This window comes from Astyanax mexicanus, chromosome 24 (genome assembly GCF_023375975.1).
Source record: "Astyanax mexicanus isolate ESR-SI-001 chromosome 24, AstMex3_surface, whole genome shotgun sequence".
Lineage (NCBI taxonomy): Eukaryota > Metazoa > Chordata > Actinopteri > Characiformes > Acestrorhamphidae > Astyanax > Astyanax mexicanus.
In genome coordinates this window covers 28,432,972-28,575,330 of record NC_064431.1, presented here as the reverse complement: position 1 = coordinate 28,575,330, position 142,359 = coordinate 28,432,972, and the positions used below count along the sequence as shown (strand labels likewise).

Below are 142,359 nucleotides of genomic sequence, written 5' to 3'. Positions count from 1 at the left end.
TTGGGATAATTATGTTTACGATTATCATTGCTTTTTTTTTACATTTGATTTTGGATGTTCATTTTTAGGAGCCATAAGAAAAACCAAAAACCTTAATCTGAATATTAATCTTATGATTATTCTTTTTTGTGGAGTTAAAAAAAATCCATTTTATTATCAAATTTTGAGAACTTTATTCAGGAGATGTATTTTTAAGCATTCAATTTTGGATATAAAAAAGAACCGGGGGGCTGGGGGAAGCCTTTAAGGACAGAATTGCATTAAATTTACCTCCACACAAATAATTAACATATATACCTACACTTAAATTTGTCTGCAGCTCATTTTTAAGGTGGAATAATGTAATTTAACTATGCATGCATCCCATACAGTAATTAAATGCAGTGATATCAGAGGAAGAGACGTCACAGCGTGAATTAACAGACAGGATCTCCAGCTGTGACAGAAGAAGTGAAATATTTCCTCGTATTTATTCTCTAAGCCGGCCGGCAGGGCTATAAATAGAAGGTTAAGGATGATCTGCTAATGGCAGCCGTGGACGAACAGGAACAGCTTTAAAAGCATATTGTGAAATCCTCTGAACACGGCAGAGCATTTTCCACATTATCCCGTCCCCGAGGAGATTGGAGCGTGACGTAATCAGCTCCTCTGTTTGTGGAGTGTTGTCCTGCAGGTCTTTGTGTTTTGGGTCAGAAGTGTGTCGGGGGTGCGCTGATGGAGAATCCGTTAAGTGGTCATTTGCCTGAATGAAGAGCTGACAGTTCGACACCAATCTCTAAACCATTCGTCACGTAAAGCTTTTTCCAGCTTCTACAGTTCACCACCATGCACTAATACAGCACCTGGTATAACAGCTGTAGATTTATAATTAGCATTTTGTTGTATAAAGTTTGATGTGAAATTATTTGCGCAATAATACACGAGAGGGAGTGCTATAATGTGTAATATTGGCACTGCTTAATTAAAATTAGATTTTTACCTGGCCCATGTTTCTGTCTGAACTGGCTGTAAAAACTTTTGAATGGGATTCCCACCATCTTGTTTTTAATCAATTGAGTGTAGTATACTCATGTAAGCACTAGATGGTATGGGCAGTGTCTTCATATGAGGCCAAAGGGTCAAGGTTTTAAAAAATTAAGTATCATTGTGCAGAGAAGCAGAAATGTATATATGTCCACACACGAGGACGCAGGGTCTAAAGAGGGTAAAGGGCAGGTGAAAAATGATGACTGAGCATTAAAGTCTCCTGACAGAACTTTTGCTAAAGTTTTGTTTTTTCTCATTATTTCTTTTCAAAGTTCTGAATGTTTGAAACCAAATTTTCAGCTGAATTTGGTCGATTTTAAAGTCCAACCCATTGCCCCAATCATGAGAAGATTGAATCCAATGATGCCATAGTCATCCGTAAGTTCATCATGCAGCATCATGTGACTACTAAGCTAAAGCACATGCTAGTCTTCACCCTCCAGATGATTGTTGTTACATTGTATTACTGGGGTTATCCTTTCTTCACTGGGTGAGAAATGAAAATGACAAAATTTGTAAAGAAAAAAAGAGATGTGTCATCTCTATTCCATCTTCACACACCCTTAAACTGGTTCTAAATTAAATACATTATACAGCTCTGGATAAAAAAATATTATATTGATATTCTTTGATTTTACCAAATTGAAAACCTCTGGAATATAATCAAGAGGAAGATGGATGATCACAAACCATCAAACCAAACTGAACTGCTTGAATGTTTGCACCAGGAGTGAGTAGCATAAAGTTATCCAAAAGCAGTGTGTAAGACTGGTGGAGGAGAACATGATGCCAAGATGCATGAAAAAAACTGTGATTAAAAACCAGGGTTATTCCACCAAATATTGATTTCTGCCACACAATTTTCTTTGCATTATTTGAGGTCTGAAAGCTCTGCATCTTTTTTGTTATTTCAGCCATTTCTCATTTTGTATAGAATTAAAACAACAATGTTCATTTTACTCAATCATAAACCTATAAATAGCAAAATCAGACAAACTGATTCAGAAACTGAAGTGGTCTCTTAATTTTTTTCCAGAGCTGTATATATAACTTTTTGGTTTATTTTTTATTCTATTTAAAAATCTCAGTGGTTCGGCCAAGGTTTGGTCCTGATTGGTTGAGCATTATCAGGTTTTGTCGGGGGGAAGCATGTTTAGTTCAAATACACTGAAGACAGAATTGCAACAAATTTACCTTTATACCTATTTTTAAGGTGGAATAATGTAATTTAACCATGAATGCATCACAATAATAATAATACATCATCAAAGTACATTTTACACACAAAACTACTTTAATATTCCATTCACGTTCTCAAGAAGTAACATGGCTCTCATTAGTCAGTAGTGAAGCTGAGCTATGTGTGAAGTGAGATCGTATTGAACAAGTGGCGGCCCATCCCAGAGTATTTATAGCCCCTGGAGCTGGAGGGGGGGCGCAGATCTACCCATCTACCCATGGGGGGCCTGTTGGGGAATTCCTGTAAGAGCCTGGTCACTTTCCTAATATAACCCCTTAACTCCAGCTGAGCAGGAACACTAGCAAAGCTCCTTAGCACTTACTGGAGAGTTGGAGTGGAGTATAACTGTATAGTTAATAAGATAACTGATTTATGAGGCAGCTAAAGTATGTGAGGTAACTGAGGAACGTGTGACTCTTTGGACATTTGGTCTTGGACATTTCTTGACCGGCACCATGATGCGGAGCATGGCTGGAGTAGAAACGGAGATTGACCTGGGGGACGGCAGTGACAGCGAGGACAGTGAGGGTCAGCAGCCGTGGAAGACGCAGCTGGAGACGGTGCTGGAGGAAGAGGAGGATGAAGATTTGGCGTCAACACAAAGCGACACCAGGCCACTGATCAACGAGAGAGACCCACGACAGATAAATGAATGTCTTAAGGTACTTAGACACTACATAGCAGCGCTACAGGCTTACTAGTGCACCTCAAAAAAGTAGCATATCATGGAAAAGTTACTTTATTTCAGTAATTTAGCTCAAAATGTGAAACTCATTTATTGTAGAGATGTATTACACACAGAGTGATCTGAGACCAGTTGGTACTTTTGGCAGTGTGGGCAGTGTGCCAAGTCCTGCTGGAAAATAAAATCTGCATCTCCATAAAAGTTGTTATCAGCACAGGGAAGCATGAAGTGCTGTAAGATTTTACGGCAAAAAAAAAAAACTCTGCACTGACTTTGGACTTGATAGAACACAGTGGATCAACACCAGCAGATGTTGCACATGACTCTCCAAACCATCACTGATCAACAGTAAATTTTACATTTCATTTGTAATCAAGAGACCAGAGTCTGGAGGAAGAGTGGAAAGACACTCAGTCCAAGCTGCTTGAGGTCTGAAGGTGTGAAGTTTCCACAGTTAGTAATGGTTTGGAAATCCATGTCTGTCATCTGCTGGTGTTGGTCCACTGTGTTATATCAAGTCCAAAATCTTACAGCTTGATTTAGAGGTGTGTCAGTGTGTCTTTGCTATCGTAATGACGAGAAAAGTTTGCCTTGCACATCTCGAGACGTGAAATAAAACAAATAGTGTGTCACTTGCCATTCCCTTTAAGAGCCAGGTGAGCTCTGACTTTGGCAGATTGCTATTATAACGCGCTTTTCAGTATTTTATTCTGTATTCTGTTTATTGTTGATGTACAAGGTTTGTGCACTGCTGCACATCCATTTGTGTGTGTAACCAGTGGGTGTGTACCTGTACTGAGCATGCATGGCTCACCTGCAATGCCAAGATAGTATGTTGATGTCTGTCTTGTAAGGTTGTATTTAATCAGTGGTGCGCCTGTGTTTTTCATTGCTAAGATAGCAATACACCAGAAATTTACCTGAACACACCTCACGTCCTATTTGTAGAATGATTGAGAGTAAGGAATTTTAGAGTGGACCTAAATTAAATTTCAATCTCCATGTAATGTGTCTGTATTTATGTGTTTTTGTGTGTTGATCAGGTGAGTTTTGAAGATGTAATAGCAGAGCCAATGACAGTGCGGAGTGGAGATCGGGTGTGGATCTGGAGTAACGCACTATTCGAAGTGTCGCGGGTGTGGTTCTATCGGATCATCACTGTACTGCTGGCTGTGCCCGTTTCCATCATCGCTGGGATTCTCTTCGCTATTCTCAGCTGCCTCCACATCTGGTATGTTTTTGATAAGAATGAGGGATTAACAGGGACATATAGCTCTGGAAAAAATAAGAGACCACTTAAAAATGTGGAGTTTCTTTGATTTTACCAAATTGAAAACCTCTGGAATATAATCAAGAGGAATATGGATGATCACAAACAATCAATCCAAGCTGAACTGAAGTTTTGCATTATGAGCGGCATAACTTTATCCAAAAGATGCCAAGATGCATGAACAATGTGTTAAAAACATGGTTATTTCACCAAATATTGATTTCTGAACTCTTAAAACTTACTTTATGAACATGAACTTGTTTTCTTTGCATTATTTGAGGTCTGAAAGCTCTGCATCTTTTTGTTATTTTAGACATTTCTCATTTTCTGCAAATAAATGCTCTAAATGACAATATTTTTATTTGGAATTTGGCAGAAATTTCGTTTATAGTCTTTAGAATAAAACAACAATGTTCATTTTACTCAATCATAAACCTATAAATAGCTGAATCAGAGAAACTGATTAAGAAATTGAAGTGGTCTCTTGATTTTTTCCAGAGCTTTATTATGTTCACCCTCCAAGTGTGGAAAAAAATCCATCCATCATTTTTCTGTGAATCCGCTGAAAGAATTTGGTATCAGGAATCATTTGGATTCTTCAAAATTGTTGAGAACCTCAGTCAGTACACAGCAAGTTTAGCCAGCAGACTTTGTTTGATGAAGGGATCTATACCTACTGTCAATGGCAAGTTTTACACCTCTGTTGCAGTTAAGCATGAACTAGCTTGTTCGTGTTTTCCCTTATAGCACAAGCTAATAAGAGCATGTGGTAAACACCCAGTGTGGTCAGGAACAGCTTATTTGCATAAAAGTGACACAGCCCTTAAATGGCTTGTTCTGAAAGGGACTGAAGCTGGCAAGAATAGAGCTGGTCAGTGTAATTGTAAATGTTTTATATTAAGCCCAAAGACTTATTATAAGTCAGGGCTTCAAATATTTAGCACTCATACACTAACTTTCAGTTCATTCTTCCCCTTTAGGCTCTTCACTCCTTGTGTAAAGATGGTCCTCATTAACACTGGCTGGCTAGAGACTTTATGGAGCAGCATTTTGGACATCATCATCCTCCCGTTCTACCAAAGTGTGGCCAAGTGCTGTGGAGGCTTCAGCATTCAGCTTAACCGCCAATGAGCGAGAACCTCCAGGACTATGTATTTTTTATTTATTTTTTTCAATGGGAACTTCCACAAAGAGCAGCATGAAAGAGTTGCTAAATGCTAATTGCTAAATGTGGTGATGGACCCCTTATATCCACTCTGTGGAGGCCAGAGAAGACTGGTGAAGCAGCGAGAAGGCGTTAACTTAGTCAAATGGACACTTTTCATTAATTTTACTGTCATCAAATGCCAAGAATGGAAGTTTAGAAAGCCAAGACAGTGCCAAACCCCGGCCATCTGTTAGTAGTGGGTAGTGTGGTAATAATAGACCACACTAACAGAGAATTGTAGCATTAGATTATGTTACATTAGGCATTATGCACATTATGGATGTATTGTTATTTCCTGTTTTTAAACTCAGACTTCAGAAACAGTGGAATTTTATTCCCCACACATGTCCAGGATGGCTGAACTGCACACCAACAATAGTAAAAGCAATATACAGTTAGTATTATACAGTTTATTATTACTATTATCTATTTGTCTTTACATTTTTAATTATCATTAAATCAGTTGTACACACAGTACTATCACACTTCTATGCATGGACATGTTTCCATGATGTTTGGATGATAATGTATAATTGAAATTCTAATGTTGAATACACAAAGTTCTATATAATGCATTGTTATATTATGGTATATAATGGTGTCGCTAACTATGCTAAACTGGAATGATGCCAACAATAAAAACCTGGGAAATAAAAAGGGTCAAACTAGCTGTGGTAAACTCTGAAATCTTTAGCTGGCTTTTTTAGAAATTTTTTTTAAAAATAGTGTAATATTATCAAACCTTATGTTGGATGTCATTCTCAGCTCAGACCTCCAGCGTCCAGGGCAAATGGAACTGCAGCAAATTTGCAGTTAAAAGCCCATAACCATATTTTTTCCATTAAAAAATGAAATGTGTTCCTTTGAAGTTGTGAAACATATCAGTACTGCTTAAAAAATTAAAACCTGTATTTCCTAACCTTCACTATGATTATTGATCAGACAATCAATGATATCACCCCCCTGCTGACGTCCAATCATCCGCATCTCACCGCTATCAGAGGCACACTGCTGCTGCTTCTGCTCAGCCAATCAGCTCTCCTTCCTCCTGCCCTGCCTCTAAACCCATACATCACCCAGTGCCCTTTTCGAACTACTCCTCCAGGTTTTTTTTTGCCTTTTTTTTATTTGAGCAGAGGGTGGAGTCTGAAAAAAAATCAGGCGGGTTAGTGCCCTATTTAATCAGAATAATGTTTTAGAACGTAAACGGAATCTGGTAGGGTCGTTCTGGATGTTTTTTTTTTTCGGACAGATCTAAACTCTAGTGTACAGCCCACGTTTTATATTTTGTATTGCGCAGTGGAAACTCTCTTTTTAATAATCAAACACGCACGACACAAGCACGGTAGTTATCTAGCTGGCAGGTTTGTCCACCTGCATGTTCTCTTTTGTCTTAATATCAAACAGAGGACTCTGATTGTTCGCAGTGTTCTGCCTATTGAAGTGTTCACCCAATGAAGCACCTCTTGTTTAAAATGGAACAAATTATTCTTCTCCAGTACTGGCCTGATTATGTGTCTCACCATTCGTATGCTAATGTGCGGCTATTGAGCTAAGAAGAGCTGCGGCTGTGCGAGTGGCTGCTGGTGGACGCTTCACTCGTTCTGCTGATCTAAGAGCAGTTTTAACACTTGTTGTGTAAGAGCTAACAGTTGGGTAGTTTGGGTAGGTGAAGCTGATCTGAGATCTGGGTTAAATGGGCATCATTTCATCAGGGACAAACTGCTTTTCAGAAAAGTGCACATAATTATCATAATCGTGTTCCAATCCTGAGAACATCTCCATTTTTTTTCTGACTGGCGCCCTCTAGTGGAGGAGCTAGAGGCCTACAGATGTCTACAGTAGTTTATTAAGATCATTCATTCTGTTGACTATTTACTGTTTATTAGGCTTCAGTCTATATAGAAATCATATTGATCAAGCTTAAAGAGCCACTACTAAACCCTAAACCATATTTTTTTTCCATTAGTAGATGAAATATGTTACTTTAAGGTAATAAAACATCAGTCCTGATTATTTTTTTCATAAAGGTTTATAAACTTTTAAAAAGCGCTTTTATCGTAGTCATTTCTGCCTCTGCAGCATCCTCAACTGTGCTATAGGTGACGATGATGTGTACAAGTACTTTGCAAAATGCAAATCAGTAAATTAATAGTAAGCAAACTTCTGTATAATGAAAAATACACATAAATATTCAAGCCTGGCCCCAATTTAGAGCACATCTCAGAAACACAGGTATGACATTTGGATGTGTATCTATACAGGTCCTTCTCAAAAAATTAGCACATTGTGATAAAGTTCATAATTTTCTGTAATGTACTGATAAATATTAGACTTTCATATATTTTAGATTCATTACACACAACTGAAGTAGTTCAAGCCTTTTATTGTTTTAATGTTGATGATTTTGGCAAAAAAGTAAAGAAAAAACTAAAATCCCTATCTCCAAAAAATTGCTTATTTCATCCGACCAATAAAAGAAAAAGAAAAAGTGTTTTTAATACAAAATAATACAAAAGTCAACCTTCAAATAATTATGTTCAATTATGCACTCAATACTTGGTCGGGAATCCTTTTGCAGAAATGACTGCTTCAGTGCGGCGTGGCATGGAGGCAATCAGCCTGTGGCACTGCTGAGGTGTTCTGGAGGCCCAGGATTCTTCAATAGCGGCCTTAGGCTCATCCAGAGTGTTGGTCTTGCGTCTCTCAACTTTCTCTTCACAGTATCCCACAGATTCTCTATGGGGTTCAGGTCAGGAGAGTTGGCAGGCCAATTGAGCACAGTAATACCACGGTCAGTAAGCCATTTACCAGTGGTTTTGGCACTGTGAGCAGGTGCCAGGTCCTGCTGAAAAATGAAATATTCATCTCCATAAAGCTTTTCAGCAGATGGAAGCATGAAGTGCTCCAAAATCTCCTGATAGCTGCTGCATTGACCCTGCCCTTGATAAAACACAGTGGACCAACACCAGCAGCTGACATGGCACCCCAGGCCATCACTGACTGTGGGTACTTGACACTGGACTTCAGGCATTTTGGCAATTCCTTCTCCCCGGTCTTCCTCCAGACTCTGGCACCTTGATTTCCGAATGACATGCAAAATTTGCTTTTATCCGAAAAAAGTACTCTGGACCACTGAGCAACAGTCCAGTGCTGCTTCTGCCGCCGTTTCTGGTTCAAAAGTGGCTTGACCTGAGGAATGCGGCACCTGTAGCCCATTTCCTGCACACGCCTGTGCACGGTGGCTCTGGATGTTTCTACTCCAGACCCCAAGGTCTGGAATCGGCCCATCTCCACAATCTTCCTCAGGGTCCGGTCACCTCTTCTCGTTGTGCAGCGTTTTCTGCCACACCTTTTCCTTCCTACAGACTTCCCACTGAGGTGCCTTGATACAGCACTCTGGGAACAGCCTATTCGTTCAGAAATGTCTTTCTGTGTCTTACCCTCTTGCTTGAGGGTGTCAATGATGGACTTCTGGACAGCAGTCAGGTCGGCAGTCTTACCCAAGATTGCGGTTTTGAGTAATGAACCAGGCTGGGAGTTTTTAAAAGCCTCAGGAATCTTTTGCAGGTGTTTAGAGTTAATTCGTTGATTCAGATGATTAGGGTAATAGCTCGTTTAGAGAACCTTTTCATGATATGCTAATTTTGTGAGAAGGTTTTCATGAGCTGTATGCCAAAATCATCAGTATTAAAACAATAAAATACCTGAAATATTTCAGTTGGTGTGCAATAATTCTACAATAAATGATTTTTTTTTTTTATCATTTCATTATGGAAAAGAATGAACTTTGAGAAGGACCTGTATATAAACACAGAATTTGAAATGTTTGTTCATAATGTTAACTTGGACTGTTTGTGTAGAATGTTTCTCTGTGATGGCAGCTACAAAAGAAACTTGGGGACTTGATAAAATGTTTGAACTTCTTTATTTTGACTGAAAAACAAACAAGTGAGGACAATTGACCACGTTTAATATGTTAACTCAAACGTCGTCAACATATGAAAGGTAGTTACGGACAGTAGCTTACTGTTAACATTTTATTTACAGCATCGGAAACAAAATGTTGTTACTCTCTCCTACTCCCTTTACATTCAAAGGCTGGACTGCGGCAAATACTTATTATATTTATATAGTCGTACCGTAACACCCCCGCCACACAGCCAAACAGTTCCAGCAATCAACCGTTTAAACCCCCTAGATTTACCCATCACACCATGACGTGACTAAAGGGAGTATAAGGGCCCCTGAGGTATGTATTTATAAGGGTGTGCATAAGGAATACTATTTTTTTTTTTGTAATTAGAAGAATTTTACATGTCACAACTTCTTTTATAGTTAGATTGGAGTTTACGCATTTTATTTTATTGCCATGAAAACTGATTGACTGGATGTTTTGCAACACTGTCAAAACACTAAACGTTTATAATTAAAATTAGACAGACACTATCTAACATATATAATTATTGCTATTATGATAAAGATCACATTGCACATAATGTGCATCTAATTCCATTCAGCTTTGTGGGAATTTAAGACTTCTTCTTTTACAACAACAATTGCTTTGCTTGATTAATGCATTATTTCAGAATGTAAAGTAATCATAACCTGTAATCTCCTTATGAGTCACAAGAAAATGATCAGAACCCTGCAAACATGCCATCGGGAACTTTTGTTCATCAGTGCACAGTTTCTTAAACAAATCGGCTTATTTTAAAGTACAATAAGATCACGTTTACACCCGGTCACTTCATGAGAATCAGGATTATAGCTGGCCAAGCCATATAAAAATGCAAGTGTAAACAGTGTAAAATGTAAAACTGATGCCAATCTGATCACTCAAATCGTTTTAGGAGCAGCGTAGCAGTGAAGCAATGCAAAAAAAACATTGTGTTTTATGTCAGAAAGATATGTAAAAGCTTATAAGTGTTTTCTTATTACACACTGTGTTGTGCCACTGTGTTGGGTAGTGTACCTCCTGGTGAGAGACTCGACTATCAAGTGTAAATCGCATAAAGTGAGCAGGTGTAAACACAGTCTAACATCATCAGGGTCATCAGTGAGGAACTGCAGTGCAGGTGTTCAGGTGTCCCCTCATTAAGTACCATATTTTTAGCACTATAAGGCACACTTAAAATTATTTTTTTTCCCCAAAAATGGACAGTGCACCTTATAATCCAGTGCAGCTAATGTATAAATTCTATCAGTCAGATTACTGTAAGGAGCAGTAAAGCCACTCTGCTGAAGTACAGCTTTATACAGGAGTTTCAGTAAAGTTTCTCCTTCACCAAGGCTGGAGCAGTATTAGCACCAGCTGCTAACCACAGCGCTAGCTCTTTCTTTGTTCAGAGGTAAGCATATCAGACTGTAGTCTGCACGTTTACTGCATTCAAACAAACTATACAGCAACAAACCGCTAGCTGATAGCACCCTGGCTAACCGGATCACTCAAGGTTTCTTAGTGTAGCACTTTCAGGCGGCATTTACTAGCACTAAGGGCTGCTAACCGCACTAAAACATTGAAAATCTAAGCTTACTGTAAGTAAACTTAGATATAGACAAATAAACAAGTCTTTAGGAGATAATTTTTTTTTTGCTTGTTTGTCTTAGTTTTTTTTTTGCTGAATTAGAAGGGAAACATGGCAACACCCTTGTTCCTTACTATTGTTGCTTAAAAGAGGTTCATTGATAGTGCCCTTATAATCCTGAAAATACGGTAACAGACCTTTTTTTATTACTGCTAAAGAACAAACCCGCCTCTCAGAACAAGACTCCAGGATCGTCAACCATAAAAGCTATAAAAAGAAACGGGTGAATATGGTATTCCTTCTAGGCTAACATACCGGTAATCACAATTACAGCACAGTGTTGTATCTTGTTTAGCCGATATAAACACCAAGGCACTTGTAAACGTTTCTTTGTCTTTAATTTAAAATGTTATGGAATCTTAACCCTTATTGCTCTATGCCAGTGGTCTCCAATACTGCTCCTGAAGAGAGCTACGTTCCAGCAGACTCTGGTTAAGTCAGAATAAAATATTTTAATGATCATTCTAGCCCTTTAAAAAGAAAAGAAAAGCACACAGGTTCAGTCCCAAATTACACACTACTCCCTAAGTAGTGTGCTGTGCATGATATACACAAAACTATGGATTTTACAATTAAACAGAGCATTATAAATCTCTGTAAAAGTACAGCATTTACATTTATTTCTATTTAAAAATCTATTTGAAATCTAGCGCTAGTGTAGTTCACTATATAGGGAGTAAGTAAACATGCATTCATATTATTTCAATATGTTGCCCATGATAATTATGATGATGATATGATGCTTCACGGCATCTCTAATACTGATGAGAATAATAACATACTCCTAAATAAGGATTTATTGGTATGTTCTTACCTTAATATCTATTTATTTGATTAGAGCGCCACCATGTGGAGTAATGAAGCAGTAATTTTAGTAAGTCACATTGAGGAACGAGTTTTAAGAAGATTAGAGTGTCTCAATAGAAATAATGATATTTAGCACCAACGTATCATTAAAGTATTGCAAATTAAAATGATAAGATATATCACAATAACAATATATTTTTTTATAATCCTCAGTTTTACATGTCCACATAAAAACTAAAAAATATATATTTGGAGAGCATTTAAAAAAAACTCAGTTTTTAATGACCTAAAACAGCATTTTCTCATGAATTTAAGCCTAAAATTTCTTTTTTGTTTTAAATATCCAGATAGGTGTGCACAGAGTCTTTGCCTCCAACCCCAATCTCACCAATTACTGCATTCAGAGAAGTTGACTGGCTGAATTGAAACCTGCTGGATGGTAGCTTTCCTCAAGACAAGCTGAAGACTACTGCTTCTAAGCTGTATTTAAAATATTCAAGAGATGCTCAAGCTAAACAATAAAAACTAAAAAAAAAAAAAAAAAAAAAAAAGAAACACTGATTTGAATAAGACCTACAAGCTATGCTACCATCAGGGCATTATATTTGGTCTCATTATTATTGTGTGTAATTGTTTTTAATTACGTACCCTCATCTCTTATTTCACCTGTACCAAAGCTCACTGATTTCATTTAATCAGTTTCACTCAGATACAGGTCGAATCAGACTAACAACTCTTACTGAAGATTGTCCATTAAAAGATTTCGCTCTTATAAGACTAAAGCCCTATCTGGACGGGATTAGTTTCTCAGGGGGATGTCTGTGAAAGTAATTTCAGACTTCTACCCAGTGATAAAACTCCTGCAATTGAAAAAAACAGGAGGACCAGTGAGTTTTATGCTTTCTCGGTCACATGACATTCTTCAGCGTTCAGTAGCTCCTCCATTTCCACTCACTGTTGTGTTTTAAACATGGATCTCCCTGGAAACGTGCGCCCAAAGTGTAATGACGGTGCGTGGCAGTGGACAAATAGCTATTTTATTAAACGTGAGGAGACGAAACTCAGAGATGTCTGTCCAGACAGGACTAAAATTAGTGGAGGACCACGGAGTTTAGCAAAAAACAGTAGATAATTCAGCCAGTAGATAATTCAGGATGCCTGAGAAAAAAAAAAAACATATATGGACCCCCATAAAAGAGAAAATTACCAGTTACCAGGACCCCCTGAAAAACTAACCTCTTCCAGATAGGGCTTAAAACAAAAAGACTGTGACCCAAAATCCAGGTCTTAAAGTATATACTAGTACCAGAAGGTGCTAGAAAATCACATCCCATGTACACAAACCACAACCACCGAGTCCAGTCATCTGTTCAACACCTGCAGAGGATCAAACACAGGGAGAGAGAAAAAATATATAGGCACTGAAAAATAAAACTGTGAAGACAAAAATACTGCCAAGGACTTGGCATTTGTGCTCTTGTCCAGTGGCTGGATCCGATCCACTGGGAAACGTCTATCCTTTCATTTCCTGGTCCTCCAGAAAAAAACTGTCCATTCTTTTTTTAGCCCCAGAGCTTTGGTGAACGTACGCAGGAAGCTGAAGAGCGCAGGGTTTAACGGACGCCACTCAGGGAATGAAGACATGAGGAAAACACTAACATTAAAAAAGACTCACATAAACATACACAACAAAAAAACAGGGAAGGGCTGGAACACGGGACTGGAAATAGTAGGCATCCTGGTTAGTCTCTAGTAGGCTTTAGGTTCTTTAGATTCTGCCTGACTGCATTCTGCTGGATTTCAGGCCAGCAGGTCCTACAGAAACACAAATTACATAGAAAAATATGAACATGATACTAGAAAACATCACATCCCAGCCCTACAACTGGGCCTAAAAACTGACCTAATCTTTTAGTTCTACTCACCTCATCAGAGTCGTCATTGTAATGAGTCTTCCCTGCCTCTGTAGTGTCCAGGTCGTCCACTCCCTCAATGCCATTAGCTTCCACATGCCTCTGCATCTCTGAGTAGCGATGAACCAGGAACCTGTTAGGGAGACATAGAATACATACCGTATTTTTCGGACTATAAGGCGCACTTAAAAACTTTAAATTTTCACAAAAATTGACAGTGCGTCTTATAATACGGTGCGCCTTTTGTATGGATTTTACTCGTCAGGTTGTAAGGAGCAGTAAACACACACTCCGTGCAGCGTTATAGAGAGTTTCAGTGCTATACAGAGTCCAGAGCCGTGCAGCTCCGAGGCTGGAGCAGCAATAGCATTAGCTAGATGCTAACCGCTAAGCTAGCTAGCTTATTCACTGTTCAGAGATCAGTATTATCTAAATTTTACTCGTCAGGTTGTAAGGAGCAGTAAACACACACTCCGTGCAGCGTTATACAGAGTTTCAGTGCTATACAGAGTCCAGAGCCGTGCAGCTCCGAGGCTGGAGCAGCAAATAGCATTAGCTAGCTTATTCACTGTTCAGAGATCAGTATTATCTAAATTTTACCCGTCAGGTGTAAGGAGCAGTAAACACACACTCCGTGCAGAGCCGTGCCGCTCCGAGGCTGGAGCAGCAATAGCATTAGCTAGATGCTAACCGCTTAGCTAGCTAGCTTTTTCACTGTTCAGAGATCAGTATTTTCTAAATTTAGCACTTTTAATACTGCTGGAGCAGTATTATTAGAGTTAGATGCTAATCGCTAAGCGTTCACCGTTCAGAGGTGAGTTATCGGCCTGTAAGTCTGTGCTGCTTTGCCTGGCTAGCATTAGCTAGATGCTAAGCGCTAACTCTCTCAGAGGTGAGTTTTATCAGCCTGTAATCTGCTTGTTTACCGTGTTAAAACAAGCTACGGGGGACGAATCGCTAGCTAATATCTCACTGTCTTACCAGAACACGCAGGATTACTCAGTGTAACGCTGTCGTTTAAGTTTGGGTTAACTTTACTAGTTTAGGTGACTAGCTAGCGTGCTAGCGGATAGCTATGCTAACGCTGGTGCAGCAAGCCTTAGTGGACATCTGGAAATCTAAGCTTACTGTACATAAACTGAAGCACGTTACTCACCCAAATAAACAGTTTTCAGGAGAGGAATCTGTGTAGATTAATATCCAGCACTCGTTTGACTTTGAAAGAGCTAACGTTAGATTTGTATACTGAGACGCTCCACCGGCAAGCGACCACCCCCGGTGGGGGAAGGGAAACCACCCCTGTTCACTTTGATATAGGCACCCTTTCTAGTGTCACTTAACGCGCCTTATAATGCGATGCGCCCTATGTATGGAAAAATAGCAGAAAATAGGCGTTCTTTGATAGTGCGTCTTATAATACGGTGCGCCTTATAGTCCGAAAAATACGGTACTTTATATTATATACCACAGTTAGTTCCAACCCAACCCTGCAATGTGATTGGCTGAGAAGCGTTCTATGAGTGCCGTTATTAGCCGTAAATGCACTGTAACCGAAGCTCTCCATGTATTACTCCACCACATACAGGTAACCTAGCAACAATGCAGCACTTACAAGCCAAACAGCACAGCTGAATCATTCAATAAACAGCGATAATGAAACTGTGGTATAATCGCAATAATACACTCAACCTTTGTGCTATAACATGTAATATTGGCACATTATAGCACTCCTTCTCATGTATTATTGCTTACTTATATTATGTGTTCACATGTTTGTGGCACCCTCTTCTAATGACAACATTCAATGTGTAGAGCCTGTAAGAAGGCAGTTAGAATAAAATCTATGGATCTAAAAAAAAATGTCTTACTGTTTGGGGCTAAACTTAAAAATAGATTTTCAGGACAAATTAATCTTCTCAGAATTTCACTGATTTTAATAAAATCTAACTTATTTTTGTTAAAAGATGCATAAAAAATGTATGAACAGAAAATCGAGAAAAAGATTCATCATTTGTTTGCAAAAGGCAGAAATGAACAAAATGTTACAAAAAAATGGGAAACATGAATGAAACCCATTTCTTTTTCACTATTTTAAATGGAAAAGGTGACACTTACTGGATAATGTAGCTTTAATTTGAACAAAATCAATCAATAAACAAATAAACAAAACTACTGCAATATTTTATTGCCACATTTTGATATAGGTTTCCCTATACCAAAACTTTGGTCTTACACCCTGATTTTGTCAAATCCATTTAAACCTGGAATTTTCTGGTATTTTAGAAGATTATTTAGGAGTATTTTATCCTCTTCAGTAACACAGATGCTGGGAAATATCATGAAGAATTTTCTTGTGATATATCAAGTATAAAAAAAAACACAGTATTGTGGGCAACTTATTGTGATATGGTACCATAAGTAAGTGATTCCCACCACTAACTAGTAGAGAGACTAGTCAGTAGAGAGACTGGCGGGTAGGTGAACTTACCTTCCTCCACAGACGTACTTCTTGACCAGAAGAACCCCAGCCACAGCACTGATCATCAGAACTATGATCACTACAGCGATTACTGCAGCCGAGCTGCCAGAGTGAGCCTCCGACTGAGAGAGGGAGGAACAGAGGGTAGAGGTTAAACATAAAACAAGATGAAAAGCATGAAAAATTACACATTACACAGCCATAAACCACCTTTACTACAGAGTGACATTATAATGTATGACTGATTCACATAGAATAAGACATCTTAGCATAAATGAGAATGGGAGTGGCTACTTGATTTACACACTTTCTAAACTACAGGTAAAGCTATGGAATCAGACTGCAACGGTTCATTACCAGTAGCTCTGGCCTCAGCAGGTTACTGACACACTTCTTGCTCAGGTCAATCACTCGCCTCTCGGGTACTTTGCCCCCCTCACATCGGTCCCCGGGGATCTTCCTGTAACTGTAGCAACACAATTTTTAGTTGGAAAGAAGGTAGTGCTAATAAATGGGTTGGGTAATTGGCCTTCAAAATGAGGGAGAAAATACGTTAAACAATTTTAGTGTAAAATAAATATTTTTTAAATCATTTTTTTAATCAATTTCTAACTAAAAAGGCCAAACAAAAGTACATGTAAGTGTTTTAATTTATGCAATAGTGAAAAAAGGGGCAAAATAAATGAAAACTAGGACGAAAATAATTGCGATAAACAATATTATTGTCATTTTAAAACATTTTTAAAAAATTCCACTGACAAAATGATAATAGTACATCATAACAAAACAATTATACTCTTTTAAATGCAACAAGATTTTAAATAATAATAGTTTGGAAAATATATATAATTTTCTTCACCTTTCTTCCCCACTGATTGTATGGAGTCACAGTTATTTAAGCACTGGTCATTTAGCATGACTGGCTAAAATACTGTTCACTGTTATATATGTGAACAAACGTTCAAATAAACAGAATAGACGATTTCACGATTATCAAATTTTATTGAAGTCATATCCATTTATTGTATGATAAGTCGATAATTTGATTATTGTGACAGGCTTAATGGAAACCTATGAAAACCCCCCAAAAAATATTTGACCATTGTTTTTATTTCATACCTACATTCTAACTTGCATTTTTTATTAATTCTATAATGTTTACAATATATAACAATTCAATGCCATACCCACTAGTCTGCAGCTGCTCTTTACGGCCGTGTAGACAGAACTCAAGCGTGTGGCCCTTCAGATCCGGCTGCTCCACACACTCTGAGCTGTTCTCTGCCCGGTAGTATCCAAAGTCACTGCATATAAATAAGAATATTAAATACAGCATACAGTCTTCTTTAAACAGCCATGGATGTTGAATGGATAGAAAACAACACAATATTTCTGAACTACAACATGAAAAACATGGCAAAAAGATTTATGAGCTGGCACTGTTAAATTTGTAAAAAAAAAAAAAAAAACCTTGTTAGAATTGTATTATTATGTAATACAGCTCTGAAAATAAATTAAGAGATCACTTCAGGTTCTGAATCAGTTTCTCTGATTTTTCTCTATTTATAGGTAAATGTTTGGGTAAAATGAACATTTTTGTTTTATTCTATAAACTATGTAAAACATTTCTCCTAAATTAAAAAAAAAAAAAATTGTATTTTTGCATTTATTTGCAGAAAATGAGAAATGGCTGAAATAACAAAAAAGAGTTTTCAGACCTCAAATAATGCAAAGAAAATAAGTTTATATTAATACACAAGTTTTAAGAGTTCACAATATTATATATGGGGTGGAATAACCCTGGTTTTTAATCATAGTTTTCATGCATCATCTTGGCATGTTCTCCTCCACCAGTCTTGCACACTGCTTTTGGATAACTTTATGCCACTCACTCCTGGTGCAAAAATTCAAGCAGTTTAGCTTGGTTTGATGGCTTGTAATCATCCATTTCCCTCTTGATTATATTCCAGAGGTTTTTAAGTTGGTAAAATCAAAGAAACTCCTCATTTTTAAGTGGTCTCTTATTTTTTTCCAGAGCTGTCTGTGCTTCAGCTTTCTCACCACTGGAAATCATCCAGTGTGCACGGGCATTGTGTCGGCTGCTTGGAGATGACGTAGTCTCTTCCGTTCCAGCATACGGAGTCTTTCCGTAACCTTAGATACTTTTCCTTAAATCCCAGCAAGCAGCCATCAGTCTGATCACTTGTGTTGTCGGAGTGGGCCAGCCACTGCACGTAATCCCCCTCCCCACCTGCAGGGGGAGACAGAACACAACCTGGCTCAGGTCACGCCAAACTTGCAGTGTGTTTGTTTGTCTCAGTTATCTGCATGAGGAATTTCAAGCATCCAGAAACACTATAAACACAGACACGCTACACTAATAAGCTAATAGTTTCCAGTTACAATGACCTCTTTTTCTCTAAGCCGCTCAAAACGGCAAGTGACATTAGTGGGCAAAAAGTTGATTTTACATGTATTATCCATTTTTTTTAGCACCACTGATCATGTAAAGGAGCACCCTGTATTTCTATAAATAATTACAGACTGTATTCTTGGCCTTCTATTCTTGTAAAAGAAAAGTGCATTTAAGTAAACTTAACATGGAAAAGTACATACTTTTAGCATTACAAATAATACGTACCTAAATACTTACTAAATGTACAATTTTGAAACAATTTATGGCAACTTAAGTATATTTCAATTGCAAATCAGCTATATTTAAATACAACATAAAAGTGCTAGGTTGTGCTTTTGAGTGCTTTTTAATACGTCTTCTGTGAACTTAGTAGATTTAAGTATGTTTTTTAAAACATAACTTTTAATACACTTGAAGCATATTGTAAATGTACTACTTTGCATATTGATGCACATATTGTGTACACCTTAATTACACTGAAAAAAACTACATTAAAGTACACTTTAATCAGTATTTAATGCCCCTATATATATATTTCCTGTCAACACAACATAATTTAAACCATATTGCTTAAAATACATTTTATGGAAGAAAACAGAAAAGTATATTTAATGTGCATTTTCATTAAGTATATTAAATAGAAAATGTACTTTTAGTATTTTCTTTTACTAATTTAACATACTTTTATGTTTTTACAAGTGTGTAATCTGTTTCTCTGTATACTTTTTACTTCTTTTACCCGGTTCTTCAATTCTCAGGACCCTATTATTATTATTATTATTATTATTATTATTATTATTATTATTACTATTATTTGGGTGGTGGGCTATTATTTTCAGCACTGCAGTGATTAGCATTGATTAGCATGGTGGTGGTGTATGAGGTGTTAGTGTGTTGTGCTGGTGGTACAGTGAGTGCATTAGATACAGCAGTGCTGCTGGAGTTTTTAAACACTGTTCACACATAGCGCTTTTTCACCGACGTGTAATGACATCATTCTGGTTCTCGAACCTAATTTTGAATCGTTCACTGTGTCCAGGACCAGGAACACGTGTCTGTTTTTACAGGAGCAAAACGCTCTGTTTATGACGTATGATGTGACGTTTCGAGCAAAAATGGAGTAAAAGGAAAGGAGTATAATAAAGGAAGCACTATAGTACTAAGTACTATAGAAAAAGAAGTACTATAGAGTGCTCCGATATGCTGGTAAACATATAGGTGCAGAAACAAGGAGGTGGTCGTAATGTTATGCTTGTATGCTTGCATACACATACTCACAATCTCTGGAGAAAAGCTGCTTGAAGTCTATAGTGACAGACACCCAGTACTGACTCATCATGGACTCCCTATAACCCCACAGACTGAGGTTCATGGACCGAGCTCCAGGCTCAGACGCCAACCCCGTGAAGTATATCGGCTCATCTGTGAAGTTGTACACATGCCAACACTGGCCCTCGTCTGTGGAAAATCTGACAGCATAAGAATCAAAACAGCGAGTTAATTGACTGCTATAAGCTCAGTTTAACTGTGTAAATACTCATGCTTTCAAACAAGCAAATAAAATGTATGATAAGCTGGATTTTTTTTGTTAAAAAAAACAGAAGAGAGTAAATCTAACTGATATTCTAAATATAACTTTTGAGAGTATCTAGAATTCTAGTAAACAGAAAGTAAATGATTTTTGTACAAGAGCTTTCCAGGGCTCAGAGTGGTCCAGCCGTCTAAAGCACTGCCACTATAACTGGGGGCCAGTTGTTCAGAGGAAATCTGATGGATTTTGGTTATCGGATTGGATCAAATCTGGAAAACGGGTTGTTCAAAAGGGAAAGAAGCATTCTGAAATCGGATCAGATCACGTAATCCAATCCTAGTTTGTAAATGGATCAAACCTTCAGTTTCTGTTGTTCAAAACTTTTCAGTAGGATTTGGATAACTTTGATCCAAAAAAACAGGATTACCCTGATCCCAACAAGGGGTAGGATTTCAAGGGGGATTTCAGGAAGTAAATGTGGTAAAACTTTAAAATCAAAGTTTTAAAGTAAAAAAAAAAACATTTGTACAATTTAGTGTATATACATTTACTTCTATTTTGCACTTGACCTGTTTAACCGTTACAGTAATAAAGTAGACATTGGCTACCAATTAAGCCTTTTACTATAGTAACGTAAAAATAAAAACAATCTTGACCCCATTAAATAAACCCCCCAAAAGATTTCAATAACAAACAAAAATAATATATTCATTTTTTCATCTACGTCACTGTCATTCATCACTGTATATTAATGTCAAAGGAACATTTATCAGATATGAAGCTGTCAAAAATAATTTCGAACAATTGCAAAGAACACCAGAGTTTGTTCTGGTTCTTCAACAGGCTCAGGTGCATCATGAACATCACAGAGAGGGACATTGCGTCTGGTAGCAACATTGGGCAGGACAATACATGCAAGTGTTATGTTGCATGCTCCCTGTGGTTCGACTCGCAAATAGTTAAGGCATGCAAAGCGTCTCTGCAGAACTCCATTTAAACGCTCAATTGCTCGTATTGTTTTGCAATAAGCAGTATCTTGTTACTGCAAGAAAAGGAGTCATCAACCCCTGTTGGTTCTTCTATCTGTTTTTTACATAGCTGGTAATCCGGATTAGGTAATCCTGAAAACTGTGTTTCTGGATCAGGTTGATCCAATCCAATATTGCTTTGAAAAACTGGCTTAAAAGTAAGACAGATCACCTGATCCTGGATAGCAAAAAATGTGATTACCAAATCTGGATAATTTTGATCCGGATTACATTTTTTGAACAACTGGCCCTGGGAGATTGCTGGTTCAAATCCCAGTCATGCAGCTTGCCATCAGCTGCTGGAGCCCTGAGAGAGCACAATTTGTGAGAGTGCTCTTTTACCTCGTCAGCAGGAGTATTCCTGAGTTCTGAGGAGGGGACAAAATATTCTAAATAATTCAACCCTATCATAACCCACTATGTACGTCTTATAAACCCACACCTTTACACAGACTCAGACTGAAAATTCACACGCACTTAATCTGGAAGATGGGCTGATTAGGGTTGTGTTCCACAGCCACCAGCAGTCCTCCTGAGTCTAGGATGGCATAGTGGTGGGGTCCCTTGAGTGCCTGTGACCATGTGTATCCGCCGTCATCAGAAACGAAGACATCAGGAGACAAAACGGACACGGCGTCACCTACACTGCCTGCACGAGAGAGAGGGGAGAGGTGGACGGAGGGGTTAAGATTGACATGAACAAAGAAAAGTAAAATAGATTAAAAATAAAGCCTAACAATATTCAGTTACTCTGGATGTATGTTTGGCATTGAATGTGGATGTGATGATTTCTGTCAGAGTCATTTGTCTGCTCAAATGAACAATTGTAGCCAGTTGCTGTAGATGCGCTGTGTAGGGTAATATTGGCCTTCTAGGACATTTTATGTTAAACATCCCATCCATCTTGCCTTGCTCGAACTCTGATATTCCCACTACATTACAATCACAAGAAAACACATCACAATGTATACACCCAAGTCACCCCTGATCAATTTGCATGCTGCCATCGCATGACATCTGGCACATCGCACATCATTGTATTTTATTGCAATTTAATCTATTAAGATTTGATTGGTGTCGATGATGTGTACAGGCACAGATACCATGAGCGAGGATGAGTCCGACAGCATTGGGCTCGGTCAGAGGCAGCATCGGCACATTGAGCATCATGGATGTGCTGTAGGAGGCGTGGATGTGTAGACTGCACTGTGGGAGCACCAGCCAGAACACAAAGACACACACAGACACACACAGACACACACATCAGGTAAGGTCAGTGTTTTTACAATACATTAAAGAACATTTTTGTGAAAGTTATTTTGTAAAAGTCCTCGTTTAAAGCAGCTTTATGTAAGCTTCGGCATTTTTTGCTCCTGGGCTCCCCCTACAGGTAGGGTAGTGTATTTTACTTTTGCACCATTTTTGTCAATAATACTGCAGTTTAAATGCCCCCTTGTGGACATCTGTACAAGTGGTGCATTTGTTGACAGGCTGACAAATACAGAAGTGGCATCCGAAGGAAAAAAAAAAAGCATGCGCTGCAAAAAACTATAAATCTTAGCAAGTGAAATTTTAAAAATTTAAGGAAATAAATCTTATTTTCTTCTCTGATAAGACTTTTTGTCTTACTAAGCATTGTAAGTGTTAGATTATTTTGCTTATTTTAGGGATAATTATCTTAATCATTCTTACTTAGAATTTGTACCTTATTTTAAGTAATTTGAACTCAAAATAAATAAGCACAATCAAGCAGTTATTCTGCAGAAAGTTATTCTGATTCTTGTGTCCAAAAATAGTGACTTTTTTGCTTGATTTAGGTGTTACTTCACTCATTTTGAGACTTTGCCATTGCTTTTTGCAAGAAATCTTACTAAAAAAATTTTGCTTACCCCATTGGCAGATTGCTTTGCTTAATATACATATATTTGTCTTAATTTGCATATATTTAGTCTAGATTTTGCCAGTGGATTTTTTGTGTAAACTAAAAAAAACTGAAGCATGTAGATATTCCATGTAATATTACATGATTTTACACATGTATATCTCTGGATATGCAGCATTTGACAGCTCTATAGTAATTATACAGTAGTGAAGAAGCAGCATTCCAGCCTATACATAGGCACTGTTCATGAGCGTACTTTCAGTTCACTACCAGGACTTTTTCGTCTGGAAGTAAGAAGAAACAGGGCAGTAATGGCACCACTGACATCATCAGTGTCCACAGAGACATCCAGCGGCTGGAGTCGCTGGTGGTCTTTCCAAAGGCTCTGAGATTTAGCTCTCGTAAAACAGTCACTCCATCCGCTATAAACAAAAAGCATGGCACCAAATCTGGCTGCAGACCGGCTGCATTATTTTACCCTTGTATGGTTAAGAGAAGGAAACACTGAAGCAACTTGTGTACTGTCGTCGTCATAACAAAACCTTGTATCTCTGTAATAATGACTTAACTTGAGTTTCAGTCTTTAGTTTTATAATTGCTTTTAATTAAAAGTAATATTAGCTCATTTCTATTAGTCGATTAGTCATAATCAGAATCACTTTACAGGCCAGGTTTATTTACATGTGCTAAGAATCTGACTTGGAGGAAATGGAAGAAATAGAGGAAATGATGCACGCGGCAAATCAATGTTTCCAATCAATAGTTGCTGTTATGAGAGTGATAATATCTACCGATTATGCTTCAGGTTTCTCTAAACTTGGTTTGCTGTGTGTGTGTGTAATAGGCTCTCACCAAGCCAGGGTCCCCTGCGGTGGCGTCACATTTCCCATTCCAGGGTTTCCGGAGGGGTCTCCATTTACCCCCTTGATCGAATGTCACCACGGTCTGAACGGAACCATCTGCAAAGAAAAAAAAGGAAAGAGCAGCACACACAAGAGCTCACATCACCGAGTGTTACACAGTATTACACACATGTATTACACATAAACACAACTGGTACAAGTACACCTAGTACTAAAGTTTAAACACGTCTTGACATTTTAGAGGTGGTCTACAGGTGGTCCAGGATGCAGCGGCATTCATAACCAACCAAAATGGGCATGTCACCCCACTGCTCACTAAGCTCCACTGGCTACCAGTTGTTGCTCATATCAAATTTGAAGCCCTTATGATTGCCTAAAAGGTGATGAGGGCACAGGCTCCCTCCTACATGCACTTGCTCCTCAAGGCTTACGTTAACATTCACACAAAGCAATCCAGACTGTTCTCCTCCCTTGTTCCCCAGTGCTGGAAAATTCTAACCAAATGCAAACCGCTAGGTGATAGAGCCCTGGCTTAACGGAACACTGAGGGGTCCTCAGTGTAGCCCAGTCGGGTGGCATTTTCTAGCTCTAACCACAGCTAGCGGTTAGCCGCTATTGCTAATGCTGCTGCACCCAGCCTTAGCGTAAATCTGGAAATCTAAACTTACTGTACATAAATGGAAGAGCTTTACTCACCCAAATACACAGGACTTTTCAGGAGAGAAATCTGTGTAGATTAACAACCAGCGCTCTTTTTTTTTAATACAATTTTGTTTACTTAGCTTAGCTTTGCTTTAGTTACCCCACCACCGCCACCACCCAGCGGCGAGACCTGCTGAATTAGAAGGAAAACATGGTGACACCCATGTTCCTTACTAGTGTTGCTTATAATACGGTGCGCCCTTTCAGTAGAAAATCTCCATTCAAAAGACCAGGCTTAATCAATGTCTTGGAAACCAACCCATAGTATGAAGTAGAGACAGTACATTCCCAACATAGACGTACCCTGAGCCAGCACACTGGTCATGTAGACCCCCCTGAGAGAGGAGACAATGGTGAAGTCAGTGTCGCCCCCTGTGGATGTGTAGAGATGGCGCTCAAGGGACTTGGAGAACACGGTGCCTCGGTCATCCGACACGTAGATGGTGCCCATCCCAGAGTCTGCAGACAGATAAACACGGTAAAAGATGGAATCAACTTAAACTATAGAGGGGCAACAAGAAAGTATGTTATCGTTATGATGAATAACATCATGAGAGGCTCTTCTGAGGCAATCATGAATGTCACAAGTTCGAAAAATATCTAAATAGATAAAAAATATATTTGAAAATGAATTAATGTAGCAATTATATGATCGAGAATTTAGCTTTAATCTTAAGACCCTTTGGCCTCATATGGACACTGCATGTACCATCTATTGGTTACATGACAACATTGTGTGTAGTGATGAACTAATCTGAAGCTACGTGAAGTTTGGAGGTGTGTAGTGATGAACTAATCTGAAGCTACATGAAGTTTGAAGGTGTGTAGTGATGAACTAATCTGAAGCTACATGAAGTTTGGAGGTGTGTAGTGATGAACTCTGGGGCTACATGAAGTTTGAAGGTGTGTAGTGATGAACTAATCTGAAACTACATGAAGTTTGGAGGTGTGTAGTGATGAACTCTGAAGCTACATGAAGTTTGAAGGTGTGTAGTGATGAACTAATCTGAAGCTACATGAAGTTTGAAGGTGTGTAGTGATGAACTAATCTCAAGCTACATGAAGTTTGGAGGTGTGTAGTGATGAACTCTGAAGCTACATGAAGTTTGGAGGTGTGTAGTGATGAACTCTGCTGAAGCTACATGAAGTTTGGAGGTGTGTAGTGATGAACTAATCTGAAGCTACATGAAGTTTGGAGGTGTGTAGTGATGAACTCTGCTGAAGCTACATGAAGTTTGGAGGTGTGTAGTGATGAACTCTGCTGAAGCTACATGAAGTTTGGAGGTGTGTAGTGATGAACTAATCTGAAGCTACATGAAGTTTGGAGGTGTGTAGTGATGAACTCTGCTGAAGCTACATGAAGTTTGGAGGTGTGTAGTGATGAACTAATCTGAAGCTACATGAAGTTTGGAGGTGTGTAGTGATGAACTCTGCTGAAGCTACATGAAGTTTGGAGGTGTGTAGTGATGAACTAATCTGAAGCTACATGAAGTTTGGAGGTGTGTAGTGATGAACTAATCTGAAGCTACATGAAGTTTGGAGGTGTGTAGTGATGAACTCTGCTGAAGCTACATGAAGTTTGGAGGTGTGTAGTGATTAACTCTGCTGAAGCTACATGAAGTTTGGAGGTGTGTAGTGATGAACTAATCTGAAGCTACATGAAGTTTGGAGGTGTGTAGTGATAAACTAATGCTGAATACTTTCAACAATATAGTGTAAATATATATGTTTGTGAAGTTTGTCAAGTGACTGACCTCCAGGTTCGTCCACGTGCATGAACACCATGTCGTTGTTGGCAGCCAGTATGGAGTAAAACTGCTCGTGTCCCACTGTGGGCAGCTGGGCCATGTTCCACACCTCACCCTTATCCACAGACACGTGGATCATGCGCGTCAAACTCTGAGAAGAAAAATAAAGAGAAATAGAGAGGTCAGGAGACAAAGACAAACTCATGTTCTGCTCTATAAAGCTATGCTAACTGTTGTATGTGTGTGTTTGTGTAGGATTTCTACACAGAGCTGCAGGAACGTACCGTGGCAGACATGACTGAAGCGAAAATAAAGCGACCTCCCAGCCCAAAGGAGTAGATCCTGCTCCCAATAGTCTTAAAGCTTTGACCATTGTCTGACGTCTTCCTCAGTTCCAGCATTCCCTTGTCACCTTAGTAAAAACATTCAGTCATTATTATTCACTGAAGCAATTAATGGTTTTCTGTTGGGCATAAAAGTGTGGACACACCTTCTCATTTAATGTTTATCTTTCTTTATAGTATTTTAATTTTTACATTGACTATAAATACATATACATACATGACTATAAATACTATAAATACACACACACACACATATATATAAATATTCTCCTCCATATGTGGTTGTTAATTACAATATAGTACTTACTGCAGGATCCATTGGGATTTGTGGTAAAGAAGAGAGTATCAGCAGTACCCCTGAAATTACAAACACATACATATCACCAACCTTAACACCTTAAAACATAACAGATAAAATAAATAAAAAATATTGCTCTGTTTTTGTGCATTTGAAGGCTGACATTGATCCATATACAGCTCTGGAAAAAATTAAGAGACTTGCTATTTATAGGTATACGTTTGAGTAAAATGAACATTGTTGTTTTATTCTAGAAACTACAGACAACATTTCTCCCAAATTCCAAATAAAAATATTGTCATTTAGAGCATTTATTTGCAGAAAATGAGAAATTTGACCTCAAATAAAACAAGAAAATAATAATTGGTGTAATAACCCTAATTTTTAATCACAGTTTTTATGCATCTTGGCATGTTCTCCTCCACCAGTCTCACACACTGCTTTTGGAAAACTTTATGCCACTACTGGTGCAACAAAAATTCAAGCAGTTCAGTTTGGTTTGATGGCTTGTGATCATCAATCTTCCTCTTTATTATATTCCAGCGGTTTTCAAGTTGGTAAAATCAAAGAAACTCATAATTTTATGTGCTCCCTTATTTTTTTCCAGAGCTGTATGGCCAGCTTTGACTTGTTTGTACCTTCAGGCTGTATCATACAAATATTAAAAAAATGAATAATTTAATGTATTCATCGTACAGTATTATCATTTTGTACTGTATTTTATGTTTTTACTGCTTGCTTAATATATTTTATGAGATTATCTGACATGATGCACGCCCAAAGACTAATCAGGTAATTAATCTAAATCAGAGTCAGAATTAGGGTTCATTACATAGGAATGCTGGCGTATACAAGGACAAATTACTTGTATGTGTAAAAAAATAGTTGGCAAATGAAGCCTAATTCTGATTTTAATCATCATGTGCAAATGTCCACACACTCAACAACCACAGCTTTCATAACGACCGCAGGCGCTGGGACAAAACATTAATAAATTATCCATGGTTCAATAAATATTTTGAACATTACTAAGTGTGTGTGTGAGCTCATACATAATTATGTGCTATTTTTTAAGTATCTCAGCATCTTAATCTCTGTACTTGTGAGATGCATCTGTGCTTACACACTAGCATTACCATTTTTCCTCTCTTACCATTTCACCAGACACACTGTGTCATGAATCTTTTTCCAGCTTTGTCCAAAATCTGTAGAGAGCCACAGGTCATACTGTAATAGAACAGAAACAGACAGTTTTACTTTAAACACACTAATGTCCTCTAATGCACCTTTTTTAAAACATTAAATCATTAATTGCTTGGCTGGGACAATACATCACAATTTTTAAATCCTGTTGTATTGATATGTGAAGTCAAATATTAAAATTTTTACTGAAACATAAGTGCTCTAAACTCCCCAAGACTCGCCTTCCAATCCTGGTATTTGCTTAAAGTTTTGGGATTGAGGGCCCTCTCTGGTGAGTGTGGGCAATTGCACTGAGCATGCGATAGAATCATTTTAAACTGGGTGGGTGTGATGTGGTCTCCTTTCAGAGCGGATGAATCTGATTCCAGGTTATGTTCAGACAGAGAGAGAGAGCGTGCTCAGTCAGAAACTTCACTTCTTCGATTCTTTGGTTTTACTATGAGTGAATGAGCTACTAAGCTACGAGTTTCCTCTTCTGAAGTCTCCATTGCTCCACCAGTTGCTCGCGTTCAGTAAAATTGAGCCGGATCCTCTGTTAGAGGCTGTACATGTGACGTAAGTACGAAAAGACACGTGACGTGGCCAGAAGAACTCCCGCAAAGAGCGACCAGACACCCCAGTTTTTAGAATGAATATTTTGGCTTAGCTTAGTCGTTTCAGCACACTGGTACCATTAAACACAATATTTTGTCCGTTCTCTCTTCTCTAGCCCCTGTAGAGAATCAATGGAGTAGTGGATCTGTGTTCTCTGGAATGAAGGTGCTCCATCTAACACTGATTTAACATAATCAGTAATGTTTAATGTTAACTGTTGTTCTTACCGTGATGCTGATGGCAGTAAGAATGCTGCTGTTTTCTGGGTTGTAGGCAATCTGCATTATGGGCTGGAACGGTAAATCCGAGGGATAAAAACTCTTCCCAAAGTCCATCGAGCGGAAGATCCGGGAGGCCTTACCATCAGACACATCACCTGTGAGGATCACCTGAGAGAACAGGAATATAGTGTCCAGTGTCAGGACCTTTATTTATACCCTTTACCTTTAGACGATTTCTAAAAATGTCTGTGCAACTCAGGGACACACCTTTCCTGAGTTCTCTGGGCCAATGGCAATGCCAAACTCTGACTGGATGAAGGTGTTGTTGATGAGATCGGTGACATCCTGAAAGGACTTTCCATAGTCTTCGCTGACCCACAGAAGAGACCATAGAGTTTTTATTAACAAATGATAATAAAATAGTTGAAAAAGAATGAAAGAAAGAAAAAGACAATATAGAGAGACAGAAATTCCTGATTAAAAAGCTTTTCCTATTATTATATCACTTTTACTATTAGGTTATTGCACTGCCAATAACATTGTGTTATTACATTGTTATTACTTTTGCTTTTATCAAAATGGTATGGAGTGGAGTGAAAAGGTGAGAATCTATAAAAATAGAGGGACAGAAAAAAAGGGAGGCTGAACATTAGCACCATTAAAGTGAAGAACCAGTTCAGGCCACTTAACGCCAGTTTAAACCTAAATACTGAGGTAACAGTGTTCTATTAGAAATCTATTCTAAAACTGTACAATTTTCTCATAAATATCTCAAACAGTTTGATGGGTTGAACTGTGAAAAACCGTAGCTTGAATTAAATTCTGACATTTTTAAAGTAAACAATTTTAAAGTAATTGATCCTAAGAAAAAATAGAAGACAGAATAATTTGATATGCAAACACTATAATAACTGAATGGTACACTGTGTATCATATGTGTGAGTGACCCCAAAGGGCTGGATGTTTCCTGGGCCTCTCTTACCTCCTGTACAGTTTGGACTGGCCAAAGCGGATCATGAACAGAGGCACCTGAAATGTGGTGAGGACCAAAAGCACCTGCACACAAAAATACAGCAGCCATTCTCAGTACAGTGTAATGTAAAGTAGAGTTATCTAAATTCACAGACATGGTTAAAAGACTCCATTGCCAAAAACTATGAACACATCCTGACATTAAAAATATACAGCTCTGAAAACAATTAAGAGACTCTGTTTCTCTGATTTTGCTATTTATAGGTTTATGTTTGAGTAAAATGAACAATGTTGTTTTATTCTATAAACTACAGACAAAATTTCTCCCAAATTTCAATTAAAAATATTGTCATTTAGAGCATTTATTTACAGAAAATGAGAAATGGCTGAAATAATAAAAAAGAAGCAGAGCTTTCAGACCTCAAATAATGCAAAAAAAAAAAAAAAAAAAAAAAAACAGTTTACATCCATGACGTTTTAAGAGTTCAGAAATCCATATTTGGTGGAAAAACCCTGTTTTTTAAATCAGTTAATTAGCTTTCATGCATCTTGGCATGTTCTCCTCCACCACTTTTACACATTGCTTTTGGATAACTTTACGCCACTCCTGGTGCAAAAAATTCAAACAGTGTAGCTTCCTCTTGATTATATCCTAGAGGTTTTCAATTTTGTAAAATCAAAGAAACATCATTTTTAAGTCAATCTATATATTCTGGCTATAAATTATTTATTATTATAGACAAAGTGGGGGACAACTACACACTGATGGTGGATGAAAGTGAGATAGTGACATCCACTATAAATAAATGATTGCAGGAGCCAATGGGAAAAGTGTAAGCTGAATCCACAGGTTTTGTGTGGTTTGATGGCTTGATGTTCAGTTGCAAAACCATGATCAATGGGTGTGTGTGTGTGTGTGTGTGTGTGTGTCATTCTGTGAGACTGAGAACGAGGTGTGCTCAGAGCAAGTCAGCTGACAAGGGAACCCAGGCTTAGCTGTGCAGTGAAGCATTTAATAGGGATTCAGAGTCTCAGTCAGCCAGACAGACACCACAGAACCCGGGCCTGAGCAAATCCACCTCTTTCGGGTTTTAAGACTCTTACAGCTTTACATTTAGAGCTTCAACTGAAGCTCAAACTCTCACTGGCTACAAAAGAGCATGGATCTTCTTTAGAGAGAGTTTTTAGCTGGCCGCACTGTACAGTCCTCTTGTGTACACATGGAGTACAGTTTTACTGCTGCTTTAGTTTTTCACACTGTTCAAACAAGTGATACACAGGCATGTGTAACTTCTGTTCCAAGGCAAGACAAAACGACTGACACTTTCCTGTGTGTGCCTTACGAGGAAAAGCACTGAGAGCAAAAGAGCAAACAGCACAACAGGTCTTTCTTTAAATGGTGAACATAAACAAATTTGTGACTCTAAAACGTAGATCTTCCCTCATAAGATTGATCAGATTTTATTGTAAAGTCGAAATTACAATACAATTGTTTATCGCAATAATTTCTGAGACAATTTATCGTCCATAAAACAAAAAAACATTTAAAATTATTACTATTTCTGCTCAAACTCTTCAAACTTGAACAGTTTTTCTTCACCAATAAGACTGTAGAGCAGACTGTAGTTACTGAACATCAACCCCTAGGCTGTAACAAGGTCACAGAGTTGAAGAGGTTAAAGATATAAAAATACAACCCTGAAACATCTAAGGAAATAAGAGACAACCAATCATTATGTGGCCAAGGCTAAAACTCTTGAGCAAGCAAATTCATAAGCATTCCTGATATTCCTAGCCTGAATTCCGCTGCAGGGGAATTGCTGACTAAGGGCTGTTGGCTATTTCCGTCAGTCAGATTTAGAGTAGTGGTCTGCGGTTTAAGGAAGCAGAGCGTCCTTTCAGAAAGCAAGCCGTGTGCAGCGTTGAAATTCGCTGCTCTGGTTTGTCAATGACATTCCATTCAGAAGGGTCACATTCCACACACTCGGAGTCAGAAACACACACACACACACACACACACACACACACACACACACACACACACACACACACACACGGATCCAACACACACCAAGCCACAAGGCCTCAAACAGCTTAGAGGGCAAACCAGCAAAAATAAATAAATAAATAACACTGACCCATGAGGCAGTCAATCAGCCAAGACATGTTTAATTTATATATTTACCTATTTATTTAACGCATTTATCGCACAATAAGGGAAACTTAAGTGCACCTTATATTCCGGTGCAGTATAATCCGCCGTATGAATTCCGTATGTATGAACAGTCAGATAGGGTTACACAGGAGTTTCAGTGAAGTTTTTCCAGCACTGGAGTTGAAACAGTATTAGCACTACCCACTAGCCACTGTAGTGCTAGCACTTTTGCCATTCAGAGGTGAGTATATCAGACTGTAGTCTGCGTGTTTACTGTGTTAAAATAAGGTACTTGGGATGAACCGCTAGCTTACAGTATAGTGTCCTTGGTTGGGAACTCTCACACTCAGGGATCCTCAGTTTAGCGCTGTCGGATGGAATTTATCAGCACTATGTTTTGCTAGCTGCGGCTCGCACTGCTGTTAACTGTGACTAGGCCTGCTTCCTTTTCTGCCTGTTGGTCTCTTTATATATAATCTGTTTGTTTGTTTGTTTTTCGGTTTGTCTCCTCCCTTGTCTCCGCCCTTGTCCTGCCTATTGTTTAGTGCTCCCAAATGTTATCTGCCCCAGGTGTTTCTTGTCTGTTTGTTTCATTGTTCTTGGACTGATCTTGGGCGTTTTTCCACATCAGTGCTGTTAGTTTGTGTAAGGGTATTCATTTGCCATAGTTCTTTTTACTCAGTTGTAATCCTTGTCTTTTATTCTGTTGTTTTGTTTTGTCATTGTAAAATGATTTTCCCGCCTACTCCTCTCCTTGCTGCAAAATGTGAGAACAAATTGAAGTGATTTACAACATTTTTGCACATTTCAGTCTGTTTACTGCTTTAATACACCCACTTAAACTTTGTAATTAGCTGATAATCATGCTAAACTGATTTTTCACCAAAGAATTCCTTTAAAAGGAGCATACACAGGTTGCCTAATGCAGCTTGGGAGGTGTCCACACCTGTGTAAGTTGTAAGGAGATATCATTTGAATAGGGTTGATTCAAGGATCACGTGTGTACTGGGAACACCAGCACAGAATTAAAGTATAGTGATAATATTACATTGTGAGATGCCCTGTGATTGCACCACTAGTGAACAGTGCAAAGAGTGGTAGTGTTCATTCTTTAGCTATGACTATACTAGTTTCTGTCCCATGACTTTTGCCATGCTAGTGCAGTTTTATTTGCATCTTTCAGAGTAAATTTCAGCTGAAGTATTAAAGTGGACAAAACTCAAATCTGAAAACCAATTCAAATCTGCTCCATTTTTTTAATCACTGTTATCTAATCTCAGTTAAGTGAATGATTTATGCAACTATTTGGCTGGATGGTTGCAGCTGCTATTTCTGCTTGATAATCTGCAGTATCCGCCTCTAACAGACTGCAAACTGAGTGTCCTATTAATAAAGCCTGAGAGTTTAAACATGAGGAGTGATATAATGGAGGATATTGACGTTAAAAACAATATATTTAATTTAGACACAATGTGGCAAAGTGAGACTTTGAGACTTACCCCTGTTCCATCTCCGACCCAGGCGAGGGACACAGAGCCGCTCAGATCATTAAAGGCGTACTGGAAAAGAAAGAAAGCAGAAAATTAACAAAGCATGACATTTTAATGCAAACAGAAATACAAAATAGGTCATTCATAATGAGGGCTTATTATGACATTCCACGCATGACTGAATATGATATTGGATGGTTTCTGGGCATTTCTGATTCTGAGTATGGGAATCCTGGAGGGATGATGCACTACTTTAAAAAGGAACAGATGAGGAACATCATTTTAGCATTTTAACTCAAAATGTGGTGGATCAGTCAGGGCATTCTGAATCATTTGAGTTATGTAAAAAAAACATGAAAATTTTATTATTTACTAAAATACACTATATCAACATTTTTGGACACCCCTTCTAATGAATGCATGCACTGCTGACACAAACGTATTATTTTAAGAAGAAATGGAAGTAAAAGAAGGGCTAGGGCTAAGCTAGGGTTAACAAACCTCACTGAAGATAATGATGACCTGTGCTAAAGAAAAATAGCCATGGCTGCAGGACACTGTTTGCCTACTATTGTGTTCTATACCTGGCAACCCCGGGTGTGGAAATGGGACAGGCAGTGGGCTGGTTCATTGGCTACACAGGCCACACAGATTACGATGCCATAAAACATAGTTTAAATAAAAGGAAAAAAGAAAACACTGGTTAAAGCTCTGCTGACACAAGGTGCCAGTGCCTAAACTTAACATGTTTCCTTAATATCTGATTAAAAATCCTGATCATGTTATAAGTTAGTACAGTACAAATAATCCATAATGGCCCTTTAACTCGAAACATAAACTGAACTAAATGTCATCTTTCATTCTGCATGCTTCCTTTTTTGACGTCCATTCTGTCTTTCAGCACTCGTCCTCTTTCCCACACTATAATTGGGCTGTTTTTATATCCTGACCACTTCTACAGCGCAACTAGAAGCTCCGACAGCAGCGATTACTGCAGCCCTGAGGGACGGAAACTCAGAGAAGATTCTGAGAGTAGAAAAGACAAAACACTGGAAGCGAATTTAGGGCACCAAACCAGACGCATACAGACAGGCACAGACACACACAGGAAATCCAGGAAAACCATCACTCACTCGCACACTTGTGCACTCACACACTTGTACACTCACACTTTTTTTGTGCACTCACAGACGCTTGTGCACTCACAGACGCTTGTGCACTCACAGACGCTTGTGCACTCACAGACGCTTGTGCACTCACAGACGCTTGTGCACTCACAGACGCTTGTGCACTCACAGACACTGGTGCACTCACAGACACTGGTGCACTCACAGACACTGGTGCACTCACAGACACTGGTGCACTCACAGACACTGGTGCACTCACAGACACTGGTGCACTCACAGACACTGGTGCACTCACAGACACTGGTGCACTCACAGACACTGGTGCACTCACAGACACTGGTGCACTCACAGACACTGGTACACTCACAGACACTGGTGCACTCACAGACACTGGTGCACTCACAGACACTGGTGCACTCACAGACACTGGTGCACTCACAGACACTGGTGCACTCACAGACACTGGTGCACTCACACACACATGGTCAGCTGTTTTTTCTGGCTGTCTGGATTCTACTTCCTGCGAGTTCAGTTGAGGCAGAAGTAACATGCCCTGATTGGCTAAATGCCAGCTCTGCCCCATCCTGGAGTAAGAAATCAGGCCGAACTGTAAAGCTGAAGTAAGAGCTACTCACTGCTAAAGCATGACAGCAGGGTGAGTACTGCAGACCGGTGGTCCGAGGGGGCAGAGGGAGCCGCCCTACTGACTGACTCAGCGTGAGAAGTGAGTGCTGAGACGAGGATTAGTGTCCCCCTGAGGGACACGAACTGTGTACTGGTTTGCAGGCAGAATCCACCGCTGGCTACAACAGAGAAATCAACAACACCCTGACACACAGCAGCCGGGTTTGGGGGTGCTTTTTGCATGTGTGTGTGTGTGTGTGTGTGTGTGTGTATGAGAGAAAGAATGGGGGAATGTGAGAGAAAAAAAAACAAGGAGAACTGAAAGACAGCATATTTACTCATTCTCTTCACCATTTGGTTTAATTGGAATGTGTGCGAGTGTGTATATAAGAGAGAGAGAGAGTGTGAGTAAAAGAGAGAGGGTGCATGTGTCACTTTTTGTCCACCTCACACATTCACTAAGAACAAGAGAGAGAGAGAGAGAGAGAGATAGAGAGAAAGAGAAAGAAAGAGAGAGAGAGATGGCACAAAAGAAAAGGGGGAGATATGGGAATAATGGAAGAAAAAGAGAGATGTGCAAAACAGAATGTAAGCGAGAGAGGAAAAAACAAAGAAATGTGAGAAAACGAGGGATGGAGAGAAAGAAAGGAAGAGAGGGAGATGGGCAAAAACAGAAAGAGATGAAAGACAGACAGACATGATCAAAAGAGGGAGCCAAAAAAAGTGAAGCTACAAAAGAGTGAAGAGAGATAGCAAGAAATAGAAGAGAAAAAGATGAGATTTCTTTGCAAGAAAGTGAGAAAGAGAGAGGGATGAAGACAGAGAGAGGGAGAATAAAAGGGAGCCAGAAAGATAAAGGAAGAGAGAGATACGGGCAAAAACAAAGAGATAAAAGTAGAAAGATGTGATCAAAAAAGGAATGTGGGTAGAAAGAGGAGGCCAGAAAAGAGAGAAAGAAGAGTTAGAAAGAAAGAAAGAAAGAAAGAGGAAAAGAAATATATAAGTGTGAGAGAGTGAGAGAGAGAGAGGGATGAGACTAAAGGAACACACTAAAGGAATCAGAGCGAGTGAAATGAAAGGGTTTAAAGTTCTCCTGCTGGGAAGCTGAAAACCTGCAGACAAACTGCCCCATCCCTCCTTTCTCATCCGCCCATTTACAGCCCATATGGCCCCAGTCGTCTGAGGAGCCTGCAGCCTTGGGGGCAAGCCTTCACAGCATTTCTGCAATTCCACCTCGCTCCCCGGGGACCACCGCCGTTCTACAGCTTACATGACTCTCCAGACACAGTCCTACACACCCCCTTCTTTCTATCTGTCTCACACACACACACACACACACACACACACACACATTGCAGTATCCTCAATTCTATTTAAAAAGCTGAACGTGTTCCACGAAAAGCAGTTAAGTCCATAAAACCAGAAGTAGCGCTGCATGTTTGGAAACCGCTGGCAGACAGGTCCAATGAAAACCTGCGTTTGGACGATCCAAGAGTGAATAAAAGTTTCCATGTTAGCGAACGCACACCCACTTCCCTCCCCCGCCTCGTGTAACCCACCCTGAGACGAGACGGCCCGTTACCACGGGTTAAGCAGCACGTGCTTTTGAGAATGCCACAAAAACAAGTTGTCCGGAGCACCTGCGCCGAATCCGCAGCCAAGGCTCTCTTTCTACAATGTTCTTCTTTTTATTTTAACAGCTGCTGCCAGTAACACTGCCCGTCTCGCCTTCTCTACTCTACAGGAAACAAACAAAAACAAACATATTAAAAAAACACGCTAAACAAACAGACGCACAGTAGGACTGGCTGACATTTCGATGTTGCCCAACAGTTGGCAGGCCTGCCAAGTCTGGCTCGGCTTTACGGGGGACAGACTGTAGGAACGAACGTCTAATTGAACAAATGTTAAGACTATAGAGAAGCAAATACTGCAGCCAGTATGTGATTACGATATTAGAGCGAAGGGTTAAAAAAAAAAAAAGTTTACTGGGGAAAACTTTACTCTAGTAGCCTCTAGTCTATTTGGCAGCCTCTAGCCTCAATATAAGACAAGCTATACAGACATACAGTTTCCATTTGGTATCCTTCAGCACATTTACCAATATATGTTGAAGTTGGGCCTGTAGATCCTGCATGCTTGTATGCTGCTGTAATCTGGCGGAGACGTTCCTGGGAACCCATGCGGGCGAGCATTATCCTGCTGAATAATGCCTCAGGGAGGCAGTAACTGCAAGAAGAGGAAGCTAGGCTCTAAATGCTCAAATCATGGCTCAATCATGTTTGTGTATATGCTGAAAACCTCATCAGAACATCTTTAAAGAAGATCCACTGTAGTAGAAATGAAAATATAGTGGGCTTGTTGCACAATAACGACTCGGCACAACTTTGTGAGGGAGCTGAAGAGCCACTCAGAGCGATTTTTGACCACAAGAAATAAAAGAAAGCAAGTTTGTGTCTGTCTTCAAGATTAATATTTAACTGACCACTGAGGCTTTTTATACACTGGCCAGAATTAAAGGGTAATTCCAGCCGAAATTCAGCCGAACTCAGTGGTCGAGTTCTTAAAAAAAAAAAAAAAAAAAGTCTGCTAGTAACTGTTGCATGCAGTAGTGTCGCAGGCAGATATGTAAACGATTCCCCTGCTGCCCTAATAAAAAGTCTCTCAAAGACTTTGTGTAAAGTACTCCTTGGTGAGAGACCATGGTCACTCAGTTGACAATGATCGGGTTTGAGTATGGAGGCCTTGTGCTGAGAGCTTTAAACCTGTCAGCACACTGCTCCAAATGCTGGTGTGATTTTCTCTGGAGTCATCACAAAAGACAGTCAGTCACCCCTAGTAGTTATACAAGGGACACTAACAGCTCAGCAATATGGGCAGGATATCCTATGGCCACATGTTACCTCTTAATGTAGAGCCTTCAACTGACATTTTTCTTTTCAGCAGGAGAATGCTCGCCCACAAAATGCAAGGGTTTTCCAGAAAGTTCTTCGCCAGGGTAAAAAAATTTAATCAGGTACATCTAAATAATCTGGACCCAATGTCTACCCAACTAACCCAACATTATTTAGTTTTTTTTTTTTATCTCATTAGCAGACCTAAATTGCTTACATTCCAACTTTTTTGGAACGTGCTCTAGTCCTAAAATGCAGGATTGTACGTATATTAATAACTAAAATTAACAACTAAATGGAGATAAAAAAAAACTAACATGAGTCTCAAAAACACTTGAAAAAAACAGAATGAAGTGTTTCTCTTCTCTTAATCTTCCTCCTTCCTTTCTCCTTTCTACCACCCCCCACTCTCAGATCTTTTTTTTCGTCCAGTGAATACAAATAATAGGAGGATCCTCATTCTTCTGCTTCTTCTGGTCCACAGTTCCTAGAAGCACCACAGCACTGATCTTCACAGAAGAGCCTTTTCTTCTTCCTCCTCCTGTACATACTTCCCCCTCAAAAAACATCATCCAGAGGTTTCAGAGGTTTGGAGAGAGAGAAGGCAAGCAGGCGAGAAAGAATTCAAGAAGGCCTTTCCCAAAGTGAGTCACACTTAGACAGGTGTGCTGGCAATAATATAGAAATGCGAAAACAAAAATCCAAGAGAAGGAACAGCAGCCTGGATAGCAATGTGTTTGTGTTTTAGTTGGATGAACATGAAACATTCCCCACTGGCATGACTGATGCTTAAGGTCCAGAGAGTTTTAGAAAACATATCCCGAACATTCTGTAAAAGAGCATCTCTGACTCCATGACTACTACTGAACTCTACTAATGAACAACTCCAACAACAACAAGTCTCCAGTCCCAGAATGTGTACTTATATGGGTACACAATCACTTCAGAGACAAAACAACCTGGTCGCTTGTTGAAAGGCTGCACTGTGAGAGCGTTCAAAGCTTTCGGTTCGTCTCTCAGGTCATAAATTCCACAGGGCAGGAGGAAATATTGGGAGGCAGATTTCGGCACTCTTACACATCGCTACTGCATGTTTGCACATTTTAGGTAATGTCGGGGAAGCAGCGTGTGAGGTTCTGTACGGTTCATTTTTCAGTGGAAAAAAACAAAGCTGTTTTAAGAAATCCTTTAAAAGTTCTTGGTAAAGCTGGATTCCAGCAAGCAGCTGTGGGGACTGGACTCAACATATTGCACCACAATAATGTCATGGATTAAAAAGTTTTGTTACTTTAGTCACAGGAAAGAGTAGATGCATAGTTGAGCAATATTCTACTAATTCTTTACAGAGATCCTCAAGAGATTGTACTTGCCGTGCATTGTAAAATTATGAGTTTCCTTTGGCTCGCTGCTGATGTCCATAGGGCCTCAACTAGCTCAAAAGATCCATATCTTAGAAAGCAAAAGCCTGAAGTGGCAAAAGAAAAGAGAACCAGACTTCTAGGCAAGGCTATTACACGATGGCCATGTTCACAGAAGTGTGTGCAACTTCTGAATAGCACCTCCAGGAGTGCAGAACAATCAGGGAGTGAATCTGATGCATCAAGGAGACCCGAACAGAACAGATCAGATCAGAGTTATAGCAGGGTGCAATTCTTACAGTGATCTTTTTCCCACAATATGGGAAGTCATGAAGTCATGGCCTTAATGCCAGTATATAGCCTTATTTGGATGGGATTAGTTTTACATATGGAGATGATGTGATTATTACCAGACCTTTCCAATGATTTTACTCGTGTATAAATGTACCAGTCAGTGTTCAAAATGAGCCATAAAAATAACCACAGGTTATAATAATTCTGTGTGAATCAACATATTGGCATCTATTCTTCCATATCCTGTGGAAAAGGGAGATTTTCGTCATTTTTTTCAAGTACAGAGGCACTCAAGAAGACAAACCTCATCCAAATTTGGAAGATGAGGCAAAACACACCTCAGGAGCACACCACTTCTGGCAGCTTAAGAAATATATCATGATATATTTTTCACTATATCGTCCAACCCTGACTTATTATAATCATGCTTTTCTAGAGGTGATGGAAATGCGTAAATCAAGTAACCACTCCCATCTTATCTTGTTTGAACTGGTCATATATTTTACAGACATCCTGTAGTAAAATGACAGTACTCCACCTCCTAAGTAAAGCTAATCCTGTCCAAATAATCCTGTATTGTGATATAGATTTTGGATATATGCCAAGTACTGCACCATTTGCCATGCAGTGTGTATTATTTTGTTTCTAAACTGAAAGCAGACGCATTTCTAAGTGGAGAAGGGATAAAATAGTGTATATTGTACCAGTGTGCTGGAATGACCATCCCTGCTAAGCCTAATATTTTAATTCTAAAAACTGGGGTGTCGGGTCGCTTTTTGCTGGAGTTCTTCTGGCCATGCCACGCGTCTTTACGTACTTGCGTCACACGTACAGCCTCTAAAAGAGGATCCGGCTCAGTTTTACTGAACGTGAGCTTGTTGGTGGAACAATGGAGACTTCGGAAGGGCAAAATTCAGACTTCAGTTCTGACTGAGCGTGCTCTCTCACAATCCCTCTATCTGACTAACCTGGAATTGGATTTGTCCACTCTGAAAGGAGACCACATCACACCCGTACAGTTTAAAATGATTCTTCTCCTGCATGCTCGGTGCAATTTACCATTTTCACCAGAGAGGGCCTTTAATCCTCACAAATCCCCAAATTTACGGCCATTAAAAATGGAGGCAAATGAGTATATACGATGGTATTAAGTGCACATATCACAGCTTATGCTACAGTGCCCTGTAGTCTTTAATTTGGAGAAAAAAAAAAGAAACATTTACTTGATTATCTTGATAATCTCAAACTCACTGAGAATGGTTAATAGGCTTACTATGACCTACTGGAAATATGGTTACTTCAGCTGATGTTTAGCTTTTCCCCAGCTCCCACTGTCCACTTTAAAGTATGGACAGTGAAGCGCACCAGCAAAAAAAAAAAACCTTGTGTTGATCTAGGTTTGCTCCTCTTTGGCAAATACCTTCTCTACATTCTACATTCAGGCCCATTCCACAGCTTCAAAAAATTCTCAGCCTGCCATTCATCTCTGCCAGAAAGAACACAAGGCAATGCACACCAACAGCCAGACCATAAACTGGCTCCGCTTCCACTCGGCAATGATCAGTGCCGCTGCGCTAAACTTCCCCCTGCTTTCATGCAGAAAGTTCTGGATTTGCCTGGAGTAATAAAGCACCTAGCTCCAGCGCTGTTTCAACAAACAGAGACGCGCTCGGTTTAGAGTTCACTTGGCAGCGAGGACGCTCATCCTCGTTTTCTCACAAAGCCTGCGCTATTAATGCAATCTCCGCTCAGCAAAAGGTCAGGAGAGGAAGAATTTTGGCTAATTGAATCAACATGAGAAACATGAGAGAAAGAGACAGAAATAGAATGAGAATGAGTGAAGAGAGAGATAAATGAGAAAGAGACTGAAAAGGAAAGTTCCAATAAAGTTTTAAAAGACTTTTATATTACAGGTAAACATTTAGAGACCGAGTTTGCCAGACAGGGTTTTGGCCTAGTTGCAGACTAAACGCATTCCCTCTACATACCAATACTATGAAGCATATACTACTGTAATCTTAATAGTGTGTATAGTTTGGCAGGTTGATGCACAAAATATTAACATACAAACTATACATATATATATGACATATGATGAGAATAATGTTTCACATGTTGGTTCTCCAGCCGATCGGTTCTGAGTAGGTATCACGGATATTTGAGTATTCTCAATTCAAATGTATTTAAGATACCGCTCTATAAGAGACCACTTAAAATGATGAGTTTCTTTTTCTTTCAATTTTACCAAATTTATGATCACAAGTCATCAAACCAAGCTGAACTGCTTGTATTTTTGCACCAGGAGTGCCATTAAGTTATCCATAAGTAGTGTGTAAGACTGATGGAGAAAAACATGCCAAGATGCATGAAAACTGTGATTAAAAACAAGGGTTATTGCACCAAATATTGATTTCTGAACTCTTAAAACTTTATGAATATCAACTTGTTTTAAGATCTAAAAGCTCTGCATCTTTTTTGTTACTTCAGCCATTTCTCAGTTTATGCAAAAAAAAAAACTAATTTACAAACGAAAGTGTTATTTATTTTTTTCCAGAGCTGTATACAAGACTAGACATAATCACTGTCTGGGAAACTGCCCCCTAGTTAAAGATCAGGCTTATGTGGAGACTTAGAGGTCTGAGTTTTTGCATTTTCACACTTCCATGTTTCCTCTCACCTGTTCACACATTTGCACCATGGTTTTGCTCCCTTTTGGCAGAAGTGTCAGTCAGAGGTGCCACAGAGTTTCAATGGCCTCATTGTACAAATGGTATTTTGGTATTGAGCTAATACCAACTCCTGGGAAAAAAGATATAATGACCCCAGACCTGGCCTCAGTTTTAGATTAGCAAAAAAATACCTGACCCTAGTTTAGCTTTAGCATCTTAGGAATTTTTCACACCTTTTTACACATAATTTGTTACAAAATTTATAGAACTGCTTCATTCCTTAAATCCTGTTATGTGTCTCCAGCACTAAGTGCAGCCATAATAAAGCAGAATGACCTGATTCCTTATGTCACACAAACACTTTAAGTAGTGTGTCAAGGCCTAGATTACACTTCTTTTGTACTTTAGTTATAAATTCTATTTATCTCTGAAGGTTCTGGCTCTTTTAAAGGTTTGACCCTGAAAGCCTAAACTAATAATGCCAAACAACAGTCGCCGTTTAACACATTAGTGGAATTACAGAGGACATGTGATAAAAAAAAAACTAATTTTAGTTTGATGTGGCATGTAAACACCTAACATTTCTAAATGTACTGTTCATTTCAGATATGTCCCCATAAACGTCCATAAAATGCACAAACAGATGTGTTTCTCAAGTCAGATCTGTTGAGATAAGTTTTTGCAATCTCCTTGGCTCAAAGTGGTAAACAAAAAACACAATAATTAAACTACCATAAATTAAAATAATAAAATAAACAATGTATTTGGCACATATTTAGTTAACTAGCTACCTCAGCTACCATTGCAGAGCAATTTTAGTCAGATATTCACCACAGTAGTGCTATTCATGTCACATGTAGCTAGATATATAGCTAAATTGAAGTTTACACAGAGAAATTCAGTCTGTGCCTTTGGGTAAAAAACAAAGTTAGCTACATAGTTTAATCTGCTCATTCTTATTATTTTATTTATTTATTTATATATATTTTTGCCATTTTCTGATACTAAATACTTAGTGTATTCCTAATGAATACACCAACAGGACTGCATCAAATGACTTGATTTTACATTTTACACAAAGCATTACTTTTTTTTTTTTAAATAACTGCTAAAAAATCAAACATTAATCTTTGCAAAGCTGTGGTTCGGTAAGACCCAGTTTGACATTCCTACACATTTTTGGCACTGGGCCATCTGTACTGTGTTCCCTGTCTGCTGAGTAGGTTCTGTTTAACTATTGAAAAAAAAAAAAAAAACACTAAACTGTGTAAGGCAGTGGATTTTCCCAAGACTACAAACCTAAAACTGATTAGAGCACATATGATATACTACCATATACATGTTCCTAGACTGAAAAAACAAACATACCAAGGACAGAGATGCTTTCGGGGCCTGGAATTTTATCAGTGTTCAAGACACAAAACAATATGCCACCATATGGACAGATCTTATCAATGGAATGCAGGATTTCTTAGTATCTGATGAGTTAGCTGCAAGTTATAGTGCATTTCCTTGCATTTCTTTCCACCACAGACAACTCCAGCATTTATAGCTGAACACCAAATGGCCCAAATGGCCCATATTACTGCTTGGGTGGAGGAGGCATTATTTAATGACCTATACAGTGAAATATGCAGGGAGCAGGGAGTCACTTGAGATGCAGCCTGTAGAGATGTATGGATCATGCCAAGTGATGTCGGTTATGCATAATGCGATAGATCATGTACTACATCTGCTAAAAGCTCTAAATCAGAGGAATGCCTATGGTAAAAATGGAGTTAGAAGACAACCTAGGCTAAATAGGCAAGTTAAGACATGTGGAACCTAGACTTTGACATCAAGACTGGACAAGAAGAGAGATTTCTTCTAGATTTGGAAGCACTGCTATGAGGACCTGATTGCATTCAGCAATAAAAGCGCATTAGTGAAGTGAGGACATTAAAGGATCACCACCTCATCCCCAAGTTTGATATTAATGTTCATACATACCCTGGCTCTGTAAACAAGAACAAGCAAATGACCAAATCACACAACACTATTCCATACAATCAGCAAATGTTGGTGAAAGACAGTCACAAGTTCTTTAATTAGCAGCACCAATTGTGGCAGACAGTTTGCAAACCTACAAATGTGATGTGATGATGTTCTGTCTAATGTTAGAAGGCTGTGCATGAATGAAAAGTGTTCTAAATCACATTAAATTAGGAAAAATAGCTGTTACTTTCCCTCATTGGCTCTAGTACTACTGTTTTTCCAGTGGATATGGCAAAGCTACTGTTTCATTGCTTTATAAACCTTTTCATTGGATGGTTTGTGGTCTGTTCTGATGGACAACAGCTCTTTGGTCGTGAGGGGTCCAGCGGGGGAAGCACTGCCACTATGATCAGGAGATCGCCGGTTTGAATCCTGTTCATGCAGCTTGCCATAAGCTACCAGAGCCCTGAGAGAGCACAATTGGCCTTGCTCTGTCTGGGTGGGTAGATGGCGTTCTTTTCCCACATCACTCCTAGGTTGATGTCGATCAGCACAAGAGTCGCTGCGCTTTCCTCCGAGTGCACTGTGATGCTACAGTTCAAAAAGAGGTTGTGGCTGACTTCACATGTATCAGAGGAGGCATGTGATAGCCTTCACCCTCCTGGTGTTGGGGCAATACTAATGAGTCCCAATGAGTGAGTTGGGTAAGTGGCCGTGTAAACTGAGGAGAAAATGGATAAACAATGCAAAGAAAATTTATAAAAGAAAATAAAGAAATAAAGAAAATACATGATATCCACAGTAACGGATGCAGGGTCTGAAAGAGTTAATTGACACCACTAATATAAATATTATTGCATTTTACATTTCTTATGTTCATTCTTTTAGTTACATTTAAATATCCACTATAAAAAAAAACTTGTTTGCGTCTTAAGAACAAGTGTGATTAATCACAGTATATCTCAGAATATTGTTGTGATTTATCAGATTATTTTTTTAATCAATTGACACTAAACTTTATGCTTTTAGACTCATTTAAGGCCTTTTAACAATGCTTTTTACTGTGGTAAAGACTGAAGTAACTACTCTTATTCCAGTAACGTTAGCTAAAGTTTTACTGAAAGTTGAATTAAACAGAAAGCAGGTTTAGTTCAGATAGCTTAGTTTAACAGTGTGAAGCTCAGCTGCTCCAGCAGGGTAAAGCTGAGTAAACAGCACTCACAGTGTGCGTGTTGTCCTTTAGTCTGGACCCATAGCCCCGCAGGGAGCCGCACGAGTCCGCGGCGGAACCCTCGCTCCTCTTCACCCTCCCGGGGCCGACGGGCAGCGGGTCAGACCCCGGTCTAACGCCGGGAGTGGAGCTCCGTGTCCGGCTCTTCACGAAAGTAGCCCGGGACCCCCGACCGAGCCGCACTCCGCCCTCAAAATCCACACACAGAACCGCGGAGAACAACAACACCGTCACACAGCGGCACACGGCTCTCATATTTACTCTAAACTACGATAAAGCTGTGTAATTATTCACTCCGAACACCGCACAGCCCCGCACATCTCAGCCACGCACCTAACGGTCACTCAGCCCCGCCGCCGCTCATCTCTTTAAACTACAGCCACCCGCTGCCCGCTCCGTGTGTATGTATGTGTGTGTACACTGATGCGCGAGCTCAGGCAGTGCGCGCACTGATTGGTCGCTTCAAACCGCCCATTCCCTGAGCGTCGCGAACGTGATTGGTCGCTCTACGCCGCCCCCCGTATTTCATTGGATAAGAGCCGCGTCAGTTTCACGCAGCTTGCTCTGCTGAAAGTAGTGCTCTGAAAGTGGGTTAGCCACCGCCTCCTCGTGCTCGGTCTGAGGGATCTGATTGGCTGGGGCGGAACCGACCTATTCTCCGCCCTGTTAAAGAGGACAAAGGGCCCACTACACATAACAGGGCCACAATGTACTAAAGAACTAACTAAAAGAGGCCTCCAAATAAAAATATATCTGAGAGCTTATAGGTAGTAAATAATAATAAAAGTAATTCCCAATCGATGTACAAGAATGTGAAGAGTTAAATTGTTAGGTTTATATTTTGATTTAAAAAATGCACCGAAGCAAATTGGGAAAAAAAGGGAAAGAGATAGAAAAAGACATTTAAAAAAGTTTTAAGTCACAGAAACATATAATAAAAACAAATATTTTATCTTATCAAAAATGTTATTCATATCATATAAATCTCTCACAAAAAAGTTGTTTCGATATTTAAATGAAAAAAAAAAATGTTCCTCTGGGGTTCCACTAGTGAATTGGCAAAAAGAAAGAAAAGGAAGAAAGAAGGTGGTGTGGGCCAATAAACCTTGAGATAAAATAAATTGCTGTTTAAGATCACTGCAGGTGCAATTTACAGGCAAGCTGAATGGCTAGGAAAAATCTTAACTGGAAGGGGAAAAATGGTTTCTTAGAAATACAATACCTTATTGTAAAATAATGGTTTTAGATTTTGTAATTAAATATAAAGGACAAACAATGACTCAAAAATAAAATGACTCAATTAAAAGATATATATATAATTAAGGAAATAAAGCAGGGTATTATGATTATATATAATGGCTTAACAGTTAAAGAATTAGAACAGACAATACAAAAAAATATAATAAAATAATACCTGAAAAAATAGATATAACATTAATTGCAGCATTAATAGCAAATGAAAGACTTTCAGTATGAAACTTTATAAAATGTAACTCTAAAATAAACAGTCCTATATGTCCTATACCAAATTGTGCCCAAATAGAAACATTGGATCATTTCTTGTTTTAATATTATAGATCAAACGAAGGTAAAATGCGATAAAAAAATATATTTCATAGCTTTTAAAAATGCCTGAGGTATCCAGGCTAGGGAAAAAGAAACACTCTTAGGCAGAGAATTCAAACAACACTCAGTTCTTTCAGAATACAACAGTTTATTAAGGTATTGATTTGTAACAAAAAAAACCTACCTCCCACCCTCCCCATTTATTATTTTTTCCACTCCCCTACAAGTACTGATGTTCTGTTGCCTGTACAGAACTGTAGAAACAATTCTGGATTGACAGAAGAAAGAAAAGGAAAAGAAAACAGTATAAATTGTGTACTGTGGTCTGAACAGGCAAACCTTCAAAACGCAGCCAGGCTGCTAGTAGGTTGGCTGTTACTCGGTGACAATTTGCACAGAGCTGCATGAGGATTCTCCAACGGAACATCAGTCGGACCTGCACATAAGAGCTCTAGATGTCCTTAATGACGTCCTCAAGTTCCTCTTTTGTGTACATGTGGAAGGTCTTGCCTGGCTCTATTGTGGCAAGCTGGGGAAAGAGAATAATCACAAGGATACTGAGATTAGAAACAGGTTTTCTAAACAGCCTTTTTAAGTCATAATCCCTTTTTTAATGATTAATTGTGATTGGAAAAGTACATCATACGTAAAAACGTTTTCAAGAGAAGATCAAAACTGTCACATGAATGGAAATACCCATGCTTCATCTTTGTGTACTCTATACTGTACATGATCTATAATAAGCATTCATTCAATCTCAAGAAAAGACACAGACAGGACAAAAATCATGGAACAAGAACTATTATTATATATCATGTAGGACCCCCCCTAGCATGATAAAGTGGTCACACACACTAATATTTTGTTGGACCGTCTTTAGCTTTGATTGCTGCACATATTCATTGTGGCATTGATTCGATAAGCTTCTGCAATGTTACGAGATTTATTTCAATCCAGTGTTGCATTAATTTTTCACCAAGATCTTGCAGCAGCATTGATGATGGTAGAGTCTGACCACTGCACAAAGCAGCTCTTCTCCATCCAGCACATCCCAAAGATTCTCAATGAGGTTAAGGTCTGGACTCTGTGGTGAACTCTCTCTCAATCCATGGGTGAAAATGATGATCTCATGCTCCCTGAACCCTCTGCACTCTTTCACAATTCCAGCCCCTTGAATCCTGACATTGTCATCTTGGAATATGGCCGTGCCATCAGGGAAGAAAAAATCAAATCCATTGATGGAATAATCTGGTCTATATTCAGTATATTCAGGTAGTCAGCTGAACTTATTCTTTCAGCACATACTGTTGCTGAACCTAGACCTGAACAACTGCAGAATCAACCCCACATCATTTACTTACTTAAAGAAACAGGCGGCAACTTTTTTTGGCCAAGCAGTGTATTTACCATAAAAATATTTAAATTAATCTTCTCACAGTCTCCAGTGTGGGCAACTGGATAGCTTTACAACTGCTAACCAGAATTTAGCAGAAAAACAAGTTTTTTTTTTCAGTTTTCCATTGACATGATAAGAAATGCCACAAGGACAACCAGAGACTCAATACAAATATAACTGAATAACAAACTGATAACAGCCACATACAACTGATATGGTACATTCTGTTTACACTGTAAAACAAGAACCTGAGTTTGAGACTAGGTTGTGGATTACCTCAATGTTAGTAGCGTTCAGCTTCTCCTCCATAACCTGTTTTAGGATGGTGAGGGAAGACTTGATGGCTTCTTTTAATGTCATGGACTGGAAAAGAAAACAAGTAAAAGTAAGCAAAGTAAATGACCGGGCCATAAAACAGTAATTTCAGAGAACACTGTTAAATAGAAGATGCAAGAGGGCATTTTGCTTCTGAATCAGTTTCTCTGATTTTGCTATTTATAGGTATATATTTGAGTAAGAACATTGTTGTTTTATTCTATAAACTACGGACAACATGTTTTACCTAAATTCCAAATAAATAAATATTAACATAATCATTTAGAGCATTTATTTGTAGAAAACGAGAAATAACTGTAATAACAAAAAAGATGCAGAGCTTTTTGACCTCAAATAATGCAAAGACAACAAGTTCATATTCATAAAGTTTTAAGAGTTCAGAAATCAATATTTGGTGGAACAACTCTGGTTTTTAATTACACTTCATGCATCTTGGCGTGTTCTCCTCCACCAGTCTTACACACTGCTTTTGGATAACTTTACGCCACTCCTGGTGCAAAAATTCAAGCAGTTCAGTTTGGTTTGATGGCTTGTGATCATCCATCTTCCACTTGACTATATTCCAGAGGTTTTCAATTTGGTAAAATCAAAGAAACACATTTTTAAGTAGTATCTTATTTCTTTTCCAGAGCTGTCTATTCTGAGATGAGCACAATACACAGTATATAATCAAAAGCAACTTGAGTGACATCCCCTTCTAAATCCATAGAGTTCATCCATATGATGTTGGACCATCCTTTGCATCTATAATAGCTTTGAATCTTGTGGAAAGGCTTTCTACAAGGTTTAGGAGTGAGTTTATGGGAATTTTTGACCATTCTTCCAGAAGCGTTTGTGAGGTGAGTACAAGAAGACCTGGCTCACAGTCTCCGCTTTTATCCCAACCCAACGGAGTTTTATTTGATTCAAGTCAGGACTCTGTGCAGGCCAGTCAAGTTCCAAACTTGGTCATACATGTCTTAATAATGACTTACTCAAGTCATAATCCTGAAAAAATAAGTCATCTCATAATTATGCTTACTTTGTGCCTCATCATTATGACTTCAATGATGGAAATGGGCTTCCATAAAATACAGTACGCTGTAACAAACCCGTTTCACCCTGGACATTGTGTTTCAGCAACAGTTAGCATTAGCTACGTGATTATTCCCCAAACACAAGTAATATTTGCCTATTTGCCCCTTTCCTGCTGCTTTTGCTCCTTCACCACAGCTATTTGTGACTAAAATCTGACTTTCCTGTTTTAAAAAATAACATGGGTGGGGGAGGAAATGCAGCTATCAGTCTCTATTTATCTGCAGCCGAAAACAGCCCTGCTGATCCGAAGGCCGCTGAATGTTTATTAGATTGCAGAGTCATATGAATGATGTGGTGACCCAAGTTAAACTGGGGAAGTATGTTGTACTGGAAATGGTTAGGTGGGTGGAGTGGGTATAAAAGGGCCCCTTGTCCATCTTATAACCTCAGCCCAGGGTTACATTAGCTCCCGGGAGATTCGCTTCACTGACCTCTGCAAGAGTAAAGTGCCTGTCAGATTTTAAAAAGAGCTTTTAAAAGAGTAGCTGCTATCAGGGGCACAGACTATGGGCAAAATATTAGTATTACAGATGCAGACAAAACAATTATGTGACTAAATTGATACGTACATAATACATAATGTACTTTGGTTAGATTACATTAATTTTGAATAGTGCTGGTCAATATTAATGCTTGTGGTTAATCTGGAAACTTTAATTGTTAATTTTTTACTTCTTCTTTTTAAACACAGTCTAACCACGTTAACAGGTTTGGCCACAACCTCATTCCATAATTTGCTAATTTGACAGAGCCTGATGACATATTACAATTTTTTTTTTTTAAATGATTGGCGTTGTAAACCTGGTATTGTTTAATACTAAGGTCAGACGATTTATATATTTTTTTTTATTTATTTATGCTGATATACAGTACATTTACAGTACGTTGTTGAAGGTGGAATATGGAGCTAGCATACGTTCCTTGATTTGCAAGCTCAGAACTCTGATAAAGATAAGAATTAAAAGGGGCAGATGGGATGGTGGAGGGGTGTGAAGACTTGACATAAGGTACGTAAATTCAAATAGATGGTATTTATGGAGAGCTGGATAAGAGGCGGGACATAGGGCATGTTCCTCCACCCAAACATTAGTTATTTCATAAATCCATTTAATGCTCTCAACTATTTCCATCCCTTAAAATTATAGTTTTAAGCAACATACATCATTAGTATAAAAAACTTAAAATATAAATTAAAGTTTGTTTGGTATATAGTATTTGTACCTTGTGATAGACTTCCTGCAGAGAGCTCTGAGCGCCCTCAGACGCAGATCCAATAGCTCGGGCGTCACACTGCACGAACGTGCCTGAGGGGTCCATATGGTACCTGTTAAACATAAAAATGATAGTAGTAAATCATAAATAAGAAACATCAAATATATTAGGAACAGATTTCCTGGGCTGACTGTATGCTTACAGTTGGGGTCCTTTTTCATCCACACCTCCAAAAAGCAAGGCGACACCAAAGGGACGGCTCTGAGCAAGAGGGAAAAAAAAATACATACATTAAACATGCATGCAACTACTGCTGCATACCAACAGCCAGTGATGCACACACATGGAGTTTAAGCCTTTATACACAGGCAGTGTGTTTTGCGATTTATCAGTGTTTAAAACTGCTTCAGTTTGTGTGTTCAGCCTTTTTAACAATGTGAACACTCATGTGAATACGCAATACTAAAAAACTATTATTTATTAAATAATTTATTTGTATGATAAAGTGTTACTGTACAGTGCTCAGTAGTAATGCACAATATGGACAAAAAATGGGTGTGTAATGGGATGAATTACGATGTTGGATATTTCAATATAAATGTTTTGCTACATTTGTTCATCTGCACATTATTGTAGCTTTTTCAACATGCTTATCATGAAAACTCATGACGATGGCGATACAAATATGATTTATTGCACAACCCTAGCAAACAATGAAATATATAAAGTGTCTGTGCAATGCAACACTTTGTATTGTCTTAAATGTGATATTTTGATCAATTGTTTTTATTTTAGATTGTCATTTGTAAGAACTGGCCAAGGAACAACTGATGAAAAATAGCCCCTAGCACTAACTCTGATTCTTTTACAGAATTTATTCACTGCTGATTAATAAGCACTGTCCCTGCAAAATAAACAAATAAATGGAAACACTAAAACAGATAAAATATCATGTATCTTAAGTGACTTAGTACTTTATAATGTCTTGACAGTGTCAAGATAAGTTGTAGAGTGTGATCTAGGGATGCACAATGATACCAGAATTATATCGGTATCAGCCAATAACTGCTTGTATTAGAAACATTGACCGATTTGGCCAATATATTAAACTAATACTTGGAGACATGTTCATTGTATGCCAGAAAAGAACCAAGCAACACTGCTCTTGCTACTAAACCTGGCCAAAACTAGTGTCACTACTTAAAAAAATAAACTAAAAAAGCTATTTTTAATTGATATTATTAGTTTTAAAGTTTATAACATTTTACCAGGGTGTCTAGTCTTTCTAAGTTATAAATATGTATATCGACATTGGCAGATATATACATGTATAAGAACAGATATCAGCATCGGCCCAGAACTCCCATACTGGTGCATCCCTAGTGTGATTGCCCCGTGATTGGCCCTGTACCATGTCTTACTTACCATGGCACCAGGGTCTGCGTCCTCCTCTCCAAACTGAAGAGCCAGGTTAGACACCGCCTGAGTCACACTTTCTACCGTCATCGTCTCGTTGTAGGTGAACCAGTGGTTCTGCAGTTGGAAGGAAAAATGTCAGCAACACCAGAGACACAATACAAAAACTGACAGCAAAACATATTATCAGAACAAGAAATCAAAAATTAAGTAAGATTATATCCAAAAAGAAATAAACCGACCTGTGTTTCCACCCGTGCTTTGTCGATAAGCGTTTTGGCATCAGCTATCAATCCACTCATAGCACAACCTGAGAATAAAATAACATTAGACATTTTTCACAAACACTGACTATCCTAACTATAACTGAGTCATCAAATTGCATACAATGAGTAACATATCGCCACAGCTTCTGATACACAATCACATAGACAGAAAGCACTGAAGCTGCTGAATAGAATCAACACAACTGTACAGTGGCTGCCGTACCGATGTGAGTGTCAATCTCCACGATCTTCTCGATACTGCTGGGCTCCATCAGCGGCGAGGTGATTCTCTTCTCCACAGCAAGACATACTCCTTCTGACGTCTGGATGCCAATGGCCGTAGACCCTAGCTGCAATACATGTTAGACAATTTTGAGTTAATGTTTCTAACAGCATTAGAAAGCTACAATTTCTGCTCCACTCCAACTAACGAAAATACAATGAAAGTATAAGACTTTTTATTACTTTGAAATTTGGCGGGGATAAAGGTACATTTTAAAACGAATATAAATCTTCTGAATCTGGCTGCTTGCCATCAGCAACCAGAGATACAGCACTTTTTTGTATCAACAGCAGTTTAAAGAATGAGACTATGGATGCCTTCATGTGGGGTGGAGGATGCATTTGCTTGTCTTCAACCTAGCAAAGTTGAGGCATTGTTATTGTTATTTAAAAAAATAAATAAATAAAATGCACATGCCTCACATACACCCATGACATAATTCTAATATCATAACTTATGCAGGTCACAACATATTAGTTTTGCACACTGAGGGAGGCAACAGAAATTATTGTAATAAAAAAAAAAATAAAAAAATGACATAAAATAAAAGAAGAAAAGGTGGCAAAGTCAAATTGGATATTAATCTGATATCCTATTTCCACCTGTGAAACTAACTACATCCGAAAAATTATTAACTACTTTTAAGAGCATGTGAAAAAAACAGTAATATCATACAACTATAAAAGCTATTTGCAAAAACAATCACACACACACAAAAAAACTGTATAAATACCTTAATAGCTTCAATCGCATACTCCACTTGGAAAAGTCTTCCCTCGGGAGAGAAAGTGTTCACGCCTCTGAAAACAGAAACACGTTTCATGTTATGATAAATAAGACATATTCTACCAGTCAAAAGTTTGGACACACACACCTTCTAATTGAATAGATCCTCTTTATTGTTATTATTTTCTACATTGTAGATTAACATTGAAGACATTAAAAGTATAAAGGAATAAATATGTAGTAATAAAGTAAATGTAAAATTGTTAAACAAGCCAAAATGTTTTTCATGCATATATTCTTCAAAGTAGAAAAACCTTTTGATTTGGTAGCAAATTTGCCCACTCTTGACTGATTCACTCTGACAGATTTATGAGGTAGAACCTGGAATAAATTCTCCAACTGTCTTCAAGTTGGAGTTTTACAAGTGCTCACTCTGATCCTTCATAGTCTTTAATATTAATCTACAATGTAGTAAAACATACAAATAAAGAACGAATATTAATGGACTTTTGACTGGTACTGTAGTTAACAGACGTGCTCCTGCTGTTCACAATGACTCTGCACCTAATAACAGTTCAAACAGAAAGTGAAAGTAACTTTTAAAGCTGTGTAAGATCTTACCTGTCGTATTCTGATCTCGTCAGGAACATCCTGAATAAGAAATGTCTAGAATGGGGCAGAAACACAGGCGTTAGAAAGTTTTAAAACTGAGAATTAACTGCAGTAACTTTACTGACTAGTTTACACTGAAGCTAGGAAAGCGGTATGGCGCCGTGCGGTTATTTAACCTATCAGGGTACGCTATCTCAGCAGATGATTGGATGATTTAGAAACGGGGGCGGGGTCCCGGAGGATTTCCTGGCATCCGATTGGCTGAACGCTCTATCAGTCACACAGCGTGCTCATTCCCATTCAAGCAGCAGTACTCAAAGCACTTGCTAGTTAGTTAGTTAGCTAGCTAGCTAGCTAAATCATCACTTCATTCATGAGCGTTTATAATGTATTTACAGCAAATTTGAGTTGTTTTATTAAGTAAAGTCACTGTACACAGATCTGCACAAGCCCCAGGCGCAGATCCCCGATGTTTCTGGCCGCTCTGCGGTTAAATACAGGCGGGGAAGCCGGTGTAGCCTAGCGCGCTAACCCCACAACTCCCAGCTCCAGTAGCAGCCCCAGTCACCGCGCTAGCTTCTCCAGCTCTACTTACACCAACCCCGGCCTGATGCAGCGCTCAGAGTCCGCTCAGTGGAGCCGGGGGATGTCAGAAACACTGCACACAAACACACCGTCTAATAAGTTTACCCATTTTTAAAGTTTAAAGCACAAACCTGCAGCTGAACAGTGAGTCTGCTTGTTTCAACAGGGAAGGAAGCGGCCTCGTGAAACTGCTCCGAAGAAAAAAACAGACCCGGGACTCTTGTTTTTTGGTTCCTACCTAACTAATGAAAAAAATACAAAAGGAAAAATCTTTATAAGTATTTAAGTATACATTTGGGAAATAAATAAACATATATACATATATATATACATATACATATATACTGTTACATAAAATGTAAAATTACAGATTTTATTGTCTTTTATAAAAAAAATATTTGTATAATGATACTGACGTTAAGCAGGACTTTTATACAGTCAGTGACTTCATATACAGTTAGTAGTTAAAAGTTGCCACACTTGTTTTACTGATTATTTTTGACACTATTTAAAATATACTAAAGCAACAAACATATTCTGCTTTGTTTAACACCAGAAGGTTTGTTCACAAAATAATACAAAATAGTACCTGTATAGCTTTAACCCTTTCAGTGATGGAAAAAAATGTAAGAATGCTTTTTTCTCTAGAGGAAAAAAAATAATTGCATTTGAAGCATGTGTTATATTTTATATTTTCATAAACCATCCCAATTAAAAATGTTCTTATTCACATTAAATTAGTAAAAAGTTAGCTGTTACTTTGCCTCGATGGCCCTATTACTACTTTTTCCTGTGATGTGGGTGATAAATCGGTTTACAAACTTCATTAGTTGGTTTGTGGTGTCTCAAAAAGTGTTATGTGTAACAAAACATTTAAAAATAAACAAAATACATAATGTCCATTGTAATGGGTGTAGGGTCTGAAAGGGTTAATGTATTCAATGTTAAATTAACAGATATTGTATAATATTACATATTGTTTATATTTCTATTTTAAAAAATGCTGATACTGATGTTAAGAATGACTTTTTCTTTTCATAGAGAGAGAGAGATAGAGAGAGAGAATACTATAAAATGCTGTAAAAAAAGTACTGTGCAGTCATTAATACATATTTTAATCTTATTTACTTTAATGTAGTTATAATTCAGAAATATATATACCTTTTTATTGAAAAAACACTATAGACATGTTATTGTGGGAAGGTCAGAGTAAATCTTGAAATATGTTTTTTGACTTGTTTTTATCCTAGCTACCATGGCAGCCATAGCATGTTTTAAAATTGAACTTGAACCAATCAGATGATATTATAGAGAAAGAGAGACACCTGGTGGCATCTCATCTGCACTTTTATAAACAGGGAGTTTTTTTATTTACAGCACCAGCTTCACCTCATCCATTTATAACCATGTCCACACCACCCACCTCGCCTTCAGACTATAGTGGGTACAAAGTCATTTTTAGTAGATAGAATTATTTATAGTAGATTCAGAATTCAGGATTCAGATTCAGATTCAGAATCGTTTGTAGTTCTACATTTCTTGCACTGTAAACGTGTTTAATCTCTACCATAATATGCTGTATTTAATTAATATATTATTATTACTATATATTCTATATATAATCAGTAATTAATATACTAATGCCTCTTAGTGTTCTGTTTTGTTCCTTTTAGGAGACCCCTCAGCTCCTGGTGCTGATCCTGCTGAAGGACTTTCCCTGAATCTGCTCCTCACTCCTCGTCTCGACGAAGTGGAGAACATGCTTCCAGACTACCAGGAGGAAGAGGAGGAGAAAGAGGAGGAGGAAGAGGAGGAAGAAGAGGAGGAGGAGAGTTGGGATGAGTGGGACGAGGCAAGTTTGTGGAACATTCTTCAATCTCCAGACCTTTCTAAACATTTCTGAATCAATGGGTGATCATTGCCTTTTTTTACCATAAATATAGGAAAAAGAGAGTACAGAAGAGGAAGAGTCTGAGGAGGAAGATCTTCAAGACAACCAGGCCTCAAGCTCCACAGGTTGCCACACATTCCCAGTTCTGATTCCATATACTGAAGAAGGGGTGAGCAATAGGACAAGAGCATTATTATTACAATTTGTAACTGTGAATCTTTTACAATAATTGGTTCCAAGTAATATGATGATGTGAAAACATTTTCAAGTGTGGTGATTAGGGGTGGGACTATGGATTGTATAGTGATATATCAAATATCGCAGAATCACAGTATTGTAATATCATATCATGAGATACCCTGTGATTCCCATACCTAATGGTGATCCTATTTTAACTGTTTTGCCTACCCCTAGGTTGATGGCTCGACTATCTGCTTCCTGAGCTTAACAGAGTGGCTGGCTCGGATTCGCAGATCTACGCCCCTCAAACATAGCAATACCAATGTGGTGATGGACGAAGAAAAGGAATGCTCACCCTGCTAGGACTAGAGATACTGACTCTGACACTTTACAGTTTTATTTATAATAAACAGACTATTATAATTGCTGTGTGGTGTTTGTACAATGAACTTTATTTAGCCTGACTGTCTGTCTGTATTGGGCCTCATATGAAAAGCAGTCTGGGTTGAAACACTACTTATAACTTCCGTCTGACTGGCAGAGCACCTTTTGCTCAGATGACAGCTTTATGAAGAAGTCAACTGGAACAATAATACATGATTTAAAATATTTTTATTTGGGAAATTATTTAATAATTCAGGGGAACTAATAATTAAATTAACGGAATCATACAAAATAAACTTTCTTGAATTAATTAATTATTTAATACTTAATTTAATATTAAATATTAAATCAAGGAAATATTTTTTAACACGGCGCAAACAATTTATTCAATTCAGAAAAAAATATTTATTTAGGGGAAAAGTTTATTAAATCAGAGGATCTTAGCAATTAAAAAATGTACATATATATATATATATATATATATATATATATATATATATATATATATATATATATATATATATATATATATATATATATACATACGTGTGTGTGTGTGTGTGTGTGTGTGTCTAAGAGAAGCTCGTGGAGTCACGTGGGTCACCGCAGGTCAGAAAGTTTTGACATGTTTAACCGACACAAATCTTCCACGAGCAGCGCCACCCGCCCTCTGCCTGCCCAGCACTGACTACTGCTTCCCTCCAGAACTCACTGAAACCGCCCTTTACCCCGAGCAGAGCCGCGTTTATCAGGAGATAATATAAGATATATCAGCATGGACTTTATTCAGGTAATTTATCGCGTCTTTTGGCGACTTTTGAGGCTTAGTAGAAAGTTACGCTAGTTAGCTAGCACTGTTGCTATGGCTAACGGGCTAACGCTAGGTTAACGCTAAGTAAGCTAAGCAACGAACTCAGCGGTTCAGCGGCTGTAACTCTACTAACTTCACTAAAACTCGTTTTTTGGACATAAAACACTGACTAAGGAGAACAGCGCTGTCTAGATAAACAGTTTAACACTATAGCGAGTATTTAATATAATCTAAACCGCGTGTTTACTCGCTTATTTCTTTATTTTCTGTGCAGAAACTAATGTCGGGCTTCAGACTTGACCTGAGTCCTGTGAAGGAGCCTCTGGGCTTCATTCGACTGCTGGAGTGGGTGAGTTTGTTTTTTCAATTTGTATATATATATATAGCGCTGAATAAGTTTAATTGAAGGTGTTATTCACTCTTTTGCAGCGTTGTTAACCCTTTAAATTAACATTCTTGAAGTAAAGCTAGTAAATTTAACGCTAACTAACTGTTTCACCAGCTGTTGCACAGTACTCTGATAGATATGCTCTAGTTTGCTAGCTGGCTAAATACAGCTCTGGAAAAAAATAGATAACAATTCAGTTTCTGAATTAGTTTACTGATTTTGCAATTTATAGGTATATTTTTGAGTAAAACGAACATTTTTTATCCTATAAACTACGGACAACATTTCTCTCAAATTACAAATAAAAATATTGTCATTTATAGCATGTAATAGCAGAAAATGAGAAAAGGCTTGAATAACAAAAAGTTGCGGAGCTTTCAGACCTCAATAATGCAAAGAAAACAAGTTGATCTTCATAAAGTTCAGAAATCAATATTTGGTGGATTAACCCTGGTTTTCAATCACAGTTTTCATGATTCTTGGTATGTTCTCCTCCACCAGTCTTACACACTGCTTTTGGGTAACTTTATGCCTTTACTCCTGGTGCAAAAACGTAAGCAGGTTAGCTTGGTTTGATGGTTGTGATCATCAGTCTTCCTCTTGATTATATTCCAGAGGTTTTCAATTAGGTAAAATCAAAGAAACTCATAATTTTTATTATGTATCTTAATAGTGAAGGCTTGGCTGAAACCTGACTAGTAATAATAGTTTAGTTATTATATATAGCATTACCTAACTTACTAAAAGTGTGGAAAATAACCAGGTATTCTTGCAGAATTTTTCACAGGGTGTTTGAAGTTTGTAGCTAATGGAGAGAGTATGCTCCTTAATACAGAAAACACACTCTTTTCCCACAGAGATTTCAAGTCTGTCTCTTTAAATGCCCACCCTTTCATGGGCAGTAGGTACCTTGCTCTGTCCAGCATTTTAAGGCGAACCACTGATAAACCATCCAACCGTTTATAGTCTGAGCCATGCAAATGTCCACAATGCAAATTATAGAAAGTTTACAATATGAAGAAACCCTGGGGAGACTCTGTACTTGCCTGTACTTGTGTCCAGGGCGGTCTGTAGATCCATTGTTTTTTTGTTGTTATTATTATTTAATGTTTTGTTGGTTTTAAAGTAATTGCAATTAATGTGTATTACTAATTCATGTGTACTACCTTTCTGGAAAAGTGTTACTGAACATTTATTTAAAATGACAAATTTTAGGAGCTAACATTATTTTATATTCTGCATTAATAGGCAAGAAAACAGTTTTACTTGGGCGGAAACAGCCACAGCCACCTTATATTATTTTATTTTATTTAATTCCACTATTAAATGTGCAAAAGATCTGTTCTTGTCAATGTTGCTCACTGTAAATAAAGTCCCGAGGTGCTTGAGGCTGTTTGGAGATCAAAACATTAGTTTTAAGCCAGTTTTTACAGACATATGGTCAGTGAACTCACCTTAAAAACATTTGGAATTACTTAGTAAACAAAGTGTTAAATGAACCAGATTGTTTTAGATTTTAGATTTTTTGCTTAGATGACTACTTTACACATCTCTGTTGGATTTTCTCAGTCACCGTTATGAGGTAGAGTCACCTGGTATGGCTTTTAGTTAACAGCTGTGCCTTGTCAGGAGTTAATTACTTGAATTTCTTGCCTCTTAATGTGTTTGAGATTATCAACTGTGTTGTTAAGAGGTAGAGGTAGTACAACTCAACTAAGTAAAAAATATATAAAAAAATATTTTAAGAAATAAAGGTTAGTCAATCTGAAATTCCAAATTTCAGTCTCAAAAAGCATCAAAAACGTTATGATGAAACTGGATCTCATCAAGACTGCCCCAGGGAAGGAAAGAAGTTCCAGTTGCAGAAACCGCAAGTTAACTTAACATATAACAAATAAATCTTATATCGAAACATTGCTTGTTCACAAAAATTATTTTTAGCCATTTGGTTCTTATACATATGCACATATAGATATTGAAATAGATATTGCATATTATGTTAGTGTATGTTTATTTACTTAAGAATGTACTTCATCAATTTTAAATGATATTTTATAAATATATAAGATATTTTTAAATATGCCACAAACTTTTAACAAGCAGTATGCAATGCCAAGAAACATACATTATTAAGTGTATTTTTATTATTATGCTATTATCTTATCAGTATATTAGTGGGAGAAGAAATAAAATGGTTATTCGTTGCAATCATTTCTAGAACAATATACATCATCCACAAAAAAATACAGGCCTATTTCAACGTTTTGTGCGTACGATAATTTTAATATTCCAGTACAGCGAGTTAAATAAGAATGGATCTTGTTATATAAAATTATAGATTAGAACTGTTATAAAGCATGCTGCTTATATTTTGCTTATCAGTACATTAGAAATTAAATACTTTTTTGTACTTTTACTTAGGTGAAGGTCAAAAGGAAGGACCTCTTCTTTTACTGTAGTATTAATATTATACCTTTGGTATCTTAATTTTAACTTGTAGCACTTGATTTGGGTACTTAGTTCGCATATGGTATAAACACCCACACAAAGGGTTGCTACCATGTTTTCACTGTAAACATTGTACACAACTTTAAAGTTCACTGGGTGTGTACAGTAAGTCTGTTCTACTCCTGTCTAAAGAGTATAAATACTGTGACAGATAAGTGACAAAAAATAGATTAAACCCACTCAAATTTAGATTAGAATCTAGTATAAAAGGTGTGGTTAAATTATTTACGCTGTGGGAGATTTCTGAATTCTATGCCACTAATCTATGTCCACTATTCTATTCTATCAGCTCCTAATTAGCAAGTTTTCAATTTCAGGCGGCGCTGAAAAGTAGCCAAGAAACCTTTATAGAAAGGCAGCTGTATTTTTATACAAAAGAATGTCAGCTGCTGTTTTACATATAGAGTGTATTTGCTGTCATTTATAACTGCACAGAGTCCACTCTTAACTTCTGTCCAGACTGCAAGACTGCAGGTTTCTCCTGAATGCTCTAGGAAAGCTGAAGTTAATGATCCCAGAAATGAAAGTTCACAGTTTGGCCTCCTTTTGTTTGCTTAAGGCGGGACTAGAAGGTAAATGCTCTCTGGTGCTTACTGGATTAGATCTCCTCAGGTTAAGGTGTGGATCAAAGACTGCACTATTAACATGTACGGTTCCATATAGTGCTAGAAAAGGGGATCTGTAATCAAATAAGAATAGAAGAGCCGTTTTTGAAGTTACACTAACATTTTTAATATTTCTTGTGCCCACTGCATCATAGACATAAACATCGTAATTAAAAGTAGCAAGGACGTGGCATTTTATATAAAGCAGAATAAAAGTTGCAGGGAGATGTGTTCAAATAAAATTGTGTTACATGCCCTGTGTTGTGATTATTGCACATCATACAAACATTGCAATAAGGCTGGACAGTTTTCCATAAAGGATATATTATAATGTAATTTTGGGCCATTTCTTATGGTCCAGTCATCCTTAAGTTTTGATAATAAAAAGACACATGGTCAAATTAAAAACTTTGTTACAAACTAAAAATTGGTCAAGACAAGAACTATTAAAAATGTTAGTCTAACCTCAAAAAGGGTTTTTCTATTGTTATTTTATTACAGATCCCTTTTTCTAGCACTATGCGGAATCACAGGGCATCTCACATTATTATAAAAATACTGTGATTCTGTGATACTTGATGTATCACAAGACCGTTATCTACAATACTTCACAGCATCTGTGTTCCTGAATAGATTACAATACTTTTAAATGAGAAAATTCCAGAATACCATTATGGATTTATTGGTGTCAGTTTCAGAGAGTTTCACAACCAATATTTAATGCCCTGTATTGATATGATGTATCACAATATCAAAATACTGTCCCACCTCTAATGCACATTATGATATAGACATTTTTTATATAATTTATAAAGCCCTGCTTAGAATTGCAACTCGTGCTATCTTTCCAATCCCCTCACCTTAAAGTGCAACACTACCCTCATTTCCAAGAAATCTCGCTGAAGCTTGCCTATGAAATGTGTGTCTTCACTCCTTCGCTTCTGTTGTGTCAGCTTCAGGCAGAAGGGGAGTGGTCAGCTACCAGGAAATGTTGTGCATCCTGTTCAGGCCACTGCTGCGGCTTTAGTGTAAGGTAGAATGGAGAGAGGATATGGGTTTTTTCCCCCTCTGTTATGTTTTAGAGGATTATTCCCTGAGCAGCAAAAAAAAAACTCTTTGGGTGGCCTGTGGTCATGCATTAATGTTTTTATTTCATGTCAGATTGCGTATGCTAGCACGTTAGCGTGTGCAGATTCCAGCCGCTCCCAGACTTCAAACAGTTTGCATGTCTCCCCAGTGCTTGTGCTTTTATGCTTTTCCTTTCTTCTTATTTCTGCAATCTTTGCAACCTGTAACCTCTCGAGTGTGATGTTTTAGACCTTTGCCTTATAAAGCCCATATTAAGGAGATCATGTGCTGCATTCTACTTATATTTTGTGGCTGTCAGCAAAAACCGTGCAGTTTAGTTTGTTTTTTAGGATAATGTTAGTCTGGAAGTGGTTCTTCACATTATGTCAAAATATCATTAATGAATATACCTAAGAAGATCTCTTTTTACATTGACTTAATTTTTTTTCCTTTTGCTGTAAATTTATTATTTGTTTTTTTTGGCATATGTATTTGCCATAGGTTTTAATAAGGAAAGGGCATCATTAACAGGTACATAAAAAATGTTGAGTACAGGCGAAGGTCATACACATGCAGTAAAACAGAGTCCAAGCTTATAGAGATCCAGCAATTATGTGTAGTTTGTCCGAACATCGCTACAATGGGTTTTAACAGGGCATATTTTGCTCCTGCAGATAAATCGCTTTTTACACTGTTATCCAGGCTCAAAGTAGCTCCGCAACTCATTGGTTGAATCTGGAGAGCCCTGACATTTAAAATGAGGCATTTAAAAACTTTAAAAGTGCACAAGAAGTTTATTAAAAACACTGTTTACAACCTGTAGTGTAACCTACATCTCCTGGCACTGCCAACTTAAAGTAAAGTCATGATCATAGAGTGATGAGCACGTAATGTTGCAGCCTGGAAAGGCACAAACGTAACCATTCTGTCTTCTTTTCCCTTCACCTTTTTCTCTGTTATTCCGGCTGACAGCACAGCACACAGTCCGGCCACGTCTTCATGTATACAGCATGTACTTCCGTACATTAACTGTAGGTTATGCTATGGGTTGTAAGCAGTTGTTTTTGCAAGGTTTATCAGGATGAATTTAGAAGATTTGCTGCAGGCAGAAAAATCTAAAGGATTAAAATCTATAAAGTTTCCACCTGTGAAAGCTAAACTGACTGATGGAAGAATAATAATGTGGCATTTGACATCACAAAAAAGTAGGTTTAAAAAAAACGTACATTTTAAAGCAAATCGTTCAAGTTCATTTTTCCTTTAATATGGGCCACATTAATATAATAATGTCAGAGTCTGAAAGATGCCTCTGTTTATTCTGGAGAATAATAGTAAGACTGTGGTGCTTATTTACCTTTCTTAGCATAAGACCTTTGTTTGAAGAGATGTACTTTGAAGAAACATATAATGCAGTTTGTGTCTCAGGGAGAGAGAAATAAATTCAGATCAGCTGATTCAGAACCGGCTGGAGGAGAAAAAAGGGAAAGCAACGGAAACAAGCCGCTTGTACTCAAGCAATTCATTCAGACAAAGCCTCTCTTTAGCAGCCGCTCATGCAGTGTGTAGGTGTGAACGTGGCAGTGGCTGCAGCATGTGCTTATGGTGGGTGCCAGGATGCCTCTCTTGGCTCCTTGCTCTGCCATCTGTCTCATACGGCACCTGGTCCACCTGCTGTGGAGATACTGAGCCGCTTTGGAGCTTTCCAGAGAGGATGCTTGTGGTGGCATTAATAATAATAATACATTTGAGGGACACAGCATTTCTTAATAATGTGTAGTAACTGATAAATTATCAAGATGTATAATCCGATATTAAGGAAACGTTAAGTTTAAGCACTGGCAGCTTGTCACAGCAGAGCTTCAACAAGTATGTTCTGATTTCAACTGTGTGGTACATCACTGTAATCTCTGTGGGTTTTAGCCTCCAAACCTGCTCACCTTAATTCCCCCAGTCTCATTTCCTCACTTCTGCTGAATGTAACAGTCTCATTTCCTCACTTCTGCTGAATGTAATATATATATATATATATATATATATATATATATATATATATATATATATATATATATATATATATATATATATATATATATATATGTAGCTGTCTGGTAATGTTTTGTGCATTTTAGGTATTTTTAGATGGTAGTATTTCTGCTGTTTACTTGGCTGATGTAGACTTGGCTCTGTTTACTCTTATCATATCTGCGGTCATCGCCACTCCCTTACATTACTGGAGGTCTACAAACTCCTTCTGCAGTGCATAGCAGGGAAAGTAAAATTAACAAATGTAATTACAACATGGTGTCTTATAATAGTAATTCAGCAGTGGTTGCTATTGTCAGCTTTGCGACAGCAATTGTTAAACATATTAGATTGAAGAAAGCCATGTGCAAACACATCAGTATCCTTGATAAGAAACTAAACTAATTGCATATAGCCTACCCTAATGAATCAGAATAAGCCTAAAAGAATTTAATGTTGGTGTAGCAACAGGTGATGGATGGTGCAGAAACACATTTAACCAACGTATGCCACTGTTCGGGGTTGGGGTGCGATTTTGGACTAGTTTAATATGGAGTAACAGCAGAGATGGCATTTGATCAAAGCTATGGTAAATGTATGTGTGAATAAACCAGGTTAAACTACACCTGAACAGCCGTTTAGCTTAAACTTGTGAAATACACCTGGCATTTGGATCAAATTGGTCGAAAAAGGTTGGATTATGTGCATCCAGTTTGTGGGGAAACTCACAAAGATTTTGAGAATGGGAGCAGCCGTCTGTGCGTAAATATTCTTAAAAATCTGTGAAAAAAATCTGTGAAAATTGTTTTTATTTATGGGTGTATTATGTATTTATGTATTTTCAGTTAAGACTTCTGAAAATCTGTAGTATAAGCCAGGCATAAGTGAGTAGGGATTTATTTCAGTCCCAGTCACTGTCCAACTTATTTTTAGTCAAGTCTCAACATGTAGAATCAGAATACAAATTCTAGTCTTGTCCATATTCATGAACTTGACTTGTTTGTTCACTTCAAGTCAGAAACTCTTCTAGACAAGATGTTTTTTTCTTTTTAATTAAGGCTTTGTAAAACTTTTGTGTTTCTGTCTTGTGCTGTTTTAAAACCAGTCCTGCACTGCTCCACACATTCAACATGCTGACTTAAACTGTTTTTTCAGCCTGTCCCTCTCCTGAACCTATGTGGTTAGCTCTTTAAATAGGCAGCGTAAGAATCTTCAGGTCTTCATAGAAAAATTTAATCTGTGTGGTATGTGGGCGAGTAGGGGATCTCTTCAATGTGGATGGCTGGCCAAAACTCAGCACTATATTTAGATGGGTCTTTTAGAGTGTCATAATCATAAACATTAAGTTGACACCCCTCGTCTCGTAGGGTCTGATGTTTTGGAAAGAGTATTGTGAAATCTCTGCAGGGAATCGGAGACTCTGTCAGAATGTCTTCTGCCTAATTATACGATTTGAAGTATCTTGTGAGTAAGAAATGTTGGGAAATGTTTGTGCTGAAGCAGCTAAATAGAAATTAGAGAAGTTGTTAGTACATCCCTGAATCAGAAAATGTTGTGGCAGTAGGGAAATCCAGATGCTTCTTGCAGACGGAACTGAAGCTTACATTGTGTCGTAGTACATAGTTTCTTACTGAGTCAATTACTGAAAGTAATTGCAAAAATTAAGTGCTGCATGTCATAGTCCTTATTTCTCTATATATGTATACAATAAAAAAACTAATTTCAGACAGTACTAAATGGTAGGGCTGGGTGATATTATAAAAGATAATAATAATCCCAATAATCTTTAGATATAGGCTAGGTACAATTCTCGATTATGATTTCTATCTATCTATTTTTCATCCGTAAACAAGGACCAGTAAAAGTCATGTGCAAGCTTATGTTTCCTTTACATTTAATAATGAAGCAGCCCCCTTCAACCGTACATGCTGCTTTAATATTAAACACAGTGCAAACATAACCTCCTTGCATTTCTTTACAGGTTTCTCACAGAAGCAATTGTCAATCTAATGAGATTCCCTCTGACAGCTTCTATATTTAAATATGTACAATCGTAATTATCCCTTTTTGAAAATCACATTAAAACAGTAATTTGATTAACCTCCTAACCCTACTAGATGTTAAACTGAGTTATTGATTAGCTAGACAGTAGGGGTGTGACAAGACACTAATCTCACGAGACGAGACGAGACACGATATTGGGTTCACGAGAACGAGACGAGATTTAAAAATAAAAAAGCATCTTCTATGCCAGGAGTATTTAATTAGAATTCAGTATGGTCCAGTTCTCGTTTTTCCACCCGTTTTCGGGCTCCCTATCTCCTTATAAAGGCGTTTTTTCACGACCGTGACGCTGACAACACGGGTTTGATCCCACATGAGGAGCGGTGTGTTTATTTATTTATTTATTTATTCCTTACCGCGTCTGCACAGATCTGATTGACTGAAGAGAGCGTTTGGTGATCTTACCCCACACGTGATTGGTCTGTGATTTACTGCGCCACAAAGTGTGTATACAATAAATCCTTCTCAGTACGTTTGGGTCTGCATCGGACAACCTTTGGGTCCGGACCCGGGCCGCGGTCCGACCATTAGTGACCTCTGTTCTATGCAAATGCCCAAATTTTTCTCTTCTACTGAGAGCTGCTCTCACTGCTCAGCCACCCGTTGTATCGCTACTGGGTTGCCAAACCGCGAGGTTTAAGCTTGGCGAGAAATACCGTCACGTTTTAATCTCGCGAGATCTCGTGCCACAAGATCTCGTCACACCCCTACTAGACAGCTAAACCAATTGTCTAGGTTAAACGATAATAGGGGTCAATCTGTAACGTAAAAAAAAAAAAAAATATATATATATATATATATATATATATATATATATATATATATATATATATATATATATATATATGAATACGACTACATACACACTGCAGTAGGTGAAGATTACCGAACTATGATTAATTACAAATTTTGTTGTCTTTAAAAGTGTATGAATGTTTTTTTTTTTAAACTATTCTATTATCATTATATCAGTGGCATTTAATTGTCTTAAAATGGCTAATATTGTTTATCACAGTAAGTTCTGGGATGATATATCATTCACAAAACATTCACCAGTCCTTCCGCAGTTTGATTCAGATCAGTTTTTGTCTTTGTTTTGGTTGGTGGAGAAAAATAACAGAGAATTACACAGGCAGGGAGACCCAGGCTGCAATGTCTTTACATGCCACTAATTACTTTAGTTTTATCATCTGCAATTCCCTAGAAAATCAGGCTGACCCCTAGCCATGTGCCCTTCCTCTTCTAACAGTATTGTCTATTGTTATTAGTGTGAAAATGCAGAAGCTGTGTTTCTATAGGTTGCATCTAGTGCTGCAACACCACTGTAGTTTAATTCTGCAAGTCCAACTGCAGGGTTTAAATTCCAGCTGGCTGATGGAAGACAGTCCTGGAAGGAATCCCTCATTATTCACTCCTCTAAGTTTGTTTACAATACCACACACACCCGCTCGTCTGTCCTTTATCGGCTCTGTTAAGACCGCAGCCCAGCTTCCCTCTCTTATTGTGGAGTGTTTAAGTTCAGCTTAAGAGCACCTGACCCATTCTTATCTGATCTTAGTAATGCGCAGATGATTGAAGGATCTTTCCTGAGCAAAAGGGGTTGTTTTAGGAAAGGGGGAAGTTTGGATGTGTAGACTGAGTCAGAGTGAGAGAGTGAGAAAGGACAGGAGGGGGAAAAAGGGCGTTGGAGAGTGGTTCCTCGTGTTGTAGAAGCAGTGAAGTGAAAGGGAATGCTTGTAAGGGATTGCTTTTCCTGTAATGGAATGTGGACTTACCTACCTTCCTATTTATTAATGTATTTATTTTAATTCTTCAAGTTTACCATTAGAGGTGTGTTATACCGGATTGTACATGGATTTTTATTGTTTTAAAAAGTTCCTCATTTTGATAATAAATGGTTGTCTTGAAAGCTTTATGGGTATTGCTTGTACAAATGTTTATATGTTTGCACCAAATATTCTGGTCCATTATTTTGTTGCACTAATGTTACATCTTTAATTTTGTTTTATTTTAGGCAAAAGTTTTATTTTAGGCAAAAAAAATAGGCAAAAGTTTAAAGTTGGATTTGATTCTACTGAATATTTCATTAAGTTCGTAGTGTAAATGTTTTTTTTTTTTTTTTTGGCAGTAGTCTCTTTTCTCTTTTTTTTACAGGCGATTCTATCTAGATGCATTACTAGAATTATGCATGTGTGTATGGTTAAATAGTTAAAAAACATTTCTGTTGAAGTATCAACTCAAGCTTTTTACTCTTTAAGTAAAAGTACTGGTTTCAAAATGGGTTTCAAAGTATAAAAAGTGAGGGGAAGAAATGCCATTAAGGACCAAAAATTCTCCCTAAACCCCATTTTGACTATAATGTTCTATTAAAATGTTAATGTTGATAATATAATGTGTGATTCACTAGGCTCCCTGTTTCAGCTGCATATATGCTCATTGAAAATGAATGTATTTTATTAGAACGTAAATATATTAAAGAAGCTTAGTTGGACTGGAGTTTGCCTGGGGTTACGTGGGCAGGTGTGATGGATCACAGTATAAACCAATAGCGAGTCAGAATGGTATATGTTTATACTTCTTTACATCCAATCACAATCAGATTCACTCTGTCTGGATGGAGAGATTTATCTGGATAGGGTATTTTATTGAAAAATGAGTCAGAATGAAAACAAGCTGTAATGAAATAGGGGTAACAAGGCTATTTGTAAAATGTAAGGAGTAGAAAGTTCAGATAATTGGGTGAAAATGTAAAAATAACCAACATTTCTACTTAAATAATGTAACTAAATATTTAGTAACTTCATTACTTAGAACTGACCAACAAAACAGGCTTGTTCTTTGCAATTTGGTTTTGCATATAACTATTTTCAAACCTAATAATACTTTACTTATACATTATAAGCAACAAACTACTTAAAACCATTTCAGATTTTGATTTGTTTGCGTTTTTATTTTTCAGCTCTTCACTATCTTTGCCTTTGCCACCACTGGCGGCTATGTTGGTTCCTCCTCCATGACCACCAACTGTCCCAATGCAACATCTAATACAGATATAGTTGCAAACTTTGGCTATCCTTTCAGGTAAGATATTTTGTGAGAAAATATGTAATATGTTGTGTTGGGGCACTTTTGGTGACTGAGCTGAGTGTGAAAGGGCTGTTTTGAGTGTTTGAGCAGCCCTTAACCCTTCCCGTTAACCAGTAATTGCAATCCTATTGGCCAATCAGTTACATTAACTATTTCTCTAAATTCAGGACATGAAACTTAATTGAGGGTGCATATTTCAAGATTACTGGTCTATGGCTAAACAATATATTGTGTGAATGTCATTTATATTAAAAGTGGTTCATACAGGCGTATAAAAAATACAATATTGTGCCTGTGTATGCAATTTAAATAAAATAAAATATTAAATGGTTAATTTGTGTGAAAATGGTTTGATTTCCAGGGGCTTACACTCAACATTGTTATTCAAATTATGTTGTAAGAATGTCGTAATTCCTGCACCCTCATAGGGTCGCAGGCACCACTGGTGATGGGGACGCACCAAGGGGTGGGACAATTGGATAGCTAAATTAGGAGAAAAAGGGAAAAATCTGAAATTATTCATATAAAAAAGAAAAAGAAAAAAAAGGATGTCGTATATAAAGGAGCAGTGTGACAACTTTTTCACCATCTTAAAAATTCAGTGCAGTTTGCTAAATAAGTTAAGTACCCATATCTAGGGGTGTCACGATTCTCTAAATCCTCGATTCGATTTCATTTCCGAGTTTAGGGTCATGATTCGATTCGATTTCCTTTTTTTATATATATATAGCAGAGAGGCCTATGCAAGTTTTAGCTCAGCCTATGGTCAGTCATTGGTTTGATACATCAAATTTACAATATCTTATTTCAAAAGGTGGGCTTGATATAAGTGATGCAAAGTGATACAAGTGATCTGTAATACACCACATTAGGCACTAATGGTCAAATTTAAATAATTTAATTAAGATATAAATGTAATGCCATCTAGTGGCTTTTTGTGGTAGCAGCAGTGTGCACTATTAAAACAGCAATGTGCAACATAACAAAATAAATAATAAAAAAATACAGAAACAGTCATGTACAAAATAATAGAACAATTAATAGAGCCTTAACAAACTGAACTCTATCCTACTATAACAGTTAAACATCAAAAATACGACTCGGTCCCTGAGAATGACAAGTTTTTTTCTTTAACAAAGATATATTATTAACTTTATCTGAGAGAAAGATGCTCCTTAAGGTACCAAAACTATTAACATATTTGAGGCTAGACAAAACGACAGTTGTTTTTATATTTTAAAGTTTTTCTTTAAGAAGATGAGAATGTCCACATTCTCTGGAGAAAGGGCTGCTCTTTCAGCAGTCACAATGTCCGCGCCTCCGCGGCGTTGGCTACAGCGTTCTGCGCTATTTGCGTAGCGTGCTGCACCATTTGCATAGCTTAAAGGGAGGGATCGTTGATTATCTTTTTGACTTCGATGCTCGAGACCATGACATAATTTTGATCTATTTCGATAAAATATCGAAATCGTGACACCCCTACCCATATCCAGTTATATTGAACACCACTATTATTTTAAAAAACATTATTTAGATACACAGATATTTACTAATTAAATATACAGTATTGCCTATTTATTAGTGTTAAAAATAAACTGATATTTCAACATTATACTTTTTCATCATATCATATTGTGTGTTGCCGTTTCTCTTAAACTGTATTGAGTTATGAGTTTTTTTATTTAACTCTCTCTTCACCTCTTTATTAGGCTCCCGAGTCGTCCGTATGAAATGAGCTTTTGCAACGGCACCAAGGTCAATATGTACCTGACGGGTGATTTCTCCTCTTCTGCCGAGTTCTTTGTGTGTGTGGGTGTCTTCGCCTTCCTGTACTGCACCTTTACCCTGATTCTGTACCTGGGATACCAGCACGTTTACAGAGAAACCACCCGAGGACCTATTATTGTAAGTGAGAGTAAAGTAAATGGGCCATATTTTCCAAGGCAATTACATTAAAATAATACTGCAGCATTTTTAGCCTGATTAATCAGTGTGTAGCATGAATACAAAGTACTATTGACAATTTTACTTCAGTTTTCTGTACAGTGTATGTATATATATGTGTATGTGTTCAAGTACATATTTAAATTTGTTAAAGTATGTAGTTTTCTCTAACAAGAGTATGTTTTTAAAATTTAAAAGCCGTTTTTTTTGGGGGGATATTAACAAATCAGAGCTTGTTTGTGTAACAAAATGCACACACACAAGCTCTGATTAAAAGGCACATAATTTATTCCTGTCTACAACAGTACCCGCTTCTTACGCCCAGTGAAAATATGTGCTTGAACTCCTTTAAATTCCTCCGTCTTTACCTCCCCTTAGCTTCATTCTTCTTCTTCTTCTTCTTCTTCATCTTTTTCTATTCAGGACCTGATTTTGACTGGGATCTTTGCGTTCATGTGGCTGGTTTCTTCCTCAGCCTGGGGAAAAGGACTGACTGATGTGAAACATGCTACCAGCCCGCAAACGCTGAGCGAACTGTGCAATCCACATTGCTTAATCAAGGAGTATCCTCCAATGGGACGCCTCAATGCTTCTGTGGTAAGGCAGCTCTCATATGTGGTATACTGCCAATAACACCAATATATTAGAATATAAATGATCAAAATGTGAATAAAACATAGAATGAAATAGAAAATGCACTCCTAGAAAATGTGAACCACAAACTTAAATCATGTTTTTTTTTTGTGATGGGCCAACACAAAGTAGCTTATAATTGTGAATTGGAACAAAAATGATACATGGTTTTAAACAAATAAATCTAATAAAAATCTGAAAAATGTGACGTGAAACATTATTCATCCCCTTTACTCTGAAAGGGCTCTCAGTGCTTTATTAGAGAACTCTAGTGAACAAACAGCATCATAAAGACCAAAGGAACTCAACAGACATGTCCGAGATCAAATTTTGGAGAGATTTAAAACAGGATTAGGTATAAAAAACATATCCCAAGCTTTGAGCATCCAAAGTAGCACTGTTAAATCTGTCATACATAAACGGAAAAAGGATTCAACAACTGCAAACCTACGGAGACATGGTCACTCAGCCAAACTGACAGATCGAGCAAGGGGAGCACTGGTCAGAGATGCAGCCATGAGACTCATAGTCACTCTGGAGGAGCTGCAGAAATTCAAAGCTCAGTGACTATAAACATACAACCAGAGCTACAGTAGAATGATCCAGATCTGAGAATATTCATGTGTTAGAATTCCATTAAGCATCTGTGTGACAAGACGTGAAAATTGCTGTTCACCGACCTTCTCCATCCAACTGAGTTTGATCTATTTTGCAAAGAACAATTGGCAAAAACCTCTAGATGCACAAAGCTGGTAGAGACACAATAATAATAAAAAAACAAACATTGTTTTTGTTCCTGCCTGTGGGTGGTCCTGAGCTGTGGTGGGTGGTCCTGAGCCAAGGTGGGCGAGGCCATGAACTCACTGGTTTATGTAGACACCAGAGCCTTTCCTGATTGACTCGTTTTCTAAGGCTTTTCTTTTCTTAGCTACTGCAGACCATGCGGGTTGAAGAACAGTTTCATATACAGCATCATATACACTTTATAGAGACCTTCTGTATTTCACAAGGAACAAGAAAAAGTAGATTTCAGCGAAGGAGACCTTTTAATAAAATGAATTTGTGCTTAATTCCTCTTCAGATTTTTGGCTTCCTCAATCTCATCTTGTGGGTGGGTAACTGCTGGTTCATCTACAAGGAGACCCCGTTCCACAAGCCTGCTCATCAACCTCCCAACCCAGAGGATCCTGGTTCAAGCTCCTAAGCGGATCAGCCAGACTCCTCCCTCGCCTTTCAAGCCAATCAAAACTAGAGGATGCCACTGTCGAGTTCACATTGACTCATCCTAAAGTGAAGTTTGATCTTTCACTCGGCCAAACGTTCCAGCTGATGCAGGGCGGCACTGCTTTTACACGCACTGAGCGGAACACACGTTACAGCGTTAATGTTGATTTTTTTTTTTTGGTTTGTGGTTTTACTTGTCAGTCAGTATCGGAACATCTGTTTTGATGGCGTTGTTTGGAACAAGTGTTTTACATCCAGGTTCTATATAAAAAAAAAAAGAAAGAATAACCCTTAAAATGATTGATTGGTTGATTGAATTTCCTGGAATGTTACTGCAAATTTATATCCCACTCTTACTAATCATTACTTTTGCTTTCTGTTGATGTTTTTGTCTTTTCAACCAGCTGTTCTGTATGTATATGTGTGCATGCCCTGAATCTCCCTAATTACGTGGAAAAATGCAGGTGATTAACTATCTGTAAAAAATGTTCTTCAGATCTGCTGTGGGGTTGGACAAAACTTCTCTAAATGAAGGCCATGCTTTATGGCTATGTACCAGTTAATTTTCCAGGTACAACAAATTGTTGTTTTGTTGTTGCAAAAATGGAAAAACACTACCACCTTATATATTGCCACGTTAGCCTTCACATTCACACATATACATATACTATATTGCCAAAAGTCTTCTTACACAGTCTTTCTCTGTGTAATTAGTTTGAAAATCTAATGCCAGCTTCTGATTCAGGTTCACAAAACTCAGATGTTGCCTTTGAAATCTTTCTCCAACACAAAGTGCCATAATGTTAATGTTAATGTGCCTTACGTATCCGTGTGCATTGAGACACTAACATATATTGCTGGAGCCACTTTAGAAGCTTGACTTTATAGTGTAGATGTTTGCACTGTTTGTTCTTCCAAGTGCCTTCATCTTTGCATCTGTTATCTAGTTACTTAGGAGAGCTTCTTAAATTTTTTTGGAGGGATATCCACATAATTACATAGTTTGTACATATAAACATAGTCAATTGAAGTAGGCTTGGGGTAAAATGATCTAATCTAATTTAGATCCTACCAGCTGAATGCCAGTCCAGGCCTAGCATTAACATCTGTCCGGGGTATCTAATCTGATTGTAAATAGGTAGTAGTACAAAATACAGGCGTAATCCGGACATTTAGACCTCTTGCTTTTTAGTGTGAACACCAAAAGCATGCATTAATGCAAGCTGCATTAACCTCACCACTGCTCCTGCCAAAATATACTGTACATAATAACCGTGAGACTACACGTCCACATCCGGAGTGGTTAGCTGAGCACACTACAATAACAAGCTAATGCAAAAAAGGCAATACTTTTGCAAAACTCTAAATTTGGATTTGAACTGAAGACTCTTTAGTATCCAGTAGAAATTATGAAATCTGAGAAATCTGATTACAAGCACTTACAAGAGATTCGTTTAACCCCTTAACAGGACATTACACCCCTAAATCTTGAGGATTTCTATTCAAGCATTACAAAAAAAAAATCCTAGAAAGTATAGAAAAATTGTCAAATAAATCTGCAACTGTCAAAATATAATGAACAAAAATCGTAAAATTGGCTCTTTTCGAAACTTTCTAAAATTCGATCAATACAAATCTTGAATACAAATCAAACAGTTTGTCCTCCAAACATTTTTAATGTTATGTTTGTCTATTTTTTACATCTATTTTCAAACATACAGAATTTGGTTTATTCCTGTTACTGATGTAAAATTATTCAGTGAAGTAGAGAGGAAACTGACAATAATTTGCAAACAGATCACCCAGGACACATGATAATTGGGTAGATTTACTACCTTTTTTTTTTTTTTTTAAACATCACAAAATTGCATTACTATATTTCTGTACAGTGATCCATTTCAATCCAAGCCACTCTACAAACATTTAATTACAGTAAATAAATTGAAAATCTGTGGAAATCAGAATTCCCCTTTCAAAATTTAGCCATGCCACACTCGAAAATTAAAAGCACTCAATACGTCAGGGACAGATCACCAAATCAAAACTAACACTGTTGAACTGTTTAGATTTGATTGGTTGGTGATGAATTACTTTAAGCCAAACTGTTCGCTTCAGCACTTCAAGAAAAAAAAAAAAAAGTTTAACACTTAACACACTTTAACACTAATTTCCTTTACATTTTTATGTAATCTGTGCTTAAATTTGAGAAGGAGCCTTATTTATAGTTGTTAGGTCTGTTTGCTCATGATGCCGATGTTTGTGTCTGATCTATATATATATATATATATGAATAACCTCTTGTGTGATTCTGTATTTGGTTATCCTTTTCAGTCTGTTTTCATTTTGCAAAACAGTTGAGCAAGAAGAATCTCAGCTTTAGAAAGGGTAGTGTCTCTCTTGAGTACGTTTGATTGGAAAATAAGTTAAATCAGTTTAAGCTACATAAGAAGAATATGTTCATGTTTAGATTGTGATGTTAGTGAATAGAAGGAGAAACCTGTAGTTAATTGTCTTCAGTAAATCTGTAAGTTTGTGTTGCTTTAGATCACTTTAATTTTTAATCAGTCAGGCTTTGAATCTTTTATTTTGCATTATCCGTGATTGTTTTACTCCTGCAGTAAAAAAATATAAGTAAAAATCCTTGCAGATGTTGTGCCTTAGCCCTTAATCTTCCTAGCTTTTGTTCGTCAGGGTGTAGCCTGTCAGCCAGCAGTGTAGAGATTTGCCTTAAATAAAAATGGCTCTGATAGAGAAGCCAGTCTGTTTGTCAGCAGTATTTAAAGGAAACACAAGTGCCACTACAGTAGCTTATCTCTCTTTTGAAGCCTGTCTCCTGTTGTCTGTGTTCTTCACTTGGAGAACCCCTAAAGGGCCTTTTTTTCTAAATACATTTACTCTAATTTTCTTAACAGTTGTTTTTGGGGGGATAAATTGCTTTTGTTCTTTGTATCATTATTGATAAGATGAAATGAGATAAGACGAGGAGTAAAATATTAACCAAGTTTGTTTGCATTCTTGTGAGGTGGAGGATTAAATGGGGAGAGTTTGTTTCATTACTGTGTGTTCGGTGTGTTTTCTGTGTTGTGTTCTTATGGTGAAAGATGCTGCTGTTCATTTCTTTACCACTAGGGGACAGTGTCCTCCCTCTAGTCAAGAAACACCAGGGAAAAGCCCTGATTGGGTTAAATGACAAATATTTTACAAAATGTATTTAAATATTTTTCTCACGTTATGGCAATATACTAGATAAATACATAAATACACATTAATTTAAGCTGAGCAGGACAAAAAACAAAGAGCCACACACTTACATATACATTGACATGCCAAATATCATGGGACGAGAACTAATATAGTATTGTGTCTCATGACTTTTGACATGCTCCAAAGAAGTTAAAGAACACTGCACTGATCTCACCTCAAGCTTTAATATGCGCATTTACTTAATATAAGTATGCTTACCAGTATTCAACTTGATTCACATGATAGCACCTCACAACAGATAAATACTGCTATCCCATGATGACTTTAACCTCCATATGTCTGCATATCTGTTTTGTTCCTGAAAGTGTGGATATACAAATCAACCAAGTACATCACAAGCTATTCACATGAGTTTTTAACCAACTTCAGCTAATCAGCTGTAAAGCACGGGGGTGGATGTAGCATGCTTTTGGTTTATACACCCTAGGACTAATTAGACTGGTTCTTTTTTATTGTTCTGTTATTTGGTTGGAGGATTTGCTTCCAGTTTATGTCTTGGTTTCACCAAAGATCAATGTCTTGATCTAAGAGATCTTTCCTTGCCACTGTAACCTGAGGTTTTGCCCTTGAATCTGTGTAAAGCTTGTGTATGACAACATTCGTTGTACATTACTTTTTTTTACACTATATTTGTATTTAGTTTAAACAGAATTTCTAAATACTAAATTAGTTTCAGTGCCTTAATTTTATCGTTCCCAAGCATTAGGATCTCATTTGTGTTTGTTTGTTTTTTTACATCATGTCACCTTAGGGGCTACAGGGTTTGGCAATGGCTGAGACGATTTGGCATTTATTTTTCATTTAAAAGAGAAATTAACAGACTTTCCAACTGTATAAAAGGGGCAATTGAAAAGTTCTATTTTATATTTATTTATTTTGTATTTATTTACACATACCTTGCTTACAAAGAGAGAGGTGTTGTATTTATTCAGCACTTTTCTCAAAATAAAAAGTACTAACATAAAAATTACTATAATATCGTTTATCGCAATAATAATAATAATTTCTGGGATGATATATCGTCCACACCACGAAAAAAATATATAATAAGAATTTAACCAATATTTCACATTGGAGAGAAAAAAACTAGCTACGAATGGCTTTCTTTCTTGTTTTTAATCTGATTTTAATCTAATTTAATTAGGTTAATTATGCGGGTTTTTATCTGTATAAATATGTATTTAATTAAATAAAGGGCCGGAATTCCCCTTTAACGGCGCCTCCGCGCCCGCCGCTGTACTGGCCCGGCTCTCGGGAGCGCGCATCCTGACGTAAGCGTCTCTGCCGCGCGGTGATGATGGCGGTGCGTGAACGCGCAGTTCAAGTAATGGCTGCTCTGGATCGGCGAGTGCTTTGTCTCGACGACTTCGTGGGCCAAAGCTGGAGTGCCTGGGCGGAAAGGGCCGGCCTGACCGCCGCGGACGGTGAGTGCAGGATCTGCTGCGCGTATCTGTCGATATCTCGGCGGGGAAAGTCGCTCGGATTCGGTTTATTTTCGTAGGAAAAGGCTCGGCATCCCTAACCATGTTACCCAAACAAAGGACCTGCCAGGTCCTAGCGCTGGCCGGGTAGCGCGCCTCTCTGCTGGCTTACTGGAGCTTAGGCTGGAGCTCAGAAGAGGCTGGCATAGTTTTATAACTGCTTTTAAACTGTGTAAAGCTGGTGGGAGAGTGTGGGGGGCTCGGGGAGACGCCACAGTGTGTTTTAATAAAGTCTGAATGTTTATTTGTGGGAGATTGCTTAGCTAACATAGAGCCCAGACAACTTTCTGCACTGCTTGGGCTAAGCTAGTTAGCCTGGCTAACTTTAGCTTTTAGATTTAGCCGCCGAGCTACCTAACCGCTAGCTAGCTACCAAACCCAACGATAGCTAAGTTAACTGGCAACCCGGCGGCTAAGCTAACTAGCATGGCTAGCTAGCTAACTGCATTAGTTTAAACACCTGTCTGTACAAGTGGTGTTAACAAGCTTACTAGCTAGGCTATTTTATAAGCAGTCTGTCTGTGCTTTTCCCTATTTTGCCGGGCAGCTCGGCTTTGCTAGATCTAGACAGTCGTCGGTGCTGTGTCGAATTGAGCTACCCATCTGTATATGCTGCTTAGCAGATCTGCGCATGCGCTGAACCACAATTTCAAGTGTTGATAGCTGGATATGTTTTTCATGGCGAGTTCATGATTTCTCGTTAATCTCGGATGAATTCATGTGTGGGGGCTTGTTATTTAATACTTAGATATTTGAGTGAGTGCTGCACATGTGTGCGAGTGGCAATTAAAATAAAATCATTTACGATGCAAAAATAATGCTGTGATTTCGGGCATCAAAACCTCTAGTTAACTCTAACCAAGCTGCTGTCTGTATATCAAAGTTTATAGGTAACGTAACTGCTTCTGTGAGCTTTTTTCTATGATCTTCCTTTCCTTCTTTCTAGTTTAATTAACTTGGATAATTAGAAGCTTTTAACTGTCTGTAAATCTGTAGTTAAATATAGATAGTTGCACTATGGCAGCACGACTTGACAAGGTAGCACAAGTTGACACAACTTCCTTCTGATCTATTTAGTTAGTTATGTAATATATTAAGGCTCATTGATTTCGGCTTTAGCTATCTGTCTTTTTTTTTTAATGTAGATAGCTACACTCTGGTAGCACGTTTTGGCAAGTTAGCACAAAGCGACGCAACACCGGTGGTGAAAGAGGGGGAGTTTTGATGGTAGCGCCAGTAGCCATCACGGAGCTATAGTTAGCTTGGATAGCTAGCTAACTCGGCTTTCCTAGAGCTAGACAGCCGCCGGTGTTGTGTCGTATTGTGATACTCATCGATATGTGCTTCTTACATATCTACGCATGCGCGGTGGCAAAATTTCGAATATTTTTCAAAGGTAAGTTAGCTATCGTCACGTTTTTTATGATGATTTATCGTTTATTTCGGATGAAGTTGTATGTGTGCATTAAATGCACACAATCTACGCTTGTTTTTCATTAGTGTTCGCTAGTAGTGTTAAACGTGTGAATAGCATTTTATTTTTTTTATTGGATTTTAGCTAGCTGTCTTATGCTTAGGTTAGCATAATGCTGTGCTTTTGACCATCCAAATGTATATGCTGCCTGCCTATCTAAGTTAACTAAGTTCTTCTGGGGGATTTTTTCCTTTATTCGTTTATGTCAGCTTTAGCTCTCTGTAAAAATAGATAGCTACACTATGGTAGCACGTTTTGACAAGGTATCACAAATCGACGCAACACCTGTGGTGAAGGAGGAGGAGGAGTTTTGATGGTATCGCTAGTAGCCATCACGAAGCTATAGTTAGCTTGGTTAGCTAGCTAGCATTGAGAAACGGCGGCCACTGTTTTTTTGCTAGATATTCCATCTGTCATATATTATTATTGTTGTTATTATTTCCCCAGCAGTTCGCTACAGCTGGGTTAACAGCACTGCCCCCCGCCTGTGCTGCCCGTTGAGTCTGAGGGTGGTCGGGTGTCTCAGCTAGCTCTAATGCTGCTGTTAGCAAATGGAAAAAAATGTGTTCCCTGTTTGTATTGTCTGGCATCTCTCCCTCCTCCTCCCTTCCTCTCAGCCCCGTGCCCGCTGCTCAAGTTGATTTTTAGGGGCTTGTGCTGGACCTCCCACCCTCAACCCATTGTCCAGCAGCACTTCAGGTGGCTATACACACACATGCTCCCATTTGCCCCACCCAGAGAAAGATGTATGTGCTGGACCAAGGTTTTCCAACAGTTCCCCAACAGAAACATCCTCCTCTGATACATTTTTTAATATTTCTGTTTCTAATATTTCTTCCCCCCTCCCCCCTATCTGCACTTGAAGGGTAAAGCCTACTAGCACATGTATGCCTTCTCCCACATATGTGAAGCCAGCCAGCTAGCCACTGCCTCTTGTCAATCAAACTCTCTGACTCCGGCCGCTGATGGCAAGCAACATGATTCGATCCAAATAAGCCTCGGATTCGTAGTGAAAATGCCTTTAGCTGGAGTTAGACTACAATACGTTTACCCCGATTTCCACCCAGAATTCGACACATAATTACGTCCCTCTCTGACTCCGGCCGCTGACGGCAAGCAACATGATCCAGGATTCAAACCAAACAAGCTTTGGATCATAGTGAAAGTGCCTGTAGCTGGAGTTAGACTACAACACGTTTAGCCAGAATTGCACCTAGATTTTAACTCTAGCCTGCAGACTCTGGTGCAGTCGGAGCTGACTGAAAGTCGTGTAGTGTATGATGGGCTAAGAATACTATCAAAATCCTCTGAAATCATCTTCAGCATCTGCCTGAAACCAGCCCTGTCTTCTGTCTATATTACTACAACAAAAGTCATACTATAAAATGAGATGACCATAGACATTAAATCATGCTTAATGCATATTACTTATTTATAACAAAAAAAACAATGTGTGAGGGTGTCAGAGTAATTGCAGCCTTTAAGGCCCTAGGAATTGTACCGACAATGACCTGTGGTCCGTAACTGCAGTTTAACCTCTGAAGCATCAGTCAGGCTTGCTAGATACTTGGCTCACTGTTCAGTGTAGTATTGGTTCTAAGCTGAAAAAAAATTAAAATTGAAGACTCCTTCTGTAAACTGTTGTTTGTAGGTGTACTTTGCTTCCTCAGTAGGACTGTCCTCCAAAGACTCTTAGACATATGGAACAGTCTAATGCGACTTTATGGTGATGTGTGAACGTCGCATGACGTTCTTTAAATATGAATCAACCAAGTGATTTAATGAATGTGGAACCTAAATTAATGGCGCTTTAGTGTGTAGCTTGTTTGTAACTTGCTCTGATGTTTTGAGTTTGTTTTGAATAGGTGCCAAACACCTTGGTTTAAAAATTGTCAAACCAAAAAAAAACAAAAGGTGGTCTAGGCTGTGTCAACTAGTGATTTATGGATAATTCGGACTTTCGGAACAGTTATGGGACTTTGGGGAAGACTATCTTCACTCGTTAAACAATAGAAGAAGAACAAGAACAGGTGTTGTGCTGAACTCCCCTTTGCATTCAGGCAGATTATGCTAACGGTTTCTGTATCTAGTTTTATGTATATGAAAAGATCACAAGGGTAATCTGATGCACTCTTTCTGCTGTGTATCACGCATACATTTGTAGGGAGTCAGATTGTGGCAGGGTGGCAGAATTTGGCACGACACCCCGATGGGCAAATTTCTGAACCGGTAACGTGCCGCCAGCAGATTCACGCCCTTCTACAAACCAGTCAGTGTCATGCATAGGAAGACACTGATGTCTCGCCATAATCATCTGTGTTTGCAAAGTCCTTTAGTGCGCTCAGTCACCAAACTAAAGTGTGAAACCAAAGCTAACCAGACCAAATGAACCATACACGATGCAACAAACACAGTCTGAGCCTTGCTTCGAACTTTCAGGTGTAAAAGCGCCCAGATTCCCAGCAGAAGTAAAAATCACTAGTGAGCATGAGAGTCACAGTTGAAGGACTCTAGTTGCTGTTTTCTTTTCCACTGCATATAACGTGGCCTACATTGTGCACCCCGGCACTGTTCTGAAATATCTTCAGCATGGTTGGTAGGTATCCATCTGGCCTGTGTTTGTGCTTCCCAGGAGAAGAGAAGCCACAAAATTTAAACACTCACTCTGAGCTTTTCTGTTTCAGGGTCCGATGGGGAAGACTGCAGCAAGAATGGCAAGAAAACGACGGAAACCATGACGTTAAGGAAGGAGGGTATGTCTTATCCAGTCAGTAGATCTCTCCAGAGCTCAATATTGTGTAACACAATAAAATATTTCAAATATGACCTTATATACATTGACCCACTACGCATCATGGGACAGGGCCAAGTATTGTCCCATTAAAGCAAAAAAAAAAAAGCTGCACTGACCTGTGGGGTATGCATGTGAAGCCTTTTGCATAGAATGTGGATGTGATTGATTTCTGCCAGAGTCGCTTGTTTGTTCACATGGACAATTCTAGCCAGACACCACCTGTCACGATCATCACCACCCACTGCGCTGCTGTCCGCTATGGGTGGTAATGCCTTCTTAGACATATTCCTGGTACACATGCGACTCTTGGCATTTTTCCACCAAAAGAACTCCTGTACAAACAGACTCACCCATAGATGTCATGGTTCACGAAGAAGATCCTAGTATTCTTTAGTTCCCACTGCGAACAAACGTTCCTGGGTAATGAACCTACTTTTGTTGGTGACAACAAGGCAAACCGGTTTAATTTGTCTCCAGTAATGTTCACAATCAATTTGTCTACCTCCGTCATGTGACTTTTGGAATTCAAATATAGGAGCAATTCTTAATTACAATTTACTTTTTGTTCTTACGTAAAAACGTCTACTTTTATTTGTAAACGAACAGCACCATTTAAAGTGATGCACAAGGTTTTTTTAAGAATAGTAAGCAGCCCCCTTTAAACCTTACATGCAGCTTTTACATTAAACTGCAAACATAATCTACTTTATTTTAAGTTAGTAAAAGTTAGTAAAAGTTGAAAATCAGTTCTTTACAGTTTTTCACAGGTTTCTCACAGTAACTTAAGCCTAGCTACTAAGATTTTAGTTTGAAAATCACATCATTTATTTGATTGATCAAATAAATTTGATTAACCTAGCCCTTCTTACGTACATACAAAAAGAAAGGTGCATCAAATAGCGATGCATCAATATGGGAAATTTCAGCTGATAATTTGTTGTGTGCATATTTACAAACTGATGTTGATACACAAACATTTAAAAAATGTATTATTATCATTTAAAGAAAAAAATAACCGTTATGCCTTTACATTTAATAAAGCAGTAAATATTATCATGTAATATGTATACAAGTATTCTGCTTGTCTACTCTTTAATAAATACCAAAAATGCACTGAAATAGAAATATTGTGTATATATTATATATACACAATATATATATATATATATATATATATATATATATATATATATATATATATATATATATATATATATATATATATATATATATATAATGTATGTATATATAATTTTTTTTTTATTATTAATATTTAATGGGATCATATTTATTCCAATGTCATCATGCATGCTTTATAACAAACGCTTATGTTATATAGATTCTGAACCTCCTGTCAGTTACTCATCATATTATTCATCTCCCTCCCATCCCCCCCCCCCCCCCCCCCCACAGATATGTCCATCTTCGGGCACTATCCTGGACACGATGACTTCTACCTGGTGGTGTGCAGCCAGTGCAGTCAGGTGGTGAAGCCGCAGGCCTTCGAGAAGCACTTTGAGAGAAAGCACGGGCCTGTGGGGAAGCTCTATGCACACCTGCGCTCCACTCCACCTGCCGCCCAGCAGCGGGCGCACTCCCGCCACGGACACACCCCTCCCGCCCCGGGGCACGGGACGGCCTCGTGGAGTGGCAGGAGTCAGGGCTCTGGTGGACCCCCGCGGCCGGCACCCCAGTCTCCCTCCACGCCCCCTCAGTTCAGACACAGCAAGACGAGCAAGGACGCGGTCCGGTGAGTCTCTGTAGATGTTGCTGATCATCTTCTGCAGGTGAAACTGTCTATCTATCTTTAGCTCTGGCTTTATTTTTCTATAGACGGGAATCCTCAAGGACATGCAAGTGTTGCATGAATGGCTGAAAAAGAGTTGAATCCTAGTGCTGATGTCCTTGACGTTGGATTATTTTTATTTTTTATTTTTTCATTTTTTTTTAACCGTAGGGTCGGGTTCTATTATACAGATATTGTATCAGAATTAAAAAAAATCTCTTTGCAATACTTACTTACAATTGCACTTATACAGCGCCTTTCTGTCACTCAAGGCACTCAAGGACTCTTACAGTTGCATTCCACACTCACTCAACACACACCAGTGAGAAGCGGCAGCCAATACACAGTCATAATTCACATTCAGCATTTTTAGCACAGCTTCTATCTGGTACTACAGTCTGTTTTCATGCATGGACATTTTCAAAAATGGTTCTTTAGGGTACAGAAAGGGATTTTTGTTTTTTTAAACAGTGCACTGTGAGTAGTTTTGTGCCATATTGTATTGTACACAATAATAATCACCAACATTTTTGAATATGTTCAAAAATATTATTGAATATTTTTTGAAAATATCGTTCCATATCACCCACCCCTAATTATCACATCAGGCCACTACTTTATTGCTGTTTTTAGCAAAAGAATAATTCACATTCATAATGTTCTCATTTCCCATTATATATCTACTAGAGACGGATTATATCTGTCCAGTATCATTTATTTTACTTTAATATAATATATGGATATATGGAGATATTTGGAGGGCATTATTATTAGTATCATGATATTCTGGATCATTGACTTCTGTTACAAATCTGATAATTTTTGCATTTTTTTATATATATCATTTAGGGGTGTGTCATATTGTATCTTATGCATTTTATATTCATTTTGTTGCAGTATTGTATTCTTGAAACATTTTTTTTTAATTCAGTGTTTTGTCATATCGCCAAGAGTATCTTTATCGCAAAAATACCGTAAAATATCGTGATATTATTTTAGGGGCATATTGCCCACCCTTAATTGTAGGTCAGTGTTTGATTGATTCAAACTCTATCTGTACTCTAGAGGCAGGATTGCACTATATAGCTTTTGCCACTATAATTTTAATAATAACTAAATAACTGTTCAGGTGTCTTGACTGTCTTGAGTTCTGACTGTCAAAAAATCAAAAAGTGGCAGTGTGATATCTATGTAACTTATCTGTGTAATCTTAAAGCCTTTAAAAGAATGGTATGGAATGAAACCACAGCTCCTGCATATAGATAACAGTAGAGATGGCACATCAAAAGCAGGTCTTTTTAGTTGTATATTGTTGAAGGGCCAGCATGCAGAGGCATGTTTAGTTAGCGTGACTCATACAGTGCTGGTCCAGAGAGAATCATCTTCCATTTCTGGCGTCAGAAGTCTTTCAGCAGAGAGTCTATATCATAAAACTTGATTTGCAGCAGCCAAAAAAAAAATTGCCCAAGATTTTTTGCAGCGTTTCTGTGTGGTGTGACTCATTTTGGTGTGTTTTTCATGTTTTTTTTTTTTAAATCAGAGAACCTGGACTATCTACATTGCAGATAACTGCCATGATCGCTTTGTCACTTAATGAGTCTCCCACATTGAATACTGCATGTTAAGCCTGATGCACTCTACAGGATTTTAAAGATCTTAACAGATTTGAAAATCAATTCATGTGATTCACCTGTTCTCCATATCTCTTGTGAAATAAAGGTGATTTTATAAGTGCATGCAAGATCTGAACCTGTAATTGGAACTTATATGTTAAGAAACGAAATAAGAAAACACATCTATGAATAAAGGTCTGATTGTGAAAATGCAAAAACATATTCTTTATATTTAATTTAGGATCCAATTGGGAATTTGTGACCGAGAAATTCCCAATTGGAAGAGACAGAAGACTAGGAAAGCAACACCTTGGGTTGGTTTTCATGACCAGAATTAAGCCTAGTCCTGTATTTCTTGGTATTTTGTTGCTTTGGCCTGTGTTCCCACTTCCCAGACCTTCTTCTGTTTATTTGACTGATAAATTCCCAATTCCAAGAGGCAGAACCTAAGCATCACGTAGGGATGGTTTCCCAGACAGAGATTAAGCCTAGTCTTGGACAAAATATCATTTTGAATGTTAGTCCACTGTATATCCTCAATCACACATGGATGGTGGAGACTAGCACATGCCTTAACCGACAATTTTCGCCTCTTTTTGCCGAGTAGCATCACAGCGCTAACGCTCAGAGGAAAGCGCAGTGACTCGGTTCCGATACATCAGCTCACAGACGCAGCCTTGTGCTGATCAACATCACTTTTTGGGATGATAAGGGGAAAGGGAAAGACCAAGGCCAGCTGTGCTCACTTTGGGCTCCGGCAGCTGAAGGCAAGCTGCATGACCGGGATTCAAACCAGTGAGCTCCTGATCATAGTGAATATGGATGATTTTGATTGAAAGGAATGTATAGTCCAGGACTAAATCCCAGAGCACAAAAACAAACTACGGTGATTTAAACTTTTGAGCTTCACTAATGGAAATTTTCTTTGTCTCCTGCAGGCTCTCTCCTCTGGACAAGACCTCCAGCTCTGCTCACTCAGAGTCCTCAGTCTTCAAGCAGCCTCCACCTTTGGAACCTCCTCGAAACTCTCCTCCTCCAAGCCTAAGAGACCCACCCTGGCCTCACGGAGGACCCTCGCCCAGCCGACCTGCGGCCACGGAGAAATCACCCAGTCAGAGAGCGGAGACCGGCTCTTCCCCTGCCACACCTGGACACGCCCGAGGTTCCAGGCCTCATAAAGTTTCCAGTAAGTACTTGTGGATGATAATCACTCACCCCTTTTCAGTGTTCAGCATGCACGTGCTTTAGTAATGCTGAACTACATTACAATTATAATATTACACACACATTGTGCACTTTATGGATTTGTCTCACCAGAACAACTGTATTGAGTTTTTCAAAGGAAGATGAGCCTAAAATAGTGGGATTGACTTATAATTATGACCCAATTAAAGGAATATTTTATAGTTTTCCAGCTTAATCTCTGTGTGCTGCCTCTAGAGCACGAACAATACTTCTCCTGTACTAGAAGAAAGAAAGCCTGTTGACTCATAACGCATTTATAATAGAAGCCAAAACAGATTTATAATAAGTGCCAATTCTTCAGTAGGTGCCCACTGCTTTCTGTTATGTGTGTCAAGTCACTGAGCTTTCTTTACTCTGATTAAATAACACAGAAAACTACTTGGCATTAACTATGTACTACAGATTTAGCAGTAAGTCACAATAATCTTTATTATATATTGTCCGAGAAATAACTTTGATAAATGAAATCGGCAATTTATGACCGTTTTGTGGTCATAAATTGATAATGTTGTAGCATAATATTGCAATCACATCCTTTTAAAAAAGCCACAACGATACCTTGAAAATAGGATCAATATTACAGGTGAATGTGCCTAAATATCCTGAATAAATTAAACTTAATGGGATCTTCTCAGTAAGTAAACACAATTGCTAATATTGAGGTTAGCAAAAACTACTTATTTAAGTCATGTCCATATATTGTACAGTAAGTCTGTAATGTAAGTTTTATGATAGGCCTAAGTGGAATATTGAAGTTGCAAATTTACATGTTCACATTTTCAACCAAGTTTTATTTATTTATTTAGTTATTTATATACAGTATTAATATTAATATGCAGTTCTTCTTTACATTATGTCCCAATTTCAGTGAGAATAAACTAACAGAAACCCATCAAAATTGTTTTAAATAACATTATTATACACACATATATATAACATTTATTATATATATGTGTGTGTGTTTAAAACATATATATGTTTTAAATATGTATGTATATATATATATATATGTATATATATATATATATGTGTGTATATATATGTATATATATATGTGTGTGTGTGTGTGTGTGTGTGTGTATGTATGTGTATTTTATTTTGGAGGTTAATGAAAGCAACCACATTAATTGCACATGAAGCATTTGTTCTACGCTCCTTTCATTCATTGCCTATAATTATTTAATTAAGTGTTAAGCTGCTCTCTTTAGTAAAATGTTGAAATGTGCATCTGTGTCTGCAGAAAAAGAATGTGACCTGGATAAACACTGTGGCGTGTTGGACCCAGAGAGGAAGAAAGTTTGTACTCGGCTCTTAACCTGCAATGTAAGTTTGTTTTTCCATACCATAATTACTAGACATAACTAGACGACAAACTTTAATTTGAATAAAATGAGATGTTAAATGGGAATTCTGTTTTTTGACTGGACTATTTTGCCACTGAACACCTAGCATGTATCCCTCCACCAGGAGTGGCTTTGTCATGTCTCTGCCAGGAAATTAAATATGTTGGGTAAATATTAATAAATGGTAGTTTTGTAAATGCTTAAAATAAGCCATTAAAAGAAAACATATTTGGTTTTGATTTTGGCCAAAAAATAATTTCATTTCATCACTAGTTTATGCTACAGGCTTTGAAACGCAGCTATTGTTTCAAACAACTGGCAGTTTATTCACGACCATCTGAGCGTTTTACTTTAAATACTGACTTTATGTGCATATAAACCAGACAGTTATGCAGAAAAAGATGTTTCTGCTTTTTTGAGGGCAAGTGTGGTCGCCTCGTACCGCAGGTTGTCCTCCGATAAAAGCAGATTCGTTTCTGCCTTTCTAGACAGACAGGAAGTTGCATGGACAGGACTGACAGGAAATGGGGAAGGATTTACAGGAAAAGACTCTCTCCTCAGTGCTTTACTTTTACACAGATTTTTGCTCTCATGCACTAATAAAAGGATTATAGATTATACATTAGAAAATAAGACGCAGGATTTGAAACAATGTGCAATATTTTTATGGTTCAATATCAAATTAAAACTACCCTGGTCTGACTGTTTGAGATTGTACTTGTACTGTTTGAGATTAAACTGGGGAAACATTGTCCTGTTCTTTTTCCACAATGTTTAACACAGCATCAGGAAAGGTGATTAATGATTATTATTTGATTATAAGAGGAGTTGGAGAGAGGTAGACATTTGAAGAGGATAAAGTTGTTAGAGAGTCACTAAACCATAAACCATATTTTTTCATTAATAGCTGAAATGTGTTCCTTTTAAAGTAATGAAACATACCAGACCTGCTTATAATTTTATAAACCTTTCCTTACCTTTAAAAAGAGCTTTTATTGTGGTAATTTCTGCCTCTGCAGCGCCCTCTCAGGTTTATCTGTGCTATAGGTGAGGATGATGTTTCTGTGTACTTTGCTACGCAGACTATTCACAGTATGCAGATCAACCATTAATAATACCGCCCTCTGGTGGTGTCCAACCATCTGCATCTTAGAGGCACAATCAGCTTTCCTTCCTGCCCCTCCCCTAAACCCATACATCACCCAGAGCCACTCCCAAACTTCTCCTTTCGTTTTTAGCATTTTTTAAACTTGAGATGTGGGTGGAGTAAGCTAAAATCGGGGGTTTAGTTACCATTTAAAGACTGCAGCGTGTTTAAGCCGCTCATCACAAGGTCTCCATACTGAAACTCCACCTTTGCTGGATGCCAAATGGAATCTAGATTTGTCGCTAACGATGACAGAGCTCCGGTCTGTAGTAGTCCAGGTTTCTAGTTCACAGCACCACTGCAAACGAAGGTGATGAGGGCTAGTCAGCAATTTGTTGAAAGAACCAGTCTGCTTCTTAGTCCAACGATGTCCAAAACGTCTTTCCGCCAGTGGAGGGGGAGTAGTGTTGGGCCACTTTTGTGTGTAGTAAGGCCACACATGTAATCATGTACCTATCTGCCTGAGACATGACTGCATGCAGAGATTTGCAGCAGTCTAGGATGTTTTATTTTTTATTTTTTTTGGCTATTATAAATCAGTATTTTGCAGACCACTGTGCTGTTCAGTAAAATTAGTTGTGCTCATATTGTTTTTTCTCCTGTAGATCCATTCGGTTCACCAGCGGCGGAAGGTCATGGGCAGAAGTAAAAACTTTAACCAGCTGTTGGCGGAGATGAAGATGGGTTCCAAGAGTCGAGACCGGGTAGCGCCGTCCCTCGAGGGCCCGGCTGCCCCGCTCCCCGCCCAGGAGACTCCCAGAGAACCCACCAACTCCCCACACTGCAGGAGACCGCTGGCCAACTCTCCTGCCTTCAGATTAGAAAAGTGAGGAAGCTTTTACTTCACCTGTTCTTCTGTCTGAAACCGGTTTGATTTATGCCGAGTCAGATTTAACATAGTACACACTAAAAATATCAATATTGCGATATAGTGAATCAGTTTTATTTGCGATACATTATTGATAGCTGCCATCAAATATTGATATATATTTAGTAAAACATATGCTTTCTGAACTTCTTAAGCCTTCTGCCAAATAGACTTACTAAAGTTATTACTTCATTACTCCACATGGTGGCGCTATAATTGTTATAAATGAGTAGGGTAAACCTGCGATTAACACAATTTTCAGGAGATATATTGTCCCAGAAATTATTGCGATAAATGATAATATTGTAATTTAAAGCGCCACTATAGAAAAAGCTTTTTTCCTGCTTCTGGGTTCCCAAAGGAGCTTAAACATAATGTGCCACAGTAATTATATACTAGCATGATAATACTATTACACATTATTATTATTATTATTATTATTATTATTATTCAAAAAAAGACATTGGACTTCCAATATACAAATATTTTAATATCCTAAATAACTAAAAAAGTACAACCACACAGGCACTCTGGGTTCTGAGAAAACTGCACTAAATATTAAACAGACCTTTAAAAAAAAAAAAAAAAAAGTAACAACAAATAGAACATTAAGTTACTTAATAAACTTTTTTTTTTATTCTGGACATAACACAAAGGCACTTTGCAGATTCTTTTTTTCTGATCATATATGTACATATACCGGCTCATTCGGGTTGATGGTTCCCCTCGCCAAAGTATCATGAGATGCCCTGTGATTCAAACTCGGGCTGTTGTATGATAAATCGGTAACACCTTACAATAAGGTTATATCAATGAACAATACTTAATGCAGAATTATTAATGAACACTATTTAGGACACTATTAATCATTATTTTTAATTAAAGGCTCTGAAGTATAACTTTTTAGTCATTCAAACATTACTAAACCTTTTAACAATGTTTATTACTTTTAAAAATTAATGTTATTTCTAACCCTTATTGTAAAGTGTTACCGATTTAAATAAAATCAAATTGAATATTTTATGTATAAAGTGCTTTTTACGACTGATGAAGCAGTAAGACTGGTTTTATGACTCCAGCAGGACGCGGACGCTATCTGAAAGCGCCCCTGAGGAGGAGAAAGCTGTTCGGGAGGAGGGGAGTGCACGTGCGCCTTCACCCCTCACTCAGGGCCGGATCTCCAGCGACGAGAGCGAGGGAGAGGCTGCTGAGGAACCCGCTGACTGGCACTCCAGCCCGTGGCACCCGAAACCACTCGCGGTAATTTCTTGATTTACTTGGATCTGCACAAAGTTGTATTTTGTTTGTTTTGGCATATGAAATTAATTTTTTGGAAGTAATTTATACAAAATGTCAATTTACTTTTTTATTGTACAAAGATTAACAGTAACATTTTTGTTATCTTCCATATTTTATATGTTTTCGATATGAGGCACCCTGGATATTAGGGGTGGGCGATATGGCCCTAAAATAATATCACGATATTTCATGGTATATTTGCGATAACGATACTCTTGGCGATATGACAAAACACTGATTTTTTTTTTTCTTTAAGAGTACACTATGGCACAATACTAATAATGCACTCCATATATCTCTATATGTCCAGTGCTGCAGTAAAATTAATGATACTGTACAGATATAATCTGTCTCGTAGATATATAATGGGAAATGAGAACAGTGTGAAATTTTCTTTTGCTTAAATCAGCAAAAAATTTGTACCCTGATGTGTTAATTAGGGGTGGGTGATATGGCATCATATTTCAAGGTTTAATATCGCTCACGATATTTAAAAATGTTGGCGATATATCGCGTACGATATGATATGGCACACCCCTACTGGATATTATATAATAGTATATCAAATATTTTTCATTTCTTTTATTTATTTACTATACAATTGAATGAGTTGGTTGGCACTGTAATGATACTGAAACTACAAGATCACTTTTTAAATAAAAAAAACAGCTACATAAATGAGATATATTAATTGCAGTGTATTTTTGTCTTTTTTCAGTACTGTACATTTGGCAGTTGTGCTCTGGGCCATGGCATCTTCACGTTTGACCGACGGTTACATCATCTACGGTCTGCAGTGAGTGCCATGGTAGAGAGCCACCTCAGCGCCCACCTGTGGAAGTACGGACCTAATTTATATTTATATATCTGACCTAAATTTCCCTTTATTATTAGTTTTATATAACTTTAATGATTGTCTTTCTTTAAATTGGATATACAACATAAATATCACTTGTAGCTTTTAAACGGCACTGCCTTTTAAAAAAAGGACTAATTTATTTTCCTGCAATTGCTGCTTTGGATTTGTTTGATTTGTCATTATAAAGTTCATTAGGGATATTTAAGGTATGTCAGTGGGCTGATCTAGAAACAGTAGCAGTGATCTTTTGTATCATTTGCTGCTGTTCTTTTCTCTATAAGCCACTCTTACTGCGGTTGTTCCTTAATGAAGACTAATCCTGAGCCAAATCCAGTTTAACTGATTAGGAAGCTGTTCAGAAGCCACCCAACTCCTAAACCAATTACTGATGTTCGCCCTTGAGCGACCTTCTCAACCCTCCAACAGATGTTTTTTGGTTGGACTCCTCAAAACAGCTTTATGGTGTATTAATTATAATTTCGCCATTGCATACATTTAAATAGCCAAACTAGCTTTTGTCTTGTATTTCAAAGAAAATATAGTTTAAAAAAAAAGTTTCATTTTTTTTTTATTATTATTGATCTACCAACATCGCTCAATACATTTACAGCAGTGCTATTCTATTCTAAACATAAATTTACCTTAGCGTTACAGTTTGTCATATGTTTACCTCAGTAGGGCAATTTTAGTCATAAGTGTACCACATGAGTGAAGTTAGCCAATATTAGTCATCCATAATAAGTGTTTTTACTCAGCAAACGTATTTATATTATTGGTCTTATAATGTAAATGTTTTTTGTGATCAATTCTTTATTGAAAGCATACAGGTAAACCTCCAATGTAATTTTTTTGTTTGTTTGTTTGTTTCAAAAAATTAAAAATAAAACCCACACACAAACTTATGACTTAAAATGCTTTTTTATAATGTGAAAGTTTTTGGGGTAAAAAAAAAAGAATGTTACTCAAAGTAATGTGGCTCATATGACTTCTACAGTCCTACATTAGTGATTTTTCTTTGGCCAGGGTAAATTATCTCAACTAAAATAAGAAATTTTGCCTTTTACTTTATTATAATTGCACTCTTTTCTCCAACTAGGAAAATACCTCAAGCGTCAGATCCTCAATCCCACAGTCCCTCGGCCAAGCCTTCAGCTGTTCCTGCCTCTCCTTCCTCCACTTCCCATCATTCCAAGTCTAAGGCAGGAAATCACAGCTCCCCCTCGGTCAAGACTTCCTCGTACTCCTCCCAGGGACCAGGCAAGGAAGCCCACTCACAGAGTTCCTCCACCAGCAAGGCCTACAGTCAGTCTGAGAAGTTCGGGGGCGGCAGCCAGTCGGCGGCGGCTCACTCCAAGCCCACTCGGACAGCCAGCCAGCCTGGGGGTCCGGGGCGGCCCAAGAACCCCGTGGGCCGACCCAGCAAGCAGCAGCTGCGCCTCAGGGATACGGAGCCGGCTGCGTCTGCATCTGCAGCGGCTCCACGAAAGCGGAAAACCTCTCTGAGCGAGGCCGACACGGTCAGCCCGGACAGGAACTGTCTGAGCCCCGACAGAGACAGAGAAAGAGACAGGGACAGGGTCCGGACGCCTGTGTCCAGCAAAACATCCCCAGCACCCAATCCAGCTTCAGTACCAGACAGACCAATGCCTCCATCTCACGGACAAACCAACGGCTCGCTGTCCCCGGGGAGCAAGCCACCCCGGCCGCAGCTGGGCCCCTCCTCGGCAGAGTCGCCCCACGGCGCCTCGCCGTGGCCATTTAAACGGACTCACACCTCGTCCCCTGACCTGCACGGCCGGGGGGGAAACTCAGGACACCACAGCAGGGTTCCCGGCTTCGAGCACAGAGGCCTGGGGAAGAAGCGTAAAAGCAGCGACTCATCGCCTCCCTCCAAAGCCCACCGGCTACCCACCCCACCTCACGCCGGCTTCTACACCTGGAAAGAAAGCAAAGGGTCGGCACTACCCGTAGGAGGGGAGAAGAAGCTCAGTGCACCGAAGGTGAGAGTTTTTTGTTGTTGTTTTTGACCTTGTGCTCATGTGTCGATGTTTGACAGTAGCATTGAGTGAGAATTGGCTTTATTTATTTATTTATTTATTTATTTACTGCTGGGCTCCCCCTGCAGTCGGGACGTGGAATTTGCACTTCAAACCACCCATGACAAAGCACACATTTTTAAATGCTTTTCTGGACAACCTGAGATTTACAGCACTGTCAGTAAAATAGACCAAAAAAATGTATGTTTACTAATGCAACAGAGTAATGATGCAGGATTTTATACTGATATGACTTGTAATGAAAGGAACTACGTATTGCTGCTTAACCAGTGATACATTGTGCAGTTTTTTCTGTGCCAAGCCCAGAGTAGCGTCGATAGGGGTGTAATCCTCCCTCCTACAGTGGAGCGCCACAATATCAATTTTTATGCTGATATTTTAAGGTAAAATGCAACATAATGATCCTATTTTTTTAAGGATTTTAACCCTTTTTATATTCCAGTTTTAATTGCTAATATTCTTTAAATGAAAATTGCATTGTTTCATTAGAAAGTAATGCGAAAATGCATTAAAGTATTGTATTTTCATTACATCTGTAGCATAAAATAGTCTTAAAAATGACAGTAATTAATTTCGACAGGCCTAGTTACAGTTGCATATTATAGAATTTAATGTGACTTTCAGTAATGATCAGTGACATCACTCAGTGTTAGAAGGTAGATTTGATTCTTGTATTGTAAGTATTTACCAACACTGTGCTTTAACTGGTGTGTATAGTTGTTGCATATGGGCAAATTATATCGTTTGTTGAGGTAGTTAATTCAACCAAGAAGTCTGGCTTTTTAGATGTGGTCTGGCACAAATATTTCCAGTTAATTCATCTAAACAGAATGTCTTTGATTCTCTTTACAGCCAAAACTGCATCGCTGAGCAGGCCAGCCTTCCAAGCCACTAACTGAGGAGCCCTGCAAAACTGTATGGACTGTGGACACGAGACTCCAAATGTGTGTGTGTGTGTGTGAGAGACTGGTGTGTGACTGGTTGTGTCAGAAACTGACAGGCTGGTTGGGAGACGAGTCTGGATGTGTTAGGTCAGTGTGGATGAGATTTGTTTTGTTATTTTTCTTTGGCCAATAAATGAATGTCTGTGAGCATGGGAGAGTGTATGACAGAAGATGGGGGAGTGAATTTCTCCGTAAATTCAGAAATACCTCACAATCTACTGGATATGCTGCTATATAAATGTTGATTTATAAAATGAATTAAAATATTCTTTATACTTGACACATTGCGTGTTTCGTTACTGTTGGTTATTATTTTAGGGTTACGCTGTGTTCCATTTAAACTTGAGTAAAAAAATTCAAATGGAACACAGCCACAAGTCTGATTTTCTATTCGAGAAGTCTGAGGAGCCTCACCTATATATATCACCCACTATACTATAGGTGTAAAACTTCATTATTTGATTTTCCCCATGTGGTATATCAGTAAAGAAAGGGAATATCATTTGATATTTTCACTTTTTTCCAAAGTACGGGCTAATAAGAATAGAATATAAACAAAAGATATACATATTTACTGTAAGTAAGATATAACATTTGTTTCAACGTAAAATCTATGTACACAAAAAAAATCAGTTCTAATGTCCGAAGTGAAAAGGACTTTGAGTATACTTTATATATACTTTATAGTTTATTAAAAAAAAACATTCTGTGAACTCTCAAAGTTGTCAGGGCCCTCAGAATTCTACCACTGAAATGTGGAGCTGCTTTAAGCTTGTAATTCTGTAAAAATATAGATTTGTTTTCATGAGCAACAATGTGCATCACTAACATTTGTAAGCCTGTTGGGAGCATCAACTGAAAGCACTGTATTTCAAAGTGCTGGACGTGAATGGAGGTGGGCTATTCAACAAAAATTCATACTCGTTATGATGTTTCACTACAACCCAAGTCAATTTCACACTAGATTTCTCTTTTAAGCACTAAAATCTGTACTCTGCTGGAGTCTGATGTGGAAATTTCACACTAGACCTCAAGCAGCTTGGATTGTGCGTCTCTCCACTCTTCCTCCAGACTCTGCTCCCTTGATTTACAAATGAAATGTAAAATTTACTGATGTTTAGTGATGGTTTGGAGAGACACGTCATCTGCTGGTGTTGATCCACTGTGTTTTATTATCAAGTCTAAAGTCAGTGCAGTTTTGTTTTCCCACAAAATCTTACAGCACTTCATGTTTCCCTCTGCTGACAACTTTTATGGAGATGCGGGTTTCATTTTCCAGCAGGCACACTGCCAAAAGTATCAGTTGGTCTTATTATTTAACATTCTAATTTTCTGAGATACTAAGTTTCAGGTTTTCATTAGGTTTAAGGCCATAATCATCAACAATAAAAGAAATGTGTAAAATAGGCTTTAACATTTTGAACTGAATTACTGAAATGAAGTAACTTTTTACGGATATTACATTTTTTTGAGATGCACCTGTATTTGGCTGTGTGAATAGAGCCTATGAAATCGGACCCCCCTGTTTAGAGTTCTCAGTGGTATCTCCCACCTGACTCCACCCCTCCGCTCCGCTGATAGTGGACTGGTCCGTGACGTTTCTCTGTGTGTGTGTGTTTTGTTTCGGTGGGTTTAAAATGTCTCGGGTGTCGCAGAGTTTACTGATCTGTGGGAGCTGAATTTCAAACCGCAGACCGCAGGGCTGTCTGGTGCAGTGCGTGGCTGTGCGGGACAGTGCGGGGCGGAGTGTTACGGAGTGTGCGGCTGTAATTCAGCTCAGTAACCGGACTGAAGGAAGAGGAGCGCCGGGAGATTATTGGGACTAACCGGTTTAGCGGGTGGATACAGCGGGGCTGCGGGCGCGCTGCTGTACCGGCAGCCCGGCTCTGAGTCCGCGGGCTTCGGGTCTAGATCGGGAATGGCCCGGGTCTCCCGTTTTTTCCCGAGATAAACACACAGACAGCGCGCGGCAGCAGCATCAGCAGGGACGGACGGGATGCGCGCGGATGTGGAGTACAGCCCGGTCGGGGAGGGACTGGGCATGCGCGACTACTGGCTGTACGCGTGCATGCGCAAGGTGGCCGTCGTGGGCGCGCACGGGGTCGCGCTCGGCTTCACCGCGCTCGTGTCCGCGCTCGCGCGACCCGGGACCAGTGAGTCTGCTGTCATACTTTCCCGCCTTTTTCAGCGCCTCAGTGTTTTCCATTCCGAACTACACAGTACTCTATTCCCCAGTTTATCAGCTGTTTTACTGATAAAACTTCATATTTTACCCCAGAAATTATTAAATTAGTAAATAATAAACAAAATATAAAAGGAAAAGTTTAAATATTACAAAACTAATAGTGGGAAACACGGATCCAACATCATAACCAGAATCCTTTACTGTATTACTTATTATTAGTTTAGCAGTTTAGCAGCTGTTTTACTGCTGAAAAACAGTCGATTTTACCTTATAGATTACTTAATTAGTAAATAATAAAGAATATATACCCAGCATAACTACCAGATTCCAGTACTGTATTCCTCAGTTTAGCAGCTGTTTTACTGATACAAGAGCTGATTTTACCTCATAAATGACTTAATTTGTAGATAATAAAGAATATATAAAACCTCAAATATTACATAATTTATGCTGGGAAACACTGACTCAACATCATTAACTACCAGATTCCAGTACTGTATTACTCAGTTTAGCAGCTGTTTTATTGTTAAAACATCAGAGTTTATCTCATAAAGTACTTAATTAGTAAATAATAAACAATATATTAAAGGAAAACCTCAAATATTCCAGAATTAATGCTTGGAAACACCGACTAAACATCATTACCAGATTCCAGTATGGTATCAGCTTAGCAATTGGTTTACTATTAAAAAACAGCAAGTTTTACATCACAAATTACTTAATTAGTAAGTTAGATAATAAAGATGTAAAAGAAAAAACTTACTGACCCAACATGAAGATTAATACTAAAGTTAACCTAAATAATTATTTAGTAAACAAAAAAAGGGTTAAACAAAATAGAATATGTTTTATACTTAAGATTTTTTAAAGTAACGTTAGCACCTCCTGCTTAGATTAGACAGTTTAGCACATCTTGGCTAGGTTTTCTCAGTCAGCTTTATGAGGTAGAGTCACGTGGAATTCAGACCTTCAGTTAACAGCTGTGCTGAACTCATCAAGAGATAATTACTTGAATTTCTTGCTTCTTAATGTGTTTGAGAGCATCAGTTGTAAAGTTGTTGTGAAGAGGTAGAGTTACAGGTATACAGTGAATATCCCAATTTTTGGAATGTTCTAATCCAGATTATGGCAATAACTACTCAACTAAGTAAACAAAAAAATCTAAAATTCAACTGCAAACTGCTTGTGTAAATTTAGTAAATTGTATACTGTTGTTTTGCTTATTGGCAGGTCTCTTCTCTTGGCACCCTGTCTGCATGTCCTTTGCGGTAAGTTCCAGAGCTGCATAGAGGTCACTAAGTGTTTTCACTCTGAGCATCCTGAGCATTCATTCTCATTCACTGGTGTTTGGATTAGGGCTTAACCCAACGATTAACATTTGCTTTGATTACAGATTAATATTGTGGCCAATTTATTAATAATTCTAAAGAGGTTGTTTGTGTATTTTATTGAAATGATATTATAATACTATAATAATATTAATAATAATGTAACAAAATGTGCAGCTGCCTCCACCATGTTTGAAGTACTTTAGCACAGTTGGCGTTCACTTTGATTTGTTTATCTGTTTAGTCCTTGCTTAAACTCTGATAATTCATGTTGCCTTGCCATGAACACATTTGCCAGTGTTCCACCTCACTCACAAGATGACACCTCATAATTTATACAGGTGTGGGCATTCCCAAGGCTTCTCTTGAGGCAACACTTCATGATCAATTCGCATACTGCTATATCCCATTTCTTTCGGCATTTATTCAGTGTATTTAGATTTTGAAAAATTACTATAAAAGTCATTCATATTGATCACGTCTGGTAAATTCTAACCCTAATCCCAAATAAATCATCTGATGAAATCCTGAGCATTTCAGTGTTCCTCCACATCTTTTTGTTCGCTTTTGTTCAGAACTTTTGTTCAGAACACAGTGTGACTTGTGCACAGCCTCGGGGGTGTTAATGAATAATACATCACCTCGCTAAATAATGAATAGTACATGGCGGAGTAGTGAAATAATTAGGCTTGCGAGGCCCCCGCCGGCATGTTACCGCTGGAGTATACAGTTACGGCTTGACCTGAAAGGCTGTGGATCTTTGTGGTGTGATGCGCTTTTCCGTACTGGTGATACCCTGGCCTGTGAATTCTCCTATACAGACAATGTGCTTTTGTGCTGCAGAGAAGCATTGTTAGCTGTGGAATTGTAAAGGATGGTAGAGCGTATTGAGACTCTGTTGGCTTTGGCTGAAAAGAAGCTGCCATAAATCTGACTCTGTCTGATGGTGCCTGGTAAGATGCCACTGTTCTTCCACATCTTTCATCACTGTGCCGTTTTGTGGTTTTATTGTGCTTCTGGGCAGAATTAAATGAATTATATTCCTTATTATTTAATGTTTGGCATCTAAAGTCCACGTATCTTCTTTTTGAGCATGGATATTATTCAGAGACTATGACCTTAGACCCTATTTACATGTAGTCACTTTGGACAAAGCCACATAAAGCAAGTGTAAACACTTGCTACTGTAAGGTGCAATTAAAACCGGTACAAATCCAATCTCTAAAACCAATTCAGGAGATGGTCTGACAGATCCAAGCCATGTTACAGCAAAACACAGTGTAAAAGCATGTGTTTCTCCAAGACTCATTCAGTGCCCCAAACACCTCCTGTAACTGAACTCAACTCAAGTGAACACAACTGAATTACCAGTAACAATTGACACACAATGAGCAAATTTGCATATTCCATTCAACTCAGCGATCAGATTACATTCTCAGTAACCACAGATGCATTTGTCTACCAAGTGAAAATGCTTGTGGCTTGTTAAGCCTTTTTGTTGATTCAGACTTTCAGACCAATTATTGAACCTAGACCTAAGGCAAGGCAAGTTTATACACTATATTACCAAAACTATCCGCTTGCCTGCATTGCGTTTGGTGATATAAGGTTTGGATGGAGCTGTTTTAGTATTGATTTGGAGTTTGGGGGTCTGTAGTGATTGACTGCAGAAAGTGGTTGACCTCTGTGGATGACCTTCAAAGTGCTTCACATAAGCAGGTATAAAATACAAGGACATAAAAAAACAAAACAGATGTGGAAAAAAACACAAATAAAATGAATAGTATATTTTAAATAATTAAAAAACATAAGAATGACAAAAAGGTGCCATTTCAGGATAGAGACTAACCACGTTTTAAACTGAGCTGAAAACCTATTCAAACAGGTATTTTTTTTTTTAAACCTGGATTTAAAAGTTTCCAGTGTCTGGAATATTCTAATACCCTCCAATACTTATCTATTCTGTGACAACTGCCTTTTATAGCAGAAATAAAATTACTTCCGGCACTCAGCAGTGTGGACACAGATGCTTATATTGGTGATTACTTTATCTACTGTACCAGTAGATTAATCCTTATTTTATTTTTTTTTTATTTTTGTGGAATTCAAATGTTTATTTTTCTTGGTTTATACAGGTTTAAGTTCAGAGAGACTAATCCTTATTTATAAACAGAAATAAAAAGAAATGTGAGGGGAATATGTTACACTCATTCTGCATGCTGTTTTCTCGCTAAAACTCAATTGTTAACATTACAGGTTGTCAGTGTTTATGAATTTGAACTGTCAAGACTGTCAGATTTGATCTGAGCAAAAATCAGAATAGATTAATAAGGCTTGAAATGTGAATGCAACTTTAAAAATAAAAAATCTAAATTTTAGTTGACTTAGGCTGATAATGTGCATTTAGGCTTTAAGTACACAGTGATGACTCTGATCTCTCTCTCTCTCTCTCTCTCTCTCTTTCTATCTTCCTTCCTGTTGTAGTTCTGTCTCTGCATGACTGAAGGGATCCTGCTCTTCTCGGCTGAGGGCAGCCCGCTCTGCTTCAAGTCCCGCAAAGGGAAGATCCGCATGCACTGGATCTTCCAGGCTCTGATGCTGCTGGCCGCCGCCACCGGCCTGGGCTTCATGGTGGCCAGTAAGAACGTATCCGAGCTACCCCACTTAACCTCCTGGCACAGCTTGCTGGGCGTGGCGACCCTGGCGGCTACAGCGCTGCAGGCGGCCTGTGGCGTCTGCCTGCTTTTCCCCAAACTCCTGGGCATCCATTCGGTGCCTCGCCTGCGTCTCTACCACGCCACTTGCGGCCTGGTGGCGTACCTGCTGGCCACCGTCACTGTCATGGGGGCCATGTTTACGGACTGGTTCCAGGCCACTGTGAAGGGAGTCATGTGGTATGGCTTCCTGCTGCTGCCGCTGTTTCCCGCTCTGGTAGTCATGAACCAAATCACTAACGCCTTCCTGCCTAAGAAGAAGCTAACCACGTGAAGAGCTACGGCGGCTCAGGCTGGCTCCATTTAGACTTTCCTTCATATGAATGTGTAAAACGACAGCACTGTAACGGCTAATACTGATGTTAGCATCAAACATTTGGAAGGCACGTACTGTAGCTTTTCTAAACCTTTTAATACTAATGAATGGCTTCATAACATGATAAAGGGAAATTCCAACCATTTCTCACAATTTAGTGGAATTAATTTAACTAAACTACTGACTATTAGGAAAAACATGGACATTGTAGTTCCATTTCCTTTGGGTTTATAGAAATTTAGACAAATAATAAATATACCATGGTGTAACATTCAAGGGCAGCCTGAATGTTCTCTGCTGTCTTAAGATTTAAGACTACAAATAAATAAATAAATAAATAAAGGCTGCAACATACAGCACCAGTCAGAAGTTTGGACACACCCTATCATTCAATGTTATTCTTAATCACAACAATTAAGAGACACATGTGGACTTACGCACTGTATGTCCTCCACAATCACATGACCTGAACCTGAAGAACTGAGATGGTGATTTAAAATGTACAGTTTTAGACATTTTAAGTCGTAATTAAATACACTTTTTTCAGTTGTGTTTATTTAGATCCCTCATCTCTCAATTCTGTTCAAATAAAGATTGAATATCCATATATTTCAATACAGGCTAAAATACAGGGTTTAATGGATTGTCCTACTTTATTCACCTAATTGTTGCCTATTAAGCTTTTGCCCTATCATGTTAATCCTCTCAGTGAGATTAAAGAAAGCATGAAACCTTCCACTTCTTAACCTACATATTGTTATAACTGGACAGTTTATCTGATCTCATGAACACTATTTTTATTTAAACTAATTTAAAACCTTTTTCCCCCCATTCAGCTTCTTTCCCATTTGTCGTATTAATTTAGCAAATCATGTCTCTCAGTCTGGTTATGTTTTATGCACTAATGACTACATGATTGTGTTGGTGACAGTTCATTTTGTTGCCTATTTCTTGTATCTCCATGGATTGTGTAATACGGTCACTCAGTCTGCTGAGATTACTACTGGATTAAAAAGGATTTGCTCTGGTGAAATCTCCATTTCCAGTCAACTTCCACTTTCTGCACACTGACCTTTCAGCCTTTCATGTGTCTGAACATATCACTGTAAAATAAATAAATAAAGAATACATATATAAAAAGAATGCATTTTATATGAACAGGGATATGGATTACAACACAAACACATTACTTGTAGTGATTTATCTCTGCAATAGTGATACTTATTACTGCAAAGAATGTAGTTGAATATAAATACACTAAAGAGTAACAAGATTGTCTAATCCAGAAGAAAGTAACTGAGAGTTTTATTTATTTTAATAATAGTGTTAATGAATAATTATTGACTAAAAATGCATAAAACTTAAAAGAATTATGCACAGTACTGTATATGTAGAAAATTGTAGTGACGTTTATTTTATTTTGTATGTTAACATTTTGCATAATTTTAGTATATTTTTCTTCTCAAAATATAATACCACTTAAAAATGATGAGTTTCTTTGGTTTTACCAAATTAAAAACCTCTGGAATATAATCAAAAGGAAGATGGATGATCACAAGCCATAAAACCAAACTGAGCTGCTTCAAAAGTTATCCAAAAGCAGTGTGTAAGACTGGTGGAAGAGAACATAAATGCTCTAAATGGCAATATTTTAATTTGTAATTTGGGAGAAATGTTGTCTGTAGTTTATAGAATAAAACAACAATGTTCATTTTACTCAAATATAAACCTATAAATAGCAACATCAGAAAAAACTGATTCAGAAATTGAGAGAGAGTGTAATGTATGTATACCATTGCTCTTAAAGGAAAAAACAGTATCTCCATTACTGTAGATTTTTAGTTTACTACATGGTTTTAACACATAAACTGTCCATTACACTGAATTAACATTTCATGATAAGTTCTTCAAAATAAACAGAAATAAACTTTTTATACTGACTTAGTTAGTAGAAAGTTTTATTTATCTCCTGTAAATCTGCTGTTTTGGAGATGCTTGTTTTTTTCACTGCTCCAAGAAACAGGTGTGTTTATCAGGTACATGAATGAATGCTGGTAAGCACTGAGACACAAAGTGAACAGAAGTTCATAGTATAAATTGAGGTCATTCGGTGCAGGTTACTTATTTCTGAATGTACCTGAGCCTTTAAATGATCTACTGAACCACAACACGGCCTATAAGATCAGATCAAAGTTCACTCAATAGTGATCTAGTGATTAAATATTTACCTAATTCACAGCTGTGAATAGTGTGAGAATTATACCATCAATTTCTTTACTGCCAGAGTTTATGTCTCTAATAATGTCTTACGACTGAATATTTGTTATAAAGCTGACCTGATATCCTGCAGGGTTTTTTTTATTTATGAAGTAAAAACACAAATTAGTGTTTTTTTATAGAGAGGCATCATTCCAATAATAGATGCATAAGCACACTGTTGTGCAATGTCAGATAATGGCTCAATAAACTATATAAAAAAGGCAAACGTGTAGATTATAGTATTATTTATTTAATTGTGTAGGTTTACATTATTATGTAGATAAGATCTGATGAGAGTGTGTTTAGTCTGCTGTTTAATCAATTAATCTACAGCTCTGGAAAAAAATAAGGGACCACTTAAAAATGATGAGTTTCTTTGATTTTACCAAATTAAAAACCTCTGGAATATAATCAAGAGGAAGATGGATGATCACAAGCCATCAAACCAAGATGAACTGCTTGAATTTTTTTTTGCAACAGGAGTAAAGGCATAAATTAATCCAAAAGCAGTGTGTAAGACTGGTGGAGGAGAACATGATGCCAAGATGCATGAAAACTGTGATTAAAAACCAGGGTAATTCCACCTAATATTGATTTCTGACACATTCATTTCTTTGCATTATTTTTTGCATCTTTTTTGTTATTTCAGCCATTTCTCATGTTCTGCAAAAAAATGCTCTAAATGCCAATATTTTATTTGGAATTTTGGAGAAATGGTGTCAGTAATTCTAACAACAATGTTCATTTTACTCAAATATATACCTATAAATAGCAAAATCAGACAAACTGATTCAGAAACTGAAGAGGCCTCTTAATTTTTTTCCAGAGCTGTATTTCCATGTAAATGCAACTTCAATTATAAGCAATCTTATATTGCCTATTTCTAGGAATGTTTCCTTAAAATAAACAGCTGTAATCTAATAAAATTATCAAACTTTCCTCTGCAGGCTCTGCAGTTGTTCCATAATTTTGACTCCTCTAAGTAATTTACATAACAATATTCGTACACAGAGTGCCTTAGTGAGAAATATTAAATATTAGCTGTACTGCCCACATCATTTCAGATGCTGTCACTCACAGCATCATGTCAACAGCATCTTTTGTAGTGTTTGATGATGCTATTCTCTCAGTTTGACGTGATTTGTGTGTGTGATCAGTCCCACAGTCTATAAATAAATACGCCTGCTGAAGAAGCTGAGGGCGGGAATGAAACACGGCAGATTGAAGATTTGGTTTGGGATCAGTTTGCTGTAGCATCTGCTATGTGGAGACCAACAGACCAGCCGTGGTGCAGAAACACAACCCTACTGATTCTCCTCGCAGATCAGTGTGACTCTGCCCGTCAGCAGGTCCTCCATATTGACGGCTACGATCTCCGAGCCAGCCGCCGACTCCCCACCATCGCCCAGGGCAACAAACACCTGCTGAGAGCAGTCCATCTGCGACTGGTCCAGCTCGGAAATTTGCTCCGCCCCTACAGCTGAGGTATCTTGTGTGTGGATCACCTGATTGGATAAGAAGATCAGCATCAGTGATTTAATAATGCTAAGAATTGCATAAGTAAAGCATTTAGTATTGTGAAATCAAGAGGATGTTAGTTTATTTGTAAGAAGTGCTGGATGATATGGCCAAAATTATCACAATATCACATTATATATTCCTTAATTTTCACTTTGATCATTTAAATATTGATATAAACAGTATAAAAGCCACCTCCTGTGTTGTAAGTAATCAAGCACTGATAGACTGACAGAGATGGCCAAAAAGGTAAAAATATATCACAAAATGTTAAGATATTTTTTCATTATACGCAATTTATCGCAATATTTTGACATGCACACAAAATGTATCAGCAGTGGCAGATTATTACTATTACTACTACTGCTATTTAAAAAAAACTCAGAAATTCAGTTTCTGATGCCCATCATCGAAATAAAACTGAATTTTTTAGTCTCTTTTTACTTTCCATATACTCTTATTAACCATCAAGATTATTTAGGCTGCGTTCACATTACTCAAATCAGATTTTTTGCTCATTCTGGCTCAGATCTGATTTTTTGAACGTGTCTGTTTGAACGTGCCAAATCAGATTTTTTAAAATCAGATTTAAGTCACTTTCACATGCGACATGAACGAGAATGATCAAGATAGCCTAATCCAATCTGAGCAAAAAAAAAAAAAAACGGAGTTGAGCGTAAAAAAAACGTACTGGTTTAGTTTAGCTTTTGGTAATTAATGTTTTTCCCCTTTAGATAAGGCTGCAGATCCAGGGTTTGTGGACGGTGGAGTGGGTGGATGCCAGTGTTTCAGGGTGCCTATGGTGTCTATGTTACCTTCTGGCTCTCTCCTTTTAGCTAGGCTGTTATATTCAGACTTGCAGGAGTCATTAGCCACACAACTGATAATGTTGCATTTTGTCTGAATAATGGTATAACCATTATGGTATGCACTAGTATAGCAGTAACTTATGCCAATAAGCCTTATTTACTTTATAAAGTCAATACGTGGCGTCAAATATTGATATTTTTACTGAGGTTATTGCATCATTAGCTTTAGCCTATACCTTTTCGTTTGTTTAAAGAGATTGTTTAAATGCAAGATAGAGGATGTGATTTTTTTCTTTCTTTTTCTCTTTTCTTTAAGTTCTGTTCTTTATGTGTGTATGTGTTTTGGCAAAAAAACAAAATAAAAAACTACTACTTCTAAAAAAATTTGCATCAAGTCATAAAAATTTTGTGAAACTGAAACCAATAAATCCATAATTCCTGGTATTTGATTAATTAGAAGTATTTTATCCTCTTCAGTAACACAGACGCAGTGAAGTATCATAGAGAATTGTCTTGTGATATACCGAGCATTGCAGAATTACAGTATCGTGATATCATTGCTACCGTGTGCAACGCATCTTAATTGTACAACAACAACTACAAGCTGACACCATCTGAAATGGAGATGTTACCATTTGTGTGGGCTCTTCCTCCTGGATGACCTGCAGGTGTGTGGTGAGGAAATGGTGCTGAAACTCAGATTCAGAGGAGAAGGTCAGCGAACAGACCACGCAGCCAAACACGGACCCCTGCTGGCTCACATGCTCGCTGGACACATGCTGCTGCAACTCCTCCTCACTGCTCGCTGCACATCCACAGTACACACACCTCCACAGCAAGCCTTCTGAGAGAGAGCCAGAGACGAAAATAGAAGCCATATTAAAGCTTCAATAACACACCAAGACATCCTACAATAAACAAAAAAATGTATTATTTTGACTCACTCAACTACTCACCAACTGCCTGTGCCTCCTTCTCACCCAAGCCTTCAGCAGCAGAGCGGGTTTCTTTAAAGAAAAAATGAAGAGTATGCAACATTTATGCATTTATGAACTGTAAGAAGCAGACATTATAATCAAAAACACAGACAAGTCCACTGGCTGAAATATGATACAGTCAGGTGAGCCACTGCTTTATTATCATTTACACAAATTAAGCTATATGATGTTCTTTCAGAAAATGCCTTCCATATTTCAGCAAGACAATGCTAAATCACATACTGTATCCTAAGTGTTCTGTTCTATTTTGAATACAAGTTGGGTCTATGACATTTGCAAATTATGGCATAATGCTTTAATTTACAATTATTTACATTTTACACAGCTTCCCAACTTCAAAAAACATACATTTGGAAGTTCTCATGTATGCTCAGAAACCTGCTTTTAAGTCATGTCAAATATATCATATTTATATTATTTATATTTATTTACCACCACAAACCTATTTTGTCCCAGAAAATAAAAACAATAACAGCAACTGCAGTCTTTTTTTAATGGTTTACTCTAAGGATAAACTCCACATAATGATATTTACTGTATTTAATATAGCTGTTTGTTTGCAGTTTATATGCATCTATTAAATATGATGTATTTTAGTTTTGTCTTAGATTTGTATTGTTACATGACTTTATTTTAGTTAAATTTTTTATTTTGTTACACTCTTTCCATTTTATATATAAAATCATGGTCTTTACAAAATAGACAATACAAAACAGACAATATAGATTGTTTGTTTCTACTGAATGTATGAAACTTATATTTATGCTACATAAAACTTTATTTTTTTTTAACCCTTGTGTGGTGTTCATATTTTTGTTACTCGTTTACTTTGTTACTTGTATTTAATTAAGCAAAATTAAGCAATTTTACATTAAAATGATTTACACATGCTTGCTTCACCTAAATTGCAAGCAATATAAACAGCTTACATGGTTAATATTTGCCCTTTACCTTTCTTATGTTACATTTCTTTCAAAAAGTGCTACTCTTTTTTTTATTAGTTTTTGAATAAAATGTAAAAAAATGAATTTAACTCAAGATATGAGTAGAAAATTTGTTTACTTTCAAATTTACAAATTAAGCAATGTTTATTAGCCCTTGGCAAAACATACTGTATGTAATATAAATGGTTGGAGGGGGGGGGGTGTACAGTACAATATGTTTTTCACAAAAAATGAGCCAATGCCAATGAGTTTGAGTTAGAAAAAATATTTTTTTCAAAACGGGTCCCACAGACCCGAACACCACACAAGGGTTAATGCAGTAGTATATTTCCTCCTCACCTGGGTGTTTGGTTATGTGGTGTTTGAACAGGCTGCTCTTGTTGCAGAAAGCTTTGTCGCAGATTTTACAGCGCAGTATGGGCGAGAGTGATCTGCTGCCCTCCGTCGTGACAGCGTCTGGGTGGGTGGTGCGATTGTGGTACCATAAACCTGAGAGAGTCTGTTAAAACACACAGTTTAAATCATTTGAATAATAGTTGATGAACAAAGACAAGTGCCTGCTACTTGCCTCTTTATATATTTTTTTGGTTTTAAAACCACGAAAGTGTTTTGTTTCTTGGCTAAACCACAGTAGCCTTTCAACTCTCACCATTTTTTAGAAGGGCCAAAGCTATGCTTTGCTACACATCTTGTGTGAGCTGTGGCAATGTAATAATTTGTGCCCAGATGCAGTCCTTCAGGTTAAGCGGTGGTTTCCGGTTGAGAGTACGCTGTGAGCTATTGGCTGCTGTATCTCTCCGGCGTGTGGATAAGTGCTATTAATGGTTGTGTGTAAAAACGTTATTGTAAAGGTTTGGGTTTCTATAAAGGCGCCATATAAGTGTAATTCATTCATAAAACTTACCTGACTTAAAAGTTATAGAAGGGCCAAACCTATATTATGTTTTGAATTGCTCTGCTAAGCTACGCGTGTAATTTAGTAATTAGTAATTTTTACTCCAAAAAAAAACACAGAATGAAAAAGAACATTTCTATGGCACAAAGCAAGCACTGGAAATTATTTTAAATATTAAGATTCATCAACTTAATATATTATATCATTTGTCATGTGGTACAGAGGTCGCTGCCCAACCTGGTAGGATTTGTTGCAACTCTTGCAGCTGTAGGGTTTGCTGCCGTCATGGATGCTCATGTGCTTCTCCAGCTGAGCTGCAGTGCTGAGGATCCGGCTGCATTCAGGGCACTGGTGCAGTTCTTTAGGATGAACCTCCTGGATGTGCTCGCGGAGTTCGTCTAGCGAACCGAAACTCACCCGACACTTCTGACAGTCGTGGGGTTCTGCAACATCTGGCAGGGGAAACAAACAGCAATAAACATCTTAACAGTTAGATGGAAAACATACTGTTATTAATGGTTTTTAAATACATATAAATTACGCATTTTAACACCAAAATAATTAAATGCATGCACAGTATACATGGTTGTAGATGACCAGCGATTGTCCTCAGCTTGATCTTGTGTTGTTCTAAAACTAGTTACTCAGGTTTTTCCTCTCTAACATTCCAACATTCCAACAAATTCAACCATCTCTTCTTACAGAGATCACCTACCTAGGTTACCTTGGTGCTTGTTTTGTCTATTGTCAACTCAAGCCTCCTGATTGGGCTTCTTAAGAATGTGTCTTTAGGCCCTTGTATTTAATCCAGAACATATCAGTACAATCATCTTTAGATGTTCCTGAAGTTCAACCACTCCTTTACTAAGTTTCTTGTAGCTGCCAAAATTGGAAAACCATTGAAACTCACCAACAAAGAGCCAAAAAGTGGACTAGCTCTTTGTTGCCTAATGGTAATGTTTAAATTAGATCCATATCTAGAGCCTTTCAAGCTTTAAGAGCATAGGGATGGGGGTTTAGAACACTATTTATTCCGGTTTAAACAGTCCAAAATGAATTTTAGAGTGGTTTGTTTCTGGTAAGAACATGATGCAATCTCCGTTTAGCTTGGATGTTAGAGCTAAATGGCTGTTCAGGTGCAGTTTAACCTGATTTATTACCCAGATTATTAATACCGCTGTATACTAATGCCATCTCTGCTGCTGCTCCATGCTCCAAGCATTATAGACAAGCTTCTAGACCTGATCTAGAACAGGTGGTGGATCTTCTAAATGCAGACTTACCTAAACTCTTTTGGGAAGCATTTGAATGAAGAATAAAATTAATTAAATACAGGTGTGGGAGCGTGTGGCTGGGTGTACTCACTGTGAAAGGTCTGCAGGTGTACGGAGAGTCCGTTGGCTTGCCTGAATCCTTTTCCACACTCCCTGCATACGTACGGTTTGTCGCCGGTATGCGTTCGGACGTGGCGAGTCAGCTCGATGGACTGCGCAAACGTAGACGAGCAGTACTGACAGGAATACATTTTACCTGAGGAAGAAGAGACCAAAAATAGGAGACTATCTTTTGTCACTCTTTAGAAACACTTGCAAATCTACTTGTGCAGTGCCAGGGCTGGTGTTAGCCGTTTGGGTCCCCTAGAAAGAAATGCTTTGTGGTTCAATTATGGTAATATGGCTGTAAAACGTCTCGTTTCTTTACTATTTCTAGTCTCTGCAGGAGAAGCTTGAGCAGCTTCTCCCCCAGCTCTGCTGTGCCTGCGACTACCGTAATACATGGTTTAGAATCACACTCTAATTTTGACATAGGAAATTTGCCTTTTGTTTTTGAGCAAATAACACTGCCTGGCCAAAAAAAATGTCGCCACCAAAAAAAAGGCCACAAACTTTTTATTTTTGTCTGGACTGCCTTTAGAACTGATTGCTGCACACATTTGCTTTGGCATTGCTTCGATAATCTACTGCAGGGATGGGCAACTGGCGGCCCGGGGGCCGCACACGGCCCTCGTCATCACTCAGTGCGGCCCGCGAATAGATCAAAAATAATTTCATAATAAAAAAAAAAAAAATAAAAAAAAACGTAATTCTACTTTTGACCGCTAGAGGGCGCTGCCAAACAACCACGAAAATTGACATTGACATCCAGTCCATTGTGAGCCAGCAGGCCAAACCACAGCTCTCTCATTAGCTTCAATAAATGTTGGGCCTCTGTGGTCTAGTTTTCTGCTATTATTGAATGAGCTATTCGCAATCAGTTTTTAAATCTTTTTTGTTCTTTGTTATAAATGAGTTCAAATGCCTTTTGCACTTTTATAAGCAAATGTTTTGTCCTTGTTGCTTATGAAGGACTTGTTATAATGAACTTATTTTACACAGAGGAACTACTGTATTTGCAATCAGTTTTTTAAGCAAACTTTTTGTTCTTTGATATGAAGGACTTCCTTTTTGCACTTTTTTTAAGCAAACGGTTTGTCTTTTGCCGTATTAAAATGCATTAATATGCAGAAAATAGTTGTTGATAAATGTTGGTGCTGTAAACATACAGATATAAATTCATATAAAATTTGTTCTTATTGAAAATCATTTGTAGCGTTTTTCATATTCAATTATTTGAAGTGCGAGGTCATGTGGCCCTCCAATGGTCATGCTGAAAAAAATGTGGCCCTCTCCATCATGGAAGTTGCCCATCCCTGATCTACTGCAATGTCACAAGATTTATTTCAATCCAGTGTTGCTGGCTTAATTTTTCACCAAGATCTTGCAGCAGCATTGATGATGGTAGAGTCTGACCACTGCACAAAGCAGCTCTTCTCCATCCAGCACATCCCAAAGATTCTCAATAAGGGTTAAGGTCTGAACTCTGTGGTGAACTCTCTCTCAATCCATGTGTGAAAATGATGATCTCATGCTCCCTGAATCCTGAACTCTTTCACAATTCCAGCACCCTGAATCCTGGCATTGTCTTATCTTGGAATATGGCCGTGGGAATCATCAGGGAATAAAAAGAAATCCATTGATGGAATAACCTGGTCTATATTCAGTATATTTAGGTATTGAGGTCAGCTGACCTCATTCTTTCAGCACATACTGTTGCTGAACCTAGACCTGATCAACCAACTGCAGCATCAACCAACCCCACATCATTTACTTACTTAAATCCAGGCAGAGTATTTTGTAACCATATTGACCATAATACGTTCTCATTAGGTCATTTACCATCAAGCTGGCAGGCAGTGTATTAACATGCTTTCCATATTTTTATTTTAAATATGTAATTATGATGATTTTTCACAAGTCATACCTTCTGCATGCTTCTTCTTGGTGTGGTAAGACAGCGCGGCGGCCACGGTGAAGCTCATGTCGCAGTGTTTACACTGGTAGGGTTTCTCTCCAGTGTGCAGACGCATGTGGTTCTTCAGTGAGGAGTTGGCAGAAAATTTGGCTCCACATTCCTCACACACATACGGCCTTTCCTCCAAATGCTCGGTCCGTTTGTGGTACAGCAGACCTGCACGACACACAACACAACATCTGATGCATCAGATAAGCTACTGTTAGCAACTGTGCATTAGCATTGCAGCTATAGTGCTTGGTCCATGTCTTGGCTGATCAAGTGGGGGTGACAGGGAGGGATTCTGCAAACTGTTGCCGGTGCCAAAAAACAGCCAATCAGAGCAAGCTTAAAGTTTTTCTTGTTTGCTTGGTCGTTTGCTTTATTTCATCTAAATGGTGCACTGGATTATAAGGCGCACCATCAATGAACATCTGTTTTCTGGTCTATTTTCATAGATAAGGCGCACATGATTATAAGGACATTAATCGACACTAGTAAGGATGCCTACACCAAAGTGAGCAAGTGTGTCGCCATGTTTCCCTTCTAATTAAGAAGCTGGGGGAAGCATCTGAGTAAACAAAATTGTAATTCTTTAAAAAAAAAAACTTTTTCTTTCAAAGTCAAATGAGCACAGGATGTTAATCTACACAGATTTCTCTCCTGAAAACCATTTATTTGGGTGAATAAAGTGCTTCCGTTTATTTACAGTTAGCTTAGATGTCCAATATTTTGTGTTCCATTATTTTTAAATGTGAGTTTTCAGTGAAGTTTCTCCAGCAATAAAACTGGGTGTGCATCAAATAGCATTAGCCGCTAAACACAGAGTACTTCAAATGCAGACTACAGTCCAATATACTTGCCTCTGAACAGTAAAAGAGCTAGTGCAGCGGTTAGCGGCTAATGCTAATGCTGCTGCACCTAGCCTTAGTGCTGGAGAAACTAATACCTGACTGGTAGAGTTTATATATAAGGCACACTGGACTATAAGGCGCACTGTGGATTTTTGTGAAAATTAAAGGATGTTAAGTGTGCCTTTTAGTAAAAAAAAGTATGGTTAATTAACAGGATGGTAAACTAGGCATCAGCCAGACCAACAGTCACTTACCTGAGGGGTGTTTAAAGGTTTTTCCACAGAGCTCACAGGCTACTGGCTGCGTTTTCCTCTTCTTGGCAGAGGGGGCGCCGTGGGCCTGGCTGCAGTGCTGCTGTAGGGCAGTCAGGGAGGGAAAGACCTGGGAACAGTCAGTGCAGTGCTGGGCTTTACCTGGAGACATCGCGCATCGCTTCCTGTGCCTCAGCAGACGACACTTAAAGTCAAAGCTCTTGTTGCACCAATCACAGCTGTAGGAAACAGCCACACCTTTCCTCTGTAGCGCAGTCTGTCTGCTATCTCCTTCATCCTCCTCCTCCTCCTCATCCTCCTCCTTCTCAGAGCCTGCATCCTGAGAAGGTGTGATGAGATCTGTTTGAGTTGTAAAATAAGAGATTACAAAGGTTACATTTTGCATTTCAGTTGTTCATGTCCTTTAACATGTATAAAGTGTATATCGTCGCTGTCCAATGAAAAAGAAGTATCTCAAAAACAGCAACTATACAGGACAGAGATAAAACCTTCTTAACTTTCAAAGGAAGCCAATGTAAAAATGGTTTATCTCAGGTAATTTTGGAGGAATTCTATTGGCCCATTCATCAAGACATTTTGACACAGTGTAAGAGACAGCTGGTTTGTTGAAATTATGTAGTAAACTAAAAATCGACAAAAATGGAGACTTGTTTTTCATTGGACAGCGATGATGTGCTCAATTCTGTGTTTTTGGGATCAAAACATTTAATAAAAAATGAATGACAGTCTCAGGAGTTTCAACAGTCCTCTGTACAGAACAGCTTCAACTTTGAGATTTTGGTGTTTGGTGTTTTTTCTCACATTAACTATTCACTTCAGGTCATTCCACAACACTTTCATTGGATTAAGGTCAGGACTTGACCTGGCAATTCCAAAACATTACTTTTATTCTGCTAGAACCATTCTTTAGGAGAACAACTTGTGTGCTTAGGGTCGTTGTCTTGCTGCATGACCCACCTTCTCTTAAGATTCAGTTCAAGTACAGATTTCCTGATATTTTCCTTCAGAATTTCAGAATGATATTTTCTAATATGATTCAGAATTCATTGTTTCATAAATGAAGGCAAGCCGTCCTGCCAGGATGCAGTACACAAAGACCAAACCATGATCCTACCACCACCATGTTTCACAGACGGGATAAGGTTCTTATGCTGGGATGCAATATTTTCCTTTCCTTTCCTTTTTTTAAACATAACACTTTTCATTTACAACAAAACGTTCTATTTTGGTCTCATCTGTACACAACACATTCTTCTATTAGCCTTATAGCTTCTCCACATGCCACGAGTGCTCCTTGCCACGAGCACACTGGTCAGTGTTCGTCTGTCAGCTTCTCTAAACACTTCACTGTAACTTCTACAGGTGTGGAGGTTCCCAAGCTGTTCCCAAGCTGTTAACACTCACGTCATGATCAATTTCCCGTACATACTGCTATCCCATTACTTTTGGCATGTAAGCGTATTACTGACATTTGGTGAGTAGTGTTTATTCACACTAATAAGGCCTGTAATTTAACACTTATCTTCCTGCACCTGCTTGGTTGAGCTCCTCAGTCAGAAGGGAGAGCTGAGGGAAGCTTTGTTGACTCATGGTCAGCAGGCGGCAAAGCTGCGGTACATGATGCACGTCTCTGTTCAACACTCTGTCCAGAACCTGCTGCATGGACTCCGCTACACCGTCAGTCCCCCGACAGCTCTGCAGAAACTGGAACATACAGAACAGAACACATCAATAAAACAGCTGATTAATAGCATTTAGTTTGAAAATTGCATTGTATCATTTTGTAGTTCTTTTAGACAAGACAAGACACAACAAGACAGGACAAGACAACCATATAAACCATAATTGTGTATATAAGGATTATAAATTTATTGGTGTCAGTTTCAGAGAATTTAACAACCAATATTCTTAATCGCAGTTTTACCCTATTCATTTGATTAACTTTAGTAAGTCTAATTAGGAGGCGAGTCCTGGGCAGTTTAAAGCACCTATGTTCCAAAAATAATATTGATGTTTGACTTCAGGTATCAATAAAGTATCGCCAATGACGCTAAACGAAATCTGAGACTGATACACGCAATTGTAATACAGGGGTTAGACAATGAATTTGAAACACCTGTCATTTTAGTGTGGGAGGTTTCATGGCTAAATTGGAGCAGCCTGGTGGCCAATCTTCATTAATTGCACATTTCACCAGTAAGAGCAGAGTGTGAAGGTTCAATTAGCAGGGTAAGAGCACAGTTTTACTCAAAATATTGCAATGCCCACAACATTATGGGTGACATACCAGAGTTCAAAAGAGGACAAATTGTTGGTGCACGTCTTGCTGGAGCATCTGTGACCAAGACAGCAAGTCTTTGTGATGCATCAAGAGCCACAGTATCCAGGGTAATGTCAGCATACCACCAAGAAGGACCAACCACATCCAACAGGATTAACTGTGGACGCTGTAAGAGGAAGCAGTCTGAAAGTGATGTTCGGGTGCTAACCCGGATTGTATCCAAAAAACATAAAACCACGGCTGATCAAATCACGGCAGAATTCAATGTGCACCTCAACTCTCCTGTTTCCACCAGAACTGTCCGTCACCACAATAAATTATTGTGCTCTAAAACCAGGTCATTCAGTTTCAGTGTCCAACCCCTGTATATCTGACACATGCTTACCTCACTGATGTCATCGTTATCACTGTCGGAACAGCCTGCTGCTCCTTCCAGATCAGTGATGCCACTGAACGTCTCCAGAATCAGATCTCTGTGCTTTAATAAGACGTCCACTTGAGTTTGAACTAGAATGAAAAACAGAGAAACACACAGATGTTCATCTGTATTCAAAGCCGTCAAAAGTACTGACATTCATTATTCAGGCAGAAGTAAAGATACCAGGATTTAAAAATACTTCTGTAGAAGTTGTTGAAGTATTAATTCAAGCTTTTTACACTTTAAGTAAAAGTGTAAAAGTACTGGTTTCAAAATATAAAAAAAAGTATCAAAGTAAAAGTAATGTAAGGGCAAAAAATGACATTAAGAATAATAGTGCACCCCGATTTCCTACACACACCAACATTTGAGTTGTATGAGCATTCACCTTTGAGTTCTGGACCAGTCTGATCCACCATCATTTCATCCAGATCAAGCTTTAGGCTCTTAACCTGTTCCAGCAGTGTGAGGAAAGTCTGAGCTGAGAGATTTCGCTCGTCTTTAAGTCGATTCACCAGACGCTGGAACACCACATCAACCCCTTCATCTCCCTCAAAACATTCCAGAATGATCTGGGAAAGAGTGGAACCAGACATCAAGGTGAAATGCTAAAATGTAGTAATCAATGTAGTAAATTTATTAGCAGCAAAGAAAACTGAGATTTTAGGATGACCAGTGTTAATTTGAACTTTAAATGTACTAATGCATCCCAAAAAAATATAATATCATTGTAAAGTTACTTATATATTATATATATATATATAACACACAGAGTGATCTACTGTAGTTCAAGATTGTTTTATTTTTATTTTGTTGATGATTATGGCTTACAGCCAATGAAAACCCAAAAATCAGTTTCTCAGAAACTTAGAATTTTATATTACCTAACTAAGACCAATTGGTACTTTGGCAGTGTGGGCAGTGTGCTAAGTCCTGCTGGAAAATGAAATCCTCATCTCCATAAAAGTTGTCAGTAGCAGAGGGAAACATGAAGTGCTGTAAGATTTTGTGGGAAAACAAAACTGCACTGACTTTAGACTTGATAATAAAACACAGTGGATCAACACCAGCAGATGACATGTCTCTCCAAACCATCACTGATTGTGGAAACTTCACACTAGACCTCAAACAGCTTGGACTGCGTGTCTCCAAACTACCAATTGATCTTAAATAATATTCAAATTTTCTGAGACACTGTTTTTTGGGTTTTTATCGGCTGTAAACCATAATCATCAACAATAAAAGAAATAAATGCTTAAAATAGATCACTCTGTGTGTAATACATCTGTATATAATATATGAGTTTCACATTTTGAACTAAATCTCTGAAATAAAGAAACTTTTCAATGACATTCTGCTTTTTTGAGATGCACTGGTAGGTGCAAACCTTCTCCTGCAGAGCTCCCATCCTTCAGTTATTAACTCCACACCAAACCTATACCCATGCATGTTCTTCTCACCTGTCGGTGTGTAGAGGGGAGAGCATCCCAGGTGCGAAGGGCTTTAATCCACGGCTGGACGTGCTGCAGAGTTTTCAGGATCTCATCTCGCTTCTGAGAAAGCAGCTCTGCAGTGCCCTCTTCCGACAAAACAAAAATACACAACACAGACTGAGGCCTGATCAGAACATATGCACATATGGCGCAAAATAAGAGATTTAAAAATGCAAAAATTACATTATGAGTTTAGTAAAGGTAAGCTATTAAAATGGATATGAAAAGCTATTAAAATGGCCTAAGTCACATTTATTTTTGATTAGGCATAATACATTAGCTTAAGTCACACTCTTGACATAGGAGGTTATTCTAAAGGGGTAAAATTAAATGATCTCATCAACTGATTAAATTATTTTAGAAAGGTAACAATATTTATTGCAGTAGTATATTCTTTAATTTTTTTTAAATAAATTTATTTCAATTTTTTTCCCATTTACTCCCAATTTAGCTAGGCCAATTGTGCCATCCATTCAGTTGCTAGTCAGCTGTATATTCCCCATCACTAGTGATGCCACAACACAAGGAGGGTGAAGACTAGCACATGCCTTTTCCGACACATGTGTAGTCAGACTCCACCTCTTTTTGAGCTGCTGCTGATGCAGCATTACCGAGTAGCATCACAGCGCACTCGGAGGAAAGCGCAGCGACTCGGTTCTGATACATCAGCTCACAGGCTCAGCCTTGTGCTGATTGACATCACCCTTTGGAGTAATAAGGTGAAAGAACACCATCTACCCACCCAGCGAGAGCAAGGTCATTTGTGCTCTCTCAGGGCTCCAGCAGCTGATAGCAAGCTGCATGACCGGGATTTGAACCAGCGATCTCATGATCATAGTGTATTCTTAAAATTATTTTGTTTCCTTACAGAATATCTTCATTGGCAAAAAAAATCCCTGAAATATTGTTATTTTAGACCCATATCTCCCACCTAAGTTAACATACCATGTTAAAGTGGTGTAGTTTCAATTCTGTCTACTGTGTGAACGTATCCTTTCATATGTGGGGCAAAATCAGTTTCTTGAGTTCTATAATACTTATAGTGCTATAATACTACCTGCCTAGTACAAATGCAACACTATGATTTTTTCTTGATGTTAAAATCTGCTTAAACTAGCCAATAAAGTTTTTTATATTTATATGTATGTTTTTATTGGACATTATATTAAGTTACAGTGCAAATAATAAGAAAAACAATGTTAACATCCGTTTTCCCCTGTACAACATTTTCACATTTTCTACAACCCCCCCCTCCCCACCCATGTTGGTCTAATGAGAATATAAAAAAGAGAGAAGACAAGTGGCATTTTTAGGCTAAACAACTAGCTAATAAAGCTCATTCAAACTCAATTTTACCATCAATATCAGAAGATCCTCCACTGGCTGTTCCACTCTTCTTATTGCTCTTCAGATCATCTGACCCCATCATTTCTTCTGTGTTCTCCACACCGTCCTCAGAAACCCCAGCAGAGTCAGACACACCCTCTTCTACAGCAAGACCTGAACATCTTTCAGAAGAAGAAGAAGAACCTAGCTCAGCTGCTCCGCCCCTCTCACCTGAAGGATCATTCACCTGGAGATCTGCCTGTTCTGCCTTTAAACCCTGAGCGCCATTGGGCTGGACCAGCTTCACCAAGTCATTGAGAATGTTCTTGCAGCCGACAGCCACGTCAAACATCTGCAGGCTGTCTGCGGCTGCGATGACCCGGGTGAAGTTGTGCTTGCCTGGGGGCAGCCTGCCCAGGTAGACCATGTCCAGCAGCGAGGAGAACTCCTGGGACGTCACCACGGCCGAGTCGATGGAAATGCTGTCAGAGCTCTCAAGCAGAGACTTGAAGAGCAGGCTGGAAGCAGCCAGGACCACCTTGTGGGCCGGGTGGGCGGCGCCCTCCACCAGAATGGTGCAGTCACAGAACTGGCCCTCTTTCCGCAAAGCCTGCAGCTGCTGCAACAGCTGCCTGCTGTAGTTCGGCAGCTCCATCAGACACCTGCACAGACAGAACAAGGGAAGTATGAAGCACAATTAGATTCATTAAAGCAGCAGTCGGAAATTACATTATTTCTGAGTGTGGAGAGGACAAAATATTATACACTAAAAAAATCCATTGGAAAAACTAGAAAAAATATATGTAAATTAAGATGTATATGCATAAATTAAGCAAAAAAATCTGCCAATGGGGTATGCATTTTTCTTAGTAAGATTTCTTAAAAGAAGATATAATCATAAAGTCTCAAAATGTGTGAAGTAAGACTTAAATCAAGCAAAAATCCCTTATTTTCTGACTTAAATGTGTACACAAGAATCAGAATAATTTGACTGGTGAATTTTGAGTCAAATTACTTACTAAAATAAGGTGAAAAATCTAAGTAAGACTGAATAGGATAATTATTTCTAAAATAAGTAAAACTATCTTACACTTACAATTCTTATCAGAGAAAAAAAATAATTTATCAAATGTATTCTTTACAAAAAACAGGGTGTCTGGTAGGTCCCGAGATCTGGTTATCTGAGCAATCACAGTGCTGCTAACGGCACTGACACATGAGCAACTGTGAACCTGGAAATATCAGAATGGCAAACTTCAATGAGATTCTTTATATGCATGCTCTGTGCAATTTTTTTTCTATTTTTTGGGAATTGGTCAATTAATATCACCAATGGTATGCATACAACCCTTACAACTAGTGAATTAAAGTACTTTAAAGCAGAAGTACCCAAGATTTATAATTTTAAATTTTAATCTATAGTAGTATTTCTGAATTAGGAGGGGTCATAATATTCTAGATAATTGTATCAGTGTCCTGCAATGTCTAATAAAACAGGGTGGTCTGGTAGGTTTGTTGGATGTATAACTGGGGTAAATCCCCAAACCCTTAAAATTTAAAGACTGTTGCTTTAGGGTATAGGCTATAACCTCCAAAGAACAGGATTGTTTTTTGTTGCCCAATATTATGCCCAACATGGCCTAAAGAGGTGGGTACATTTTTTAAATATAATATTATGTTAACAAACACTTCTTGAAATAACATTTGTTGAGACATGTATTTTTTTTAAAAAAGGAGGGGGTGATTTTTAACAAACAGTTGATTGGCTAACAGCTTATAGCTGGTAAGTAGCAATGAAAATAAACTGAGGTTTGGAAATAGATTTTAAAAAGTGTTCATTCCTGCATCCTAAAAAAATAAATTAATTAATAATAAAAAAAAAAATATATATATATATATATATATATATATATATATATATATATATATATATATATATATATATATATATATATATATATATACACACACACACACATTATTAGGTAAACTGCTTATTATAGTATCTCAACCATCTCAAAATAATTACCTAAAAATCTAAAAATAATGAATTATAATGAATTATAATAATGAGATAGCAGTTTACTTAATAATATGAAAAACAATGTGCTGGATTTTTGTTTTATTATTATTGTAGGTGGCGGGAATGGGCTTTCATAAATGCCTTTATCTGAAGCAGCACATTCACACTTTTATCATAATAACTAGAAAAATATACAGAAACACACAACTATGTAACGTTAACTATTAAAAGTAGAAGTCTTTTCTTTAGAGGAATTATAGAAGACAGAGAGGGGTGAGTACTGTTCCCAACACCTTCAAAAAGACTCTTAGAAACTGGAGAAAACTGCTACAGGAAGAGCCAGGTCTGGCTGACCCACATGGATACAGCTCAAGCCTTTAGCTCAGATTAACATGATAAAGGACTGGGTCTCAGTTTTATTCAGCATTGAAGAGAAGAATCAGAAGTCTGACAGGTGAAGAACTGCAGTAATAAATAAAGTTATTAATGAGACTACTAAACAATGGGGGTGGTCTAAAATATTTGTAGGGTGTAAAACTGTATTAGTTAATTATTTAACAGAAACCATTAACAGTTATTATAAACTAACAAACAGGTTTATAAACACAGAAATTATTTTACACACAGTTTATTCTCATTATCCTCTTCACACAGAGCGGTTACACGCGGGACACTGAGCCCCGGTCACTTTATAGACACAATAAAGCGCTGTAAAACGATGTAAAATAATTAATAAATAAATATTCCCCGCGTTAAACTCTGCGCTTCTCAAGTTCTAGACCGACTCCTCCATTACCTTCAGTGTTATTCAAATAATCCGGCTCTTTATTTAAACTCCTCCAAAGGCCAAACAGCTCCGCAATAAAGATTCATTTCAAACATGGCGAGGGTGCTTCTGCGCATGCGTGTTTCCCTGCGCACTAGGGCCGCATCTCAAATCGCTCCGTGCTCCCTATGAAGGTATCTAGTGCACTACGTATAATCCAAAGTCGTGCAGTAGAAGTACTAGAAATGATTTACTTTTATAAAGTTTGGAGAATGTAAAAGCAATAAAACAGAGAAACAGAAGTAAACTGAGCAAACTGCACAGATACAAGAGACTCTTTATTATTATTTTATTTACCTTATTCCTTTTTTTAGTTTTTTTGTTATATTTTTAATTAGTTTCTTGTAATAATGATTATTTTTTATTGTACTAGGTAAGTTTGTTTTAGAAAATTGTTTTCAGTTTTTTTTATCTCTAGCCTTTTTCATCTTTATTTCTTATCAATGAAACTTCCAAGTTTTATTTTGATCTATTTATATCTTTTACTCAAAGTTATAAAAAAATCTTTTAATTTAAAATTATTAAATGTATTTATTTTTTTTGTCATGTCTCTCCCTCTTTTTGTAAATGCTCAGCTACATTAAACTGGACCTGTTTCACAAGCAAGAAGCCCTGCTTTACTGGCAAAATATATACAAACACTATTTCTTCCTCACAATGATCTAATTTGGAGCAATAAAGTAAAAAAATTAAGAATAAAATTAATGTTTATAAGATTAAAATAATAAAACCTTATTGCAATTCTGCTATGATATGCTTAGAATGTAGGGTGTATACAAATATAACATATTTGTTTATTAATGTTATTTATCTTCCAATTAAATCAGGGGGATTTGCCATAGTATTTTAAATCAAATCAAGTAAAAAGTCATTTTCACATGTGCAACAGTACAAGGTCCTTATTGTTGCATCTTTAATTTAAAAATTCTCCACACTTAATGTTTCTGGACTGCAGGCAGGCCAGTCCAGTACCCGTACCCTCTTCTTCCACAGCCATGAATTATGTGTGCAGCAGCATGTGGGAGACTGGGGTTCAATTCCTGGTGTGGGTGACTATGCTGCACTACACCAATCATACATAGTCCTTGGGCAAGACTCCTAACACTACATTGGCCCAACTCTGGAAAAAAGGAAAATAATAATTGTAAGAGCGTCAACTAAATGCTGTAAATGCTGAATTGAACTGAATTGAAATTGTGCAGATCAAGGTGCCTTCAGGCCACAAACAACTGCACAACTGTCCTCACGACAAAACACTCCACACACATTCACACAGCAGGATATCTACTGTAAGCATGTGGAAAAAGTAACTTTATTGCCCATATGAAAGATTACAGAAAGAAGAACAGTTCACACAGATGCCCGCATAACATTTCAAGTACTAGCAGAACAGATCTAAACTATCTGCAGGTTTTATGGATTATGTTGTTTGTATATGTTATTTTCCTGTTTTGAAATGTATCATAATATTCAGCCTTATTGTCTCCTTTCATCGCTTTCACGTCAGTTAAATATTATTTTTGGTAAATGTTTTATTACAGCTCAGCATAGGCTTACAGTTTAATATTGAAGTTGCTCATGCATTCTTATTATATGTATATCTGATCGTGAGTGCAGTGTGTAACCATGTGACTCTGTTAAAATGAAACTTTTACAGAAATGCTTTTTTGTCCAGCAAATGAAACATGATGGGCACCTAAACACCAAGCCGTCGTCTCGGGAACAGGACATTGCCACCGAAAGAAGGACTTAAAAGACGCAAAAGATCAGTTCAAGTCTCGACCCGTATCTGTTCACAGTCATGGTATATGCACTTACAGAATGCATCAACATCTCGGAATATTAAAAACCATCAAACACATTTTATTTCAAATGCAAAGACAGACACTCTTTAAAGGAGCTGCAACATTAAGTTACGAGGCAAAAAATAACAATAAAGAGAGACAAAAACTAAATAAAACAAAACAAATCTAAACCTAAATGAAATTTTCTTCACACAGATGTTGTCATTGTTGACCCCCATCAGTGCCCTAGTAGCCCGGTACCTGCAGATATAAAATAAATAAATAAATAAATAATATAAATGACAAAATATTTATTACTTTACAGAAGCAGTCCCTACGTTTTTTCTTTTTTTGAAAGTAGAAGTATTCCTGAGTTAGGAGTGTACAATATATGTATATATATATATATATATATATATATATATATATATATATATATATATATATATATATATATATATATATATATATATATATATTCTATTCACAACAGTCCATGCAGATCTAAAACAGTCCTTCAAATGTGGTCTGGTAGGTTTGTACAATGTACTCAAAATGCAAAATTTAACAAAGCAATTCAATTTACATTAAAAGTACTCTTTTTAATCTTTGTGCAGTTACAAAATCTCACCAGAGAGGTCTTCAAATCCCCAAAATGTAAGAACTGCTGCTTTAAAAAACGATTCCCAACTAAATATAAGACCAAAGTGTTTCTTACCTTTAAATCCTTCTTCAGGCAAACAAACTGTGGAAAAAGAGCATATCCGTGATTACGTAAACTACTTGTAAACCTCTGATATACAGTCAGGTCTGTTCAGGTTTGACAAAAAAAAATTGTACCTTGATATGCATCATCCATCGCTGCGTAATCTGCTATAGGTTCATCAGCCTACAGCACACACACAGTAAGTATGTAGTGAGTGAACAAACACACAGCCTGATCAATGACAATTTACTTCATATTTACAATAAGCATCACCAGCTCAATAGGTTAAATTTAAGACAAAAAAAAAACTAAAACTCAGAAATTCTCAAAACATTAAATTAATAAAATATTAAAACAACCCAACTAACCCAATTAACCTTACCAACAAAACACAAGTATACAGCTCTGGAAACAAATAAGAGATCACTTAAAAATAATAGGTTTCTTTGATTTTACCCAATTGAAGACCTCTGGAATATAATCAAGAGAAAGCTGGATGATCACAAGTCATCAACCCAAGCTGAACTGCTTGAATTTCTGCACCAGTGGAATAAAGCTATCCAAAAGCAGTGTGTAAGACTGGTGGAGGAGATGCCAAGATGCATGAAAACCATGGTTTTGAACTCTTAAAGACTCTTAAACTTTTAATGAATATGAACTTGTTTTCTTTGCATTATTTGAGGTCTGAAAGCTCTGCATCTTTTTTGTTATTTTAGCCATTTCTCATTTTTTGCAAATAAATGCTCTAAATGACCATATTTTATTTGGAATTTGGGAGAAATGTTGTCCGTAGTTTCTAGAATAAAACAACAATTTTCATTTTACTCAAACATATACCTATAAATAGCTAAATCAGAGAAACTGATTCAATTTAAACCTTAAATTTAAGGTTTAGAATATAAATGAAAATGAACTGAACTAAAGAAAAACACATCCCTTTTATGTACAGAATTAATTTACTGTAAACTTATTGAATACCTTTAGACATATGATGCTTTCTGGAAACACCCCTAAGCTTCCTAGTGTGGCGGAGTCATCAGTTAAACACCGCCCATCTATAGACAGGTTTTGGTCAAACGGCGCCACAGAGAAGGCATGCATGATCTGTGGAAAGAAACTATTAATGTTTACAGAACTCACAGAAAAATACAGCTGGTACAGTTTAATACTTAACTACTAAACCACGTTTTTTTTAATATAAGGCATGGCTAAAAGGTTACAAAGTGGTTGCTGCTATGTTGTTCCTAATGTAATTGTCTAGAGGAATGCTAGGTGGTCCCTATGGTGTTGCTAAGCAGTTTTTAAGTATCTGCTGTTGTTTTTTCAGGTGATTGCTATGGTGTTGTTTTGGTATCCCATATGGATGCCTAGATGGTAGCATGCTAGGTATCCAAGTTGGTTGCTGTGGTGTTTCTAGGTGGTTGCTAGGTTTTATATAGTATTTATACTTTATATTATATTATATTTATATTTATTATACTATTTAGGAACCTGCACTTCTCTTGAAATCAAAAGAAATAGTTAAAATATTTACATATTTATATTTATTATAATTATTATAATACTGCAAGCAGTGAACATTTTTTATTTGCAGTATATTATCTGTCAAATATATATGATTAAACTGCGCCTTTTCAGCAGTTTAGCTCAATTAAAAACAAGTATATTTGATAGCTGCGTTGGATCGAAACTAGATCGAAACATGTAAAAAAAAAATCTGCGCATTGGCATAATTTGGTGGCATCATTAATTGCACTATAAAATGAATAACATGTTACTGATTCCAAATTCATCGCGTGAATAATCGCTTTAACATTGACAGCCTTAACTTTAATATAAAAACGATAATATTGTTATTTACCAATAGTTAATTCCAAAGTTTTGAAAAGAAAGCGTACTTGGATTTTGAGTTCCTTCAGAGTCTGGTTGGCAGAAACGATCAGCGCTTTTTCTCCACGCAGCTTCCTGTGGCGCATGCTCCTGCGGATGCTCGATTTTGCCATAGAAACAGTAGCAGTAGCAGTAGCAGTAGGGGGAGGACCAGAGGGAAGCGCCACAGCAGAACATCCCTCACTCAGCTTCTGCCTCTTTGCCCCATCCTGAGACTGCAGTACAGGTAAGGACAGGAAGGACAATACACAAAACACACATATACTCTGTTATAGGTAAACACTCTTATAAGGTATAGTCAGATATAGCCAGTTTTTGATTAAATCAGGAGGTCCCAGGGGGTCGGTAACAGCGATACTAAATAAGAGCATACAACAATTGCAATATTTCTTGTTATAAATAATGCTGGTATGGGTTAGTTCATCTTTTTATATAAAAAAAAACAACCAATTGCTTGCTTTTTTCCAGCACCCACAATGTTATCCTTTCTGGTAGGGTGTAATATGCGTTCATCAAGCTACCTGGTTAAAGTCTGGATCCTTCTCTCCTTCCACTTTTGGCTCTTCTTTCTCATCCTCGGCCTCAGATCCGCTCATACTGAACTCAGGGGGAGCCTCTTTAATCATCTATTCAGAAAAATAGAGGCAGAAGAAGGAAAACAAGATAAACAGAGAAAGTTAACATTATTTAATTGTATATGTGAATTTGTTCATTAAAGGGGCACCCGCAGTTTAAATTTGCATATTGAATCAACCACGCCTATAGCACAGTTAAACCTGAAAGGGGCACTGCAGAGGTGAAATTACCACAATAAAAGCCCTTTTGAAGATTAGGGAAAAAATTTAAGCAGGACTGATATGTTTTATTACTTTAAAGGAACACATTTCAGCTATTCATGGAAAAAAACATAGTTTAGGGTTTTAGTGGCTCTTTAAAATAAAGAATAGGAGAAAAAAAAGTGTCAATATTTGTATGTGAATATATTCATTTTTGACTCATTCTTCAATCTCAGTCCTTTGCTCTCTCTCCACAGCACTTTACTGTAGATTTTCCAGAATGATCTATGGTTTTTACACTAATCCCAATAAAAGGCCATTTTTTTCTGCTCTCAAACCAGGAGAGAAAACAACTTAGTTGGAGAGAAATTCAAGTCATACCCTCTTGTTGTCGATGACTTTACGCACATACACAGTGGCCTGTGCGTACTCCCGCAAATCCCTCTGTTGCTGGAATATGAAGCCCTCGCGACATTCTCGACACAGCTCTAACCAAACACAAAAACACAGTCTGAAGAATCTGAAGAACTTTTTAATTATTTAAGAACCATTCCATTTCCAACTTTTTTACTTTTATATACTCTGTTCTATACACGTACTTCTTTACGGACAAGGGAAAATGTGTTTACCAGGTTGGGTGTGGTACTGTACGTTCCCATTGTCCTGCGTCGGGTCACGAATCCTGCATATGGAGATAGTCTGATCCACCAGGAACAGCCTGCAGACCACCTCCCACTCGGCAGGCCAGAGGAGAGCTATACTGTGCAATGATAAACGCACACATACACACACATACACAGACACACATGCACACATACACACATAATGTGCAAAGGAAAGGCAGAGAAGCTTTATACTATACAGTGAAGTCATTAACCTATTCCTGCTGCTGTAGCTAGGAATTGCTCACGCTCGATTTTAGTGCGCTCCAATTAAACATTTTAATAATTTTACACTATTTCAAAACATTGGTGTTTAACACTCCAAGCAACAGGTTTGACAATGCTTTACTGGTGCCCAGCTAATATATTTCCCCTTTCATGCAGTATCCTTCAGATAACTCAGTAAGTACGTTACTGAAGGAAAAGCAGGATGGGTGCGCAGCTAAAATTTATCCCACCATTCGCTATGGTGGTTTCTTATGGTGATGCTAAGGTGTTGCTATGGTATCCATGGTTGTTGCTATGATGTTGCTATGGTTTCTGTGGTGGTTGCTATGGTGTTGCTATGGTGGTTTGCTATTTTTGTCTGTAAAGCTGCTTTGTGACAACTTTTGTTGTAAAAGCGCTATATAAATAAAATTGTTGCTAAGTGGCTGCTAGGTGTTTGCTAAAGGTGTTGCTATGGTGTCTGTGGTGGTTGCTATGATGTTGCTATGATGTTGCTACAGTGTTGTTAGGTGGTTGCTAGGTAATGTATTTGCATAAATTGGGTTGCTGCGCAAGGTGCAAACACATGGCATGGCTATGTAGACTTGGTTGCTCTGGACGTGCAGGGTGTCCAGTATTGGATACAAACACCATAAAAACATGCAGACACACAGAAGCTGAACAGGACTGTGTATATGACTGATTTAATAACAGGCTCTCCAACTTGTGGGGATGCTCCAGATAAAATTTCTACATCCAAGTTTAAATAGAATGCAGCATAATACCTACTACCAGACTAGAAGACTAGGCTCTGGTTGAGGTTTGGGGAAAGGCTACTCACTGCTGGGCGTCTCCCTGAAGCATGGAGTCATAGGTGAACATGAAGCCTCCATGAGGACACAGCAGGATGCTGTTCCCCACACTGGACACTGGATTGGACTTTGCCGGCCTCCTGCAGTGGAATATTGTATTGAAAGTATTGGGAAATGCATGATTCAAAAACACAGAAACCAAAGAACTGTTATATTATTATGATGAAATTATTATTATTTACAATTAACCAATAAGGAGTATTTCAGCTCTTTTTGAATGAGTCCCAATACAGGGCAGCCATTAAAACAACAACAATAAAAACTCAGTCACACTTTATTTTGTTGGTCCCAGTTTAGGTATAGGCTTCAGGGTGACAGAGGCTTCAGGGTGTGATTGGTTGGTTTGTCTGCAGAAATGTTAAAAATGTTTTTGGTGTTTGGACAAATGTTTAATTTAGCTTGGTGCATTTAGTCCATCCCCAATTACAACTTTGTAAACACTATTAACATTACAAATTTAATTCTATAAACAAAATACCAAATAAATATAGTATGGACCCTCAGGAAAACTCAACAATAAAAAACAAAAGAAGTACCTGATAAATTTCCTCCACTCATCAACAAAGAAGAGAGGAACGATGTACAGAATATCTGTATCCTAAAATAATAATAATAAATAATAATAAAGATGCAGGAATACATTTTAATGTATAAACATTATTGACTATTTCAAGCACCTATAATGAAGAATTAATATTAAACTACTACATAAGAAGGTGAGGCTGAACCTGTGGCCATTTTTGCAGCGTGGGGCGATTTTTCTCCTGGAAGAGGTTGAGCAGAGAGCTTTTCTGTTCACTGGCCATCATTCGGTTCAGAGCCTCATTCTCCTTACCTTCTCGCTCCAGTCTCTAAAAAACAGGAACCAGAACATATTTTTGTTTAATATATGTTGTATCTCACTCAACAGCCTGAGAAGGAAGTTTTAAAACGCTGTAATGTAGGTTGCTGATACGACTAAATAAAATTAACACATTTTTCTCCCATTTTACTACTATTTGTTTAGACACATGTTCACTGGATGCATTATAAACATCTAGAGTCATTTGCAAACATGCAAACCCCTTTGTAGCTCTTTAAAGAGAGTGTGATTACCATGCACTGCTGGCAGGAGTCCTGTTGTTGTGTGAATTCTGGTGCTTTGGGGAAATAAACCTTTAGTTTGCTCCACACCTCGGCCGAGACCAGCCGTCTCTCGGTCTCCTGAATACTCAGACCACCTGAAGAGAGTGTAAGTTTTCATAAAAAGCTCTGCTGGGGTGTTACCAAAATGCAGATACAACATATCTAATGATACTAAGATTATCAGATTCACTCACCATGACAGCAAAGAATGTCTTCATTAAAACTCTTCATTTCATCAGTGTGTCCATCATTCTCTTTTACACTATCTGTTATCAGAAGAAGCAGATAAACGAATAAACTAAACTAATGTCGAGCCAGACCTCGGATGGACACACCATTACCAGAACAGTGACATCAATCTCTTCAGTACCTTTCGAACTGCTTGATGTTTTTTCTCCATTGGTTTTGCAGTTGGTGTGTTTGGTCTCCTCTTCTTCTTCCTCCAGCTGTTCCAGTGCAAGCTGCCTCCACTGCCTCAGAGATGCCTTCCCTACCCAAAATCCTGGATCACCACTAAACACATAATATCACCAGTAATTATATACCACTTTCTAAAAGCCCGAAAGGAACTGGTTTAAGAACCAGACTTCTTTTGGTGGAAAGGCTGCCACAGTGTCGCTAATGTAAAGCATGGAAAGTTATTTAAGTACTACCATAATTTTCGGACCATAAAGCGCACCTAAAATCATTACATTTTTCCAAAAATAGTCAGTGCACCTTATAATCCAGTGCGGATTTAGGCGCTTCCTCAGCTTCCTCATTAGAAGGGAAACATGGCGTTACCCTTGCTCTTTTCGATCTAGGCATCCTAACTAGTGTCACAATTAATGCACCTTATAATCCGGTGCACCTTATGTATAAAAAATAGACCAGAAAATAGACGTTTACTGATAGTGTGCTTTATAATCCGGTGCGCCTTATTGTCTGAAAAATGCGGTAATTGCACCCCCTTGTGGAGAATCTTCAGCTTGCTAAATGCTAAATCTTCGATATATAAATTAAGTAACATTTGGAAACTGGCCACACCTTTTCAGCTGTGCTTTGGCGAGGTTGGTCACTTCTCTGTAGTCCTCATTAAGCTGATTTTTAAGTCGGAGTACATGACATCGTTGAGTGACACAGTCTCCACACAGAAAGGATCCTACAGTTTAACACACCAGTGACAACACAGGTAATTTTTTTTTCTTTTATCAAAATTACTCTCAACAGGTCTGGAATAAAATGACAGTTCAAATTCTAATAAGACTTACGGTCTATTCTGGGTCCTCCACCGTAGCGACCGTAAAGGATCTCTGCAGCTGTGTGAGATATGCGCTTGGCATCGCCAACACGATCCGGGTGCAGTTTGCCGTGCGAGCACAGAAAGCTGCTGTTGTCGATCGCCTTGATGGCCGTCGAGTCGTCCAGCCATTCCTTTAGCCACTCCACAGGCACAAACTCATAAGGCTCACCTGCAAGATACACAGATAGACAGAAATGTACTGCCTGATCAACACAGTGCCATTCAGCACTTTGTTATTTAGTGTGAGTGGTCCCTTTTGCCAAAATATGGATCAAATTCTATGATCTCAGGATTGGCTAAAATTTGGCCAAACAAAAAAACGATTAATCCTTCCATCTCCAGTCCAAATATTGTGTGTTTTTGATCCAGGAAAGTCACAGATTATTTTACAAATTAAAACAAAGACAAAAAAATTAAGAGCTGAGTGATGATGAAAGAATATTATATAACATAATGAAACAATATTAATTTTCTTTTCTGTACCGTCTTGTGCAGGCAGCAGCTCATAAAGCTCCTTGACCTCCACATGTTTGGCTTTTCCCTTGTCCACACTCTGCTTCCTCATGTCGGCCATCTCGCTGCACCACTCTTCAAACTTCTTATTGTCCTGGTCCACCAGCCGTTGCAGGAAAGCTTTAGAAACAACACAAGAAGATTAACGATTTTTAAATATTATTTTCATTTGATTTAATACTGCTTTAATACAGCAATAAAAGAGAATTTGCCGGTTAATATTAGACCTGCCAGGAATACAGTTATATTGTTTACAGGAAAGCAATGGGCTTACATGTTTAATTTTCCTAGTGAAAATGAGTCTACGCAATCAACACAGTGATTGAGAGTAGTAACCTGGTCTGTCTGAACCTCGACATCTTAATTTTACATGTAATCGGCTCAATGGGTGATTGGGAAAAGGCTTTTTTTGGCTTGTTATGACTACTGCGCCTTCGCACATTTCCACAGAAAGGAAGGGCTTCTCCATTAGCATGCTGACCCCCTCTGCTCTTGGAACAAGCAGCAACAAACATATCGACTTTTTTGATAAGGGCGGGACTTTATGCATAAACAGGCTTCATGATCCGCATTGCCAGAAATCCCATACATATATTATATATAAGGTCTTTGACTTTATTAATAAGCTTTCTTGACTGAAACTAAAGGAATCAAGTGTACCAAAATGCACAAATGTTGGCAGATCTGTAATATATCTATTTATTTTTTATTATGCTCTAGATAAGGGTGAACACTGTCTTTAAACTGAAATATACTTACAACAAATTATTTTTCTTTTTTTTAAACAAAGACGAGAGATGATCTGTTTAATTTGACCATATTTTTGGCACTGACTATTTTATGTGCTGATTCTAGTGATTCTAGTGTTTTCAGTGTGTGTTTAAGGCACAATTTAAAGCACTATTAAAACTACTATTAGTGTGACATTTTTTTAAAACAGGTCACAGGTCATCTTCCCAGGTAAATTTACAAATATAAGACCCTGGTCATACCTGGCACCTCCACGTTGATCTGAGTTTGGTCTGCCTCCTCCATCTGAAGTTTATACACCAACATGTAAGCATTTCTGGAGCAGTGATAGCCTTTGCTAGATTTGGGTTTTCTGGTCTGAGATTTGACAGTTTCAGCTACAAGACAAAAAGAAAAAATTAACATTAATCACAGTAAGGAAAATGAATTCATACATTAAAATTCTTGAAAGCACTGTATGTGTTTTATGACCCAGGCTCTACAACACCTGTACTGCCCTGTGGTGGTTTACTGAGGGTGGCTGAGGAGGTATAGGGATTTTCTGGGCCCAACCAACCTGCACTTAAATGACATGGGTGTGGTGTGAAATTCCCCTAATGCTGATGCAGGCAGTGAAATGAAAGGGTGAGTTCACCTAAATCCTCCTCTGTTCCCAGCTGCAGCTTTTTGCCCTCCATCTTCTCAATCTCTTCATCGTTGAACTTGTACCAGTCGTTGGTGCGGGCGTCTCGTACGTGAGCGATGTAGTGTCCGGAGTAGGCGCTCACACCGCGATGGATCAGCACAGCGCTCAGCTCATATGTGCACTTCTCATCTAAAAAAAAAAAGAAGATACATACACTGTAAAGAGACTGTTTATTTATTTTACTGCTTGCCACTGTGTACCCAACAACACCATCATACATTAACTGAATTTTTTTATGGTTAGTTATTGCACAAGTGTAAATAGGGATTTTTATTCTATTCTCTTGTTTGTTTATTGTTCTACTATCATCTTATTTCATAACTATTATATAGGAATGTTTATTTTCTTTACTTGTGTTATCATAAACTTGTCTTTAGATGTTGTTGTGAATTTGAGTTTGAGCCCTTCAGTTTCTCCAGTTTCCACTTTTGATGGTTTAGGATGATTTACTGTACTCGCCACACTCTGATCTGTAACTTCACTTAATAAACTAGAGCAATAACACTTTATCTGTGTTTATTTGCTAAAAAAAATACTTTTTAGACATTCAGAACATGCAGTGGTATATAGAAACTATATAAAAACTCACAAATCAATTCAACTGTGCAAAGCTCAGCAGCAAAATACCTTTCGCTTCCAAAAACGGAGACATGTCGAGGACTTCTGGAAAACTGATGAAGGTGTTGAGTTTCTTCTTGTGACCAGACTGTCTGCAAGAAACATAAACAACAATGAACACACAGCATCATCATGTATTTTAAAGTTTTAAAAAAAATTCTGTAATGCTGATAATCCACCTTATTCTGCCACACCAGTTTGTTTCTTCTACATTTGTGTTAAAATATCTGTATATCTGTTTATACTAAATTGTTTTTGGTCATATTGTATTTAGAGTAAATGCAGTCTGAAATAGATACTGCTGTGGACACTAATCATAAAGTAGTAGCTAGGCTAACCCAGAATTCCAACAGCTTATTTACTGTAGTTCACAGCTTATTTATATAAAAATGAAGCATTAACATGAATGTAATTAAGCCTTAAAAGAAAAGAACATCATACGTACCTATCGAACACAAAGCGCATTAGCTGAAGGTTGAGCGTGGGTGGAAGGCTGTGGAGCTTGATTCGTCGTGTGGCACTTTGTTTACTCTGACAGCTCTCGCAGTAGTAGCGATTGTCCCCGTCTAACTTTTCCTCCTAAACGACAGCAACCGCAAAAACACACTATTTAGCACAGATTTATTTTAATTAACATAATGTAGTCCAAATTCCAAAAATTCATATCACTTTGCAATTTGCAATTACTTTTAAGCACAATCACTCACAAGATAGCACCTCACAACTCATACAGGTGTGAGGGACAATTTAAATATTGCTATTCCATGACTTTTGGCATGGCCAGTCTATTCATTTAATGTCAGTACAAGTTACAAGTTTCTGCTTCAAAGGATACCAAATTTCGGTATTTTGTATTATTAGCAATTTAGGTGTTTAGGGTTTATGTTGGGTCTTTTTTAATTGACTAATTTCCAATTCAGCCCTCTTACAATGTAATTACCCTCATTAATGCCCATTTTGCACTATCACACATATACATAGTCACATAAAAATCTACCGGTAAGCAATACAATATTTTACAATTAGTGCTGTCAGCATTAGCAAGCATGTGATTAATTGATGCAAAAATCACATTATCAAGTTTGGCCCCCGTCTCCCACCCACAAATATTCTATGCTAAAATATTCACATTTATTCAAATATACCCTGAGATATTATTATAATAATGTAAGAAGAGGCTCTTATCTGCCAGGCTCACCACTCTATACAATCAATTTGTTTTGCTTCCAAAACACTGGGAAGTATTCTAAAGGCATTGACAGCACTAATATAAACACAATTCTATTTTATCAAGCTTACTTTCTTTTTTTTTTTTTTTACATTTAAATATTTACTATAAAACGCTTAGCATTAAGAAGAAAAGTTAATTAATCAAATTGTAATCAACTGACACCAATAAATCCAATATAAATTATATAAATTAACAATATTAAGTTACTATCTGATTAAAGTATTGAAAATGAAAAACGGTTCACCTTGAGGAACTCAGTGATGCACTCAGTCAGGTTTTTGTGCCCTTGGATGTTGAGTTCCAGCTCGTAGAACCGAGATGGAAGAGCAGACGAGCGGCTACACTGGTTACATCTGTATTTGTTGATCACAGTACATTAATAACATAATTACAAGTGATAACAACAGAGTAGTAACACAAATTAAACAACATACTAATTTATAAATGTATATCTATTAAATTAATTAAATTAAATTACAGATTTCACTGAGCACAGAAATCTGCTTAGCATATAGCAACAGACATACAGGGCACAGTAAGAATAAAAACAGCCTCTATAAAAGTTTAATCAGTCTGGATCCTGGCAGGCGACCAGTCTAATATTAAAGCAGAAAAATGCAGACATCTGACTTTATAAAACCCAGCCATAAAGAAGAGACAAAACACACCACCCTGGGAACTGCCGTGAGAATGTTTTTTTTTTTTTTTCAAGTTCTCTGCAGGTGTTTTTTTAATGTATTTAAACAGCCATCCTATACTGCTTGACAGATTTACTTGCTAATTCTTCTATAATGCATCAGAAAAGTGCTTCGCAAGGACAATTCTGATGATTAACTTGGCCCAACCAGTAGTTACTTACACTGTAACATAAGAAAACTGCCCACAGAACTGCTGCTGAATAACGTTTTGGAGGCTTGGGTCCTTCTGCTTGGATAAAGTGTCTTCGAGAAGGGAAAGGAAGAGCTTGGAAAACTCTTGTGCATCCTAAAACACAGACAAATAGAAATTAGAAGAGAATGAGCGTAAAAAGCAGAAATAAATACACTAAAAGTGATTAACTGCTGGGTAATCTAGCATGTTACAACTGCAGAAATGTCAAATATCTATATATGTATTATATTTCAATATTTACACAAATCTTATTTGCTTTCCAAATGCTTTCCAAATACTTTTTGACCACATTTTCACATTAACCACCTTACAGAACAACCCTTTTAAATATCTTTTAAAAACCTTATATCTAACTATAAGGTTTACCTGCTGCTGCCCCGTATCAAGCCCCAGTGCTTTCACCAGACCCGAGGGATCGATGTATCGTCTGTTGCTGTTCTGCAGCAGTGCAAACAGGTACTGTAGGTGCTCACATATCGTCCTTGGTTCATAATCTGTAGAGGTTAGACAAAAGCAGACACAAATAAAGACAGTCTTTATATATGTCATTTTTATCAATACATCTTAACAAACTGTAGAAAATTCACTTTTAAACAAACTAGTTGCATATTTAATTAGTCAACATAGTGTAGCTAGGGAACTATTATGAAATACTGAAATACTGTAGGAATATTACAATAGCACGCTCAACATTAACTGTTATTGGGTTGTGATCTGGGAGCAGGCCTGTCGCGATTACTGCATTTGTTTGGACGATATTCTGTCCCAAATATAATTTTGATAAAGTATTGTTTAAAGTAATTAATGTAATTTTACGACAGTGATATAATGCAGACATGCATTTGTATTATAAATTAGAACTTTAATAGAAACACACCCTTTAAACTGTAAATTATTTTTAAACATTAAACTTTGTCGCTCAAAGGTGGCTTTCCCCACATAATCTTAGTATTGTCCACAGCTCGAATCCATAAAGCCAAATCATCTACTCTTGAGACATGGAAGCAAATCTGTTAGAATGTAAGTGAGAGATTGGAAATCATGTGAGGCATATTACATTATATACTTCTTTTTATAATGTAATATGCCTCACATGATTTCCAATCTCTCACTTACATTTTTAAAGTATGTACATGACTTTGTAGGACATGTAAGTGTATATGTAGATGTATATGCAAGTCTGGATTGTATGTGCAAGAAAGGGGGAGAGTGGACAAGTGGGATTGGGAGGAAAGGAAGTAGAGAGTTTTCTTATTTTGTGTGTTCTTCCTGAATTATATTTGTTTTGTAGTATTATATTTTGGTAAATGTTGATTGGTACATTTTGACTTGAAAATTTTTCAATACTACTTTAATATTATATTAACTCCTTGCTTGAGGTCAGAAAATTGTATTGAGATCATGTACAATTACTGCATAATAAGTTGATATTGCAATTACCGTGACAGAAACTGTAGCTAAAATACTAGCACAGTACCTGACTCTATGTTGTGCCCTTCAGCCCTGGAATTCTGACACATGTAGAGCATCCTGCGCAGCTCCAGGTTGTGGAACCACACCTGGAGGAAGGTGTTTACATAACACGTGGCACCAAGATTTGTCAGGCCCACAAAAGTGTTCTAAATGCAGAGCAAAAAAAATATATAATTAATGCTGTATCGTCTAAAACATATAAAGATGGGCACAGTACAATGAGACATGAGATACATGTTAATGTAAGGTGTAAAAAAGCTCTAAGCTGCCATGACACACCGCCTATTAATTTTCCCCAAGCAGAGTTCCAGTAAAGCACTGCTGAACCAGTGACGTTCACAAAGACACACAAAGAGTTTAAGCACAAAAGCTGAGGCACGACACCCATTCAATTCCACCCCCTTCTGTAAATGTGACTAACCGGAATCCCCCTTAACTCCTTACAAAACTTCCAGACTGTGTTTATAAAGACATCATTAGTATTCAAGGCCACTAAAAGACTTTTAGGGTCAATCAAGAGCAGGATTTTTTTTTAAAGACTAAACCAAAACACTAGCAAATGTGCATTCTATAATATATCAATGTACAGTATACACTTTGACATACAGTTTGTATAGGATATCTTTTCTGTATTAATTTTATTCCATTTTCAACGCATATTTTTGGTCAAAAATGGAACAGATTAAAATGAAACACTTTTGCAAGGTTTTGCATTCAGTTTGCCACTTTTCTCAATCTTTCTTAACCTTAAAAAAAGGGTCAATACTGCCGACATGTTTGCTGCATTGACAGAAAGAGAATTTTTGGCATTTTTTTTTGGCAAATAATTTTGTTTGCTAAATATTTGCTGCATACTGAAAGCCTTAAAATGATGCCCATGTTCCACACCTATAACAAGAGAAATTCCTTTATACACGTCTATATATTTGTGGTCATACCTTGTCTCTTCGCTCAGAGTTTGGGTCATCAATGTTGTGGAAGGTATTTTCATCAATTTCCCCCAACCACAAATGTTCCCCGATTCCAACTAAACAGTTGGGGTTCCCTTTGCAGTTCCTCCTGTGTGTCAGAACAGAATCAAAATTGCACTATTATAGCGCCTTCTTCTAAAAACATTAGTGAAAAAATGGGTCGCTCTCAAGAGCTCAGTGAACTTGTTGCACAGGTGCTGCATCCTATTACGGTAACAGTTCAGTCATGAAATATCCTCACGACTAAATATTTCACAGCCAATGGTCAGTGATATTATAACACAGTGGAAGAGACTGGGAACGACAGCAGAACACTTAGACTAATATAAATAATAATTTATAATTTTACATGCATTCCTTCATAGCTTTAATATGTTTAATATTAAATGAAAAATGTAGAAAATCATAAAAAGTAAGAAAACACATTGAATTAGAAGAAGGGTAGGTCTTCCGACTAGTACTTGTAGGTTACTTTTGTCAACGGGGTCTGCTGACAGCTCTCTGTGATTTTAATGAGTAAATAACCTATACCTACACCTATAACCTATACCCTGATAAGTAAAATCAGCAACTTAACCCACCGGCATGTTCCCCTTTTACATGCGGATACAGCGATCCTGTAAGCTAAGTCGATATGTTCCTGTGTGATGTCCTCTGGTCTCACTGAATCAACCCATCTCCAGGCAGCTTTTTCCAGCTGTATACGAGGAGCCATCCTACAAAGAAATAAACAAAACAAGAGGAGAGTGAGTTTTATTTACCTAAACAGAGCATGAACAGACCATTAGAGAGCTAGCAAATAATTCGCACAGAAACCATGAAAAGCAAAGAGAAACAATAAAAAAACGCAGAGAAAAATACTGAAAGAAACACAGAGAAACGCAGACAAAAACACTGAGAGAAATGCAGAGTAACACAGAAACTTAAAGAAACACAAAAAACAGAAGAGAAACAGAGAAATGCAGAGAAGCAGTAAGAAACGCAGAGAAACCGGGAGAAACAAGTGAAACACATAGAAACACAGAAAAGCAAAGAGAAGCATGGAGAAACAGAAAAATGCAGAGAAACAGAGAAAAACACTGAGAGAAATGCAGAGTAACACAGAGAAAAAGCACTAAAACAGAGAAACACAGAGAAATACATAGAAATACTGACAAGTGCAAAGAAACAGAAAAACTTTGAGAGAAACACAGAGAATAACAGAAACAGAGAAACACAGAGAATAACAGAAACAGAGAAACAAAAAACGCAGAGAAACAGTGAGGAACAGTAAAATGCAGAGAAACACAGGCGAATAGAAACACAGAAAACAGAGAGAAAAAGAAAGGCAGAAAATAAAACAGAGAAGAGAGAAACACAGAGAAACAGGGTGAAACACAGGGAAACATAAAAACACAGGGAAACAGAAAAACACAGAGAAACAGAAACACGCATAAAGAGACAGAGAAACAGAAAGAGTGAAACAGAAAGACAAAAAACGCAGAGAAACACAGAAAAACAGAGAGAAACATAGTGAACTGAACTCTGTGATGCTGATGCATTAGCCAGTTAACTACTGTAGCTGTAACTCCATTAGCTACAGCTACAGCCAGCCGGTAAACAGACCATCTACCTTATCAGATCAACTCCATTGGCTTAGTTAGCTTAGCATAGCATAGCTGCGACAGAAAGATGCTGATATTTGTTTAATAATTTATTCAGTCAAAACTTATAACTAACTAGCTAATTAACAAGCCAACCTACAACTTTATTACCTACCTAATGAAAAAACAGCAGTACTATCCCAGCTCATGTATTTATCTGTTTATTCGCCTGCTATTCTAGCGTTAGCATCAGCTAAAGCTACCCAGTCCCAGTACTGTATCGAGCTATATTGTGCTGCGCAGTAGCTTAGCTTAGCCTAGCCTAGCCTAGCTTAGCTTAGCTTAAAAAGCCAACAAAATAGCTGCTGCGCTGCTAAACTAGCTAAGCTAGCAGAGCCGCAGTAAAATAAAAAAGCGATTCCGAACCTGCGCTTGTTTTTGTGGTGAAGCCAGTGTTAGTGGAGCTGCTTTAATAACGGAACTGTTCACATTTTATTCGGGGGGTGTTTGTATTTAGCGCCCTTCGCTCTGTTTTTAAATTATATATTTTTTTACCTTCCTCACTTTCAAACTTGTTGGAGGCGTACGCGATGACGCCCGATGACGCGGGTGCGTTCCGATTCGCGTACACGTCACCTAACTAGGCAGCCTAGGTAGGGAGTCTCGTTCTGCTTTTGCTACTGAGCTCCAAACTGATTTGATATTTATGAAACAATTTTTCTAATGTTGTAATAAAAGTGCTTTTCTTGCTAAATAACCATTTTGTTTTACATTATTTCAGATATTGCAAATAATATAGTTAATAGTATTATAGTATTATTGATAGATTAATTAGATTTGATTACTAAAAAAAGTACATAGTTGCTAGTGCATCTCAAAAAAGTTAAATATCACTGAAAATTTGTTTTTCCAGCAGGACTTGACACACTGCCCACAGTGCCAAAAGTACCAATTGGTCTTATACAGAGACTGTAAAAAAAGATGGACGTCGTGTCTCCGTTCCCATTCATTCATTGAAAATGAAGCCAAAATCTTCCGCCATGTTGGCGATCCTGAAACCCGAGTCTGCGCAGTAGAGACCAGAGGAGGGAGAAAGACTGTGGAGAGACAGCCTACTCATTTAAATAACCCCGCCCCTGAGGGCTGCCTCAGGCTGCAGAGCGGAGCAGACCGGAGCTGACGGTCTGTTATTGGTCCTACCCATAACCAGCCCTTTTACAATAACCACACCTTTTTTGAATAGAGCTGAATAAAGTTTTA

At 37.9% G+C, this 142,359-nt stretch overlaps 9 protein-coding genes and 1 long non-coding RNA gene across 19 annotated transcripts; 6 read left to right on the top strand and 4 right to left on the bottom strand.

Moving 5' to 3' along the window:
• Positions 1-2,481: 2,481 nt before the first annotated feature.
• cav4a (caveolin 4a) lies at positions 2,482-6,347 on the top strand. Its single transcript, XM_007254543.4, has 3 exons — positions 2,482-2,928; positions 3,995-4,182; positions 5,202-6,347. The coding sequence occupies exons 1-3, from the start codon at positions 2,722-2,724 to the stop codon at positions 5,350-5,352; spliced, it is 546 nt and encodes a 181-aa protein (XP_007254605.1). The 5' UTR covers positions 2,482-2,721; the 3' UTR covers positions 5,353-6,347.
• A 2,990-nt stretch (positions 6,348-9,337) lies between these two features.
• On the bottom strand, positions 9,338-46,246 carry sort1a (sortilin 1a). The gene is made up of 20 exons (XM_022682393.2): positions 45,825-46,246; positions 33,672-33,731; positions 30,028-30,101; positions 29,313-29,415; positions 29,052-29,213; positions 28,181-28,254; positions 27,037-27,086; positions 26,670-26,797; positions 26,392-26,536; positions 24,941-25,096; positions 23,925-24,031; positions 22,294-22,396; positions 21,668-21,839; positions 19,910-20,100; positions 18,277-18,466; positions 17,403-17,519; positions 16,573-16,681; positions 16,225-16,337; positions 13,749-13,869; positions 9,338-13,638 (listed from the first exon to the last, which is right to left on the bottom strand). Exons 1-20 carry the CDS (start codon positions 46,086-46,088, stop codon positions 13,624-13,626), a joined length of 2,454 nt encoding a protein of 817 aa, XP_022538114.2. The 5' UTR covers positions 46,089-46,246; the 3' UTR covers positions 9,338-13,623.
• Positions 25,397-26,317, top strand: LOC125787428 (uncharacterized). 3 transcript variants are annotated; one of them, XR_007429320.1, is made up of 6 exons: positions 25,397-25,500; positions 25,710-25,792; positions 25,836-25,921; positions 25,965-26,050; positions 26,094-26,179; positions 26,223-26,317. It is a non-coding gene; the product is annotated as an uncharacterized LOC125787428 (long non-coding RNA). The 3 variants fall into 3 exon arrangements; XR_007429319.1 differs by lacking the exon at positions 25,397-25,500 and having other exon boundaries at positions 25,564-25,792; positions 26,266-26,317; XR_007429321.1 differs by lacking the exons at positions 25,397-25,500; positions 25,836-25,921 and having other exon boundaries at positions 25,564-25,835; positions 25,922-26,007; positions 26,051-26,136.
• A 1,281-nt stretch (positions 46,247-47,527) lies between the features above and the next one.
• On the bottom strand, positions 47,528-55,546 carry psma5 (proteasome 20S subunit alpha 5). Its single transcript, XM_007254542.4, has 10 exons — positions 55,440-55,546; positions 54,733-54,777; positions 54,119-54,185; positions 53,326-53,452; positions 53,079-53,146; positions 52,846-52,953; positions 51,623-51,681; positions 51,430-51,532; positions 49,072-49,158; positions 47,528-47,928 (listed from the first exon to the last, which is right to left on the bottom strand). Exons 2-10 carry the CDS (start codon positions 54,759-54,761, stop codon positions 47,851-47,853), a joined length of 726 nt encoding a protein of 241 aa, XP_007254604.1. The 5' UTR covers positions 54,762-54,777; positions 55,440-55,546; the 3' UTR covers positions 47,528-47,850.
• Positions 55,547-56,504: 958 nt separating this feature from the next.
• Positions 56,505-57,802, top strand: LOC111195455 (histone H3.v1). Of its 2 annotated transcripts, none has more exons than XM_022682860.2 (4): positions 56,505-56,748; positions 56,982-57,160; positions 57,252-57,324; positions 57,614-57,802. In XM_022682860.2, the coding sequence occupies exons 1-4, from the start codon at positions 56,715-56,717 to the stop codon at positions 57,616-57,618; spliced, it is 291 nt and encodes a 96-aa protein (XP_022538581.2). In that variant the 5' UTR covers positions 56,505-56,714; the 3' UTR covers positions 57,619-57,802. The 2 variants fall into 2 exon arrangements, with proteins under 2 accessions (XP_022538581.2, XP_022538580.2); XM_022682859.2 differs by having other exon boundaries at positions 56,513-56,748; positions 57,252-57,368.
• A 580-nt stretch (positions 57,803-58,382) lies between these two features.
• Positions 58,383-77,170, top strand: sypl2a (synaptophysin-like 2a). The gene is made up of 6 exons (XM_022682392.2): positions 58,383-58,553; positions 58,849-58,923; positions 70,189-70,310; positions 72,026-72,221; positions 72,684-72,857; positions 73,975-77,170. The coding sequence occupies exons 1-6, from the start codon at positions 58,539-58,541 to the stop codon at positions 74,095-74,097; spliced, it is 705 nt and encodes a 234-aa protein (XP_022538113.2). The 5' UTR covers positions 58,383-58,538; the 3' UTR covers positions 74,098-77,170.
• Positions 77,171-78,652: 1,482 nt separating this feature from the next.
• atxn7l2a (ataxin 7-like 2a) lies at positions 78,653-96,571 on the top strand. Of its 3 annotated transcripts, none has more exons than XM_022682391.2 (10): positions 78,653-78,805; positions 83,021-83,089; positions 84,544-84,880; positions 87,468-87,715; positions 89,015-89,097; positions 90,870-91,090; positions 92,215-92,392; positions 93,150-93,271; positions 94,387-95,290; positions 96,200-96,571. In XM_022682391.2, exons 1-10 carry the CDS (start codon positions 78,676-78,678, stop codon positions 96,215-96,217), a joined length of 2,310 nt encoding a protein of 769 aa, XP_022538112.2. In that variant the 5' UTR covers positions 78,653-78,675; the 3' UTR covers positions 96,218-96,571. The 3 variants fall into 3 exon arrangements, with proteins under 3 accessions (XP_022538112.2, XP_049327743.1, XP_049327744.1); XM_049471786.1 differs by having other exon boundaries at positions 92,212-92,392; XM_049471787.1 differs by lacking the exon at positions 78,653-78,805 and adding an exon at positions 82,815-82,932 and having other exon boundaries at positions 92,212-92,392.
• A 1,235-nt stretch (positions 96,572-97,806) lies between these two features.
• LOC103028365 (probable transmembrane reductase CYB561D1) lies at positions 97,807-103,978 on the top strand. Its single transcript, XM_007254541.4, has 3 exons — positions 97,807-98,444; positions 99,707-99,744; positions 102,289-103,978. Exons 1-3 carry the CDS (start codon positions 98,288-98,290, stop codon positions 102,790-102,792), a joined length of 699 nt encoding a protein of 232 aa, XP_007254603.2. The 5' UTR covers positions 97,807-98,287; the 3' UTR covers positions 102,793-103,978.
• A 1,345-nt stretch (positions 103,979-105,323) lies between these two features.
• Positions 105,324-123,177, bottom strand: zbtb40 (zinc finger and BTB domain containing 40). 2 transcript variants are annotated; one of them, XM_022682389.2, is made up of 14 exons: positions 123,051-123,177; positions 120,262-120,893; positions 118,873-118,991; positions 117,801-117,984; positions 117,380-117,501; positions 116,246-116,417; positions 114,696-115,052; positions 113,558-113,764; positions 111,623-111,787; positions 110,495-110,709; positions 109,702-109,861; positions 108,377-108,427; positions 108,053-108,264; positions 105,324-106,598 (listed from the first exon to the last, which is right to left on the bottom strand). In XM_022682389.2, the coding sequence occupies exons 2-14, from the start codon at positions 120,884-120,886 to the stop codon at positions 106,398-106,400; spliced, it is 2,790 nt and encodes a 929-aa protein (XP_022538110.2). In that variant the 5' UTR covers positions 120,887-120,893; positions 123,051-123,177; the 3' UTR covers positions 105,324-106,397. The 2 variants fall into 2 exon arrangements, with proteins under 2 accessions (XP_022538110.2, XP_049327730.1); XM_049471773.1 differs by having other exon boundaries at positions 108,053-108,261.
• Positions 123,178-124,376: 1,199 nt separating this feature from the next.
• On the bottom strand, positions 124,377-141,725 carry usp48 (ubiquitin specific peptidase 48). 4 transcript variants are annotated; one of them, XM_007254538.4, is made up of 28 exons: positions 141,526-141,646; positions 140,098-140,232; positions 139,484-139,604; positions 138,550-138,691; positions 137,439-137,566; positions 137,041-137,165; positions 136,426-136,534; positions 135,396-135,529; positions 134,960-135,042; positions 134,282-134,461; positions 133,890-134,024; positions 132,868-133,017; positions 132,353-132,553; positions 132,129-132,243; positions 131,473-131,615; positions 131,297-131,368; positions 131,073-131,197; positions 130,706-130,828; positions 130,514-130,575; positions 129,947-130,057; positions 128,866-128,996; positions 128,618-128,724; positions 127,982-128,086; positions 127,469-127,675; positions 126,549-126,674; positions 125,705-125,753; positions 125,583-125,609; positions 124,377-125,125 (listed from the first exon to the last, which is right to left on the bottom strand). In XM_007254538.4, the coding sequence occupies exons 2-28, from the start codon at positions 140,229-140,231 to the stop codon at positions 125,103-125,105; spliced, it is 3,168 nt and encodes a 1,055-aa protein (XP_007254600.3). In that variant the 5' UTR covers position 140,232; positions 141,526-141,646; the 3' UTR covers positions 124,377-125,102. The 4 variants fall into 4 exon arrangements, with proteins under 4 accessions (XP_007254600.3, XP_049327693.1, XP_049327694.1 ...); XM_049471736.1 differs by lacking the exons at positions 124,377-125,125; positions 125,583-125,609; positions 125,705-125,753; ... (8 more) ...; positions 131,073-131,197; positions 141,526-141,646 and adding an exon at positions 141,655-141,725 and having other exon boundaries at positions 131,300-131,615; XM_049471737.1 differs by lacking the exons at positions 124,377-125,125; positions 125,583-125,609; positions 125,705-125,753; ... (8 more) ...; positions 131,073-131,197; positions 141,526-141,646 and adding an exon at positions 141,275-141,380 and having other exon boundaries at positions 131,300-131,615.
• Positions 141,726-142,359: the final 634 nt, after the last annotated feature.

Excerpts from the sequence above, each read along its gene's own strand:
- cav4a (XM_007254543.4), top strand. The coding sequence starts at position 2,722 with ATGATGCGGAGCATGGCTGGAGTAGAAACGGAGATTGACCTGGGGGAC. Across the intron at positions 2,929-3,994 it reads AGATAAATGAATGTCTTAAG|GTGAGTTTTGAAGATGTAAT; the intron begins GTACTTAGACAC and ends TGTGTTGATCAG. Across the intron at positions 4,183-5,201 it reads CTCAGCTGCCTCCACATCTG|GCTCTTCACTCCTTGTGTAA; the intron begins GTATGTTTTTGA and ends CTTCCCCTTTAG.
- sort1a (XM_022682393.2), bottom strand. The coding sequence starts at position 46,088 with ATGAGAGCCGTGTGCCGCTGTGTGACGGTGTTGTTGTTCTCCGCGGTT. Across the intron at positions 24,032-24,940 it reads GACCAGTGTGCTGGCTCAGG|ATGGTTCCGTTCAGACCGTG; the intron begins GTACGTCTATGT and ends TTTTCTTTGCAG. Across the intron at positions 22,397-23,924 it reads CCGCAGGGGACCCTGGCTTG|TGCAGTCTACACATCCACGC; the intron begins GTGAGAGCCTAT and ends GTGCTCCCACAG.
- psma5 (XM_007254542.4), bottom strand. The coding sequence starts at position 54,761 with ATGTTCCTGACGAGATCAGAATACGACAG. Across the intron at positions 53,147-53,325 it reads GGAGATTGACACTCACATCG|GTTGTGCTATGAGTGGATTG; the intron begins GTACGGCAGCCA and ends TTTTATTCTCAG. Across the intron at positions 51,682-52,845 it reads ACGCAGACCCTGGTGCCATG|AGCCGTCCCTTTGGTGTCGC; the intron begins GTAAGTAAGACA and ends CCTCTTGCTCAG.
- LOC111195455 (XM_022682859.2), top strand. The coding sequence starts at position 56,715 with ATGTCCACACCACCCACCTCGCCTTCAGACTATA. Across the intron at positions 56,749-56,981 it reads CACCTCGCCTTCAGACTATA|GAGACCCCTCAGCTCCTGGT; the intron begins GTGGGTACAAAG and ends TGTTCCTTTTAG. Across the intron at positions 57,369-57,613 it reads TTCCATATACTGAAGAAGGG|GTTGATGGCTCGACTATCTG; the intron begins GTGAGCAATAGG and ends GCCTACCCCTAG.
- sypl2a (XM_022682392.2), top strand. Across the intron at positions 58,924-70,188 it reads TCATTCGACTGCTGGAGTGG|CTCTTCACTATCTTTGCCTT; the intron begins GTGAGTTTGTTT and ends TTTATTTTTCAG. Across the intron at positions 72,858-73,974 it reads GACGCCTCAATGCTTCTGTG|ATTTTTGGCTTCCTCAATCT; the intron begins GTAAGGCAGCTC and ends ATTCCTCTTCAG.
- atxn7l2a (XM_049471786.1), top strand. The coding sequence starts at position 78,676 with ATGATGGCGGTGCGTGAACGCGCAGTTCAAGTAATGGCTGCTCTGGAT. Across the intron at positions 89,098-90,869 it reads CTCGGCTCTTAACCTGCAAT|ATCCATTCGGTTCACCAGCG; the intron begins GTAAGTTTGTTT and ends TTTCTCCTGTAG. Across the intron at positions 93,272-94,386 it reads CTCAGCGCCCACCTGTGGAA|GAAAATACCTCAAGCGTCAG; the intron begins GTACGGACCTAA and ends TTCTCCAACTAG.
- LOC103028365 (XM_007254541.4), top strand. The coding sequence starts at position 98,288 with ATGCGCGCGGATGTGGAGTACAGCCCGGTCGGGGAGGGACTGGGCATG. Across the intron at positions 98,445-99,706 it reads GCTCGCGCGACCCGGGACCA|GTCTCTTCTCTTGGCACCCT; the intron begins GTGAGTCTGCTG and ends GCTTATTGGCAG. Across the intron at positions 99,745-102,288 it reads CTGTCTGCATGTCCTTTGCG|TTCTGTCTCTGCATGACTGA; the intron begins GTAAGTTCCAGA and ends TTCCTGTTGTAG.
- zbtb40 (XM_022682389.2), bottom strand. The coding sequence starts at position 120,886 with ATGGAGCTGCCGAACTACAGCAGGCAGCTGTTGCAGCAGCTGCAGGCT. Across the intron at positions 118,992-120,261 it reads AGGATCTTCTGATATTGATG|AGGGCACTGCAGAGCTGCTT; the intron begins GTAAAATTGAGT and ends TTTTGTCGGAAG. Across the intron at positions 113,765-114,695 it reads AACCTTTAAACACCCCTCAG|GTCTGCTGTACCACAAACGG; the intron begins GTAAGTGACTGT and ends TGTGTCGTGCAG.
- usp48 (XM_007254538.4), bottom strand. The coding sequence starts at position 140,231 with ATGGCTCCTCGTATACAGCTGGAAAAAGCTGCCTGGAGATGGGTTGAT. Across the intron at positions 131,369-131,472 it reads AACATCAAGCAGTTCGAAAG|ATAGTGTAAAAGAGAATGAT; the intron begins GTACTGAAGAGA and ends TTCTGATAACAG. Across the intron at positions 125,610-125,704 it reads GATGGATGATGCATATCAAG|TTTGTTTGCCTGAAGAAGGA; the intron begins GTACAATTTTTT and ends CTTTTTCCACAG.